Source organism: Ictidomys tridecemlineatus, chromosome X, assembly GCF_052094955.1.
Source record: "Ictidomys tridecemlineatus isolate mIctTri1 chromosome X, mIctTri1.hap1, whole genome shotgun sequence".
NCBI classification, from domain to species: domain Eukaryota; kingdom Metazoa; phylum Chordata; class Mammalia; order Rodentia; family Sciuridae; genus Ictidomys; species Ictidomys tridecemlineatus.
The window spans coordinates 30975346-31097241 of NC_135493.1; the positions used below are offsets into that span (position 1 = coordinate 30975346).

At 38.7% G+C, this 121896-nt stretch overlaps 2 protein-coding genes and 1 long non-coding RNA gene across 4 annotated transcripts; 1 reads left to right on the top strand and 2 right to left on the bottom strand.

Moving 5' to 3' along the window:
- Positions 1–20038: 20038 nt before the first annotated feature.
- On the bottom strand, positions 20039–23184 carry Zcchc12 (zinc finger CCHC-type containing 12). Its single transcript, XM_021722390.3, has 4 exons — positions 22951–23184; positions 22553–22607; positions 22301–22389; positions 20039–21874 (listed from the first exon to the last, which is right to left on the bottom strand). Exon 4 carries the CDS (start codon positions 21764–21766, stop codon positions 20561–20563), a length of 1206 nt encoding a protein of 401 aa, XP_021578065.1. The 5' UTR covers positions 21767–21874; positions 22301–22389; positions 22553–22607; positions 22951–23184; the 3' UTR covers positions 20039–20560.
- A 44-nt stretch (positions 23185–23228) lies between these two features.
- Positions 23229–100051, top strand: LOC144371701 (uncharacterized). Its single transcript, XR_013431701.1, has 4 exons — positions 23229–23332; positions 55435–55516; positions 86361–86492; positions 97210–100051. It is a non-coding gene; the product is annotated as an uncharacterized LOC144371701 (long non-coding RNA).
- On the bottom strand, positions 48479–107576 carry Il13ra1 (interleukin 13 receptor subunit alpha 1). Of its 2 annotated transcripts, XM_078034334.1 has the most exons (12): positions 107230–107576; positions 95621–95760; positions 90231–90369; positions 88357–88477; positions 78432–78619; positions 75907–76058; positions 70387–70434; positions 69960–70092; positions 66719–66815; positions 64731–64815; positions 57990–58119; positions 48479–51259 (listed from the first exon to the last, which is right to left on the bottom strand). In XM_078034334.1, the coding sequence occupies exons 1-11, from the start codon at positions 107306–107308 to the stop codon at positions 58018–58020; spliced, it is 1284 nt and encodes a 427-aa protein (XP_077890460.1). In that variant the 5' UTR covers positions 107309–107576; the 3' UTR covers positions 48479–51259; positions 57990–58017. The 2 variants fall into 2 exon arrangements, with proteins under 2 accessions (XP_077890460.1, XP_005319445.2); XM_005319388.5 differs by lacking the exon at positions 57990–58119 and having other exon boundaries at positions 107230–107567.
- Between the last annotated feature and the right edge of the window lie 14320 nt (positions 107577–121896).

Below are 121896 nucleotides of genomic sequence, written 5' to 3' on the forward strand. Positions count from 1 at the left end.
ATAATTTGCACAGAAGCCAAGAGAGCTCTGGCTGCTTTGTTGTTATGCCTGTGAGATTTAGGGGTTCTGGGAGCCAACAGTGGCAAAATACCCTATCTTCTACATGTTATTGATCCTGCACAACTTTGTGACTTAAGTGTGCCAGGAGCCAGCAGGAGCCAAGAGAGCCCAAGTGTGCTAGAGGCCAGCAGAGACAAGAGACTTCGGGAGGTTCTAGGGCCTGTTACCTATGTATGTGAACCAGAAACAAGCCCATACCTTGAAGGTAAATCACCTAAAAACTGCTCAGTGTTTGATACACTGATGACTCCAGTTGTGGATAACTACCTGTTGGATGGCAATGGCTGTGGAGTCAGAAACAAACACTGATTTGGGACCAGTATAAGACAAAATAGCCATTGGCTGAGCTGAATGGTGATAGCAAAATGAAGCATCACCCATAGTGATATGGGTGTAGTACACAGTATACAGTAGTGCTGTGTACTGGGGACAAGTTCTGTGCAAAGAGCTCTAGGAGCTGGGCCACCAAGAACAGGTGACTACCAGACATGTAACTGGCCATGGCCTCCTGACTAGCCCAGGGAATGATGAAGCAAATGCTTTGGCTAGGGTGTGGTGGTTAGAGCGGGTGCCTTCCACTTGGTGGCTTGGCTAAATCGCTGCCTACTGAATGCAAGTGTGAAAACTATGTGAAATGTAGTCAAACAAGGGAGTCTGCCTTTAACAACAGAATGCCCTGGTAGGGACCTAAATCAGAAAGTACCATATTTGCCTTGATGGCCATGGATATAACTACAGGCTTTTTGTTTGCCTAGTCCAGTGGTCAAGCAAATCAACATACTATGATTCACACCATGACAGTGCCCACGACCTTGTACAGCCAGCCTATCACAATAGAGAGTGACCAAGGTACTCATTTTACAGGTCAGTATGTGCGGTGATGGGCAACTCAGTTACAGATTCAATGGAAGCTACACATTCCATACCACCCACAGGCTGCAGGCTGTGGAATGAATGGTACTTTTCAGCTTTGGCCTGCTTAAGCACTGATTCAGTGTGGAAGATTTCAGATGTATAGGTTGTATGGCAAGGAATCCTAAAGGGAGAGATCATTTGGACAGGACCAAAATGACTATAATTAGGCTCCCTCACTGAGACTTCCAATGGGCTATATTATGTTTTATGTTATGTTTTTAGTATGTAGCCAAGGCCATGAATTTGCTCTGTTATAGTTAGTATGTAGTCAAAGTCAGAAATACTGATTCAGTGTAAGCTCTGGAGGTTATAAACATTTGCTTGTGAGCATGTGCCCACTGATGTAACCTGTTGGGAATGTACCTTCTTTGTTTGGCCTGCATATAAAAGGGACCTGGAAAAGACTCAGGGTCTAAGTGGGGGCAAAATGGAACTGGTTGGAGGATGAAGGCCACTGCCACCTCTGAGTAAATTCTACTATCCTAACTGTGTCTTGCATCTTCTTCCACCTGTCAAACCCCAAACTTTGTTTTCTGGGTCTGAGCACCCCCACATGACACAGTTCTAGAGGCTAGAGGTCTAAAGATCAAGATGTCAGCAAAGCTAGTTTCTGGTGAGGCCTCTCTCCTGGGCTTGCAGATGGCTACCTTCTTGCTGTATCCTCACAATGTCTTTTTCTGGATGTATGCACCCCTCCTGTTTCCTCTTCTTCTTGTAAGGACCTTATGACATCATTTAATTTTAATTACCTCCTTAGAGGTGCTATCTCCAAATACAGTCACACCGGGGATTAAGGCTTTAAGGAATTTCAAGGAAACACAATTTAGTCCATAATGCCTTGGTTATTTTCTACTACTCTTTCATAGTGGTTGTTATTCATGTTCATTATAGTTAAGTGACTTTGTTTCTGTTTGTGTTCTGTTTGTTTCTGTGTTTGTCCATATTATTAGCAGATGAAATAAACATGATTTTAAAAATCAGTACTATACACTAAAAAAAATGTCCCTTCTCACTCCCTTACTATTCCCCTATCCTTTTACCCTGTTCCCATCCACCCCAGTACTACTCTCATCAGTTTTTTTATTTATCTCTCTCTCCCTGTAAATACTTGTCACAAAGTTAATGGCTTAAAATATTGTAGAATTATCATATTGCAATTCTAAAGGTCAGAGGTCTGAAATGGGTCTTGCAGATCCAAAGTCAAGATGTCAGCAAGGCTTTATTCACTCCCGAGGCTCCGGGGAAGACTGTTTCTGTACCTCTCTCAGCATCTAAAGACCACCTATATTCCTTAGCTTATGTCCTCTCCCTCCCCTTCTAGCATCTTCCATCCAGCATAGCATCTGCAAATTTGTCTCTAGCTATAATCCCTGCTTCCATCATCCCATCTCTGTCCACTGACTTTGACTCTTGTGCTGTCTTCCTCTTATAAGAATCTTTGTCATTATATTGTACCCACCCAGATAATTCAGAACAATTTCCTTGTCCCAAGATCCTTAACTTAATCACATCTCCAAAATTCACTTTTTGTCATATAAGGTAGCATATTAACAAATTCTGGGGGATTAGGACATGAACATCTTTGGAGGCCCCTTATTCTATGTACCAGGGTTTTTTTAAATTTTTATTTTTAGGTGAAGATGGATACAACACAATGCCTTTATTTTTATGTGGTCCTGAGAATCGAACCCATGCTAGGCGAGCACTATACTGCTGAGCCACAATCCTAGCCCTCTACCGGTTTTTTTTTAATTGACATTTTTTTTAAATTTTAAAAAACAGTGACAGATCACATCAGATCATGTCACTCCCTTAAAACAGTTAAATGGGGGCTGGGGTGATAGCTCAGAGGTAGAGCACTTGCCTAGCATGTGTGACACAATGGGTTCGATCCTCAGCACTAAATATAAATAAATAAATAAATAAAGGTAATGTGTCCATATAAAACTAAAAAAAAAAAAAAATTAAAAGCCTGTTAAATAGCCTCCCTCTACTTCTAGAATGAGTCCAATTTTTTACCCTTCTAGCTTCCCCGGCTGCTTCTGTTCCTGGACACACCACATCTTTTTTTAATTTGGGGGCCTTTCCACTTACTATCTTTGTCTAGAATATTTCCCCCCAGATCTTTTCATGTTTGGTTCATTTTTCTACTCTCACCTTAATTCTAACCTCTTCAAAGAAGCTCACTGATCACTAGTTATAAAAACAATCTTCCTCAATTAGTCTAATTTAGCCTACTTGTTTTCTTTATCATTTATCACAATCTGTCACACATTATTATTTGCCAGTTTACTTGTTTATTAACCTGTCTTTTCCACCAGAATGAAAACACCAAGAGGGCAGAGATTGTGTATATCCTGTTGTGTCTGCCATCCCAAAGGTATTCGATGAGTGTTGACAGAAACCAGAGACAGTGGCATACACCTATAATCCCAGCAATTCTGGAGGCTGAGGCAAGAAGATCACAAGTTGAAGGTCAACCTCAGCAACTTTAAAAGACCATGTCTCAAAATAAAAATTAAAAAGGACTGGGTATGTAACTCAGTGGTAAAGCACCCTTGGGCTCAATCCCCAATACCAGGAAAAGAAAGGAAGAAAGAATAGTATGTGTTGACAAAACAAATGAAATAGGAGCTAGGGGTGTAGCACAGTGGTACAGCATGTGCTTAGAATACACTGGACCCTGGGAGGAGGAGAAATAATGAATGATGCTCTAGTCTGGGTGGGAAATGAAAGAAAAGTGTATTTTCAATCTAAAAAGGACAAACAAAACTACTGCACATTACTTTTGGTACTGCTGATGCAGATTTTCACAATTCCCAATACAATCCAACTTCCTATATGTAAGTCATTCACTCATTCAACAATTGTTTACTGAATAGCTAACAAATATAGTCTTATTTAATTCTCACCAAAACAGTATGAGGGCTACTACTATTATCATTCCCATTTCACAGATGAGAAAACTGAGGTTCAGAGAAATGACATGGCCAAGGATATACAGCTAGTAAGCTACTGTATGCGAGGCTTAGGGAGACATATTAAGGAACAAGTGAATATGGCCCTTGCTTCTTCAGTGGAAATAAAGAAAGAATATAAGTTACCAAGCATCATATTCAGTGTTATTATGATACAGAGTCTGCAAGGGATGCAGACAGTGAAATCAGAATAAGGAATCAGAGGAGGCTTCATGACAGGAGGTGGCACTTGCACTAAATTAGAAGGATAATCAGATCTTAGATGAATAGAACATCAGCTAACTAGCTACTGATAAGGCTCACAGGGGAGCATTTACCTTAATGAATTTTTTTCTGATGTGTCATGGTCAGGCATCACCTCAACTTTCAGGATAAGAAACGCAACCTGTATTCACTTGAAATTAAGAATACTGACACATGCTAGTAAAGTGAATGAGGGTTGTAAATCAGAACACCAATTTTTAAAATATAATCATTAGTGGGCATTCTCTTCCCACAGAAATGCCTACTGAGACAGTTTTCTGCTGAGCTAGAACAAAGATCTGCAAACATTTTCTTTAAAGGACAAGCAAGTAAATATTTTCAGCTTTGTGGGTTATATACAGTCTCTGACACAACTATTAAACTCTACCATGTAGGGAAAACACAGAAAATACACAAACAAGTAAGTGTGGTTGGGTCCCAGTAAACTTGGTTTACAAAGTTTTGTTTGTCCTTTTTAGATTGGAAATACACTTTTCTTACATTTCCCACCCAGACTAGAGCATCATTCATTATTTCTCCTCCTCCCAGGGTCTTCTGCATTCTAAGCACATGCTGTACCACTGAGCTACATCCCTAGATTTGGTCCACAGGCTATAGTTTGCAGACCCTTGCCTAGAATAAAAATAAAAGGAGTAGTTGCATGATTCAAATAATTAATTGCACCAGGTTTTGGTGGCCTGATATGTTCATTGACGCAACAGAGATACATTTATCTCCAGCTGAATTAGTTCAGGCCATTCTCAGGCAGGGGCCTCTTTCTGGAACAGTGTTTAGATGGACACTTTCAAGGATCACCTCTAAAGTCCTTCTATTTAAACTGCTGGCCATCCTATAAACTCCCACCCCATTTGAAAGTCTTGGATACAAGAAAGATTACCAGGAATAATCCAAGGAATTGCCATCAGTGTCAAGTTAACATTCTGCAACTGTTTCGTAGCAGATCCTTGATCATTCATTACTGGCAGTATAATTCTTGAGAGAGAGGGGGGGACAGGGAGAGAGAGAGAGAGAGAGAGAGAGAGAGAATTTTAATATTTATTTTTTAGTTTTCGGTGGACACAACATCTTTGTTTGTATGTGGTGCTGAGGATAGAACCCTGGCCGCACGCATGCCAGGTGAGCACGCTACCACTTGAGCCACATCCCCAGCCCACTGGCAGTATAATTCTTATATGCATTCCCCAGAAAATTGACAGATTTAACGATATTAATACCTACAAGAGGCAAACATGTAAAACTCCTTGAACAGATATTATTTTTTAAATTGCAAATCATCTATTTTTCTTACAAAAAGCAGCATATGCTCATGGTAGAAAATTAGAAAACAAAAAAGTCAACTGAAATATTGGAGTCTCACCACACAGAAATCACCACCATTCACAGCTTGGTGTATGTCCTTCCACATTTTTTTTCCAGTACTAGAAATTAAACCCAGAGGTTCTCTACCACCAAGCTACATCCTAAGCCCCTGTTACTTTGAGACACAAACTTGCTAAATTGCTAAGGCTGCCTCCAATTTGTAAGCTGCCTGCCTTAGCCTCCTGAGTTTTGGGGATTATAGGTATTCACCACCTGTGTGTGTGTGTGTGTGTGTGTGTGTGTGTGTGTGTGTCACTGGAGATTGAACCCAGGGCCTTGTGCATGCAAAGAAAGCACTCTACCAACTGAGCTATATCCCCAGCCTTGGATCAGATATTTTTCTAAGAATATATAATATTCATATGCATTTTCTCCCAAATGAGATAATATTTTGCAAATACTTCCAAGTTAATGACCTTTAACATCCCATTTTAGGTAAGTTTTCATCTCATCTAATAACCATCCATATTAAAATTTCCCTAGTTTTCCCAAAAATGTTCTATAAACCTAGCTTTTTCAAAGTCAGGATCCAATATTAGACCACATGTTACATTTTAAGTCTCTTTTCATTTTGACTAGTATTCTTTTTTCAGGACAGGAATTTTGTTTCCTGCTTTATTCCCAAAGACTGTAACAGTTCTTGGCACATAATAGTACCTCAAGAAATATTTGTATAATTAATTATTCAAAAATTTAGGGGATTGCATCTAGTGTTTATCTCATTGGTATATCACCCTTTATCTCCACTTTATAATAAAATAAAAACCAGAGAAGTGAAGCGGCTTCCCAAGGTCACACAGTAGGAATGTGGCAATTGCTTTCTGTTCTTTTGTTCTATTAAACTAGGAGTTGGTAAACATTTCTGTGAAGGCCAGATAGTTAATATTTTAGGGGGGAAATCAAGGGCATTACACAGGCATTTATATCATAAGAAAAATATATTTCTACAATTTTTATTAATAAAATTTAAAACATAACAATATTGTCAAGGTTTTTAAATACAGGCCTATTGATGAAAGGAATGTAATGCAAGAATAATATTTCACTTACTGGGGTTGAAAGCTAGTGTTACCAATCAGCAAAACTATTGTAAATGTTCATCTGCAAAAAAAAAAAAAAATCCATTCTTAACCCAAAGGTCATAGTTTGCCAATCGCTGGACTATATCATGCTGCTTGTTTTTCACTTTGCTTTTGTTTTAAGGGTTTGGATGAAGCCAGGTATGGTGGCACATGCCTGTAGTTCTACTGACTCAGGAGGCTGAGACAGGAGGATGGCGAGTTTGAGGCCAGTTCAGCAACTTAGTGAGACCCTACCCTGTCTTTAAAAAAAAAAAAAAAACTTTAAAAAGGGCTGAGAATGTTCAGTGGTAGAGCACCCCTGGGTTCAATCCCCAGTAATATCACCCCCTCCCAAAAAAAGTATGAATGAAAATAAAAACCCTCTTAATTGACAGTTGCATATGGGTGCTGGATTATTGAAGCTACATGATACTAAGGTACCAAGAATGAAAACAACTCCTCAGCCACTCCTTTAAAATGTGTACATTGTCTTGCTTCAGCTAGTGCCTAATTGCCCAGCATACCTGTTTTCTTTTCACTTAGATTGACAGAAGGTAGGTTTCATTGTGACAATGATTTTCATAATTAACCAAGGGTTAATATTTACCAATTTTAAAAATCAGTGCATGTGAGAATGGTGATTGGTTTATTACAGGGTTGATTTATTTTTGTCTCAAATAAAAATATAGTCTTTAAACATATAGAGGTAAATAACCAAAAAAGCTAAAAGAATAGAAAGTGTTTGCTTTTGGGGCACAGAAAATAGGGAGTAAATCAAGAGATTCCTTTAATTAAAAAAAATCTTGTAGAAGTATTTGACTTTTTATAACTATGTGCATGTATAATATTTATAAAAAATAAATGAAAGAGGGGCTGGGTTGTGGCTCAGGGGTAAAGCAATTGCCTCACTCGTGTGAGGCCCTGGGTTCAATCCTCAGCACCACATAAAAAAAAAATAAGTGAAATAAAGGTATTGTGTCCAACTACAACTAAAAAATAAGTATTTTTTTAAAAAAAATTTTAAAAAAATAAATGAAAGAAAAACAGGCACATTAAAACTCCTTCTAGAAAGGGCTTCTTTAATCCATTCCAGCATCTCCTGCCCAACTATATCTAAGCATTTAACACACTCCACTCTAATAATCTGTTTCTCTGTCTCTTTGAAAAAACCAAAAGCTCCAAATTTTTACAAAATTAAAAAGGCCTTCATTAAGGTGAAGTAAAACCAGATAAACCAAATACAACCAACACCGCCATTCTGGGAAAATTAACATCACAATGAGATGTGATTAAAAAAGATAAAAAAGTATCAGTGTCGTTGGGAAGAAATTAGGATCCTTGACACAATTACCAGTGGGAATACAAGGTGGTGCCACTACTTTGGAAAATAATCTTTAAAAAGTTAAACATACTATTACCCTATGATCCAGCTATTCCACTCCTAGGTATACACCCGAGATCTCTGAAAACATATTTTCACACAAAAACTTATACAGGAATGTTCACAGAATTATCCATAATAACTGAAAAAAATGAATACAACTCAATCTTCCGACAACTGATTAATGGAAAAACAAAATGTGGTACATCTATTATAATGGAATATTTATTCAGGTAGAAAAAGGAATGGAGTACAATGAACATTGGAAATATCAAGTTGAGAGAAGCCAGTCACATATTGTATTATTTCACATGAAATATCCAGAAAAAGCAACTATATAGAGACAAAAGGCAAATAAGTGGTTGCTTAGGGCTAAAAGTGAAAGAAAAGATTGCCTGCAAATAGACATAAGGGACTTGGGGAGGGGAATTTAATAGAGATCCTCTAAACCTGGATTGGGGTTATGGCTTCACAACTTCAAAGATTTACTAAAATCAAATAACTGTATCCTTTAAATGAGTGCATTTTATGGTATGTAAAACGTAAGGCTGGGGAGGGGGGTTTGGAAAGCCCTCAATTTATGACATTATTCAGTTTTTTTCTAAAGTAACATTTGCACCCAGATAGGTGACCCCTACAAAGAACTGTGATGAACGAAGTTTGAAGCTTTTTTGTTGGGTGAGGCTTATTGTTGTGTCCACAAAATCATCAAAGTCTGCATCTCTGAAATTTTAAGTTGATTTGAGCTTCCATTGGGTTCTCTTCATACTCTCTGGCCTGCCGGTTTAGGTCTTTGTGTGTGCCTGAAGTCCCCTACTCCCAGCAAAAACAACAACAACAAAAAAAAAAACTATATGGCATATCAGGGAAAGTGTTGATTGGCTTGGCTTGGGTTGTGTGCCTATTGAACAAGGATGTCCTGGCAGATCTGCCGAGATGTACAAAATACACCAACCCCGCGCCCCCCTCCACCCCGCCCAGGCTCCCACCAAGTCCTCCAGGGAAAGCTCATGTCTCCAAGGGCCGCGGGAAGGTGCAACCAGACATAGGGCAACTCTCGGAGTTAGGAGAAAGGCTGTGGCAAAGTCACTCATTCATTCATTATCTCGCGTGAAGGACAAAATGCGCCACGCGTCAGGATGAAGTGTCTCCTCCTGTGCCTCCGGTGCCTCCGGGTGCCAGGGAAACACACATGGACGCTCCGCTGCAGCCCCAACCTCTGGCCCGACAGAGCTATGAGGGCCGGTGGTGAAGGAAAACAGCCTGAACCGACAGGGCCTCGCCTCATCACTTACATCCTTACAGCGATAGGGGTCTTCCCCCGCAGACCTCTGGCCCCCAACCCTGTACGTGATAACAGAGGGCGTGGCAAGAGCCCCGCCCTCGATACGCCATTGCGCGGTAGCGCCCCCTGGTGGCCGAAAGCTGGCAAAGCTGGCTCCGCGGAAGCACGCAGAGCGCGAGCTGGGAGCGCCCCTGAGTGGATGGGAGACGTGACCCCTGCCTCTGCGAAAGAAATGGCCACGAGGCTGGCGGGGTGGAATTGGAGCTCGCACCACAAGGCCCAGGGAAGCAGCCCCAAGCCCGAACTGGAGGCCCAATGTGTCCATCCTTTCCCTTCTTGCTCCCAGAGGGACGAAGACCACCCACGATGACAGAACTTCCATATAAGTATCTTGAACCAGGATCTCAGCTCCCTTGTGCCAAGAGAAAAAAAAAATCACTAGGGAAGAGATTAGGGACGTTTTGTGTTTTGTTGTTATTGTTGATGTTTCTGAAAACATGTATTTCTAGCTGAGATGACGTAAGCTGATTATTACTTCTCTGAGCTTCAATATCCAAAATATAGATAATAATAGTGCCTACTTCACAAGGTGATTATGGGGAGTAAATAAAATAACCCAAGGGTTTAACAGATTGATCAAAGGTAGATGTTTGATTTGTTTCTCAGGGCTTAGCAAACGTCTAAGAATAGGTGTCCTTCCTCAGGAATCAGGAAAATGAAAGTATTTTGACACCATAAAATACATACTTAAATCTATGTATATGAGAATTAAAACCTTCTCTCCCCACATTCAGCCTAGACACTGAGAAACAAAACCACACCTTAGTATTCACATACACAGAACTTTGCTAGTCCACTGTCCTCCTTTTCATTACTTTTTTCAGGACTTCACTGTTCAGGTAAATAGTTCCTTCATTACAGGACCCCCATTCCAAGCACAGGATAGAATGAAAAAACATCGAGAACTTGCACCCAAAATTTCTTTGAATGCCTCTCCTTAAAATCTTCCTGTCTCTTTTTATCAGTAGTAGGCTGTTAGTGTCATGATCTTTGATTTAAAAGACACAAATCCCTGCTTTTAAAAGACCCACTACCTTAAACTAAACTGTCATTTCTCAATAAATTCTTTCCCTTCCTCCCTGAATCACTGTCAAGGCTTTCTGAAGTAGTGTTCTCGCTTACTGAGATTAGCAATGAACTCAGCTTTGTCATAGCAACAGGTGCATTGACAAGACTCAGAAGCCCCACAGAAATCCAGTGGAGGCATAGACTTCATTTACTACCTTGGCTCAAGACCATCAATTTGGAAATGATGTGCCTGCTTCTCTCCAGTTGCTTGAACCCCCGGCTTGAGGCTCTCTGCCACAATTGTAGGGTATATAAGTTTCACATTGGTTGGAGCTCTGATGGCTTTCCTTGAGCTCCCACTTGCCAAGGATAATAATGGGCCTGCAGCCCACATATCATCTATGAGAAGCCATTCATGATTCCCTGGATTATAGGGCTCTCCTCTGTGTTTCAACTGTTCCCTGGCTCACCCTTTCATAGTTCTTACCACACTTGTTTCATTCTCAATGAATCACTGCACATAACAAGTCTAGTAGGGTAAGGGTCCCTTGTATTGTAACTGTGAGGTGGGCCAGCAGTATGGATGGTGCCCAGATCATTCAAATCTTCAAATAGTGCAGTCAGAAGAGATTTTATTGTTTTCTTCTGTCATTCAGATTTTATATTGTCTCTCATTATTTTATTTTCAGATGTTGTCATCAGTTCTCTTGCTTTTCTTAGGAAAATAATCATACAATTTATGATTGGTACTTTTCAACTTAATAACAACAGTGTTTATTTCTTGTATTTTTATTGGTATTACCCACTTAGTACTCTTTTTGCCAAATAATCTTTGTTATTTGTTCTCAGAATTGTTATACTTATTGCTGAGTGTGATGATACATGCCTATACTCCCAGGCTGAGGCAGGAGAACAGCAAGTTCAAGGCCAGACTCAGCAACTGAGCAAGACCTTTGTGTCAAAATACAAAATAAAAACAGGAGAGATGTAGCTCAATGGTGGAGTGTCCCTGAGCTCAATCTCCAGTACTGGAAAAGAAACAAATTATTACACTTATCATTAGAAAAGGAACAAAACTTTTTAAATGTTTTGTCATATGTAAAATTATATAGAGAATACAATCTCAAAAAAAGTAAATTATACATGTATCTACACTCACGGTTAGAAAAAAGCTTTAAAAGAAATAAGCCAAAATGTTCAGTGTTCACTTGTGGTTTTCTTTTCCCTTTCTGTATACCTTTATGACTGTTTAAATATTAACCATATGTAATCTTTTACAAAGTTTTATGATATTGTAAATATTCTATGGTATAACAAGCCTACAATTATTTAACAAATAATTTAACAAAATATTCTAGCTGGGTGCGGTGGCACATGCCTGTAATCCCAGCACCTTGAGAGACTAAGGCAAGAGAATTGTGAGTTCAAAGCCAGCCTCAGCAATTTAGCAAGGCCCTAAGCAACTCAGTGAGACCTGTCTCTGAATAAAAATAAGAAAAAGGGCTGGGGATGTGGTTCAATGCTGAAGTGCCCCTGAATTAAATCCCAGGTACAAAAAATATATACATTCATATATAAGTATATATATATATATATATATATATATATATATATATATATACATGCATGTGCGTGCGCACACACACACACACACACATATATATATATACATACATACATATATATTCTAGCATACATAGAAAAGTTTTATTTTGTGGGTTTTTGTGGTATTGGGTATGAAACCTCTGGGCTACATTCCCTGACTTATTTATTTATTTACTGGGGTACTGTGGTTTGAATCCAGGTATAATCCATGACCTATTTTCCAGCCCTTATTATTATTATTTTGTTGTTTTTATTGTTGTTATTATTTTTTTTTTGAGACAGGATCTCACTAAGTTGCAGAGGCTGGCCTCAAACTTATAATTCTGTCTCAGCCTCTGGAATTTTTGGGATCAGAGGTGTGGGCCACTGCCCCCAGCTTTTCTTTTATTTTTGAGACTGTCTCACTAAGTTGCCCAGGCTAGCCTTGAACTTCTGAACTAACTGCATCCTCAGCCCTTCTGGTAGCTAGGACTTATAGGCACACATCACGCCCCCCAGCTACAAGGGAAAGGTGTATTTATCATTCCATGAGTTTCAAATATCAATGTTATATAACAGTTTATTTTCAAGTATGTTTTCCTGGGCCAAAATTAGGTCTTGGTCCATCCACAGCATTTAAAATCAACCTACATCATGTTCCCACTAGAAAAATTTAATTTCCTTTACTCATAAGTTTTCAGACAGCTTTATTTTGTTCTTAATGAACAGGAAATTGGTCAAGTATTCGTATCTACCCATTACCCCTGCCCCAATAATGATCTTCCAATATGATTCAGTTTTTCTCAGCAACACCAATATTTTTACTTGAAATATAGGATAATTTACAGAATTTGAAGTCCAATTTATCTACTTCTTCCTGGTTATATAACCTTAGTACTGTTAATATATCTTACTAAGACTCATTTCCCTCCTTTAAAATGGGATTAAGAATTCTTAGTATATTGGTGATATGTTTAATACATACCAATAGAAAAATCATATTACTACTCTTGATTATTTCTTAATAAAAGGAAAATAATAGAGTACCCTAAATATTAATTTTTTTCAGGGCAATTATTTTTAATATTTACAAATGCACATGAGATGACTAGGAATTTCAAATAATTAAATTTCAATGATATGACATATAAACCTCTCTCCCACTTTTTGTATGGCAAGAATGAATGGCCCAACTAATAAGTAACAGGCTGGGGGAGTGAGATGCAAACAATTAATCTAGAGAATCTCCAAGGTTTCTGATCTCAACAAGTAGGTTCAGCGATGGCCACTGTTTTCTCATTGTCTTCTCCTCTCTAGCAGCACCATTTCCAGGTGGGCAGCAGTGACAAAGGCAGCCATTCAATGAGCAACTACTATGTGTCAGGCAACATTCATTCATTCAAGCAACAAACATATGAACCAGCTATTTTCCAGGCAGTGTTTTATGAGATGAAGGTGCTCCAGCAAACTAAGCAGACTAGGATGTCTGCCTTTGTTGAGTTTATATTCTTGTGGGGAAAGACAGCAATATATAATATAATAAGTCAATAAATTATGTAGTACAGTATAGTAGAAGAGATGCATGAAATGGGAAAACAGAGAAGGGAGAAAGAGAAGAAAGGGAAATGAGAGGACCAGTGCCAGATATGCAGGGGTTTGGTTTTGGTTTATATTTTATTTAGAGACAGGGTCTTGCTGAGTTGCTTAGCACCTCACTTTTGCCGAGGCTGGCTTTGAACTCATGATCCTCCTGCCTCAGCTTCTCAATCTGCTGGGATTATAGGCATGTGCTTCCATGCCCTGCCCCAGTCGTTTTTTAAGTTTTATTTTTTAAATTTTGAGACAGGGTCTCACTAAATTGCTTAGCTGGACTCAAACTTGGAATCCTACTGCTGTTACCTTCTGAGCCACTGGGATGACAGGTAGGCACCACCATGCTGGGCCAGATACGTAATTTTAAATGGACAGTTCAGAGCAAGCCTCACTGAGAAGATTTGAGCAAATACTGGAATATCAATGAGGAATCAAGTCACAGAGCTATATGAAGGAGCAGTGAGAACAGCTGGCACACACATGTGAGGTGGGTGCATGAAGTATGTGTCAAGATACCCCAACAATACTGTGCTGGGCATGGGTAGTATGAATCCAGTGGGGAAGGCAGACAATTATATAAGCAATTGTAACAAAATTAAAATACTACCTATAGTATAGGGAAAGAGTTTTAGCAGAGTCAGGGAAAGTTGGCCCACAGGACTGCCAGGTGAAATGACAATTGAAGTTTGATAAGGGTTTTGTCATGTGAATGGGAGTGTTCAGAATGATGGTGCAGAACACTGAGGGTCAAAGAGAGCACAAGTGGCCTGGCAGAGTAGTGGTCTTGTAAGTCCTTTCCTAGAGAAGCCACACATCATTTTTCCAGTGAGACCCAATGATCTGAAGGCACACCCAGAGTTTTTAATGTGAAGCATTCCATTGCAAGCATGGAGCCAAATATTACTCATGTTCTTTTAAGTTGTTTCCAATTTTCCACTGTTCCAAAAAAGAAAAGGCTAGGATAAATATTTTTGTTCATAAAATCTTTTACATGTGTCCAGCTATTTTCTCAGCATCAATTTCAGGAAGTTAGACTGCTGGATCCTGGGATTTTCATAATTCAACCTTTGAAATGTTTCCCAGTTGGCCTATCTGTAAAAATGTGTCAATCCTCAGTCTTACCAGCAGTGTAGGAGAAAGACTATTTGCCTACATCTTCACCAACAGTTTGTCATTTTTATTATCTTATCCCATGTATATGAGAAAAAAGATGGTTCCAGACACTGAAAAGGAACTTGACTAAACTGATTGTTTTTTCAGTCTTAATTAATAAAATAAACGAGACTGAGGCTATGCTACTGTACTGACCTGGCAATTATATAAGGTACCAGGATGCAGCCAATAGAATGATCAAATATTTGTACCCATTACATTAGGATCATCTTTATAGCACAATAGTAATGACTTCTGGCTCCTCTGGGAAGAAGCAGATCTGAAGTTCAAATTACAGCTTTAGCCCATAGTAGCTGTGTGATCTTAGACAAGTGCCTGTACTGTGTGTGCCTTGATGTGCTTGTCTGTAAAGTGGGGATGGTGAACATGGTAGATATCTGAGGGTGCAATCCTGAGGGGCCACACTAAGTTGTTAGCTCTTTTCTGAGATGACCAGATGAACTGCTGTAGCTGGGGATTCATGAATCCTGTTAGGATGAGAACACAAAAATCAGCCCTGCTAGGATAAATGTCTTTGTTCATAAAATCTTTTTGTTCAGAAAATATCTGATCAACACTCTACTTTTTTAATATTTATTTTTTAGTTGTACACAATACTTTTATTTTTATTTATTTATTTTTATGTGGTGCTGAGGATCGAACCCAGGGCCTCGAATGTGCTCTACCGCTGAGCCACAACCCCCACCCCACCCCATTTTTGATAATATAAAAGTTACAGTTTTATTTCTTCTGTATCAGTATAAAACATCACAGAAATTTTTTATCAAAATAGGAAATAAGAACAATGACATTACTATAATTATATACTTTAACTGACATTGATTTCTTTCTTTCTTCTTTTATTTTTTATTTTTATTTATTTATTTATTTTTTTGGACTGGGGTGTAAACCCAGGGGCACTTTACAACACGGAGCTACATTCCTAGCCCTTTTCATTTTTTGTATTTTGAGACAGTGTCTCTCTATGTTGCTTAAACTGGCCTCAAACTTGTGATCCTACTGCTTCAGCTTTTCAAGTCTCTGAGATTATAGATGTGTGGCACCATCCCCAGCTACAATGACATTTTAATTGGCACCATCTTTCCTAGATGGACGTTAACCCTGACTTTAGGCCTGAGTTAATGAATTCATATGCTCACATACCTTTCACAATATTTACAAAACTATTTTCTTCCTCTGTTTTATTCCTTCTTGCTTCCTTAGTTAATGCCTAAACACAGAGAGTTCTTTCTGTACCACATCAAGCCATGTGAGCCTCCAAAATATTTTGGTCACACTATGCCTAGGCTAGCTAGGACTCTGTGCCTTTTTAGCCTATCCAGGACATATCTAATAATGGCAGGATTAAAGGTTACTTGCATTTTAAAGGATTCCTCAGACCTCAATCATGCCTTTTCCCATGATGCACAGAGGCCTGTTATACTGAGATCAGCTTCCCTCACCCCTGTTACTAAGAGAAATGGTTTGGCTCGTCTTAGGCTATCTGAAAGGATAGGGGTGCCTTTAACATGTAGGGGAAAGACAAATTCTCTGGGGACACACAAACCATGCATAGGGGCTGGCATTAGGGCTAGGGTCATTTGTGCCCACAGGCTACACTATGGCATTCAACATGTGTTCCCTTATCAGCAGATCATCATCATTAAACTTTCAGGCCTTTTTAAATCTACCCTTATGCCTGTCAGAAGCCAAGCTCAGTGTAGCTCAAGGAGGCAGACTGTCACATCCTCAGATTAATGTTAAATAAGCACTGTATGCATGGTACAGACAGCATTATCTTTTCCTTTCCTTCCTTCTGTAGCAGAACATTGCATTCTAGCCTAGTACCTGCCATTTCTTTTTTTATTTTTATTTTTTAATTTGTTCTTTTTAGTTATACATGACAGTAGAGTATATTTTGACAGATTTATGCAAACATGTAGTACATCTTATTTTAATTAGGACCCCAGTCTTGTTGAGATTCACTGTGGTGTATTCATATATGTACATAGGAAAATTATGTCAGATTCATTCCACTATCTTTCCTTTTCCTATCCCCTGCCCTTCCCTACATTCTCCTTTGTCTATTCACTGAACTTCTATCCTTCCCCTGCTCCCCTTGTTGTGTGTTAGTATACACATATCAGAACATTCAACCTTTGTTTTTTGGGGATTGGCTAATTTTACTTAGCATGATAATCTCCAAATCCATCCATTCACCAGTGAGTGTCTTAAGTCATTCTTCTTTATGGTTTAATAATATTCCATTGTGTGTGTGAGTGTGTGTGTGTGTGTGTGTGTGTGTGTGTGTGTGTGTGTACAATTTCTTTATCCATTCATCTGTTGATGGCCATCTAGGTCAGTTCCATAGCTTAGTATTGTGGATTGTGCTGTCATTTCTTGAGAGCCTGCAGTGGAATTCCCTGTGCTAATCATTCATACATAGGATACATACACCTGCAAAAGGCAGGCCTTATTCTATATTTACAAATATCAGTTTCCTTGCATGTCATATGTGAAGAGTAGCATTGCATGATAGGGTTCCATGAACACATGATAACTAAGACATAGAAGGAGTATAAAGGCTCTGGAGTCATCCACCCACTAACTAGCTGCACAACCTTCACATGAGTCTCTTTTTCAGTCCATTTCCTCATCTGAAATATATGATAATAGTAATGCCTATCTTATGGGGCTGAAATGAGGATTAAAGGTGTTAATGTGTTTAAAGGGCTTGATACAGGGTGCTTGGCACACAAGCTTTAAGGATAACAGTCGTGATGATTTGTATTTTTATTACAATGATGCAAAGATCAGAAAGTGGGAGAAAATACAGCAACAGAGGCTGAGAAGTAGGAATCAAAAATGACATGGAGGGGGGAACCCTGAGAGAAGGGTGTCATGGAAACCAAAGGAAAAGAAGCCAGAAAGGAAGAAGTAATGCAAAAGGGCACTCAGAAGCCAGTTTCCTCTGACGAATGATTTTCATCCCTTAGTGACCAATAAGAATGGAGCAATAAGGAAGAAAATAAGCTCAGAGCCTGAAATGAAAGATATCAGACATAAAATTTTCTAGAAGCTGCCTTTTGGCTAATCCAATTAGTCTGATCTGTATATCTAGGTACCTGATTAGAGAAAATACATATTTCTTCAGTAAAGGAAAAGCCACTGTCACACAAAATGAAGTAAAAAAGAAATGTCAGTTCACATCAGGTTGGTGAAATAAAATTTTTGATAATTTCAAACGTACACAACAGAGAAGGAGGACGTAGAGGATCCATCACAGAACAGGTTTTCCAAGTAGTAGTCAATACTGATCACTCCAGCTAACCCCAATGAAAAGGAGGTGGTGTTATGAACAGGATTCATTTATTTTTCCATTCTCTTTTCTTATCTACCTGGTGCCAGAAAGAAATGATGGCAGCATAATCTGGTTTTTTTTTTGGGTAAAATATTCAACAAGCATTTATAGAGTGGAATTAAGAAAAGGTGAGTTTGAAATAGAATAATTTTCTAACCTGGGCTAAATATGGGGGTAGATACCCACCAAGAGTACATTTGAGGAGGGGTAGGAAGGAATTAAGGGTTAGAACCTATGCAAGCTGGAGGGAAATGTTGGTGGCTCCTGGGGCTCTGGGAGCCTGAGTAGAGCTGCCTTCTTCCTGGGGTTCTGACATGTGTTGCCATTGGCTCAAAAGAGTCCCACCAGGGACTCAAAGGTGCCCTGGAGGAATGCAAGGAGTGGTCCTCTTGAGCCTTTGTGTCTGACCCAGTTCTTTAGGGCCCTGAGGGTTTAGGAGACTGAGGCTTAAAGTAAACATTAAATGCTGGGGGAAGAAGGGCTAGAAGGCACAGAGTACAGGAAGCTGAATCTTCACACTTGTCACCAAAAGGTGAGTGTGGTTCCAGGGGATGGGATGGGGATGGGGAAGATTGTAAGATCAGATTGTGGGGACATGCATAAAGCAGGAGCAAGGAGCCAAGGAAGAGCTGAGGGCGTGTTCTGTAAAGAAACATTCCCAAGTTCAAGGCAGGTTCTGGGTGTGATAACCCAGGGAAGGCTTCACTTCCAGTAACCTGTCTCCCATTCCTACCTCAGGGCCTCAATGTGTGCCCCGTTTGTCCTTACTGAGCATGTCATTGGCTGCTAACATAATTAGAACACTAATCACTTTTCTTGAGACCCCCAAACTGTGCCATACCTAGTACAACACAAACCAGGGTTCTGCACAAAAACCCCGCAGTCTCTTGATTGCTGCCTGTCTCCTTGTCCCTGTCAATCTCCATGTAAGCCCCCCTGGTTAGAATGCCCTCACACCTCCTCCCTGACCCATGCAGCTCTATCCTTCTCCCCTGACACACCAGCCCTTTGGCTGCACACTGTGTCCCTGCTCTGTGGAGCCTGTTTCTTCCATGAAAAATCCCCTCGGGGCCTCAGATGTGAGCCTGCATTTTGCTCTCTACCTTACACAGGATCATCTACACAGGATCATCTTCACCCCCACTACCAAGCCTGTCCAGCTTGCAAAAATGGGAACATAAGGACTCTCAGGTCTGAGATCACACATGTCCTCTTTTATCACCCTTCAATTTGAGGCCAGATGGGACAGCTCCTGAGAGGCAGGTTCCTGGAGAGCTCCCTTTTTAATCTCTCCCATGAATGTCCTCCACTCTGCTAAAATGGTGTGTAGGGCTTAGTGGCTTTCTGATTGCCATGTTCTATTGTGTGCCCTGGTGATTTGATTGCTGCTCATCCCTCTCTACAAAGGGGTGGGAGTGGAGGTGAGCAGGAGTTGGAATGGGGTTAGTTTTGGAGCCCTTGGGCTACCTGTGCTCTACAGCTGTAGCATGAGCTTACAGAATGAGGTTTGAGTGCTGAGCTCCCAAGAGTAGCTGCTCTCTCCTTTCCTTAATCGGGGAGTGGGCACAGGGTGTTCAGGTCACAGAAGAGAGTCCTTGTTATTACCAGAATGTTGTCTGGAGCAGCAACAGCAACTGAAGGAATCCACCCAGGAAGGAATACTGCCCCTCTCCAAAATGAACAGGGATGGAGCCCCTGGAGTCCTCATGTTGGGCTGTAACCTCAGCATCCATTAGAGAAGAAAGCATTGTGATGTTGTCAAATAATACAGGCTATAATTTGGCTCAATGAGGCAGGAGACAGTTCCACTGTGATCAAGAGACCCTTTACCTTTGAGCAATATTTCAGCCCTTCTTCCCTTTTCCTCCTCTGCAAAATAAGGATGATAAAAACACAACCTCAAAATGACTCCCCCACCTTATACTTTTTCACTACATTTTATTTTTTCCCTTTACTTCTTAAAATACCACAGAGATATTAAAGTAGATGCTGATATATTTATTGACATAGAAGCTCACAACATATATTGTTTGGTGAAAAAATACAGCATATAGAACAGCACTTATATTTGGTCACTTTTATCTATACATATATCTATCTGGGTTCATAGGTACAGGAAAATATCCAGAAAGACATTCACCACAAGGGCTGACAATGGTTAAATAAGGGTGGTGAGTTCGAGGGTAACATACTTTACTTTTTGAACTTTTATCATTTAAAGATTTAGCAATGAATCATACAACTTTCACAAAGAGCATAAAGCCATCAAAGAAATGGGCACACACAGAAAATAGACTCTTAGGCAGTGGGAAAAGGAAGCAAGCCTAAAGGTCAGGACATCCCCTTCCACTATACTGGTAATATGAGACCCCTTCTCCGTGACAAAAGAAAGCCGCTTTGTAGATTAACTCATGCAATTAGAACTCCCCCTTTCCTAATTTTCCCATCACCAAACTCTGAATATGGGAAATGGTTCATTTAAGGATGGGGGCTAGCACCTTACTGTGGCTCAGAGGAATCACTGGATTCACCACGGGCCTCTCCTGACCCCTCCTCCTCTGTATGTGTCAACTCCTGCAGGGTGATGATCAGATTCTCAAAAACCTGGGTCTTGTTGCTCTCATTATCACAGGTTTCTTTTGAGTGTCCTTCCTCCCCACAAAAGGAACAGCGAGTTGTGTGTTTTCGCTTCCTGGCTCTGCGCATATCCCTAGGACCATTAATCTTATGTCCAGAACCACTGCTGGTGGAAGGAGCCTCGGTTCCAAAATTACTGGGGGGATCAATGACCAACACTTGGTCCTGAGATCTGGCCCTTCCCCTGAAGGGAGGAGCACCTGGGGATGACAGTGGAGGGTCCCCAGACTCCACTAGGATCACATCCTCATCTGAGTCATCAAGGGTATCATCTATTTCTATCACATTACAGTCGTCACTGCCAATTGCTACAGGCAGGGAGCCCTGAAATGCTCCGGGGCTGTCTGCCCCCTCCACCACTGACTCAGATCTCTTGGGCCGCTTCCGTTTAATAAAAGTGTCATCCCAATCCTCTTCCTCCCTTATCATCCTGATTAACTCCAGGAAATTGGGAAGCTGCTCCTGCTCATTTGCATACATCCTGAGAAGACCCTGAAGCCTAAAGCGCAGATTTCTATTCAGCTCAGCTCCTATGAGGAGCTGGTGCAGGCGAGTCTGGTTGGCATCCTTCTCAGCTAAGATGCCTGCCTGAATAGCATTCTGGAGCTGCACCTCCAAACGGATCACGTAAAGGGAGGCTTTCTCCCCTTGGGCCTGCAAGGTGTTAAAAAAATTACCATGCGCGGTCACACTGCTCTCAGATTCCCCAAACACCAGTTTCATTGCTCGCAAAAAATCTGCCACACTTAGGTTGGGGTTGGCAGCTTGGAGCAAACGCATGACCTCTCGAGCAGGGCCCCTAAGGGTTTTCATCAAGCGCTTCAGCTTTTCCTCCTCAGACATATTCCAGTCTGGCAGGACCCCATTGACTTGGGCCAGCCAGTTTTCAAAGGTTTCTTCCCCCTGTGCTGGCACCGCCCTCCCCGAGAAAAACTTCATATTTCTGTCTGCCATGCTGGCCATCAAAGGCCCAAGACTCCTGCCCAGGGACCTCAGCATGGAATGGGCCCAAGGCGGCAACGGCGCATTCTGCCGACGGCTACCCACACGTGCAATAATACTAGCCATGCCTAACAATGATAGGGTATCTGAATACACGATGCTCAGGCTTTTTAGAAATAAAAGCCTAATCTGCAGATGTTGCGGTGCTCTTCCTTCTTCCGATTTCAGTGGAGGCTGTAAAAAAGGAAAAGGGGGGATTAAACAGAGAGCAGGCTGCAGCTATAGACTCTCCCTACCTCAGTAGCGTGCATTACAGTTTATATCTATCCACTACCCTAAAAACATCCTGCAGGAGACTGGCAATTACAGGTTCTCAGGGCTAGCTGGTGTCCCCTCGCTACCAGGGTGCTTTCTGCAGCCACACAGACCCCCTCCCGCCAAGTTCTTCGAGAGGAACTGCGACTTGCTTCGAATTCCAGGTTTTACAGCATAATGCAGCTGATGCTGGGCTCTCAACAGAGCACAGTGCTTACGGATTTGTGGAAATAAAATAAGATCTAATTAATTTCATGATCTAGCCTCAACCACCTGCCCTTCTCAAAATCATCCCCCCTCTCTCATTTTTTTGATTCTTACAGGGGCTCAGAAAATAATGCTCACCTTTTTTCAGGTTCAAGCTCTGCAACCGGTGCCCTCTATGAGAAAGCTCACCTCCGGGTTTGTAGAACCCTGTGCTTAGGGCGTCAAGACTGCGCCACAGCAGAAGGAAGGTAAGGGTCAGAAGCAGCCTCAGCCTCAATCTCATCCCGCCACTCCCCGCCCCCACTCCCCGCACCACACCGCTTCTCCCACCTTCTGAATACAAGCCAAAATGCACCCCTGTAACCCCCCCCCGGGAGACCACTGACCTACCAGCTGTATCAGTCAACTGCGCAGAATTAAAGTTCAGGTTTTCGTCTTTGATAAGCTGTTATGGAGAAAAAAAAAAAACAGGAGTTGGACACACCCACCCACGTATTCCTCCCCTGGAAGAGGTGAGGATATGCAAAGAGGGTTTGGAGCGAACACTATTCTTTACCCCTCGTCCTGCGCACGCCACCCCCCACTCCCCTCTCCCTAGTCCAGGCAAATCCTACCCGGTCGGAAGCATCCAGGTTGAGCCCTACCTCCTTCCTCCGCGTGGCCGGGCCTTGGGTGCTCCTTCCCCTGCCTCGAAGTTACCGATTCTCCACACTGGGAGCCGCCCAGTACTGGGGAGGATGTCCCCCACCCCTTTTCGTACGAGGGAATCGTGCCCCCATGTATTTTACCTGCAACCCGCTGCTAACGGTGTGCTCCAGCGTCCACAGCTATGGATTCCGCCTTCTAATCTCCGCAGCCCTGTAAAGGAAAAAGACGAGCGCCTCTTCCGCAGCTAAGCGGCCCAGAGATGCCCGATGGAACTGCCTCGCACGGCCACCCAGCGAGGGGGAGCCGAGACGCGGCAGCGCGATTCCGAGGCAGCTGCGGCTGCTTTTATCCTCTGCGGGCTGAGACAAAAGAGCGTGAGGAGCAAGCCGACGCAGCCAATCAGTGGAGCGCGGGGGCGGGTGCCGGCGCGGAGTCGGCCGGGAGAACCTGTGTTCCAGGGGCAGGTCCGTGGAGCGTCACGTGCAGCCCCGCAGGTCTCAGACACCCGTTTGCGTTTTACCCGTGAGTCGGCTTCTTTCTCCCTCCACTCTTTCTTTCCTCACCCCTGGCTCAATTCCACGTCTTCAGGGCAGGTGTATTATAAACCTGAGGCAGGACCCAAATCAAAACAATAGAGGCTCCTAACCTTTGTGTTAGGGGAATGGGAGGAAGCATTAGTGCTTCCTTTGTGGAAAACAGTTTCCTTCAGACGTTCCCTCTTTTATTGTGAAGGAGGTGGTAGTATGTCCACTTAATGGAAGATTTGGAGCACCATAGCTCCCTAACCAACACTCAAGTATAGGTTCAAAGTGGACTGCATGAGAATCATTTTTTTAAAATATTTTAGTTGTTGATAGATCTTTTTTTAATTTATTTATCGTGGTGCTTGAGAATCGAACCCAGTGCCTCACACATGCCAGACAAGTGTGCTACCACTGAGCCACAGCCACAGACCCGTATGAGAATCATTTTGAGGAGCTTGTTGAGAATGCAGATTTCTGGACCCCAGCTCTAGGGGATTCTGGTTTACTAGAATAGGCGTTTGCAGTATAGTTTTGTATTTTTAACCAACGATGTTAGTTGATTTTGTGGTGTAGAGAGGTTTATGAATAGGTAAATGGGCCTGACTCCTGTGTTACCTATGCATAGCATATTGGCGGTGAACTGCAACTCCAGGGCATGTTCCTGTTCCTGCCTGGGGTACATGATCTTCCTGAAACTATGCAAAATTTGGAACTATGAAGAAGGCTGAGTAATGGCCACCCCAATATATCAAGCCCTAATTCCTAGAATCTGTAAATATTACCTCATGAAGTAAAATGGTCTTTTGCAGATGTGATTTAAGGATGTCGAATTGGGAAGATTAGCCAGGTGGGCCCTAAATCCAATTGTAAGTGTCCTTATAAGAGAGAGGCAGAGGGAAAGTTTATGCACATGAAAGAGGACAAGAAGATGGGAATACAGGGCAGAGACTGCAGCAGAGCAGTGGGGCCACAAGCAGAGGAAAGTGAGTAGCTACCAGAAACTGGAAGAGGCATGAAAAATATCTGGCTTCCAGGGTCTATGAGAAAATGCATTTCTTTTGTTTTAAGGCACACATTTTGAGGTAGTATGTTATGGCAACACATTAGTTTACTTAGGCTGTTCTAAAAAATGCCACAGACTGGTTTTTAAACAATAGAAATTGATTTATCATAGATCCTGGAGGCTAGAAATTACAAGATCAAGATGCTGGCAGATTCTGTCTCTGTTGAAGACCTGTTTCCTGGTTTATAGATGGCACCTTCTTACTGTGTCCTCATGTGGTGGAAGGGACAAGCTAACTGTCCAGCTTCTCTTTTGTTAGTATATTAATCCTAATCATGAGTGCTTTTCCCTTGTGACCAAATCAAAGGTCTCACTACCTAATGTGAGAACGAAAAGTCTGGTTGACAATTTTCAGAATATAGTATTCAGCTTTAATTGGATCAAATTGGATCCATTTTAATTATAGCTCTTCCCTTTGCCTGCCCCAATTTTAAAATTAGCCAATCCCATAGATCATTAGGCCAAGTTCCTCCAATCAGGGTGGTGAAGAGCAGCGCTGCAGTAGGGATAAGAGCAGGTGGATTGCCTGCCCAGGTGTGTTTACTAGCCAACTGCAGTAGCACACCCTTCTGGCAGAAGTAAAGTTTGTCTTGTCCACCCACTTTCCCGCTATTGTTTGATTTCTTATGGCACCTCAGTAATACCATCACCTTGGGGATTGGAATTTCAACATATGAATGGGGGTGGGGTACACAAACATTCAGACCATAGCAGACAGCCACAGAAAACTAATACAAACTGTGTATTTTTCTAAAATTCACAGCTTTGTAGATTTTTAAATGGGTCCTTGGGCCAATAATGATTAAAAATCACTCCCCTTCAACTTTTCTTCATTAATATCTTCCCACTCTCACTGGTACTTGAGGAAGTACATGAAATGAAACTCAGTATGACTAAACCCCTTGATGACAGCTCTCTGCCACTGATAGACAGTACTTCCATTTCTTGGCTTGAGGAAAGGTTGCTAGAGCTCTGGAGGGGACTTCTCTTTTGCTGGATTTGGCATTGCTGGCCCCAGAGAATAAGCTACTTGCTGATGAAGGTTGGTGGAAGTACAGAGAAGAGGCAGGTTGCTCACCTTGCACAGTCAGGGATGAGGCTGACAATGGTTTATGGACTTTCTTCAGACTTTTGATTCTGCTCCCCAGTACTAGGATATCTGATCCTGACTTCTAAACATTTAAATTGACTTCATCACCAAATCCCATAATCTGCAGTGGGACCTAGTGGCATCAAAAAAAAAAATAGACAAAGACTTAATCCCAGTGACTTGGGCTGAAGCGGGAGGATGTTGCATTTAAGGTCAGCCTTAGCAACTTAGTGAGACTCCATCTAAAAAATAAAAAGAACTGGGAATTCCTGGGTTCAATCCTCAGTGGTGGGGGTGGGGATAGAGACAAGGATTAAATCTTAGAACTCTGACAAAAAGTTCAATTATGTAAACCCAGTGCTGGGTTGAATCATCAGAACAAAATCAAGGTCTATTTATGTAGGGCTAAGAGGAATATTTGCTAAACTGCCTCAAGTTGGATAAAGCATATATTATCTCTGGCCTCATGTTGTAGGAAAAGGATTGGGGGTGAAAGAGTATCTAATTTCAAGAATTCCAGCACTGATGGCTCTAAAGAGGCCATATTTTATTTTTCAATTGTAAAAATTAAACCTTTAAATCCTGAAGGTTAAGAGCTAAAGCTTCCAGTTGAAACATTAACTACCTTTGACTGCTTTTCTCTTCTATGTCAGTTTTCCATACCTTACCTCATTTAAGGATCCCAGCAACCCTAGTGAGATAGGCATTGTTATCCCACCAAAGGAACTGAATGTAAAGGGGCACTTCACACTAGGAGTTTCACCCATCCAAAGTGAAAGCCTGGATGGGGATGCTTATAGTAGCTCTGCTTATGTTAATTTGACATATCCAAAAAGAGAGTAAAGCCCTGTGCAGTGCCCCACACCTATAATTCCAGTGGCTTAGGAGGCTGAGGCAGGAGGATCTTAGCCCAAAGTCAGCCTCAGCAACTAAGCCAAGCCTTAAGCACTTTAGCAAGACCCTGTCTCAAAATAAAAAAATAATAAAAATATATTTTTAGCTGAACAATTATGAAAATGCTCATATCATAACTTGTGAGATACAGCTAAAGCAGAGCTTAGAAAGAAAGAACATCTATTAGCAATAATGAAAGGCCAAAAGTTAAAGAGTTAAGCCTCCAAACCAAGATGTAAGAAAAAATAAAGCAAAAAAAAATTTTTTTTGGTACCAGGAATTGAACCCAGGGACACTTAATCACTGAGCAACATCCCCAGCCTTTTCATTTTTTATTTTGAGACATGGTCTCAGTATATATATGTAATAAGAATTGTAATGCATTCTGCTGTCATTTTTTAAAAAATCAATTTAAAAAAGAGAAAGGTTCTCCTTTGGCTGTGGGACACCCAAGGGCCCACACTCTTATTGATGGGGTATATATAGGAAAATTTGCCTTCTTTTAAATGTCTTGAATCCATGGGGCTGGGGATGTGGCTCAAGAGGTAGTGTGCTCGCCTGGTATGCGCGCGGCACTGGGTTTGATCCTCAGCACCACATAAAAATAAAATAAAGATGTTGTGTCCACCGAAAACTGAAAAATAAATATTAAAAAATTCTCTCTCACTCTCTCTCTCTCTCTTTAAAAAAAATGTCTTTTTTGAGTCCTAACGAATAAATATTTCATCATCTGCTCATGAAAAAAAAAGAGAGAGAGACAGGGTCTCATTGAGTTGCCCCTAGGGCCTCACTAAGTTGCTGAGGCTGGCTTTGAACTTGTGAGCCTCCTGCCTCAGCCTCCTGAGCCCCTAGGACTACAGGAATGTGTTAGCAAGCCCAAGAATTTTTTAAAAAATGATATAAGAATAAAAATTAATGAAATACAAAAACATTAATGAACTATAAAGCAAGCAAATAATAAGTCAAGAATGCCCCCTCTTGCCACTTCTATTTAACATCATATTGGAGGCTCTAGCCAAGATAATTATGGAAGAAAAAGAAATCAATGGCATTCAGATTGGAAAAGAAGAAGTAAAAACATCTCCCATAAGTAGGTGATATGATTTTTTTATATAGAAAATCTTAGGGATGTCATTAAAAATCTACTTTAACTGGAAAATGAATTAGCAAGAGTGTAAGATACAAGATCAATATACAAAAGTCAGTTTTATTTCTATATATTAGCTATATATGATCAAAATATGAAATTAGGACATTTATTTTTACAACAGCACCAAAACCCAGACATTTATGAACAAATTTAACAAGAGAAGTACAAAGCTCATAAACTGAAAAATCACAAAACAGTGTTGAAAGGAATTGAAGATTTAAATAAATGGAAAGATATTTCATGTTCATGGGTTAAACACTAATTATTGTTGCTAAAAAAAGATCTACAGATGGATGTATAGGTTTAATGTAATTTCTACCATAATCTTAGTGGGCTTCTTTGTAGAAATTGACAATGTGATCCTAAAATTCATATGGAAATGCAGGAGACATAGAATAACCAAAACAATCTTCAAAAGGAAGAACAAAGTTGTAGGACTCATACTTCCCAACATGAAGTCCTACTCCAAAGCTATGGTAATCAAGACTGTGTGGTCCTGGCATAGGGATAGATATACATATCAATGGAAGAGAATTGAGAGTCCACAAAAAAACACATACGTTTATGGTCAATTGCTTTTTTTTTTTTTTTTTGCAAATGGACACAATACCTCTAATATGTTTATTTTATTTATCTATTTTTATGTGGTTCCGAAGGTCAAACCCAGTGCCTCATACCTGCCAGCATGCACTCTATCACTGAACCATAACCCCAGCCCCTGGTCAATTGCTTTTTGAGAAGGGTAACAAGACCATTCAATGGGGAAAGAGTAATCTATTCAACAGATGGTACAGGGACAACTGAATGTCCACATGCAAAATAATTGATTTGGACTGCTACCTCACACTATGAACATAGACCCAAATATAAGAGCTAAAATTATAAACTTCTTAAAAGAAATAACAAATGTAAAACTTTGTGTCCTCAAATTAGGGAAAACATTCTTAGGTATGACACTAAAGCATAAGTAATAAAGTAAAACATAGATAAATTGGACTTCATCAAAATTTATAGCTTTCCTGTATCAGATGACACTATCAAGAAAAACAAAAGGAAATTCATAGAGCCTGTTCTGGTGACATCCACCTGTAATCCCAGCTACTGGAGAGGCTGAGGCAGGAGGATGGCAAATTCAAGGCCAGCCTGGGCTACTTAGAGAGACCCTGTCTCAAAGTAAAATTTTATAAAGGGCTAGGGATGTAGCACAGTGGTAAACACCCCTAGGTTCAATACCCAGTACCACAGGGGGAAAAGAGTCCACAAATGAGACAAAATATGTGCAAATCAGGTATCTGATATGAGACTTTTATCTAGAATTCATAAAGTGTTTTTATAACTTGATGATAAAAAGAAAACCCAATTTAAAAAATGGCAAAGGATCTGAATAGACATGTCTCCAGGGACAGTACATGAATGGCCAGTAAACACATGAAAGGATGCTCCACATCATTAACCATTGGGAAAATGCAAATTAAAACCAAAATGAAATACCATTTTATACCTACTAGGATGGCTCTAATAAATAAAATAACAAGTTTTTTGCAAGGATATTGAAAAATTAGAATCCTCAAATATTGCTGCTGGGAATCTAAAGTTGTATAGCTTTTTTGGAAAACAGTATAGAATAGCCTCAAAAGGTTAAATATAGAATTACAATATGATTCAGCAGTTGCATTCCTAGATAGACACCCAAAAGAAATGAAAACAAATATCTGTACAAAACTTGTACACTGAAATTCATAACAACATATTATTAACAATAATAGTCCTCAAATAGAAACAAACTAAATGTCCATCAGTTGATGAATGGATAGAAGGAAATGAGTACTGATTGATGCTGCCACATAAATAAGCCTTGAAAGCATGAAAGAGGACAGGCACAAAAGGCCACATATTGTATTATTTTGTTTACATGGAGTGTTCAGAAGAGGCAAATCCATAGAGACAGAAAATAGATTAGTGTTTGCCAGGGACTGAGAGAGGAAAGAAAAGGAAAAGAGCACCACTGCTAATGTATAGGGTTTCTTTTTATGGTGAAGAAAACATTCTAAAATTGATTGTAATGATGCAACTCTGAATATATTTTAAAAACATTAAATTATAAAATTTACAAGGATGAATTTATGGATATGCACTGTATCAAGATAAAGCTTGTTTTTTTAAAAAAGGAAAACATTTGTATAAAGCTTACACACAGGTAGAGTCTATATTGTTTAGACATGCACATAGAGATGATAAAACTAAAACAAAGCAAGATTTATTACCATAAAAATCAGGATAGGGGCTGGGGCTGGGGCTGGGGCTCAGTGGTAGAGAGCTTGCCTAGCACATGTGAGGTCCTAGGTTTGATCTTCAGCACTACATAAAAATAACCAAATAAAATAAAGGTATGCTGTCCATCTACAACTACAATTTTTTTTAAAGTCAGGATAGTTGGGAGTAGGGTTGGGAGTATAGCTCAGTGATAGATTTGATGTGTTAGCTTTTCATCACTGGGACAAAATACCTGAGCAAAACATCACAAAGGAGGAAAGATTGATTTTGGCTCACAGTTTCAAAGGTTTCAGTCCATGATTGGCTCACTGCGTTGCTGTGGATGAAGCAGAAAATTATGGCAAAGAAAGTTTGGTTGAGAGGAGCTGCTCACTTCATGGTGGCTTGGAAGCAGGGGCGTCCAGGGAGAGGAAGGGGATAAGGACAAGTTTTTCCTTCCAGAGCATGGCCTCAGTCACCTACTTCCTCCAACTAAGCCCTATCTCCTACAGTTTTTACAACCTCCCAATAATGCCATCAAACTATTAATCCACTAATGGGTTAATCCACTGATGAGGTCAGAGCCCTCATGATCCAGTCACTTCCTAAGAGCCCCACCTCTGAACACTCTTTGCATTGGAGACAAAGATTTCAACACATGAGTCTTTGGGGGAACACATCATATCCAAACCATAACATTTGCTTACCATGTTTGAGGCCCTGGTTTCAATCCAAAGGATTTTTATATACATATATGTATATATAAATCATTAGTCATTTGGGAAATGCAAATTAATATATATGCAAATTAATATATGTATGCATATATGTATATGTATGTATATATATATGATCAGATAAATTGGACTTTATCAAAATTTAATATACATATATACAAATATATACAAATATATATTATATACAAATATATGTATATAAAATTTTGATACAGTCCAATTTATACATATACATATACATATACATATACATATACATATACATATACATATACATATACATATACATATATATCATATATATATAAATTTCTAAACAAATTTATAAAATTTATAAAATAAATTTATTTTTACTTTTTGGGGGCTGGGGATTGAACCCAGGGCCTCACACATGCCAGGCAAGCACTCTACCACTAAGCCATATCCCCAGTCCCTTATTCTAGATATTTAAAGGAAAGGATTGCTAAATAAAGTGTCCCTCAGATTAAAATTGGGAATTGAAGTGGGAAGGTATTTGAGTAGAGAGGGAGGAAAAAGTGACCTTCGAAAAAGAAGTACTTCTTTGGTTCCTGAACAAAATATTGTAAAGTATGCGGGTTTTGTAGCCAAATCCACCAGGTTTAAATTTTGCATTGACCACTTAGTTTTCAGTTTTGTGATCCTTCTGTACCTCAGTTTCCACATATGTAAATGGAGATTACAATCATACCCAGCTGAAATGTTATTGTGAGGATTTAAGAAGATTATCCTTATAATCTTTGAGAATGTTACATGACACAAGTGCTCTGTATCTGGCATCTGTTATTATTTCTTCTTAAAGCTCTGTACATTGGTTAAATTAATTCTGAGTCCCTATTGCAGGACTGTTATTGTCCTATTTTCCATTTATTTTAGATAAACAAAAATATTACAATTGCATTTTAAAACATTTCTATTTCTTTCTCTTTTTTTCTTTCTTTGCTGTGGCCCTGGTATTTGAATCCAGGGCTGTGCACATGTTAAGCACTCATACCACTGAGCTAAACCACAAACCCCAAACCTCAACATTTACATTTCTGTTGATTCACTCTTCACGTTCAGTTCTGCCTCTTCAGTTAGTCCAAAGGAGATTAAAATGAATAAATATCTATTGACCATTTTAATGTGGCAGGCATTATGTAAGATGCTTTCTTTACATATGCCAACTTCCTTATTCCTCAAATTGAGCTTGTGAATTGGCAGACTTAATAGAAACCAACATGCAGAGAGGTTAAGTGAGAAGCCTAAAGTTATACAGCTTGTAAGAGGTAGAGTCATGTTTTGAAAACAGGTCCATCTAATTCTAAAGCTGCTGTGCTTTCCACTGCACCATGTTTTCTTGTCATTCAATATAACTTTCATCAATGGGAAATTAAGATAATATTCTAAATAAACACAGTTTTATTATTTTGTGTTAGCTTTCCATCACTGTGACAAAAGACATGAGAGAATCAACTCAAAAGGAAGAAAGACTTATTTTAGCTCATGTTTCCAAAAGTTTCAGTCCAAGATCAATTTGTCCATCACCTTGGGTCTGTGGCAAGGCTGAACATCATGGTGGAAGCCCATGGTATAACAAGCTATTCACTTCATGGCAGCTGGGAAGACAGAGAAGGGAAAGGGGGGGTTCCCTCCAAAATCACACCTCCATAATCTAAGATCCTTCCAACTAGGCTCTATCTACTAAAGGTTCCACCACCTAGTGGCCTGGGCTGGGGACCAAATTTTCAGCACCTGGGACTTTGGGGTCCATTATAGATCCACACTATAGCATATTTATATGAACTTAATATAGAAAAATTATGCCCAAAAGCCTGAGTTTTCTATATACTGAGAAAGTCTGTACCTAAATCTCTTCTCTGTACTCTTGAAAATAGGTATTCCTCGAAGTTGCTTAAGTTCTAATAATCTATCAGGTTTTTAAAGTCTGGAAAAACTCCAGGAATACAGTAATAGGATTTCCAGGTCAGAGGAAGTGTATTACCAACAGGAGAGCACAGGCCACTGAATCTGAGGGATCTCAGTGCCAATCTCCTGATGAGAGATCTGGCATCCAAAACTGTTATTTCACCACTTCCTCTTCTTCTGGTCCAGGTTTCTGAACACAGGAGAGCACCATCCAGAGCACCACTAGAGAAGGGCTCAGACACAGGTACACCAAGAGCTGCACAGTTGACATCTCAGAAAATGTAGACCAGCCCTCTCCCTGCTGGTCTGGATTGTCTGAGATGACTAAGGCCTTGAGACTTATCTACTGTGAAGTCATAGAACCAGGCACTTCAAAAACTCCCGTAACAGATTGACTGGACCCCTTGACAGAGATAAGATCGAGTTGAGCCCAGAGGCAGAAGGCAGGCTAGAAAACCCTGGGTATCCACTGGCATAAGGGAGGCTGGCAAGAAGTAGATAAGACTGGTGGCCATTTTGAATTAAGTGAAACTAGAATTAACCTGGAGGTCTGGGCTCAAAGGCTAGCCTTGCCACTCATGTGCAGATTAATTGATCTCCTCTGGATATGTCAGTTTTATAATCTATAAAATGGAGACAACATCAGTAGCATCTATCACATTGGATTGTCCTGGGGATCAAATGAAATCTTGCAGATTAAAGTACTATGAAAACTTTCATGGTATATAGAACTCTGAGGTTATGTTTACTTGTTTTGTTTGCTTGTATATCCTTAGCACCTAGGACAGTGTCTGGCACATAGCAAGCACTCAATACACATCTCTTTAATGAATCAATGAATGAATAAAAAAAGATGTATTCTAGATTTCTAGTAATGGCTGTTTAGAATACTAGGTGATTATGATAAGCAAAACTATAAAATAGGCAAAAGTAAGTTCTTGCAGTCTTCCATTTACAGCTCTGTCCCCTGTGCCTCGACAGTGCCCTAGAAGTATATCAAATATCCAGACTCCTCACGCTAGTACATTTTCGTCACCCAACCCACTTGTTATTAATGAGTACAAGAACCATTGCCATTCATCAAAAACTTATTATGTTCCAGACCCTAGGCTTCACAAGCACACCCTCAGCTTGATCTTCAAATCCATCCCACATTTAATGGCTAGTTTTCTTGGGAAAAAAATACACTGGTGGGTCTAATGCTTATGTTTTTTCACCTAAGCTGTAAAGACAAGTCCTTCATTTGAAGCTGGCATTATTCCTGTTGGATTTTCTATTGTTAGGACTCCTCAAAGCCCAAATCCTATTCAAATTTGAAATTGTGTAGGAAGGGGTAAACTACCATATCTATGCCATTAGCATAATTGTGACTGATGGAGGATAAGCCAGGGTAGATCTGGGGTCCTGGTTTTTGAGGTAGTTCCCCAATGTCTGAGGAGTTGGCTGGACTTTTGCTTGTTGATTGGTCTTGACCTGCACCATGGCACCAAGGCTATTCTATCCTCTTTTCCGATTACATCACCAGGACACAGCACCTGCCATTCAAATCCACGTAATCTCTTTTCAACACTATGACATTTAAGAGAGCAGGAGAGAGCAACTTGTCAAATGCTTGTCCAGAGCTGATCACTTGGCCTCACAAATCCTTCCTCATGGCCAATAGATTTTTTTATAAAGGAGTGCTAATCTCTTTGGCTCACTGCCCTTTGCATCTCTACAACCTTAGATGCTGAGGTCACTTGGCAGATTCAGAACCTTCTAGTAGGTTCTCTCACATTATCTCCCTCCACCCCAATTCTTCCTTCATAGTCCTATTCACAGAAAGAATGGAACTATTTGTTGAGTAGTTTGATTTCCTTTAATCATCTACAAGTTCCCTCAAGTTCCATAAGAGAGCAGGTAGAGTTGACTTTCCTCTCTGGTGTATCCATACTGCCCGACTCTAGACATGCACAAAGTAGATGCACAATCAGTATTTGTTGAAGAATGAATTAGGAGAAAACAAGTGAATGGGAGAGACTAGAATAAGTGTGGTAAATTATTCTCAATCTTTGAAGATCTGTCATATAAAGAAGATTCTTTTCACACCAATTTTTGACTTTTAAATAATCTTAATACTACAGAAGAGTTGTAAGAATAAAACAAAGAATTCCTATAAATCATCTGTTTAGATCTCACCAATTTTAAATATTTTTACTTTTTATCACTCTCACTACTTAATATAATATTTTTCCTGAACTTTTTATAGGTAGGTTGTATACATTGTGTGACTTTACTCCTTAACATTCAGTGCATTATTTCCCAAGGATAAGGGCATCTTGGAGATGACCCCAGTACCTTCATGAAATTCAGGAAATTGAACAGTGGCACAACATTGTAATCTACAGTGTTTATTCCAATTTCATCAGTTATGAAGGAGAACACATTCTGTTTTGTTCTCCACTGCAGAAGGAAGATTAATGGACAGATAGATACGGAATACGATTTCTGACTACAGAATGTGATGCTTGATCTAAAAAATTAGAACTGTCTAAAATGAATGAAATAGCCTTTCTTTAAAAACACAAAATTCCTTGTTGTTGGAGGTATTTAGGCAGAGACTACATGACTTCTTGTTAGAAATGAAGGAGGGAAAAATCTCCTATGAACTTGAGGTACCGAGTAAGTCTGAGTGTGTATGTACTTCTGAAAACCAGGTGATTTATATGCGATGTCCCAGGCTTGAGTTTTCTTTTTACTTACTATTTCTAGTGTCAGGCTTGACCCTTGTGTAGCTGGAGTAGCTAGTCTCTTTAATGACTCAGTTGTAGTAACCTCAGTGTTTTAGCCTGAAAGCATTTCCTTCTAACACATTCTATAAAGAGGTCGGCCCTGAAATAAGACAACTAACATGCATTATGTGATTATGGACCAGGGTACTGATTTAAGTATTTTGCAAGTGTTAACTCATTAAGTCTCAAAAAAAAAAAAAACACCCTCTGGATATACCTGTTGTTAGTATCTCTGTTTTACTTATAAGAAATCTGAAGCTCAGATGGGTTTTGATATCTCAGTTTGAGCCAGGTCTGATATATTAAAAGATTTAAGAGATTATAATCAAGTTGTTCAGATGAGAATACATTTTTAATAATTGTTTCAATTCTTAAAAATGAAAACAAAAAGGAAAAAAAACTAACACATAGTTATTTCAAGATCTCAAGAACATTAGCATTTCTTTATCTATGTGTACTTATTCCTTTCCAAACAGGGCAGTCTAATTTGAAAGGGCTTTTAGTGGGGGAGGTTTCATCTATTTCTACATTTGCTAATTTTCAGATTCTTGATTTCTAATTATTATTTTCATTTCAAACATTGACTTTTCACTTAAGTAGGTGTACCAAATCTAGATTAAAGATTCTCCTAGAATCATGCTAAGTGAAATAAGCCAATCCCCCAAAACCAAAGGCCGAATGTTCTCTGTGGTATGGGGATGCTAACATACAACAAGGGAGGGAGGGAAGAATAAAAGTGCATCGAACTAGACAAAAGGGGATGAAGGGAAGGGAAGGGAGGAGGCATGGGAATAGGAAAGACAGTAGAATGAATGGGACATAACTTTCCTATGTTCATATATGAGTATACAATCATCATAATTGTCCATCATGTACAACCACAAGAATGGGAAGTTATACTCCATGTATGTATGATAAGAAAAAATACTCTACTGTCATGTATATCTAAAAAAAACAAATAAATAAATAAATATAACTCTCCTAGAGACTATCCTTGTGTAAAGCTGTTGATTCTCCCTGCTGTATTATCATCTTAGAAGACAGAGGAACCAGGATGGCTCCTTCTTTTCCCAGCCTTGTGGGTTTCATATCTTTCAAAACAATTTATTTTGGAACTAATTCTTGCCAATTATTCAAATTTCAACTTAAATATCACATCCTCAGAAATGTTTTTGCCACCCTCCAAGCCATTCAGATCCCCTTACTACCTGCTCCAACTGCATCATCCACCTTTTCTTCATAGCAATTGCCTTATTTAAAAATGATTATTTTCTGTCTTTCCAGTGAGACTGCAATATAGCTTGTTGAAGGGCTCCATCTATTTTTTTTTTTTTGGTACTGGAGATTGAACCCAAGGGTGTGTAACCACTGAGTGTTGCTGAATTACATAGGGCCTCACTAAGTTAAAACTGAGGCTGGCTTTGAACTCACGATCCTCCTGCCTCAGCCTACTGAGTCACTAGGATTACAAGCATGCACCACTGTGCTCACCTTCCAACTGCTTTTGCTTCATAATTTATCCTCAGTACCTGGCACACCAGAGCCATTCCATAAATGTTTGTTGAATAAATGAATGAACAAATGAAGAGTTCCACTTCAGAAAATGGTGTTAGCAAAAGGAAATGTAAATGAGGCCAAAATTCAGCATTCTAGTAGCAAAGGTCAGAACCAGGCAGTGACCCGGACAGTCAATGAGGGATTTGGTGATCCAACAGGGACTTATGGCCCAGGCCAGAACTTTGGTCAGTAGTACAGGGCAACATTAGCAGCACAGAGGATCTCCATTCAGTGGTAGGATGTTGCTAACTGAAGTAGTCAGCTTTCTGGAGTTAAACCTTTTTGGAAAGTAAGAATGCTACAGAAAGTGTGCCTCCACGGTTTTCTTCATTGTGGGCAGAGAAGTAAACCTAGGCTGAAAAGAGTTCAAAAAAGTGCTATAAAAGCCATTTGAGGGGCTGGGTTTCTAGCTCATAGAGCATTGGTCTAGCATGTGTGAGGCACTGGGTTCGGTTCTCAGTGCCTATTATAAATAAATAAATGAATGAATGTCTATTGACAACTAAATTTAAAAAATCCATTTGAGTGGAGAGTTCTTGCTGGCTCTAAAATTATGTTCCCTCTCATTAAGTGATTTTCACAAAGCTGCCATTACAATTCCTACACATGGCCCCCAGGTGGCGGCAGTGTGCTACTCTTGAGCTGCAAGTGCCGAGGAAGTGCTCTGCTTTGGTAACATCTAACCTGCCATCCCATGACTGACCCCAAGGGAAGCTTAGAATTGGTTTTTTTCTCATCCTGTCCTGAAAGTGCTTGCAAAGTGTTTTCTGTGAGTGATCCCATTGGTTTTTCTCTGGTGGCAGGCTTCTGTGACCTTGACTCCTGAAGCTACTCTCTTCTCATTGCTATCCCTCAGTGCCTCCAACCTCCACTGGAAATTATGACCCTCCCTCTAGCACTCCAAGGTCAACATGTCCAAAAATGGAATTTATATTCATCATTCACTTCCACCCCTTCTCACCCAAGCCCACGCTTCTCTATATCATTTTGAACATCTCTCCTATTCATCAAGTCCTGGCGAGTCCACCTCTACACTATTTCAAATGTGCCCTCCTCTCCACTTTTCCATGCACAAAGAACATTTTTTATCTAATTTCCTAGCTCTTCTGCTTATCTCCATCATCTTCAGTTCACAATCCATCATACCATCATAATCTGTGCCTTTTCTCCAACTTCTCCCAAGGACAGAAATGCCCTCCTTTTATTAATCTATTCAGATTCTATCCATGTATCAAGGTGCAGCTCAACTAGTTTCTCATTTCAAGAACATTTTCTGGGACTTCTCTGGTCCCAACATCCCCATTTCCACTGTCTGTCCATAGCACTTTACTTGGACCCTCTTTTATAACTTTAAATTTTAATATTCTATCTTATAGATTATTAATTATTTATATATGTGAATATCTCCCTCGAGCCCTTAGTCCAAGATGGTGATTGGGTGGCTCAAATGCTTCAGCTCAACCCACCCATCAGTACCCAATAAGAGACATCACTAATAGATCTTAGCTGTCCTCCCACTGAGCCCAAATTCAATCTCCAAATTCTTCTCAAAACAATGCTCCAGCCAAGTGAAGTGGCGCAAGCAAGCCCATAATCCTAGTGGCTCAGGAGGCTGAAGCAGTAGGATTGCAAGTTCAAAGCCAGCCTCAGCAACAGGAGGCACTAAGCAACTCAGTGAGACCCTGTCTCTAAATAAAATACAAAATAGGCTGGGGATGTGGCTCAGTGGTTAAGGCCCCTGGGTTCAATCCCCAGTACAAAAACAAAACAAAACAAAAAAACAGTATTCCAGGCAGAATCCATCCACAAGATTAAATAAATCTGCCATCTGTGCCCTGGAGTATAAGCAAACAACAGAAAGCATGTCCTATTCTTTTTAATCCACCATATCATCTTGCACACAATCTATACTCTTACAAAGGTTTCTTGAATGAATGAATAAAAAAGTGGAATAGAGCTTCCCCTGACAATAGGATCCTGCTCCCAGACTCTGGCTCAATTCATCAGTATTTTTCACCCCAACATATCCATATACCTTGCTGGTGATAGTCACATGGTTTGTACCATTTTCCAGTGGCATTCAAGGCAGCAACTTACTGAAAACTTCATGATCAAGTGTAAACTCAGCAGATTTAAGAAGCACACACTTAACCACATATAATTTTTCTCAACCTGTTTTTCCATCCTGCTTTCAAATTTTTGGTGTACTTTAAAATATCAAAAAGAAGGGTTGCATCATTTGGGTCTTAATTAGTCCATGCTGAAGTGCTCTCTTTTCATATCACATTTCCAACATGCTTATATTGGTCCTTATCCTGTGGGGGGAAATGTGCTCTGTACTGCTATTTGCAAAACATTCCCTAGACATTTTAGAAGTTGGCATTTATATGTGTTGGTGGGTGCTCACTGGGGTGTTGTTTTGTTTGTTTTTGGTTTTGAACCTGGGGATTGAACCTAGGCCCTCACACTACACCACTGAGCTACACCCCAGCCCAGTTTTTGTTTTTGTTTTTTGTTTTTTTAATGAAGACTGTGTTGGTTGTGTAAAAAACGTTAACAGTTCAAGGTCACACTTGAATTTTCTCTTCTTTCACATTCACTTTCACAGATGTCTTATTGTGCTTATAAAGAACTTCTGGGATACTAAACAAATGTTTAGTCACAGCAATCTAGAAGGGGAAAGAAGGAGCCATGTTATGGTGACAGGGCCATATTCATCATTCGATGCAGATGTATTATGGTATAGTAATGTCCAAACAATCGTTATTTGGGGGAGGTACCAGGGATTGAACCCAGGGGTGCTTAACCACTGAGCCACATCTACAGCCCTTTTTGTGTTTTATTTAGGGACAGGGTCTCATTGAGTTGCTTAGGGCCTCACTAAATTGCTAAGACTGGCTTTGAACTCGCAATCCTTCTGTCTCAGCCTCCCAAGCCACTGAGATTACAGGTGTGTGCCACCATGCTTGACTCCAAACAATCCTTTATCCCCAAATTCTTGCCCTTGTATATCACAAAGTATATCATATCAGTATTTTAAAAGTCTCCATGAACCTTGTTGGATCCTGATTTAAGTAAATTCTAGAAAAAAAATGTTTATGAGACAATTAGGGAAATCTAAACACTGATTGGATATTTGATAATATTAAGGAACTATTGTTCATTTTTATTTTTTTTTTTAGTTTTAGGTAGACACAATATCTTTATTTTATTTTTACGTGATGCTGAGGATCGTATCCAGTGCCTCATGTATGCTAGGCGAGCACTATACCATTGAGCCACAACCTAGCCCTATTGTTCATCTTTAAAGATGCAGTAATATTATTGCAGTAATGACTTTTTTAGACTGGGTCTTGCTATGTTGCTCAGGCTGGCCTCAAACTCCTGAACTCAAGAAATCTTCCTGCCTTAGCCACTGAGTAGGTAGGACTACAGGTATACACTTTCGTGAACCTGGCTTTCGCTTGTTTAATAAAAATGGTTCTTAGTACATTATGTACAACTATAATGCACCAATAAAAATGTGGGAGGCAAAAAGGATTATATTACACTCCTACCCTGAGAAAATAGTCTGGGCTCCAAACTACTTATTTTATTATCAAAGAGCAGATCCAGCCTTGTTTTTCCAGTTTGCACCTACCTACCTCAGGAGTGATGGGAAAGTGGAAAGAAAGAAAAAGAAGTTGGGTGCCATGGCACAGACCTGTAATTCCAGAGGCTTGGGAGCCCAAGGCAGGAGGATTGTGAGTTCAAAGTTAAGTGGATTTATACCGTAGATTTTTTTTTCCTAAAAACAGTGTAATTTGAAAATGTTCTCATTACAAATTGAGTTCAATGAAGGCAAATATTATAGTATAATATGATATTATAAGAGGATCAAATGACAAACTGGTTCCTTTTTCCTTTACATGAAAACAAATGACATCAGGATTGTCATTTGTTTTCATGTAAAGGAAAAAGGAACCAGTTCTGGCATAACAGTATGTGCAATCACATTTACCATTTATTATTATAATTATTAATGTTGTTGTTATTTGTGGTGCTGGGGATCAAACTCAGGGCCTTGTGCTTACTATGCAAGCTCTTTACCACTGAGCTACATCTCTAGCCCTACAACTACCATTTATTGAACTCACTATGCTAAGCATTTTACATTTTTTATTTCAATATCTCACAACAACATGATGAGATAGGGACTTCTATCAAATTTTACAGATGAGAACAGAGGCTCAGATCAATTTAAGGATATCACCCCCAAAAAAAGCAGAACCAAAAGACAAAATTAATAGAACATGGGAGAAAAAGACACACAAGTTCATCAGTCTAGTTTATCCAATATCCAACTAATAGGAGTTCTAGAAATAGAGAAAATATAAGAGATTATGTGAGAAGTGATATAGTATCTCAAAAATGAAGAGTGAGTTTTAGATTGAAAGGGCTCATAAAAACCCAGCCTAGTAAATGAAAGAAGGTCCCTAATAAGGCATAAGGTTAGATTTAAAAACACTAGGTGCCAGGTATGGTGGCGTACCTGTAATCCCAGCGACTCAGGAGGCTGAGGCAGGAGGATTGCTAGTTCAAAGCCAGCCTCAGCAATTTAGTGATGCCCTAAGCAATTTAGTGAGACCCTATCTCGAAATGAAATATAAAAAAGGGCTGGGATGTGGTTCAGTGGTTAAGTGCCCCTGATGTAAGCCCCTGAGTTAAGTGGTTAAATGCCCTGGGTTAAATCCCTGGAATAATAATAATAATAATAACAACAACAACAATAATAATAATGGCTGGGATGTGGTTCAGTGGTTAAGTGCCCCTGAGATAAGCCCCTGAGTTAAGTGGTTAAATGCCCCTGGGTTAAATCCCTGGAATAATAATAATAATAATAATAATAATAATAATAATAATAATAATCAATAGCTGGGATGTGGTTCAGTGGTTAAGTGCCCCTGAGTTAAGTGGTTAAATGCCCCTGGAATAATAATAATAATAATAATAATAATAATAATAACAACAACGACAATGACTATGACAATAATACATGTTTAAAAATAAAACACTAGGGTCCAAAAGAAAACCATAAAGAGAAAAAAATACATATAGAAAGCTGGAAATCATTAGAGAATCACTTTTCCAAAGCAATACTAGAAGCCAGAACTGAAATAATCCCTTCAACATTCTGAAATTGCTTCCAATGAGGAATTCTTCACCTAGTGAACATTTTAATCATGATTGAAGATATATTCAGACACAGAGGATTTTATTAAAATCATCTCCAATGAACCTTTCTAAGGAAGTCAGTAAAGGGTGTGGTGCAGCAAAACTACCACGTAATCCCACAAAAGAAAATTATTTAGCGTCTAAGGAACAGAAGCTAACACAGAAGGGAAGCAAAAGGAATTCCCAGATGAAAGTTGGGTGACAAGCCTAGAGAACAACCATTCCAGAATGAATCAGGAGAGCAACAAACTCCAAGGGCCACTCTCCAAGAAAAAGTAAATGAAAATAATAGATTTCCTAATATGTTTGGCCATACTGAGTGAAATTTTATGTGTCTGCCAGAGAGTTTATGGCTGAACTCATGACAGGTACCTAGAAAAATAAATTGAAAAACAACAAAAAAGGAAAAAAAATTTGGAAAAAACAAAAAGAAAAATAATATTCTACACACATCAAATGTGAACAATATAGCACAAATACTGAATATTGTAACCAAATTTTTTATGTTTGTGGAAGAGAAGTGTGTGTGTATATGTTGGGCAGCATATAAGAAATTTAGCATGAGGCTTTGGGTTTGATCCCCAGCACTCCCTTCACAAAAAGAAAGCTAATTCCTCATCTTACATAGCAGAAATTTAGAAATGGTTCATCCCTACACCTAAATAAGACATAGCATTGGGCTGGGGCTGGGGCTCAGTGGTAGAGCATTTGCCTAGCATGTGTGAGGCATTTGGTTTGATTCTCAGCACCAAATATAAGCAATTAAATAAATAATAAAGGTTCATCAATAACTAATAAAATATTTTTTAAAAGACATAGCATTAAGTATTAGAGTGATATTCAGAAGTAGGTATACTCTAGACCAAAAAGAAATAGCTAAAACATCATATAAAACATTATAAAATTGCTGGATGCGGTGGCACATGCCTGTAATCTCAATGGCTCAGGAGGCTGAGACAGGAGGATCACAAATTCAAAGCCAGCCTCAGTAATAGTGAAGCATTTAGCAACTCAGTGAGACCCTATTTCTAAATAAAATACAAAATAGGCTGGGGATGTGGCTCAGTGGTCAAGTGCCCCCGAGTTCAATCTCTGGTACCAAAAAATAAATAAATTACAAAATCATTTAAGCCAACACAAACTTATTAGCTCACACTTTTGTAGGTCAGAAGTCCAGTGCCAAGTAGCTGAAATCACTGCTTAGGGTCCCATAAGGCCAAAAGCATGGCATTAGCTAATCTTTACTACTATATAGAGGCTCTGGGGGGAGATTCTGTTTCCAGGCTTATTCAAGTTATTGATAGTATCCAGTTCCTTCTCACATTTTGCAAAAGGCGTCTTAACATCCTTAAGCCAGCAATTACACTTTGATTTGAATCTTTCTTCCTCTTCTATTTCTAGGAAAGAGATTTCTCTGTTTCTAAGGGTTCAAGTTTGGACCTAACCTGGTGAGGTGGCCATGCCTATGAATCTCAATGCCCCTGGAGGTTGAGGCTGGAGAAACATAAATTCAAGAGTAGCCTGGGCAACTTGGAGAGAACTTGTCTTAAAATTTAAAAATTCTTGGGGAACAAATGCCAAATGATGTTACATCTCATGGACCATGATAAGGATTTTGGATATTACTCTATTCAATGGTAGATTGAGAGTCAGGAAAGAATATGATCAATCAGTGAGTGACCTAAGATATCATTCTATGTAAGAAATATATTGTAAGGGGGAGAGAAAGAAAGCAAGAAAACAAGATTTGTTTGTTTGGATTGAATTACTAAGAAAAGAGGAAGCAGCAAGTGGACTAATAGTGGACATGGTTAGAGTGACTGAGTTCAGAATATATTTTGGAGGTGGACCTGGCAAGTTTTGTTGGTAGACCAAATGTGAAGTATAATAGAAAAAGAGGAACCAAGGATGATTATAAATAAATGAATGCTGATTTCATAGGATGAGGGAGAAAGGAAGAGCGTTGTGAAAAGAAATCAAGAATTTTGTTTGGGGCATATTGATTTTGTGATGCTCAGTACATACCTAGGTAGTGTAAGTAGGACCAAAAAATGATCCCCGTAGATGAGGGTTACATCAGATATCTGAGTTTAGAGTTCAGTGTAGAGCTAAGGGCCAGAGACATAAACTTGGGAGTCATGAATCCTTGGATGACACAGAAAGTCATGATTTCTGCCCCCACCCCCAACCCCAAGGAATGAGTATAGCTAAAGAGATGAGGATCACTCCCTGGGGCACAAAAAAAAAAAATAAATAAAAAATAAAAATTCTTGGGATGTAGCTCAGTGATAGTACACCCTTTGGTTCAATTCTGAGTACCACAAAAAAAGTAAAATCAGATCCAATCAGATAATCCAGGAAGAACTCCCTATTTGAAATTCTATAGCCTTAATCACATCTACAATGTCCCTATTCCTGTGTAAGATGACATATTCACAGTTTCTAGGAATTAGGGTGTGGACATCTTTTCTGAAAGCAGGAATGTGAAGTAAGAAGGGATGGGACCAGAGAGCTATTTCTTAAGCTGTCTGTGAGTCAGTTTTCCATTTCTGTAACAGATCCCTGACATACTCAATTTATAAAGAGAAAGGGCTTGTTTTGGTTCACAGTTTTAGAGGTTTCAGTCCAGGATTGGTTGGCCCCATTGCTTTGGGCTTGTGGCAGCACATCATGGTGGAAAAGCATGACTAGGAAGCAAAAGAGTTCTAACCTCCCTTTTGAGGGTATGCCGCCAAAACCAAAAGACCTCCTTCTAGGCCCCACTCTTAAAAAGACTCCCACCATCTCCTAATAGTGCCATACTGGAGACTAAACCTTTACTATGTGTACCTTTGCAGGACACTTAAGATCTATACTATAGCAAGTCCTATAATATTTTTTTGAAAATTATGTGCATATATTCTTTTGATCAAATAAAAGTTAAATTCAATTACCAAATTGGCACATAATGGACTCAATTTTAGGCAATATATCCAATGTAATTATTATACAAGCAATCTACCTTATACATAGTTCATTTTTGTGTTTATATGCAAAACTCCCTAGGGTCTTCCAAGTATGTTAAGAAGTATTTGTTAGGGGCTGGGATTGTTGCTCAGCAGCAGAGTGCTCGCCTAGCACGCACGTGCAAGGCCCTGGGTTCGATCCTCAGCACCACATAAAAATAAATAAAATAAAGATATTGTGTCCAACTACAACTAAAAAATAAGTATTAAAAAAAGAAATATTTGTTAGTCACAACCACAGCTGGGCCTTTTGGAAATCCTGATTTCGGAGGACTACAGGGTTCATCCAATGTACCAATTCCTTGCTTATTCCCATTGTATTAAAGTCCTGTGGTTATTTTTGGCAATTACTGCTAATAGCTAGCTACTTCCTGTAGCAAGAGTAGGAAGTGACTCTTAGCCTTAAGCTTGATTGTATGTCACAATTTAGAAGCAAGTGTAGCCCAATCTCTTCATTTTACAGATAAGAACACCCAGAGAGGGAAAGGGACCTATCTGTGGTCATAGACCTAGTATTCCCATTTGCAAATGAACCCCATATTTTAGGGCCACTGTTAAGCGATATGGATGGTATTAAAAATGACTAAAATTGACATCATTTTACAAATAGGGAGACAGACCCAGACAGAGAGAGATACCTACCCAAGGTCCTTTGCAGCTCCTAGTTTTGTAAGTTTTCTTAAGCACTTTTTATTAGTGCATTATAGTATACATAATATTGAGGTTCATATTGACATACTAACAAAAGCATGAAATATAATTTTCTCCAATTCAGTCTCTAATACTTCCCCTTTCCCTTCCCTCCTTCCTCTTCCTGTTCCCCTTCCTCTACAGGTCTTCCTTCTATTTACTTATAATTTTCAAATTTAGGGCATTATAGATATACATAAAGGTGAAATTCACTGTGGTATATTCATATATGTACATAGGATAGTTTGGTCAGATTCATTCCATCATTCTTCCTTTTTTTCTGTCCCTCTTCCTTCCCCCTCAATCCTTTTCCTCTACTCCACTGATCTCTCTTATATTTCCATGGGATCCCTGCCCTGGCTTTTTTTTTTCTTTATTTTGATCTAGCTTCTTCATGACAGAAAACATTCAACCCTTGACTTTCTGGGTGCGACTTATTTCACTTAGCATGATGTTCTCCAGTTCCATCCATTTACCAGCAAATGCCATAAGTAAAACTCCATTACATATAATGTATGTGTGTGTGTGTATATGTGTGTACCACATTTTCTTTATCCATTCACCTGTTGATGGCATCTGGGCTGGCTCCATGACTTGGATATTGTGTGACTGTGTTGCTTCAGCATGCTAATTTTAGTTCTTCTGAATATATGCTGGGAAGTGGGATAGCTGGGTCATAGTGGTTCCATTCCTAGTTTTTTGAGGAATCACCATACTGTTTTCCAGAGCAGTTGTACTAATTTGCAGATCCAACAGTGTATGAGCGCCTTTTTCCCACATTTTTGCCAGCATTTATTATTGTTTGTATTCCTTATAATTGCCATTCTGACAGCAATGAGATGAAATCTCATTATAGCTGTTAATTTCATTTCCCTGATTGCTAGGGATGTTGAATTTTGTTTTTATATATTTATTGGCCATTTGTATTTCTTCTTGTGAAAAGTGTCTCTTTAGTCCTTTGGAACTATTAAATTTGAATCCTGATTTCTTTCTCCTATACAAAAGAGGCTCTCCTTGACTAATATAATACATCTTGATATTAAGCCAAAACGTACTCACTTCTAAATCCCTTTTAGCCAGCACTCTGCCTGGCACATAGATGAATGAAGACACAAATAAATCTTAATACACTGTAAAAAGCTCACTTTACAATTAAATGATTTAAATTTTGAGTCTTCCAGTTGATAAACCATTTGACAACAATGTGATATAAGACATTTCTTTTTTCAGTAGCTGCTGCATTGGGACAAATAAATACGTGACTAACTACATTATACATGTTTTAAAGTTAGGCTGACTTGTTTTCCAGTTTTGTCTCAGTCAATTACTAGGTGTGTGATTTTTGCAACATAACTTAATCATTTTATATCTGTTTCTTAGTCTGTAAAATGAAGATAATGCAATTTATTGCATTACATAGGGAATAATTGGTACGTGGTAGCCCCATGATAACTTGATTTTCTCTTTGCATATGATACTCGACCTAATACATGTTGAAAACTGCAGTGAAATATTTTCCTGTTGCTAATGGTAAACTAAAAAATGTGATCAATGGGAAAGGCATTTAAAGGCTAAAGCAGCTTCAGTAAGAAATCATCTTGGGGACTGAGGTCAAAAATATCTACCATGTCCAAATGTCAATACAACTCCTCCTTTGCTTAAAGTAAAAGCATATCAAGATTTACAGTATTTACAAAAAAAAAAAAAATCATTGCTTGGCCAAATCATTAGGGTTTGAAAGAAGATCTGAAATCAATGTTTTTGTTTCCTTGCTCCCCCCCCCCCCCAGTGCTGGGCATTGAACCCAGGACCTTGCTCATGCTAGACAAGTGCTCTATCATTGAGCTACATCCCCAGATGTCTTCCATCCTTTGGTTTCTTCTAAAACTATTAACATATAGCCAGGCATGGTAGTGGCACAGACCTGTTATCCCTGCTACTCAGGAGGCTGGGGCAGAAGGATTGCAAGTATGAGGCCAGTCTCAGCAATTTAGCAAGACTCTGTGTCAAAATAAAATTTAACAAGGGCTGGCAATGTAGTTCAGTAGTACAGTATCCCTGGATTCAATCCCTAGTACTGCAAAAAGAGACAGGCAGATAGATAAAACTATAGTATCCCAGTAGCATAATGTGCTATTTGTGTGAGCATAAAGTTGCATTTCTAAAGGAGCAGGAGTTCATGCGTAGGTCATTCTAGCCCTTCTTCCCTGAGATGAAGTGAACATGTTTGTAGCTACAGGAATTAGTTTTCCATGGATCCCATTCAGATTTATGACTTCAAGTGTTCCCAGTTAAATGCTTTGTATCGTAAAACTCAGTGTAGATTGTTAAAAATTAGAGACCTTTGATTTAAGCAGATAATCATACTTACCTGGAAATAGATTTCCAGAATCTTCTGGACACTTACAGAAATAGCCTTACTAGGATCAGCACCCCCACCCTTATTCTAGAATTTGGATCCTGTAGAGATTCAGGGTAATTAACAAACATGTTGTTGTAGTTATGGAAAATACAAAACTATATCACTGTCTCTTAAGAAGACAGCTATTGAAAACTGATTTACTCAGTCTCAAATATATCTTGCTAACTTGATTGTTAACTAGAAGTGTCCCATCACATACCATGAGTCTTGTATGCTGTGTATGCCATGGATACCACAATAGTAAGCATACTGTAATCTAATCTAAGTTGAACATTAGAAAGAACTAACTTCTCACTTCCATTAATTATTATAACTAAAATTTATCAAATATGTAAGTCCTTTTAGGTGTTATGTGCAAAGATTGTACTAATATTATGTTTTTTATATCTTTGTTTTATTTATTTTATAAATAAATGGTGGTGAAGATCAAACCCAGTGCCTCACACGTGAGGCTAGCGCTCAACCACTGAGCCACAAACCCAGCCCCAAAGACTGTACTAATATTAAACTAAGTACATGCATGTCCTTATATTAGAAAACATTGGCACAGCAAAACAGTAGGGAAGCTTATGATAAATGATTATAAAATAGCTTCCTTGGAATTTTTTTACAATATTTATTCTTTTAACTCCAACTTTTTTCCTTCACCAACGCCTCACAACGCTTTCCCCAAAATAACACCAAAGGAAAACATTTAATTAATATACAAAAAGACAATGAATATTTATTTTACTCAAATTTTCCTATAAGAGGTTAAACAAAAATGACTTCTAGTTGAAGATATTACCCAAAATGTTAACAATGGTTCATGTATCCCTTTAGTGCCCAGATACAGAAAAAAAAACTTATCTGAATGAAAGAGGCAAATGACCATCTTAACAATGAGTTTACTTAGGTCTGTCTATAGGGAAAAAAATCCATTAGAGGTGAGACAAAATAGTAAATGAACCTACTAGTTTCCTGCTGGTGAAATACTGATGTCTCCAAGAGCTCCTAAAATCTAGGGATTATTATTTAGCCACTGCAAAACTCTAGGTGTTCCCATAATTTAGTGTCCCCTCCTGCCTCAACTATTTTACTGTTAACAGGGAAGGATGGAAACAAAATACATTTTCCCCACTCCCAGGCTGCATGACTGTCAGCACCAGTAGTTCCTTGGTTATTTCAAAGCATCTTCCTCATTGCCATCAAAATAGGCTACCAGTAAAGTCTGGCTTTGGGTGAGGCATTTAAGTGTTTTGCGTCCCTGAATTACAAAGACCTAGCTAGGAAGTCATCTTATTCATATATGACAACACCAAATATTCTTTCTAGTGTATAGTAGGAGAAAGTGAATGATCTACCATACCTGTGTCCCAACATCAATCTGAATTCCAAAACAAAATCATAGGGAGGAAACACCTTCACATCTACCAGTGCTATGTACCCCAGTTTCCTGAAAGATGCCAGGGCACAGTTCTCCTTCACTACCATGGACACAGGTTGCTACTTTTGCCTAAACCTGTGGAGAGAAGGGGTCTTTTATGTCCCAGCCCTAAGAGCAGGAATTCCAAGAGGTTCGTCTTATTAACACGAAATAGCAAATGTTTGGGGAACTTGTGATATAAAGTTCGTAAGTTCCTACCAATAACCTGAGTCTGTATGTTTGAGAGAAAAGGGAGGAATATCTATCATTTCCCAAAATTCTTCAAATTTGGAGGAAGTAGGAAGAGTACAAATGCATATGTTGTGGGAATGGGGGGAAATGGAATCCTAACATACGCAAAAAAAAAAAAAAAGTGAATATATACATTGAAGCCTTGGATGGCTGGCTATCCATACAGCACACAAATTCTACTTTATTATTTGTGTCAGGGATAAGAAATCCTAGGGTCCATCTTGAAAAGAAACAGAGACAGATATAACTATGTTTTTCTTAAGCCAACAGCTAAGTTCTAAGTGAAAATACTATCTCATCTCTGTTTAGAAAATGCATAAACATCAAATGCTGAAAATCCTCAAACTGGAAACTCACATAAAATTTACAAAATATATAAGAACTACTCATCATTTCTCAGTCAACTCACACTGTACCTGAGATGCAAATTGTTCCCTTCTCCTCAGTGAACATCAAAAGGCTACAAGGAAGGAAATGAGGGAGAAGGAAAAAGGGAAATTGGCCTGGGAGCTGGGGAATTGAAAAGTCTCAGAAATGACTGGTGGGAAATAAAGAAAGTGGCAAAAACTAAGGATTCCCAACTAGATTGTAAACTTATTGGGGGGTACATCCCTCACAGCTGGGGGCTTAGTATAAGCTAGATGCATAGTTAATACTTGATTTGGGCAGTAGAAGTAAAGAAAAAATACAAGAGACTTTTTGGTTCAGACTAATATGCCATGGGTCATTCTGTCTCCACTGCTCTTAAAAGCCTGAATGATCTTGGTAAAGAAGCCGCGTCTACTTTTTTGTCATTGTCATCGTCATGGCCAACACTCCTTTCTAGGGCTTTCAAAGTAGAGGGAAATGCTATTGAAGTAGATGATGATTCTAGACTGTTAGGAGTTTTAATAGTCACAAACATTACTCAATGGGATCTCAAAAAAAAAAAAAGAAAAGAAACAGATGCCAGATTGTAACGATTTTGTTTGTTAGCTGTTCTTTGTGAGTCAAGTTCAACATTATTAGCACTTATACCCAAAATGAGTTCCCTCACAAATAAAATTTCTCAGGGTTATCTGACACAAAAAATACAAGGCAAGCTAGATCCTTAGGAAGTTGTCACAACTCTTCAAAAGGTTAGTTCAACTGCCATCATGACTTTTTGCTTTGTCCCCTAGTTTGAAGACTTTGCAAAGGATGTCTGCTTTTATCATTCAATGACTCCATTCTTTTCTCCAAAGGGCCCATTATTTTTAGTTTTTCGGTGCATGATACACACAAAGACCTGTGGCTCTTATGAGCTGCCTGTTTTTAAAGGATCCAGTAGTTTCAGTTTCCATTTAGCATGTCCCCAGATAACAAAGGGAGAATGTGATGAATCCTCACAAGGTCACATTGAAGGTAAAAATAAATTATCCCCATCACTGAGGAGCTTTCTTCAGGTTTTCAATCAGCACTACAGCGTCAGTTTCTTCTTTGGATTGCTTCTCATAGATGTCATACTTCTTCCAATGCTGCAAGGAAGGAAGAAACATACAGGATGACTTTTCTAAACAATGTCCTTTCCCTGAGTAGTCTTAGCCAATGCCTATTTTTAGGTTTGCGTGCAAGGAACCAGGAGTATAATGTTTTCCTTGTTTTTGTTTGTCAACCTAAGAATACTCATCTATTTAAACAATTAGTGAAAAAAAACCAATCAAGAACTAACATTAAAGATGGGAAAAGCATGGGATTGTTACATCATATTCAATTGCTGTCTCAAGAGACAAAGAAATGTGGATCTTTCCAAATTGGAAACAGTCTTTTGAGGATGAATAAAATGGTGCATGCTTTTCTTACTTAAACTGTTTCACTTGGACCTTTATCACCTTTTTTTTTTTAATTTTACCATTGCTCCAGAGATATGACAGGCTCAAAAAGTTAACATCTTTGGCTGGGGTTATGGCTCAGTGGTAGAATGCTCGCCTACCACATGAGAGACATTAGGTGCGATCTTCAGCACCACATAAAAATAATATAAATAAAATAAAATAAAGGTACTGTGTCCAACTACAACTAAAAAAATATTTTTAAAAGTTAACATCTCAGTGAATGGCAATACATCAGGCTGTCTCAAAAGTCTTAGCTCAATTAAAACTTTAGAAAGCCTCTTTGATTAATGGCTTTATCTAACATCCTTATGGTGAAAGCCAATATCTTGGTGCTTGCCTCTTTATTTATAAATCTGAGGAAAGGAAGAAATATGAGCTCAGTGCTCTCGAATGTGAAATAAAGTTGTTAAGACTAAACCAGGGGTGGGAAAACACTAATCCAGGCCAATCTGGCGAGCTGCCTGTTTTTATAAGTAAAGTTTTATTTGGAAAATGCCCATTTTTTTCTATACTGCCTGTGACTTCTTTCATGTTGTACTAGTAGAGTTGTAAGAAAGACTGAAATGGCTTAATGGCTTGCAAAGCCAAAAATATTTACTATCTGGCCCTTTACAGAAAAAGCTTGCCAAACCTTGCACTAGATTATATCTAAGCTCTTTTTCTACTTTGATATGCTATAGTTTTTAAGTTTGGGGGAAGAAATGGAATTTTAAACAACAACAACAACAACAACAACAACAAAAAACCCAGAAGTGAACAACTATGATTATTAGGCAGCCTCAGGGTAGACAATTAGAGATGGATGGAGCAATTTAGGAGTATCCAGTCTTAGAGAGTGTATAAAAAATGAGTTGGGAAACACAACTTAAAATATCCAAATTATTCTTGCAGCTTGGGAAGCTGAGGCAGGAGGATTGTTAGTTCAAAGCCAGCCTTAGCAACTTAGCGAGGCACTAAGAAACTCAGCAAGACCCTGTCTCTAAATAAAACACAAAATAGGGCTGGGGTTGTGGCTCAGTGGTTGAGTGGCCCTGAGTTCAATCCCTGATACTAAAAAATATATCTAAATTATTCTAAATAAACTATTTAATCCTGAAAATTTAGTAGAATAACTAGTTAAAATACTGACAATTCCAAGTGCTGCTGAGGATGCAGAGTAACTGGATCTTTCACATTATTGTTCGATGAAGCGTAAAAGCATCCAGTCAGTCTGGAAAACAGGCTAAAAATTTCTTTAAGAACTAAATATATACTTACCATATGACCCTGAAATCCCACTCCTAGATATTTATCCAGAAGAAATGAAAACATGCCCACACAAAGACATGAATGTTTCTATCAGCTTTATTCATAATGGCCCCAAATAACAAAATCCTGATGTCCCTGAACAATTCAATGGTTAAATAAACAATGGTATAACCATTTACTATTTAGCAATAAAGTGGCTCAGTGGTAGAATGCTTGCCTACCATGTGTGAGGCACTGGGTTCGATCCTCAGCACAAAAAATAAATAAATAAGGTCATTTCTCACTTATCTATTAAAAAATGAAATATTGATGTATGTAACAATGTTGCTATATCTTAAGTATATTATGCTAAGTGAAAGACACCAGACTCAAGAAGCTATGTATCATATGGTTCTATTTATATAACATTCTGGAAATGGCAGAACTGTAGGGTCAGAAAACAGATCAACTGTTGCAAGAGTCTAAGGTCAGGAGGATTAACTGCAAAGAGGCACAAGGAAACTGGGGGAATGATAGAAATATTCCATATATGTTTGCTAAGACTCTTCTCATTGGACACTTAAAAAGAATAAATTTTATTGTTTGTAAATTACAAACCAACAAACCTTATGTTTTAAAAATTTGAAAATGTGCATACTTCTCATAAAAGCTATCTCAAAAATTATATAAACTTGAAATAATGACTTATTCAATAAATGGCACTAAGACAACTGGCTAAACATTTGCAAAACAAAGTTAAACCCTATCTCATAGACTACTCAAATAAATTCCTGATGGATTAAAGAACTAAAAGTTAAAAAAAAATCAAGTAAGTACTACAAAAGTATACAGGGGAACAGTAGATAAATCTGAAGTGGAAAGGGCTTTCTACACATCAACATTGTAATCATCATCATCATGGAAAAGAAAGATTTTACTGCAGGGAAAAAAATCTTTTTTTTTTTTTTTTGCATTGAGGATTGAACACATGAATACTCTAACACTGAGCTACATCTCTAGCTCTTTTTATTTTTTATTTTGAGACACAGTGTTGCTAAGTTGCTAAGGCTGGCCTCCAACTTGCAATCCTCCAGCCTCAGCCTCCTGGGTCATTGGGATTACTGAGCAAAACAAAATAATCTTTTGTACATAATTAATCACCCTACATGAAATAAAGAGGCAAACGTAGATGACAAGCCAAAGGATTACTATCTAATATATTAAGAACTTTTTGAACCTTCAAGAAAAAGAAATATCACACAGGGAAAAAGGACAAGGAACAAGAATTTCACAAAAGAGTTGTAATTGAAGCTTATGCAAAAATATGAAGCCTATTACATAATACTAAGATAAGATGCCTTTTTCTCCTCTATCAGCTTGACAATAATTTTTTAAATTAGATAACACAATGTTGGCAATAGTATGGTCAAACAATCATTTGGATATACTACTGATAAGTATATAAATTAGCACATCTTAGTTGTAATCTATGCTTCTTGTGAAAAAATTAATTTTGTGTATTCTAATGCTTTTGTTTCCTTAACATGAAGAAATACTACTCTTCATTTGAAACCCAGGTGTTTCATTAACAGCATGTCATATATTTTTATATATCAGTAAAATAGATCAACCTCCTTTTCTTTAACCTGTGTATAATATTTCATTGCATAAATTGCACCATAACTTATCTAACTGGTATCCTTACTGGATATTTAACTTGTATACCTCTCGGGATGATAATCTGTCAATACCAATCAAAGAATTTAAAGTAGGGCTGGTGGGATACATGTATAACTCATTGTTAAAGTACTTTTGCCCCGGATTTGATCCTCAACATGACACATACACATAAAAAGATGAAACACTACCAAAAACCATGTTAGGTCAAAAACTGTATGAAAACAGGTAGCAGGTGACAGGTTTTGGCCAATGATCTGTAGTTTGCAGAGAAATTCTTAGGGGAAGGTGATGGTGACAGCCTAGTTTTTTAATGTCTCAAAATGCTGCCATAAAAAACACAAACAGAGCTGGGCATGGTGGCATACACCTGTAATCCCAGCAGCTCAAGAGGCCAAGGCAGGGATTGCAAGTTTGAAGGCAGACTCAGCAACTCGATGAGGCTCTAAGCAACTTAGGGAGACCCTGTCTCAAAATAAAAAATAAAAAGGGCTGGGGATGTGGCTCAGTGGTTAAGCACCCCTGGGTTCAATCCCCGGTACCAAAAACACAAATAGGAAAGATAAGTAGGGTAAATAGGAAAGCAAAACCAAAATTCACTGACACATCTACAGCTAAACTACATGAAAACAACTTCTTGTACTCCAAATAAGAGAGGGTGGGGGCAAACCAGACCAAATGGTATCAGCTATGGAAGAGTACACAGAGGGAATCAACATAGCCTCTGAGAGATCCGAGAACTCTGAAATAATTCATATACACATCAGTGAACTAATTTATGAACAAGAGCTGAAAATGGAAGGAAGGGGGTCTGCCCCTTCAAATAGCAGTTGAGCGGAAGTCCATGGTGTCGAATGGGAACAGCCTGAGCCCACATGAACTCTTAAAACTAATCATCCAATGTTCCCTTGCAGGGCAAAGCTGCACTCTGACAAGAAAAGAGTAGAAACAGACTCCAAACTGGACAGGACTGGGACAAGAGGAATGGAAACTATGGTAATTGCGGATAAGACACAAAAGGCAGCAGGCTTAGGGAGGGAGGAAGGAAAAATGGATGAGGAAGAGAAGAAATGATGAAAAGTTTAAAAAGATTTTAGAGAGAAAGAAAAAAAGGTACAGGAGTCAGGAAACAGAGCAAGGAGATTTCAGAAGGCATTCACATTTCAGAAGTAACTGTTTGCCACAACAATTCTCAAAAGCAATAATATATGGAGTTCGATAGTCATGAAATTAAAAACAATTCCTGAAACTGAGCCTCCATACAAAAGTTCAGAAGCTAATTTCATGTAAAATTGCGCATAAGAATAATATTTTTACATAATAAAACATACCAGAAAGATATGCCCACAAAAATTAATGAAAACTACAATATAACATTTTAAAACTAGCTGAACTTGCTAAGAAAAAGTTACATGATATGAAAAACAATGTAGGGGCTGGGGCTGTAGCTCAGTGGTAGAGCACTTGCCTCACAGGTGTGAGACCCTCGGTTTGATCCTCAGCACCACATAAAAATAAATAAATAAAGATACTGTGTCCATCTACAACTAAAAAATAAAAATAAAACAATGTAAATGACATGGAATCATATATGAAATGTCAGAATAAGAACAACTCTGAACCTGGGTGTGGTGGTGCACACCTATAACCCCAGTGGCTCAGGAGGCTGAAGTAGGAGGACTGCAAGTTCAAAGCCAGCAAATTAGTGAGGCTCTGCTCAAAATAAAATATATAAACAAAACAGGACTGAGGATGTGGCCCAGTGGTTAAGTGCCCCTGGATTCAATCTCTGGTACCACTCCAAACAAACAAAAACTCAGAAATGAGATGACAAGATTCACGAAAGAACTAGAAGTAAAAAGAAATAATCATTTCATTTCAGAAATGGAGACTAACCAAGAGGGAACATGAGGTGAATAAACACAACAGATATTAGATAAAGCCAAAAGAAAAAGGGAAAATGAAAGGTGATTTTTTTTAATAAAAAGGATGTAAAAATTATTCAACAGGATGTGGCAAATATAAAAGGCAAAGGGAATAGAAACAGAATAGGTTGAATACCCCTTATTGAAATGTTTGGAACAAGAAAGAAAGTAGGATGAATTGGACAGAACTTTTCTATGTTCATACATGAATACACAACCAGTGTAACTCCACCTCATGTTCAACCATAAGAATGGGATCCTAATTAGAATAAGTTATACTCCATGTTTGTATAATATGTCAAAATACACTCTACTGTCATGTATATCTAAAAAGAAAAATCTAAAAATTCAATTTTTAAAAAAAATCAGGAAAAATGCTTGGAATCAGAAGTGTTTTGAATTTGGAAGGTTTTTGCATATTTGCATATATATAATGAGATATTTCGGGGATGAGACCCAAGCCTAAACATAAGTTCACTTATGTTGCTTATGCACAGAGACCGAATGGTAAAAATTACCCTTCATATACAAAATATATAGTGTTTTTAGTAATTGTGTGAATAAAACAAAGTTTCATGATGCAGAATTTTGTGCTAGGTGGCAGCATGTTAGTGCTCCAAACACTTCAGATGTTGGAGCATTCTGGATTTTGTTTTCAGATTAGAGTTCCTCAACCTGTACTTCAGAGAGTCAACCCAGAATAATCAACAACACTAAGGTATCTTGTGGCAAAATTATTGGATTTTGAAGGAAAAACATCTTGACAACTAGGCAAAAAGGCCAAGTGTTTTCATGTGGAAAGGAAAACAATATTGTCAGTTGTCTTTGACAACATTTTAGGTCAGAAGAAAATGGATGATACATTTAAGATACCAAAGGCAGGACATGTGACAATATATTGCCAAAATGACTTGCAATTATAAGTGCAGTGAACTCTATCAACGTTTAAATAATTCAGGACAAGCCAGTGCCATGAAACCTTCCTAAGAAAATGTTAAGAGCTTCAAATATCCAAAATGACAGGAGAGATATTAATACAAAACCCTGTAGTGAGCATCAAATATATATTCATACACAGAAGTAACACTAATCGAGGGCTCTCTATGAGGCCACTTATATAAGTTTGGATCCCAGTTCTGTTGTATAACAGCAGTGTAACCTTGAGCAGTTCACATCATTCTGGTATGTCATTTTATTCATCTATATAATGAAGATAATACATATCTACCTCAGGATGGGGACGGATTAATGGGGGACATGTTTAGAAAAGTATATGACAGGTAGTAAAGGTTCAGTGAGTTTAAACTATTGCTGTTGTTGCTATTATTCCATTCATCATTAGGTATATTTCTATCTTTTTGTGCAGTCAGTCAAGTTAGTCATGTGTAGGTGATAGGATTAAGAGTGATTTTATTTTTCTCTTTTTTTTCTGGGGGTGGGGTACTGGGGATTGAACTCAGGGGCACTCCACCACTGAGTCACATGCCCAGCCCTATTTTGTATTTTTTATTTTAGAGACAGGGGCTCACTTAGTTGCTTAGTACCTTGCCATTGCTGAGGCTGGCTTTGAACTCAGGAACTTCCTGTCTCAGTCTCCTGAGCTGCTGGGATTACAGACGTGAGCCACCAAGTCCGGCCTTTATTTTTCTTTTGATTATCTGCAGTTCTCGTTTTCTACAATAAGTAAGTAATTCTTTTATAAGAAAGTATTTTAATTATAAATATTCCCTGAAAATGACAGTTTCATTGGTTTCTGGTAGTTAGTAGTTAAGACTCAATGCTTAACTGTGCTGGATAAGAAAAAAAGTGATATGTTTCAATAAGGTGAACACTAAAGCAGACTGGCCTCTAAGAATACATTAATCTTTTCAACTGCCTTTCTTCACTCCTAGAACTTAGATTACTCTCATTTTTACCCTTTATTAATACTGTGGTCTTTGCCTGGGCACTACATGGACTATGTTATGTGAAGGAATAGGAATAAATATAAAAATATAACCTAGCATTCAATTTTATAAATTCTATGCCAGACTAATTTTAAAGTCACTTGTAGAAAAAAAATAAAGCCATCTACAAAATTACCAGTCTATAATTCAATCCTTATGCTGCCATTTATTTATTTATTCATCTTGTAATAATGATTGAACTCAGAGGTGCTTAACCACTGAGCCACATCCACAGCCCTTTTTATATTTTATTTTGAGACAGGGTCACACTGTTACTTAGGGCCTTGCTAAGTTGCTGAGGCTGGCCCCAAACTTGTGACCCTCCTGCCTCAACCTCCTAAGTTTTTAGGATTATAGGCATTCAAGAACACGCCCAGTAATTTAAAAAATAAGGTCTTAAACAATAAAATAATGACCAAATAGGTAAAATATCATATGTGAAAAAAATCAATATTTATGAGAATAATATAACTGGTGTTTAGTTGCTAGTCATCCAAGCCTAGAAAAATAATGCATATGTTTATATATTAAAAAGAAATAAATTCAGTAGTATGATGGGATATCATGTTTGAATTTAACATTATTTTCAAGATTTGGTTAAGATATTTTTCACAGTGAATTGTCTATAGAAGTCAAGTGTGTTTTTATACCCAAGTACCACATAAAATCACTGGTATTCTGTATAGGAATCAACCTATTTCATGCCCCAGTCCTCTTCAGATCAACAGTCAAAATAGAAAGTTGTACAATAAAAATTGTACATCCCCACATGTTAAGAGTACTACTGCTTGAAAGAGGATGAGTTGAATATGGTAAATGGGTCTCATTTGGTACCACTTGAAGTGGTTATTAATTCAACTCCTCACTTTAAAATTTTGTAAATAGGGGAAAGAATTAAACTTGCATCCTGGCTTTTTAGCAGAGACTGAATTTCTGACCTATCAATCAGTCAGCTGATGATTGAAAGCAGTGCTTCATAAGAAAGTGCCAGCTTATAAATGTAGCTGAAATGATAGAATGAGAAACTCATCATTTTATGGCACCTACAGAAATTACTGATTCAAGCGAGACAGTCACTAGCTTAAAAGCATTCGCTGAAGGGTTGACAGGATGCTAGCATAACACCACCCTGAATACTCCAGGTGGCAAGGGAGGGTAAGAAGTGCAGATAGCAGGAAGGAGCATGCTGTTATCACTACTGTTATTAGTGGGACAATTGGAAGATATTTGTCCCCAGACAATTGGGAGAGTTGGAAAAATTTGAATATGAACTGAGTATTAGATGACATGAAGGAATTAATAATTTTAAAACTGTGACAATGCTATTTTGGCTATGGAAGGAAGCATTCTTAGTTTTTAAGGATAACCACTAGAGGAAAAAAAATATTTGGGAGTTAAAAAGCTGTTTTCGGATCAGGAATGTAAAATTGGCACAGTATTGAAATTTTAATTGGTTTCCAAGAAGTAGGGGAAGAACAGATATTTTTTATAGATGAAAGAAATGAAGATACAGAGGAGAAGCAATTCCCTCTGCAGTCCCCCTCTCCCACCCCAAATATGGCTAGCAGCCCAATTAGTCATAAGGAAAAGGCAAATAGCAAAGCAAGAGGAAGAAATGCTGTTGGCCAAAACGTTACTACAGTGATGAACAAAAACATCATCAAAACACTAGAAATCTTAAGAAAAACTATAGTGATGATTTAATTTGTAGCCACATCCAAATAAATTTCTTTAAAGAAGTATTATTGAGCCATGCTCAGTGACACATGCCTGTAATTCCAGCACCTCTGGAGCCTGAAGCAGGAGGATCACAAGTTCAAAGCCAGCCTCAACAACTAAGTGAAGCTCTAAGCAACTAAGTGAGACTCTGACTGAAAAATAAAAAGAGCTGGGGATATGCCTCAGTGGTTAAGCACCCCTGGGTTAAATCCCTGGTACCCAACCCCGCCCCCCAAAAAAGAAGCATTATTGATGGTGTGGTATAGAATTGAAGAATGTTTTTAAAGGATATGGATTCTTTCTTTGGATTAGGAGTTGGTAACTTTAGGCTACCTGGTAATAATCCAAGTTCTACAGTTGCATCTCTATATGATAGTTCTTTAGAAACTTCTCTATGGCCCCAAAAGTCCTAAAGTGAGGAAGTTGAATGAGAATCTAGAGTTTTGAAAACTGCAATTAAAGGGAAATAACAAAACATGTAAACATCTATTTCATTAGATGATCTCTAGGGTCTTGTTCATTCTGTAACTTGATGATTATAGAAATAAAAGGTTAGTCCTTGTGCTGTATGTGCAGATCAATTTGAGAGAATTGCTTCCATGTGAAGAAAGCAGATTATTCATTTGGTTAAAAGCAGACAGAAAAATCTGTTCCTTTACCCTTTCCCATGTCTGGCATTTTTATTATACTTTTAGTTTTAAAGAACTGATTTTGTTTAATGGTCTGCAACCACCATGAACAAAAACATCTCATGCTTTTAGTGGTCCATCTTGTTGGTATATCTGCCTCACTAAATTACAGAATTATCTGACTCATCGGGACAAAAACAACATATTATCCTCTAGACAGAAAATTGAAAAAAAGCAATTTTCCCATCTCTGAGAAAGATAATTGATCTGATTTTGCTGTCAATGTTACCATCGTTCACTCTATTGCCCAGACTTGAAAACTTGAAATTATTTTTTACTCTCCACACCTTTTATCATCCACACAGAGTCACCAAGTCACAATGAGTTTGCTTTAATAATGTCTCTTACATCAATCTCCTCTGTTACCATCTAAGTTCAAGTCCCTATTATCTCTCAGACTGGTTGACTACAATATTCTTTCTCTTTATTAATGACTTATACAGGGGTTCTTTTATTATAAAACTAATACATGCTCATTATAGGCAATTTGGAAATTTCATAAAGGTAGACAGAATATTATTAGTTACCCACAATCCCTCTTCCTGGAGATGATCATTCATTCTGACCCATTTCCTTCCACTCATTGTTTGTTCTACGTATATATTAATACTCGTCTAATAAAAATTAGGATTGTAATATATTCAGGTTTCTAATCTTTCTTATTCTTGAATTTTTAAGACATTAAATGCATAGAAAAACTAAATTTTAAAACTAATTCTAGATTTTTTATTTCTCATTGGTTTCTAATTTTTCATGTTAGATGAAAAATGATGCCCCAGGCTTGGAGGCACATACTTATAATCCCAACTTCGGCCTCTGGCAGAAGGATCATAAATTTGAGGCTAGCCTCAGCAATTAGTAAGACCCTGCTCAAAATAAACTAAAAAGGGCTGGGGTAAAAAGGGCTCAGTGGTAAAGCACTTGTGCAGCATGTGTGAGAACTTGGGTTCAATCCCCAATGCAGGAAAAAAAAAGAGGAGGAAAAAAAAGAAATCAAATGATACATTGATCATCCTTATGCCATTGATTGATTGTTCCCCTTAAAATCTATTCCTAAGGATGGGGATGTTGTTCAGTTGGTAGAACATTTGCATGGCATGCATGAGGACCCAGGTTCAATCCCCAGCACCACAAAAAAATCTGTTCCTAAAAGAATAATTATAGGACCAAAGATTTTTGTTATAATTTGCCAAGTTGTCCTCCAGAAAAGATATATATAGGGTGAGCATCTCTAATTCAAAAATTCAAAATCTAAAATGCTCTGAAATCTGAAAATTTTTGGGTGCTAACATGATACTTAATAAGTTTTAAATTTTGGAGCATTTTCTATTTCAGAATTTTGGATTGGGGGTGCTTGACCAATGAAGTCTAAGAAAATATTCCAAAATCTGAAATCTGGAAATACTTCTGGTCCCAAGCATTGGTGATAAGGGATATTCAACCTCAATACCTTCTTTATAAGACCACCAGTAACGCATGAAAACTGCCACTTCCCCACTACTTATTAAAAACTAGATATTAAGCTGAAAATATATGTCTCATCAATGCTTTGGTTGGAATGTCTTAGATATATTATATTAAGGTCCTTGAGGGCCTTGTTATACCTGGCAAGAGGCAATAGCACATTAGTAGAAAAATCAAGAGAACTCTAGAATCAGACAGTTCTGGGTCAAATCTTACCTTACCACCAACTAGTTGTGTAATCACAACTAAGTTATTTAACCTCATGGATGTTCTACTTCCTTATCTGTAAAATGATACTAAAAACACATACTCCATACGTTGGTTAAGGATTCAATAAGATAATATAAGCAAGCATATATTATACTCTCTGGCACATAGCAGACTTTCAATAACTGCTTAGAGTTGTTACAGTACTTGCACAATTTCTAACTTCTAGTATCTATCACAGTAGCTATTGAAATGAAAAAAGAGAGAGTGGTAATTCTAAGGAAAATATCTATAACTGATTTTTTAAAAACAATTTTTAGTAGTCAATGGACCTTTACTTTATTTATTTATTTTATATTTATTTATATCGTTTATTTATTTTTTGTGGTGCTGGGGATTGAACTCAGGGCCCTTGTGCATGCGAGATAAGCACTCTACCAACTGAACTATATTCCCAGCCCTAATTTATTTATTTATATATGGTAATGAGAATCGAACTCAGTGCCTCACACATGCTAGGCAAGCACTCTACCGCCGAGTTACAATTCTAGCCCTATAACAATGATTTTTGAAGTGTGGTTTACAGACCATCTTACCAGGAGCAGAATCATCTGTAAGCTCCTGTTTAATATGCATATTCCTGAGACTCACCCTTAACCTGCCAATTCAGAATTTCTGGAGGCAGGACCCAGGAATCTATATTTCTTACAAGTATTCCAGTTGACTTTAACTCAACTAAAGTTAAAGAACCAATGGTTGCCACAGTCAACTCCACTTATGGTTTACAATCAATCTCCTAATCAGGTATCAGATTTTTGGACCTGATTGCTTATTGGCACCCTATCCTCCAGGGTCTGGCAGTCACCCACCATTTGTGAAGTTGACTTGGTGAAAAAGTGATCTAGAGAGATCCTCATCTGATGGCTTGCCTGTAATGGCTTGCCTTCCTTCCCTAGTCAAATGTCAGTCAAATTACCCTTGTGAATTATTTGGGTATTAAAGATAATTAGAAATTATTACCAATAGTAAAACTCATCACTAACACTTATTAAGCACTTACAATGTTCCAGACATGCTAACCAGTTGTTATAGAATTAACTATTTGTATTAAGTTAATTGAATCCACATAACAGCACTATAAGGCAGGTGCTGTTGTTACTTCCAACTTGACAAATGGGAAGACCAAGTCACAGAGAGGCTAAGGAAGTTACCTAAGGTCAAAAAGACAGTAAATGACATAGCAAAGATTTGAATCCAGACAATTTGACTCCAGAGCCCAGGCTATTATCTAGTATGATATGCTACTTCTACAAATTAATTGCCCTATGCCTCTTATTACTAATTTAAGATATATACAGTATGATATTTATTTCATTTAGTGTCTCTATTATTTCATTAGAGTGAATGTATTTATCACAGAACCTCAACATCTTTTGTCCCCATAATGTCTTAGGTTTCTAGCCACAAATTCTATTATGAGAATCTCCTAGAAATCAACAATAGCAGTTGGGGTGGGTCTCTTCTATTTCCCTGTGTTTGCAGTTCAGTTTTCCATGCAATAGCATGAACAAAGTGCATTTCCATTGATTACTCCATCTTTATATTTCCCTGCACCAAATTTTAAAAATTACCCAAGATTCAGGTAGCCTATTAGGCCAGCTTCATAATGGAGCCTCCTCCTTGTACATGTGTCAATAAAATATATCCCCTATCTCAGAAAGAATATGAAGCCCAGTGATCAGAGATGGGCAAAGTAGTCTGAGGCCTTTTTAGTTGGTATACTTGACCTTAGACCCAATATATGCAATCTGTTCTTCTTTAATCTTTTAGATAAACTGTAATTTAAAATGACCAATTTCAAAATGAAATTCTGACCCACATGAAAACTTTGAAATATGATGCTAAATGAGGTGAGTCAGACACAAAAAGGCAATATTGTCTGATTACATATATATGAGGTACCTAGAAAAGGAAAATTCCCAGAGACAGAAAGTAGACTAGTGGTTACTAGAGGCAGGGAGATGGGGGAATGGGAAGTTATTATTTAATGAACACAGTTTCTGTTTGGGAGATGAAGGTTTGGGGTATAAACAGTGGTGATTGTTACATAACCTTGTAAATGTACTTAATGACTCTGAACTGTATGGTTAAAATTATTGAAATGGTAACTTTTATGTTATGCCTATTTTACCACAATTATTAAAAAATCTCACAGCTAGCCTCAAAAAAAATTTCAAGCCCCCATGGAGTCAGTGCTTACCAGGGTATCATCATTCTGGTCTCCAAACATTTCTTTAAAAATCTTTCCAGGATCAGGAATTGGAGGGAATATAATGATCTTTAGCCTTTAAGAAAACAGAAACATTTTAGATCAAATCTTCCATTGAATAGGAGCATTCCACTTAAATACAGACATATTAAAAGAAAATGTGGGTAAAAGTCATAGTACACAATTCATTTTTTGAAGAAACAATTGTGAAAAAATCCCTTTAAAAGGTTATGGGAGGGACTGGGATTATGGCTCAGCAGCAGAGCTCCCACTTAGTGTGTGTGTGAGGCACTGGGTTTGATCCTCAGCACCACATATGAATTAAAAATAAAGGTATGTCCACTTACAACTAAAAAAAATATTTTTTAAAAAAGGTTATGGGAAATCAATGTCCTAAGAGCCATCAAGTTTGGGTGAAGCACATGGACTGATAGAACAAGCAATTTACTTATATTCTATCATTTAAATAATATGGTACTGTACTTTGAATAGATCATATGGGAGCTTGATTTTTATAATTGTGAAAACAAAATCCTGCTAACAGTGTGTGTGTGTCCCCAACTAGAACGTAAAGACAGACTTTGTGCTGTTCCCTGCTATAATCCCAACATTTAGTATAGTGCAAATAAGTAGGCATTCAATAATAATAATATGCATATTGAAAGAACATTGAAATATTGGTTCTGAGCTGGGTACAGTTGTACATGGATATAATCTTAGCAACTCAGAAAGCTAAGGCAGAAGATTGCAAGTTCAAGGCCAGCCTCAGCAATTTAGCAAAACCATGTCTCAAAATAAACAATAAAAAGGGCTGGGGTGGGCCAGGCATGGTGGCACATGCCTGTAATCCCAGCTGCTTGGGAGGCTGAGTCAGGAGGATCATGAGTTCAAAGCCAGCTTCAGTAAAAGCAAGGTGCTGAGACCCTGTCTCTCAATAAAATACAAAATAGGGCTGGGGATGTGGCTCAGTGGTGAAGTGTCCCTGAGTTCAATCCTTGATCTCCCCCACCCCCCCCAAAAAAGGCTGAGGTGGGGATGTAACCAGTGGTAGAGCACCCCTAGCTTCAATCCCTGGTATTGCAAAGAAAAAAAAAACTGGTTCTGGACCCCAGTTTAACAGCTGTATTCCAATCTTAAGTATTTATTGCAAGAGAAAATAACAGTCCATATAGTAAGATAGAGAAAATAAAACATTCTTGGGTATTTTCTTCAGCACTAGTGATTGAACCATGGCCTCATGGACACTATACAAGTGCTCTAACACTAATCTATATCCCCAGCCCAAGAAAATGAAATATTCTAAAGAAGTGAATGGCAGATATGAGTGACAACCTGGTAAAGTTCTCATTCCTATAGCATTAGCAACAGCCTGCTTCATATTAAAACTATTCAAGTCATTTCTGTAGCAATGGTCTTCACTTCGTTTTTTTTTTCTTTCTTTCTTTTTGGCACTGGGAAGGAATCTAAGGTCTCACACTTGCTAAACACATGCTCTACCACTGAGCTATATCCCCAGCCTCTTCTTTAAAATTCCATTCCAAAAGCTAACAACTAACTATTGATACATTAGGCATTTGAAAGAATAAATTATTAGAAGACCCATTCAATGATGCTAAACACATGCAAAAGGATCAGTGCTTGAACAAGCCCAAAGAAACTAAGCCAATGCTTTCCTTATCAGAAAATGGGCACAATCGTATTTATTTACAATGTCATATCACCAAAAAATGTCTATAGGCCAAATTCTTCTAATATGTGGACAAATATAAAACACCAGCACAAATAGTAGTAACCATAGCAACTGGAATAGCAGAAACTAAAACCTGCCTGGTGGGCCTAGGGTTGTGGCTCAGTGGCAGAGCTCTTGCCTAGCATGTGTGAGGCAATGGGTTCAATCCTCAGCACCACATAAAAATAAATAAATAAACAACAAAAAAAAAAAAAAAAAAAAAAAAACCCTGCCTGGGCAGGTATCTCACCTTTTCAGGTAAAGCAGAAGTATTATGATGGCGCCTGCAACGATTACTGGAATGAGGAGTAACATTGTTATATAGAATGTGGAATTGGGCTGCTTACCTAGAGATAAGAAAGCAAACAAAGATATAAGAATGAAAATCCTTTTAGTAAGAGATAAGACAACAATTCTGTTTTGTGAGACCACAGATATTTCTGTCCCCTACCCCAACCTATTGTCCCAAACTGTTGACTTATCTTGTCTTCTGTTACCTTAATAGTTACAAAAGGCAGGCACAGTGGTGCATGCCTGTAATCCCAGTGGCTCAGGAGGCTGAGGCAGGAGGATTTCAAGTTCAAAGCCAACCTCAGCAACTTAGCTGAGGCCCTAAGGAACTTAATGAGACCCTATCTCTAAATAAAATATAAAAAGGGCTGGGGATGTGTCTCAGTGGTTAAGCACCCCTGAGGTCACTCTCTGGCACCAAAAACAAAAAGTTACGAAAATGTCTGGTTCTGGTGCCGGAAATTTCCTGGAGAAGTAAACACCCTAAAGATTATCTGTAATCAGGATATCTTAACTAGTTCCAGACACTATTAACAAAGATGTCATATGTATTAAATGTATCATTTCATTAACTGTGATATCTTTTCTTACTGCTTACTTGCAGTACTAGAAAACTTAAAACAGTCCTAACAACTACTACTACTCTTCTTAAATGAGCAACCTACTATACATCTGGTACCACATAAGGTGCTTTGACATGATTAATCTCCTATCTCCACTATATAGTATTATCTCTAATTTATATAGTCAAGAAGAACAAGGTTCAGAGAAGCTTAGTAACTCATCAGAAGGGTTTAGTAAATGATGGCACCAGGTCTCAAATCTAATACTACAATTCCAAAGCCTGCCTTGCTACAACTAACACATGGAATTCCATTTGCCTATTTATATGTTCATTTTTTTTCCCACAAGGGCATAGACATCTAGAAAGCATCATTAGGGCCTAGCAAAATCACTTTAGGCAGCCTTTAGAGGTCTGGGCTCCACATAATTCCTGCCTGTTGCCAATTACACTCTTGTGTAATCCCCTGCCCTTGAGCATGAGCTGCACTACTTGACTTGCTTCTAAACAGAAGAGCAGTGGTAATAGGATGTCACTTCCAATATTAGATGATAAAAGACTATGGTTTCCACACTGGGTGTTCTCTCATATGTCCATTCTTGCTTGGCTGACTCATTTGGGGAAGCCAGCTTCCATGTCAAGAGGTAATACTGAGGGGTGGTCCAAGTAGCAAGGAACTAAGGGAAGCTTCTGAATCAGTTTATTAAAGTTGTTGCAACAAATTACTACAAACTAGGGGGCTTAAAACAACAGAAATTCATTCTCTCATAGTTTTGGAGGCTAGAAGTTCAAAACCAAGGTATCGGCAAAGGCATTCTCCCTCTGAAGGCCCTAAGAAGAATCACTCTTTGACTCTTCAATGTGGCTCCTGGAATTCTTTGATGTTCCATCACTCCACTTGCCGCCTCCTTCTTCAATGACCTTTGTCCCTGTATGTCTATCTGTATCTCTAAATGCCCTCTCTTCTTTTTTTTTAAAAAAAAATTTTGTAGTTGTAGATGTTCAAAATGCCTTTATTTTATTTGTTTATTTTTATATGGTGCTAAGGATCAAACCCAGTGCCTCACACATGCTAGACAAGCACTCTATCCCTGAGCCCCAGCCCCAGCCCCCTGTCCTCTTCTTATAACTAGTCATTAGATTTAGGGCCCACTCTGATCCAGTATGATCTCATCTTAAGTTGATTATATCTGCCAAAACCCAATTTCCAAATAAGGTCATGTTCATAGGTACAGGGGCTGAGAATTAAATATATCTTTTTTTGCAGGGGGTGTAAATGATTCATCATGCCACAGTTTCCATCCAGCAACCAGCTAGTTACTAAGACTTTCCAACAATCACATGAGTAAGACTGTAGTCCTTATTACAGTCTGACTGCCACTTCATGAGGCTTCTAGCTAACCCATGCCTAGATTTCTGAACCACAGAAACTATAAGATGGTAAATGTGTGTTGTTTTGAACCACTAACATTTGGGGGTTGTATCATGCCTGGCATACAGCTTGTTCAGTATCTCAATAAATAGGAAACTGACTTCTACCACAGCAACCCATCTCTCTGACTCTTAGCTGTTTCAAAGTTCTTAAATTGGTTCTATATTGCCCCATGGAGCTGCAAAAAGGAAAGCCTATTTCTTCTGATGATGATACCTCAAATATTAGAATTCAGCAATTATGATTTCTCAAGGCTACATTATCAGTTGTTTCTTATTGAGTTTCAAGGTCTTTCAACATCTTGATTACCCAGAGTGTTCAGTCTGACAAAGGATCTCCTACAATGTATGGCTTCAAATAGGATACTGCACACTCCTGAAGTAGTGGACCACCATGTCCCACCCTGCAGCATTCCCATGTTCTGGGGACTTCACTAGTACTGCTGCCTAAGACCACACATGTGTGTTAGGACTATTTAAGGTTCCATTGTTGAGTTCCTTTGAGCTTACTGTCAAATTAAACCCTGTATAACACTCTACAACATACAGACATAAAGCCTAGGTCTTTCCAATCGTATATTTGAGCCTGGCTTACTCAGAATCTCCACTAATAAATGATTGTTCAAGTTTAGATATAAGTTTATTTCTATTAAATACCATTAGGTCATGTCACTTCTCCTAATTCTGTCAACCAGTATATAGGACAATTCTCTAACATGAAGATTTGATCATCTCTGCCTTCTATGCCTTTGTTCAGATTATTAATAAAAACTGGAAATGGGACAGAGACAAGGATAACACTATTTGGGTTGTGGTTTTACAAAGAGGTTTTTATTGTCAATTAACCCTGGGTGATTTGACAGTAATTATAGAGAAGATAAATTTCATTTTTAAGTATACTTTGGCTTACATCAAGAAAACATGACAACTGGGTGTGGTGGCACATGCCCGTAATCCCAGTGGCTTGGGAGGCTGAGGCTGGAGGATTGTGAGTTCAAAGCTAGCCTCAGAAACTTAGCAAGATCCTGTCTCAAAATAAAAATGAAAAGGGCTGGGGATGGGGCTCAGTAATTAAGCACCTCTGAATTCAATCCCTAATACCCCCCAAAAATTAAAGCATGATATTCCCTTTCCCCGATATTCTTCCTGCTTCACCTTAGTTCCCACACATCAATGTTTTAAATTATAATTAAATTCTTTCTCTTACCTATACTCATTGCTTGACTCCAATTACTCCAAAGTTTATCATCTTCATAGCATAACTTATTTGTTTTGACTCTTATTCTGACTGTGTAAAAAGTATCAGGAAGAACACCAGGAACCATGAAACAAATTGTATCCTTAGATATAAAATAAAAATACACAAAGAATTTATTTTTTAATAAATTTACCAGTTTATTCTGCCTCTGCTATTGAATCATAATATAATTATCTGCCAAATTCTGTATATGATTAAGACTTGGATTGCAACTCAAATTATCTGATTTGTGTCCTGAAAAAGAAACTGGCAATAACCCACAGAACAAAGTAGTTTGTTTTTCCCAAATCAGTTCAAAGTTCTGCTGTGCTAGGCCTGCCCCACCCCCGATAATATGGGAATCTAAGCCCAAATAACTCAAGTTGAATCTACTGACCTCCATGTTTCTCTGAAATTCTAAATTCTGACATTTGTCCTCTTCAACCTTAAAAAATAAAAAAGTGAATTTCCAATGTTTAATACACATTTTATATCTTTTAGTCATTTCTTACAAGCTTCTCTTATCTTCCATTAAAAGAGGATCAGATACACTGAAAAAAGTTTGGCCTTTTAAAAATGTAATGTTGGGCCAATTACATATCTATGTAGGAAACAAAGAATCTTGATCCCTACCTCACACTATTTGCAAGATTAATTGCAAATATTTTTCAGAAAATATTACAAATATTTTCTAGGCACAGTGGCATATGCCTGTAATCCCAATGTCTCAGAAGACTGAGATAGGAGGATCACAAGTTCAAGGCCAGCCTCAGTAACTTAGAGAGGAGCAACTTAACAAGACCCTTTCTTAAAATAAAATCAATGCGTACAACTATAAAACACCAATAAAAAATGAAAAAAAAAGGGATGGGGATGTAGCTCATTGGTAAAGTACCCTTGGTTTAATGCCCATATACCCTGCAAAAGCTAAACAACAAATAAATTGTGGATCTAATATGCAAAGTAAAATAAGTGAACACATAAATATAATAAGCTTTTAGATGAGCAATAGAATATTTTCATAACCTTGAAAAAGTGAAAGATTTCTTTTTTTAAAAAAGATAGAGAGAGAATTTTAATATTTATTTTTTAGTTTTCAGCGGACACAACATCTTTGTTTGTATGTGGTGCTGAGGATCGAACCCGGGCCACACGCATGCCAGGCGAGCGCGCTACCGCTTGAGCCACATCCCCAGCCCCAAGATTTCGTAACATCACCAAAATCCCCCACATTAATCATAAGTAGGAAATTTTTATAAAGTGACCTATATTAAAATTAAAAACTTTCATTTATCAAATGATACCCTATTTGGGAAATAAACAGGCAATGCATAGAAGGGGAAAACATACTTGCAGTTTCCAAAGGACTTGCATAAAGTTTTTTCTCAACAAATTAGTAAGAAAAATAAAAGCAACTCAATAGAAAAACTGGCAAAATACTTGAATAAGCACTGCGCAAGAGGATATGCAAACTACCAATAAACATGAAAAACTGCTCAACTGAATTGGTGATCAGGGAAATGCAAACTGAATCCATGGTTAACAAAACATGCACCTACTACATTATACCAAGTAGAAGTTGCCTAAGCATCTAGGATTCTCAATTTCTGCTTAATAATGTAAATGGGCACAATGATTTGGGAAAACTATTATTATCTACTACAGACAATCAGATGTAACCTTAGCACCTATATATGCCTATACACAACAGAAATGTATGCACATGTGCACCAAGAGACAAGCAGGCAAATGCTCATGGGAAACTATCCAAATCAATGAGAGAACAGATAAATAAAAGTGGTATATTCATAAAATGGAATGCGCGGAATGGGAATGACTCATCCACAATTATGGGAAACAATGCTGGAGAAGCTCATAAACATAATGAATGCTGAGTGAAAGAAGGCAGACACACAAAAAAGTACATTTGGTATGATTCCATTTATAGAAAGTATTTAAAGTAGCAACAAATCAAATCTATGGAATTAGCAGTCAGGATAGTAGTTGCTCTTTGGGAGAGTAGCAACGAGAGGGGTCATGAGGAGGTTTTGTGGGGCTGATTACATGGGTGAAAAATCATTTTGCGAAAATCATTTATGAAAAATCATTGAGCTGAATGTTATAGTTTGTGTAATTTTTCTGTAGTGTATTATACATCAATTAAAAAGTTGTTTTTTTGTGTGTTTGTTGGGTGCTGGGGATGGAACTCAGGGCCTTGCACATGCTAGGCAAGTGTTCTACCACTGAGCTATACCCTCAGCCAAATAAAAAACTTTGAGAGACATTAGTTTCCCTTGTTGAGAATATAAGATACAAAAAAAAAAAAAACTAGGTAGAAGAAAAGAAAGTTTGATGTACAATTCTCTTCCACATAAGTAAGTCACTTACTAGCTGATATAAAGAAAATAGTTCATTCAATGTAAGTTTTTTTAAAGTGGACTGAACACTCAATGCATGAAAATTTTTTTTAATATTTATTTTTTTTTAGTTTTCGGCAGACACAACATCTTTGTTGGTATGTGGTGCTCAGGATCGAACCTGGGCGGCCCACATGCCAGGCGAGCGCGCTACCGCTTGAGCCACATCCCCAGCCCCAATGCATGAAATTCTGTTGCTTAGTTTAGCCAACTTCTATCAAAGAGATTTTTATTTTTTTTAAGACATGAGATATTTTTCCTAAATTTTTTTTAGTTGTAGATGGACAAAATATTTTTATTTTTTTGTGGTGCTGAGGATCGAACTCAGTGCCTCACCCTTGCGAGGTGGGCGCTTTATAAAACACTGAGCTACAGCCACAGCCCTCAAAGAGATTTTTAAACATGGAACAAAGACCAGAACACATAGTCATTAATTTGAGCCATTCAATGTCATTCACTAAGTGCTTCATGTCAACATGTATGAAGAGCTGAAAGTCCAATGGAATGATGAAGGACAATCTTTTCAAAATTTCATACAAGTGAGTAAAGGAAAAGCTCAGGGGCTACTGTGTCCCATTACTGGCCATTTAAAACCATAGGCCTGCTGGGGAATCACAAGTGTCCACTTGAGGGATAAGGTTGTAGACTGATGTCCCTCTGCCCCTAACCATCTCACAAATATGTAAATTCTAAAGTCAGCAAATCATTCTGGGCATTAGAGTCTTTAGCTCTTGTCCAAATGTAAACTCCCTTGCATTGTTTATCAGCTAATTAGATACCTCTCAGAGGAGAAAATCGAGGGCACAGAGTACCAAGTAGATGGTTTGCAGGGATGCAGGGAGAGGGTGGTTTAAAAAAAAAGTTGTTCCTTACTTCATGATTGTGTCATGAGCTACCTCTAACTACAGAATATTCTTGTGATGGTACCAGTTCATGTTCCAGCTCACTCACCCTCTTAATGTAACACCAGGCAATAATAATAATAATAATAATCCCTTAGAGTCTTATAAAAAGAAAAAAAATCTAACCAGCGAAGCTCAAAATCAGTGAGCACACAAAGAACTGATGACATTCTAGAGAGGAAGCAGCTGGTGAACATCTGCTAGGAGAGAGACTATTAAGCTCAAGTATATAAACAGAACTAATTCTAAAGAGACTATAGTTCTAACTTAGGTAGATAGCTTCCATAGTGTATGTGTTTCCTTTAGTTTGGAAGTCAGTGGAAAAAAAAGTAATTTAACTCAATAAGAGTTCATTAAATAATGATTATGCACATGGTGGTACACTAAGTATTATTGGTCAAAGTTTAATGGAGACCAACCAACCTTTGAGTAATTACTGACTTATTAGCTGTGTGGACTGCAGCAAGTTAACAAGCCTCTCTGAGCCTTACTTTCTCAAAACTACATAGATTACAACAGTACCTATTTAATGGATTGTTATAAACTACTATAGAAAAAGCACATAGAGGGTTGGGGATGTGGCTCAGTGGTAGACCACTTGCCTAGCATGCATGAGGCCCTTAATTCAATCCCCAGTACTTCCAAAAGGAAAAAAAAAAGCACACAGGAGAGTATCTTTGTGGCACATTATTAATACCTAATAAGTGATATCTATTACTATTACAAGAAGTACTGACATGGTTTCCAGTGGTTAAGAATACAAGCTTGGGAGTTATATCTTTGCTTAAATCTTGATTCTACCACTTACTAGAAAAATGATCTTAGGAATAATTAAGTTTTTTCACTTATAAAATAAAGATCAAATAATGGGACCTAGATCCTTAGAGTTATTGTGAGCTCTAAACTAGATGATTCAGATACAGTACTTACTAATATACCTAGTACATAGTGATCGGTTCAGTACATGTTAGCTACTATTAGAAGCGAGAATAGCACAAAGCAGACACCATCTGACTTCTTCCTACAGTAGTTGATATTTTCAGTGAAAAGGAATACATGTGATCAGGTTTTAAATATCAGGACATAATTGGGGACAAAATGAGTTAATACAAGTAGCATGTGTCTCAGGATTTCACACAGTAAAAGGTTGGAGTAATCAAGAATATTTCAGCCTTCTGATAAATCGCTTTGCTGTAAATCTGTGTATCACACTCCTCCCCACGTGCAAGCCCTCTGCTTTTGCCTTTTGTGGTATTTCATGAGATCACCGTGGGTTCTGGTAGTAATAATGATTATATTTCAGCAGGCAGATTTCATTTGAAAATGCCCAGAATTCTATTCTGCTGCAGACCTGGTCACTCCCTGTGGAGTTACAGCCTGTCAACACTGGCTTATTTTAGCAAGCATTTTGAAAGATCCATGATGAGCTAAAACAATTGCACCAAGGAATTTACCCATGTGAAAGATACTGGGCTCCTTTAAAAACCAGTATGAAACATTTTGCATCTAATTTCTAAAACCCAAATGCACAAAGGGACTAGGCAGGTAGCAAACAAATGAGTGGTAATAGTTAGTCCCTGTGGTCTTGAGTGCCACCTTATGAAAATACATTCATAGGGTAGCATGATTTTAAATCTGGGCCAAAAGTTACAATTTAATAAACAAAGAAACAAACCAGCCCCCACTTTGTTTGTGGTTCAAACACAAATGTATAAGGACCTATTTTGTGAACTCTACATAAATATAATAGTGGGGCTAATGCCCTGAGGTTATACTACATTCTGGTCAAGGTTCCAAAGAAATCTTGAATTAGTATGTACTGCATTTGATTCTGAACAACACAACTATATATAATCCAACAAATATTGACTACTCAAATCTGACTACTTTCTTTGCACAAACTCCAAGAAAATGGAATGGCCTTATCAGAGCTTCCAAATATGCAGGCCACCTAATTTCTACCTACTGCTCTGACATCTTTTCCTACTATATTTTGGCCACACCAGTCTCCTTTTTGTTTTCTCACACATCCAGCTCATTCTTGCTTCTGATTTGTATTTGGTACCCTCTCTAACCCTAGATCTTCATATAGCTAGTTCCTGCTCAGCATTCTGGTTTCATTTCCAAGGTCATTATTTGGATAATTTCCCTATTTAACATACCCTCAGATATAACCAGTCACTACACTATATCACCCTACTTTATCATTTTCTTCGTAGCGCTCATGGTCTGAAATTAGCTTGCTCATTTACATACTTATTTTCTAAAATGTAATGTTCATGAAAAAAAAAACCCTGTTTTTCAGGTTTGTTGCCTTATCACTAGTACATAAAAGTGCCTGGCACATGGTAAACACTTAATATAAATTTGTCAAACAAATAAATCAATGAATAGCTTGAACCTGTCAGCCAATACTACCATAAACCCTCCAACTTTCCACAATGACCTATTTCAGACAAGAAATTTCACTATTCTCATCCTCTTCATGATCATCTAGTAACAGATGTAAGACCTACATTTCATTGATATTTCAACATTAAGACATTCAAATAAAATTTATGTACCCAAAGAAAAAGAACCATCTAAAAAAAAACTTACGTAGAAAATATCATGTGTCTTGGTTTGGCTGTTATTGACTTCTACTTCATAAGATAAGCATGAGCTAAAAAAATTCTGTGGATTCTTCCACTGCACATATAAGGCACCATTTTGGAAGAAGAGATTTTTAATATGTGGAGGATCAGGTTTCACTGAAAGTGAAAAGAAAGTAAATTAGCTTCCAAAGTTGATTTGATTATATACATATATTTATGGACATATCTGGATAATGAAAGTTCACAAAGTTAAATCAAAATAGGGGTGATGCTTTTAATGACTTTATATGATCAAATCTGTAGTTTCACAATTTCTGATTAGCCACAATTAATGGAGGAAGTTTATTTAAAACTGCCTAGTAAAATAGAATTAAGGAAAATTATGGGGGGTGCCTGGTAGATATCACAAACTCCGACCTACATCTGGTTTGAAAATGGTCAGGTTATAATTAGGGCAATTTATGGTTACAACATATAGAATAAAGAAAAATGCTTAGATCCAAATAGGCTTCTACCTCATAGGCAACAAAGTTCCAGGTACAAGGGTCTTCCCTAGCTGTCACTCGCTCATGCCAATTAAGGACCACAGATAAAATATTAGCCTAGTCTCCATCACAAACCAAAATATGGATAAATCTTGAGGACATTATGCTAAGTGAAATAAATTAAACACAAAAGATATATACTGTATAATTCCATTCATGAGGTATCTAAAGTAGTCAATTCACAGAAATAGAAGAAAAGTGGTTGCTCAGGGCTTAGGGGAAGGAAATCAATGTTTAATAGGCATAGTTTCAGTTTTGCAGGATGAAAAAGTTCTAGAAAGCTGTTGCACAACAATGTGAATATACTTAACACTACTGAACTAAACAAAATGATTATGATAGTAAATTTAATGTTATCTGATTACAATAAAAAAAATTTTTTTAAAAGCATTAGTCAGGGCTGGGCACCATGGAGCATGCCTGTAATCCCAGCAGCTCAGGAGTCTGAGACAGGAGGATCATGAGTCAAAGCCAGCCTCAGCAACTTAGCCAGACCCTAAGCATTATCATCTAGTGACAAATGTAAGGCCTATATTTCATTGATATTCCAATGTTAAGACATTCAAATGAAAGATAAGTATCCAAAGAAAAAGAACAAGACCCTGTCTCTAAGTAAAATATAAAATATAAAAATAGGCTGAGGATGTGGCTCAATGGTTAATTGCTCCTAGGTTCAATCACTGGTAGCAAACATTTTAAAAAATAAAGCATTAACCAAGTCAATTTACTTTTGCAGAAGTCGGGAATTCATTAATACCAAGTCACAGAAGATAATGGATAATTAACAGAAAACAACTTGTAGATGTCATCTTCTGGCTGAAAAGTATTTTCTTTATGTCACCATTAATTCCAGGAAGAATAATAGTAAAATAAGCCTTAAAAAGTCCATTTAGGATATAATCCACCAAATGAGGAGAAAGAAAAAGGAGGGCTTTACTTTAGCCTACTCTATTTGTCAAACTACTCCAGCCTCACCCCCATAGCCTGCAGACTAGGTTGCCTTGTCCCCTGCTATAATTACTCTCATGACTACCTGAAGGAGTGGGAAGTAGTGCTCTGCTCACAGACTTGGGACCCTTTGTCAAATGATGGTTCCTTACCTATGAATCATCCATATACCATTTAGCCAACTTAGAGCTCCCTGCTAGGCTATCAGAAACAAATTAATCAGTATGTGGATGCTATTTTGCTGTAGAGAGTCACAAAACACATTTTATGTACCTTATATCATCAGAACCTTATGACAATTCTTTGCGGTCAACAGAGACTACATACACCATGTCATAGATAAGAAAATACTTATAAAGGGTGTATATGTCTATCCAAGGTACAGGAGTTAGGAACTCAACGAGATATTTTGTTTTCAAGTCTTTCTAATAGGCAAACACTCAGCTGGTACACCCAGGCACAGCTATCCTGGTTGTTCTGATTAATCAGTGCCTGTGCCACACAAAGTGTCAAATATTTTTGCAACTTCAAGACCAGTCTTGGACTGGGAATATAGTTCAGTGGTAGAACATTTGCTTAGCATGCTGAAGTCCTGGGTTTAACCCCCAGCATCAAAAAAATTTTAAAATATTAATCTTAATATTACCACCCTCAATCCAAGCTTTTTCTAACCAAGAAAGATTATTCCGAAACTATATGATCATATGAGCACCATCTTCTCAAGTTTCATAAGTGAAGAGAAAAGATCCTAGATTCGGACAACATGGGTCCCAATATTGGTTCTACAACCAACTGCTCTAAGTTTCAGTGTATGCCTAAGTAAACAAGAATAATGCATTTGGCACATGAGCTCTTGATTAATAGAATTTCCAAACTTGCTTCATCAAAAAGAAATCTATCAAAGAAAGGTCTACATAAACATAGTCTCTTGTTTCAAGAAGATCTTAAAACCAAAATTATCATTATTTTTATTATTTGAATTGACTGTTCAAAAGATATAACATACCCATAGTCATAGTGGATTTCTAAAACTTACCACGGGAAGCTAAAGGCACTATATTGAAGGATGGCCTAATTTTTCCTGCATTATCTTTGACCATTATTTGAACACTGTGTTGTTCAGAACTGGAATCCTTCACTTTAGTCAGATCAAAGGAACAACCAATGTGTTGACCTTCTCTATAGATGTTTTCACATTGAAGAATTTTCCCCAGGCTGCTGTGCCTACAAGATAAGAGAAAACCTCCTGCATTATTTTGAACAAAGTATTCAAGAAACAAGAGTAGAATTTTTAAACACTGAAGGAGATGTCCATGAAAAGTAATATTTGCAATAAGGCAAGATAGTTTTTTTAAAACTCTATTTTATAATATGGCTCATTTCATGCCCTAAGAAAAAAGGCTTTTCTTTGACAGACATTAGTATAGTCAATAGCTATTAAAGCTATAGGAGTCATCTTCTGTATGAATGAAGGTATTCTGAAGCCAGGAAGAGAAGTAGTTTTATGCTTCTTAAAAAGCTGATATGCTGAGGCTGGGGTTGTGGCTCTGCGGTGGAGCAATTGCCTGGCATGTAAAAGGCCCTGGGTTGGATCTTTGGCACCACATAATAAATAAATAAATAAATAAACAAACAAACAAATAAATAAAGGTATTGTGTGTATCTACAACTAGAAAATAAATATTTTAAAAAAATTTTTTAAAGCTGATATGCTGAAACCCATGGTTTCCCTGGGGTTGCCTCTGCCTGCTCATTCTTCTCTACTTCTGACTCCCTCATCCACTCAACCTCAGTTTGTCACTCCCATCCTTCCACTAGAATTTCTATTATTTAGATTCCTATTCCTGATCTCTCACCACAGAGGTAGTCCCAGATTCTAACTGCCCCATCTGAGTGTTTTACTCTTACCTCACAGTGAGCGTTCAACACAGCATGTACTCTCTTCCCCACCAAACTGCCTTTTCCTATCTTCCCATTTCCATCACTCCAAGCTCATTCTCTCTAGGCTCTTTATATACTTTGAAATCATCTTTGTTTCTCATTTCCCTATATTCTATGACCAAATTTTGCTTGCAAAGCATCTTGGATTCTTCTGTAATACTCTCATTGCCTACACCCTGATTCATGACCTCACTGCCTCAGATTTCATGAACTTTTCCAGATTGACCTCCCTGACCTTCATTATTAGTGTCCTTCCATTGCTGCCAGAACAACATTCCAGAACACAATGGCTTTTTTAAGGCCCTACTCCACAATGAGGCTTCAAGTGCCTTCAATAAATTATGCTGCTGGTATCTTATTTCCCACTTCACCTCTATGCATGACTTCCTCAATGATCATTAGCACCTAGCATAGTGCAGGTAGACAAAATTCACTCCTTACATGTTTTAGTGTAGGAATTTTTTTTAAGAGAGAGAGAGAGATAATTTTTTAATATTTATTTTTTAGTTTTCGGTGCACACAACATCTTTATTTTTATTTTATGTGGTGCTGAGGATTGAACCCAGCGCCTCGCGCATGCCAGGCGAGCGCGTCACTGCTTGAGCCACATCCCCGGCCCAGGAACTGTTTTTTTAATAATGAGCAGAAGACACAGACTCAGGCTTTCTATCATTAGCCATAATAGGAGCTGTGCCAACATTCTGCAGAAAAGAAAGACAATTTTTAAAAAAACAAATGAAGAGTAAAGAGTCCCAAACTCTTAGTCTGCTATCTCAAAACCATCTGTAGTTTTTTTTAGTTAGTTAGTTTTGGTCCTGGGGATGGAACCCTGGGCCTCCAGCATGCTAGACAAGCTCTCTACTACTGAGCTATATCCTCAGCTCATGTAGTAATTTAAAATGCTGATTCCTTCAATAAATGGGATGAATTCAAACTAAAAAGCTTTTTCTCAGCAAAGGAAACAATAACATGATGAGAGAGCCTACAGAATGGGAAAAAAATCTTTACCACATGCACCTCAGATAGACCACTAATATACAGAGTATATAAAGAACTCAAAAAACTTAACACCAAAAAAATAAATAAATAACCCAATGGGATAAGGAACTGAACAGACATTTCACAGAAGAAAAAATACAATCAATCAACAAACAGGGCTGGGATTGTGGCTCAGTGGTAGAGTGCTCGACTAGCAAGCACGAGGCACTGGGTTCAATCCTCAGAATCACATACATGTGAAATAAAGATACTGTGTCCACCTAAAACTAAGAAATAAAATAAATATTTTTAAAAATCAACAAACATATGAAAAAATATTCAACATCTCTAGCAATTAGAGAAATGCAAATCAAAACTACTCTAAGATTTCATCTCACTCCAATCAGAATGGCAATTATCAAGAATACAAGCAATAATAAGTGTTGGCGAGGATGCAGGGGAAAAGGTACACTCATACATTGGCTGGTGGGACTGCAAATTGATGCAACCTCTATGGAAAGCAATATGGAGATTCCTCAGAAAAATTGGAATGGAACCACCATTTGACCCAGCTATCCCACGCCTTGGTCTATACCCAAAGGACTTAAAATCAGCATACTACAGTGATGCAGCCACATCAATGTTTATAGCAGCACAATTCACAATAGCTTAACTATAGAACCAACCTAGGTGCCCTTCAACAGATGAATGGATAAAGAAACTGTGGTACATATACACAATAAAATATTACTCAGCATTAAAAGAGAATAAAATTATGGCATTTGCAGGTAAATGGATAGATAGAGAATATCATGCTAAATGAAATAAGCCAACCCCCCCCCAAAAAAATAAGCTGAATGTTTTCTCTGATAAGCAGATGCTGATTCATAGTGGAGTGGCAGGGGTAGGGTAGAATGAAGGAACTTTGGTTTGTGTAGAAGGGAGGGAAAGAAGGGGTGGGTCTGTGAGGATGGAAATGATGGTAGAATAAGACAGAGATTATTACCTTATATACATGTATGAATACATTACTAGAGTGACTCTGCATCATGTATAGCCAGAGGAAAGAGAAGTTGTGCTCCATTTGTGTACAATATGTCAAGATATATTTTACTGTCATGTATAACTAATTAGAACAAATAAAAAAAAATAAATAAAATGCTGATTCCCCAAATCCTCTTTCAGACTTAGAAGGGGATCACCTGGGCCTAGGAATCATGCATTCCAACAGAAATTCTCCAGGAGGTTCTGCTGCAAATCCTTTTTAAAAATTCAGATCTAACATATTTACTCCTACAAAGACTGTGTAAAGAATGCTTCAACATACAGAATGTTCTTATTCTTCAAGAGACAGTACAAGACTTTTTCTCCAAGTTGTAGGTCTCCGTAATTTATGAAAGAAAACAATGTTTTAAAAATTAAGTTATTATCATGGCTAGTTCTTGGATCAGAGCATCCTAGAATGTTTTCCACCCACAACTAGAAACAGAAACCAAAGATATTTTTCTTACATAACTAGAGAAAACTACGTACAAAATTATTTTTAATAATGAAAGGAACTCCTCTAATAAGCAATCTTTTAGATCTCTTTTTCATTTTTGAACCCTGAGTATTTCACATATATGCAGGACCCCAGATGTGAAATTTTAAAATAATTTGTTGTAACTTAGAAAAATAATAATAAAAGAGAAAATACTGGTTTTAAATAGACAACCCTTTTGGACTTTTCATGAAAGACTAGATAATAAATAGCAAGTGCTTTCTGTAGAAATACACACACAGAATTCCTCTGCAGAATTACATTGCAGACATAAGGGATGATGGACAAATTAGAGATTATTTTCCAACTTTAAAGATGATTAATGTGGTAAGAAATTCCCTAAAATTCATTGTTCTGGTTAGTCTGTAAGCTATTTAGGTCCTTCAAATGCCAGACTATCTCTGTAAGGACATAAGTCATTACCCTAGGGTTTCAAAGATCTATTTGAAATTAAAAAATGACTCCACATTTTCTGATTGGAGATTAGGGAAAACAGTCTTTGGCAGTGTATGTGATGTGATTTACATGGGTAGCTAAATCATTTCTGGGTACTTGCTAATGAGCACTATCTTGACTCTCTTGCTTTTGTGGTTTTGTTTGGGAAAGACTCAATCTAGGAAAATAAGAGGTAGGAGATTGGTGCCAAATCTCCAAGGCAGGGGGGAGGAGGCCAGCACTGTGCAATGACTCTACCTGCAAGGGACTGGGGATGAATAACACACACCAATAATGACAGCTATCAGGGATTCAGTGCTTACTCTATATTTGCCAGCAGCTAGTCATGGCTCCAAACACTTTTCATACAATAACATCCCTCAACAACCTTAAGAAGTAAGTGCTATTATCACTATCCCCATTTACTGATTATAAAACTCAGGCTCAGAAAGAAGAGGCTTGCCCCAAATCATCTTGCTAGTAAGGAAGAGAGCCAGGATTTGAATCCAAGCAGTTTGACTCTAGAAAGAATAGAGGAGGATATAGAATCTTTACAAACAAGGTTCTAAAGAACTTTCCAAAATCATGGAAATGTTACATATCTGTGCTGCCCAATACAAGAACCACTGTGAAACTGGCTAGTGAGATTGGGCAACTCAAGTTTTAACTTAATTTTAATTGATTTAAATTTAAATGTAAATAGCCACAAGTAGCTAACTGTTCCTATGTTGAATACCACAAATGTTTACTATGGGAAAAAAAACTTATTGTTGATGAGCTCTGGGAATGTGTGTAATAGAAAGTAGGATCTTTAATACCTACTCCACTTGGGTGCCAATAAACTACCACTCTCTTGAGCCACCTTTGATCATTGTATAGATTGTATCCTGCAAAAAAGCATCAACTGAGGGCTGAAAGCCAGCCCAAGCACCATCTACTATCAGCTTTGGCAAGAGCCCACATAAGCACAGAGGAAGGAGAATGCTTTTTCAAAATTGGTCAGTCCAGTTTTTTCTAATTCATTCATTTAGAGAAGACACTCGGCATAATTTGAACTGAAACTTACTTTGTGCTAATATATTCTCAAGACACTTCCTAATTTTTATCTTATCAGAAACCCTAGGATTAAGCCATCCACCTGCAGTACCACCCAATTCTATTAGCTATGTTATTTTTCCACACAGTCTGCCACAGAATGAGACATGATTTTTAAGACTTCTTTCCTTCCCCTTATAGATACATACTCTTTAAAGGTTTTCCTGTGGTTTTATCCATAATTCCTCCAGGGAGAGCAAGAGAGATTAAATAGTATAATAAACTCAGGATGCTACCAACTCCTAGGGCATTATTAAAAGTCTGTAGTAGGGCTGGGGTTGTAGCTCAGTGGTAGAGCACTTGCCTGGCATGTGTGAGGCACTGGGTTTGATTCTCAGCAACATATACAAATAAATAAATAATAAAGGTCCATTGATAACTAAAATAAATAAATAATACATTTTTTAAAAAAGTCTTTGGTAACAGCTCTCCCTAGACTTCACCGCAATATCAACAGAGCCAGGCCAGTTCTATTCTTTATTTGTTTTTAGATATACATGATAGTAGAGTTTATTTTGACCCATTATACGTACATGGAATATAATTTATTCTAATCAGGATCCCATTCTTGTGGTTGTACATGAGGTGGAGTTTCACTGGTCGTGTATTCATATATGAACATAGGAAAGTTATGTCCAATTCATTCTACTGTCTTTCCTATTTCCATTCCTCTCCCTTACCTCCATTCTCCTTTCTCCAATCCAATGAACTTCTATCCTTTCTTCCCACCCTTTTGGTGTGTTAGCATCCAGGTATCAGAGAGAATATTCACAGGCCAGTGATTCTTAGGCTTAGTTCTTTGGCCTCTTTACTAGCAAGTCTTCAGAAAGCCAGATGTACTTCATCCTTTTTTCTTTTGATTCCCATACTATAATGCTTCTGAGTCACTTACACTTCTTAAGTTCTCACCCCAACACTGAATGTTCTTTAGCTTTGGATCCTACCAAACATTCACAAGTGATTTGTAGAATACCTACCATGGTGAGGCACTGGGGAAAACAAGACACAGCCCCTTCTTTCAAAGGAGATTGTAGCCTGGGGCAGGCTACCACCAAGTAAACAGGAAATAATAACACAATGTGCTGAGTGCTTTGGCATGCAAAAGTACAAGGTGCCATGGGAGGTGAGGAAAGCGCATGTATCTAGACTTGAGAGGTCAAGGAAAGCTTTCTGGAGAGGAAATGGTGTCTGAGCTGAGATGAAGACAAATGAGAGGCATTAGGTAAAAGGGCAAAATTCAAGGAGCAAAAGAACAGAATGTTTCCACTATTCTATATGAATATTTTGTTTGAATTCCAGTCTTCTGAGTGCTTGAAAAGTCAGTCTGAGGATATGAAAGAAGCTTAGTGTAAACCAAATGATAGGCTGCAAGAGGGCAAGGCTGGAGGGAAGGAGATGAGACCAGGGCTAGGGAGGTTGATGGGGGCCAGGTCATGGAAGGTCTTTGTCATGTTCAAGAGTTTGTATTTTAACTCCAAAACACCAAGGAGCCACAAAGCATTTTAAGAAAAGGAGAAACAAGCCAGGCATGGTGGCACATGCCTATAATCCCAGCAGCTTGGGAGGCTAAGGCAAAAGGATCACAAGTTCAAAGCCAGCCTCAGCAACTTGGTGAGACTTGTCTCAGAATAAAAAAAAAAAGGGCCAGGAAGAGGCTCAGTGGCAAAGCACCCCGGGTTAAACCTCCAGGAAGAAACGTACAATCTTACTGCCATCTGGTTTCACCTGCAATGCTGCTCAATTTTGCCAGGAGGAGCCTTCTACATGACATGTGAGTGAATTTGACTTTAGAGGTTTTCATTCTAAAAGTCATTCGGTTTGAGGAGGTAGAAAGGTTTAACATGATTTAAACATTATACACTATATAATTATTGAATTATATAGTTCAATTATATACACTATATATGTATTGAAATGTCACATGAATGATACATAAATATCATGATTTTTTATGTATCAGTTAAAAATAAATTTAAACCAAAAAATTGTGGGTTTTTTTTTGCATTCTATAGCCATGCGTGTTTTTTTTATGAGTGTTTTTATATACCAAAAGTACTTTTTGTGAGGTCATCAAGCAAAATAGACACACCAGGATTTTTTTTTTCTTTTTCTTTCTTTCTTTTTTATTTTCTTCTTTTTGTGATGCTAGGGATCAAACTCAGGACTTCATGCAAGTGCTCTGTCACTGAACTCTACCCTCAGCTCAACACTCCAGGATGAAAGTGCTTATTTGGTAGCTTTAGAACTCCTGGACACAGCCCTTTACACCCCATTCTCTCAGATCCACTTTAACAAATAATAGTGAGGGAATAAGTCCATGTACAAGATAGAGTGTCAAGGCTGGATTCTCCCTTCTCCATCTGCTATTAAACTCACTCAATATCCCCATTTCTGAAGGATAAAAGGGATAATAGGAGTTTGGATAATGTACCAATACACAGTTGGGGAACAGGGAAGCAGTTCTAATATTCTAGAGCACAATAAGGCAACAGTAGTCCACAATTAATTGTACATTTCAAAATAAGTAGAGAAGAGTTTGAAGGTCCCAAAACAGAAACAATAATATTTGAGGAGATGAAAATGTTAATTACCTTGATTTGCTCATTACCCATTGTATACATGTATCAAATTATAATATTCTATTTCATAAATATTATATGTTGATTAAAAAAAAGAATCAATGCATTCATGATATTTTCAGGGCCTTGGAAAGAGTAAATAAACCTACTTTTAAAAAATTCTCCATCCTTCAGAACACTCTTCCCCAGAGGCCAACCTGTAAGAAATTCTCCCACCTGTCCAGTCTATCCCCTTGAAGCCTTCAGCTTCCCCCTCCAGTCCCCCCTTCCTCAGTTCCCATTCCACCCCAGCTTCCTACAAGAATCCTTCCATGCCTCAGCAACAGCCTATGGCATATACTGCCTTATAGTGACAAAGATAACTGTGTTGGACTCTATCTCCCCTTGTCTTTTTTAGGCTTTAGAAGCGAAGGGACAAGTTTCTTGTCTGCTGCCCGTTCAGTGCTTTACCTACAATGTGTGCTAAATAAAGGCTTATTGGATTGAATTGGATTGCTGGCAGCAATGTAATATGGTCCAACTGCCCTAGGTAAGTAATACTTCAGCAATTTTTAAAAAATATTAACAAGTAATTCCATATGACTCAGTAATTTGCACTCCTGTGAACTTATTCAAGAGAAGTAAAAAGTCATGCTCACATAAAAATCTATACATAAATATTTATAGAAGTTTTATTTATAATAGCAACAAACAGTAAACAACCGAAATGCCTTTCAATGAATGAATGGTTAAACATACAGGTGCATCCAGTCAGGCATGGTGGCACACAACTGTTTTCCTAGCAACTCGGGAGGCTAAGGTAATAGGCTCACAATTTTGAGGTCAGCCTCAGCAACTTAGCAAGACCCTCAGCAACTTAGTGAAAATGTCTCAAAATAAAAACTAAATGAGCTGGAAATTTACCTCAGTGGTAAAGCATCCCTGGGTTCAATCCTTAGTATCAAAAAATTAAAAACAAAAATCAGGTGTAAATCCATATTATGGAATACCACAATGAAAAGGAACAAACTTTTGATACATGTAACAACTTGCATGAAGTTTAAGACCATTTTGTGAGTGTAAAAAAAAAAAAAGAGGCCAGTTTTAAGTGGTATACATTATAGGATTCCATTCCAGCAACATTGTTGAACAAACTCTTGATATATGTAACAACTTAAGCTTTAAGGACATTTGTGTGTAAAAAAAAATGGCCAGTTTTAAGTAGTATACACTATAGGATTCCATTACAGTGACATTGTTGAACTGACAAAATTATAGAGATGGAGAATAGATTAGTAGATGCCAGTTGCTAGACATCTGGGAGAGAGGAATGCAGAGAAGAGCAGGTGCAGAAGAAAAGTATGGCTATAAAAGGGTAACTCAAGGCATCTTTGTAGCAATAGAACCATTCTATATTTCAAATATGATAAAATTGCATGTGAGCACACATAAGCACATGTAAAACTGGTGAGCTGTGAATAAGGTTGTGGATGATACCAATGCCCATTTTCTAGTTTTGATATTGCATTACAGTTACCCAAGAGGTTTCCAATGGGAAAAACAGGGTGAAAAGTATGTGGGGAGATACACACACACACACACACACACACACACACACACACACACACACCAATACCCTATGCATCTATAGTTAAAAGTAGAAAGGTGGGTTTTTTTTTGACTTGTTGATATTTTCAATAATGTCAAGAAAAATCAGCCTTTATTAAACAATTAAAATAGTTAGCATACAGTTCGGCAATTCTACTCATGGGTACTCCTAAAGAAGTGAAAACATAGGTTCACATAAATAGTTGTGCATGAATGTTTATAGCAACATTATTCAAAACAGCCAACAGCAGAAAACAACCCAATGTCCATCAACTGATGAACAGATAAAGAAAAAGTATATCCCTACAATAGCATATTATTTAGCAATAAAATGTGATGATATTCTGATACATCCTACAACACAGATGAACCTTAAAAACACTGTGCCTAGTGAAAGAAGCCAGTCTCAAAAGTCCCCACATTACATGATTCCATTTGTATTAAATGTCCAGAATAGACAAATCTATAGAGACAGAAAATAGATGACTAGTTCCCAGGGGTTGGGAGGAGTGAGAAGAAAGGGAATCGAGTACTCATGGGATCAGGTTTGTTTGAAGTAATTAAAGTATTTTAAAATTGATTAAGGTGATGAATATACAGCTATGTGAACATATTAGGAAGCATGTTTTTAAAGAAGACACACAAAGCAGATGCATTTTCCACTGAAGTAAAGTGCTCTCCTCCTTGCCTTTGTAGAGAATAATAGGCTGTTCCTTTTTTTAAAAAAAAAAACTAGGTTGAATCAAAAGGTTCCCTATGCAATCATAATCAGTCCTCCAGTAACTCTACTGTACATACATACTCACCAATAGTAAAGAGTATAGTTAGTGTCAGGACTTGTATTCCTTCCAGGAAGCCATGAACACTTCATGTAGCTCAGGTTGTGCCAAACACATTGGAGCTCCGTTACAGCAGACTCAGGATCACCTAGAAAAACCAGGTAAGAATTTAGGACCCTGCTTGCCAATTGTGGCTGGCGAAGGATGTTCAAGCTGCTTTACCAGAATCTCTCATCCCATTTTACCCAGAAATCACCCAGATGGCCAAAATCCAAATCTAAGGTTTGCAACCTTGTTTCTCACCTCCTGACACAAAGAAAACTCTTCTACCTCTAACTGGAGAGAGAGGTTTAAAGGCCAAATAATATTTCAATCATACACAAAAACTATTCGTAAATTAATATAAAAATACAACAGCCCTTATTTATTTATTTACTTACTTATTTATTAATTATTTGTGTGCTCAGGATGGAACCCTGAGTCTTACGCATGCTAACCACATGCTGTACCACTGAGTTACATCCCTAGCCCCAACCCTATATTGAAAAACACTTTACTGAGGTATAGCATACCTTCCTGCTTTTTGATCAATACTATTTTAAAAAGTAAAGAATATTCCTCCTGAAATAGTTCTGAATAGATAAACAATCTTTAACAGTTACTTATGTTGTGTTATGCCTTTAGGAGCACAAAAATCTTTCTGAACTGAAATCTCTACCTTCATTAAGTTATTTTAGTTAAAGTATAAATCTGTAGCTGAGTGTGGTGGTGCATGCCTATAATCCTAGCAACACAGGATGCTAAGGCAGGAGGATCACAGGTTTAAGACCAGCCTCAGTAACTTAGCAAGACCCTGTCTCTAAATAAAATACAAAAAAGGCCTGGGGATATGGCTCAGTAGTTAAGCACCCCTGGGTTCAATTCCCAGTACCCCCCAAAATAAATAAATAAACTAGTTTCCCTTAATAATCCTTGAAGGAGTACTGCACCAAGCCATCATCAACCATTTTATGTCATAATATAACTTTTTCTCAGATTATTAAACTCCTAAAGAAATGTGAACAGAGCAAGTAAGTTATCTTAAACCATGCTTCCAATCTCTTGGCAGTCCTGAATTTTATAACTCTATAAATAGCATTTCATAGGTTTTGATCAATGCAAGGCAGGTAGGATATGCAGTGCTAAGGTTTGGAGGTGGAAAATAAGGCCCTTCCCTACTCAACCAAAGGACAACATAATATTAAGAAATAACATATGGCCAGGCATGGTGGTGCATATCTGTAATCCCAGAGGCTTGGGAGGCTCAGGTAGGAGGATTACAAATTCAAGGCCAGCCTCAGCAAGCAAATTAGCAAGAGACTGTCTCAAAATAAAAAATAAAAGGGGCTGGAGATGTGGCTCATGGTTAAGTGCCCCTGGGTTCAATCCCAGGTATAAAAAAAAGAAAAGGAAGAACATATATATATATATAGCATTTGCTCTTGCCAGGGATCATTCTAAGTATTGACTTAGATAATCCCCTCAATAATCTTAAGAGGTAGTTACCACCATCATCCCCATTTTACAGATGGAAAAAATGAGGTGTAGAGGGGCTAAGGAATCTGCCTCAGATCATACTTTTACTGTGATAAGTGACAGCTGGGATTTAAACCTAAGACAGCTAGTATCTTGTAGCCCTGCTCTTATCAGTAAGCAACATAAGAGCTGGAAGAACATTAGGTAATGTGAGAGTGGGGGACAATGATCAACTCCATTACTTTTTTTTTTTACAGTTTTTCCTAGGGCCAGTATGTACTGAAGCTAAGCCAACATGCTTATTTTTCCTTTTTAACATTCTTCCCTCAAAACATCCTGAATTTGGATTTAATCTCTAAACACAGAGAGAGTGCTTTTTCAGTTACCTTCAGGAGGTGAAATGCACTTTTCCACCAAAATGCTGGGCTTCTCACTTTCATTGGTGCTACACTGGGACCCCACTTGCAGACAAATCCTCTCATTTAGGGGTACTTCCTTTGAACGATGTGTTTCTGGAGCAATAATCTAAGGTTAGAAAGTTTAAAAAAAAGCATTGATGAAGTAAACACACAAAAATGCGCTTAAAAAATTAAACATGAGCATGCCCAAATGTTTTTGAAATGGTAAATTGTCAAATGGTGTAGATCAATGATCTTCAATTGAGAGTAGTTTTGTTTTCTTGCCATCCCTGGGGAAAGTCAGTAATAGCTAGACATTCATAACTTGGAAGGTAGGGAACTACTAGCATCTAGAGGATAGAGGTTAAGGATGGTGCTAAATATCCTGCAAGACACACGACAGCCATCCATCCCACAACAAACAATCCGGCTCCAAATGTAAGTTGTGCCACCAGTGACAAAGCCTGATGTGGATTAAAGACAATTTTCCACATTTTACAAGTGTCAACATCATGATGTTTATTCACAAACCTACCATGCTAACACATCAGCTGCCAAAAACCACTTTAAAGGAAACACAATATGATTATCAAAATTCAATTTCAAGCAGATACCATCAAGATCAGTAAAAAAGGATCGCTTCAAGAATCTGGTAAAAAAAAAAAAAAGAATCTGGTAATTGTGGCTAGGGATTGAAAGCCAAAGAAATGGTTTTCATTAAACACTTTTCTGTACTGTTTGATTATTGTGACCATCCTCCATATGCATATAAATTTCAAGAGTCACTATGTGCACTGAGTATATACACTCTTACTCTAAAAAGTAGATGAGATTCGTGGAACCACAGAAGTCAACTTATAGACATCTTAAAGACATAAGTCACAAGTTCAGTTATTATGATTCAGAATAATGAAATTAAACGACTCTGGAAAATTAACATTTCCAAAGGTGACGGAGTTGAAATAATTAAGAATGGAGCTGCTTTTAATCAGAGCTCCAAGGAGCGAGCTTCCTGTTTTGCAAGTTTCTGACTCAAGTTTCAGATAGTATTTCCTTTTATAATGTGTTGATGACCATGAAGGGGAAAATTGGTTCCAACTAGCTCAATCTACCACCCCAAACAGCTATTCTAACATTTCACATGTTTGATGCCAGGTAAGCAAGAGAGGAACTGCAGACACCTCCAAAACCTGGACATAAGGATACCTGCTAAGAAGTAGCTGGTAAATCAACAAGAAATAAACCATATCAAAGACATGAGAAAAATCATTTTACAGAGACAGAATAGTTCTTAGGCTCAGTCAAGACAGCACTATGAACAGGGAAGTTGGTTCGCCTGGAAAAAGAAGTATCTTTAAGCAAAATTCTGGCTGGGAGGAAAGAGAGGGTGACTTTGCTACGTGGACATCGAGTAACCAGCAAAGCTCTGCTTACCCTCAGTGGGGCCTCAAGCTATTCTTAGCAAAGTACATTTTCACAACAAATTCCTGATTCCTCGCCAAGAAACCTACTTATCATTTGGCTTCCCATATAGGCTCTGCCTATCAGGATGGAACACACCAGTTATGCTGACAGAAGTCTTTCTAGAATGCTTCATCATTTTAGTTTTCAAAGGAAAGTAAGGAATTGTACCTTGAGAGGTGAATGGGTGCTGAGGAAATGAGGTTTCTGGGCCTGTGAAACTGAAGACCAACTCCCAGCATCACAGTAAGGTAACAGGAAGGCTTTGCATGAAAATTTCACAAACCTCACAATTTTACTGAACACAAGTCCTATCTACCCCTAAATGAATCACAGTGACTCAATGATCCTTGATAATTCTTGTTTGGAATCTGTATTTGCCCTTTGAGGATACCAGGGGAAAATGTACCATCAGGTACCATAAATTAGAACTGGGGTGTAGCTCAGTGGTAGAGTGCTTGTCTAGCAGGTGTGAAGCCCTAGGTTCAAGCTCCTGCCATCACAAAAAATTTTTTTCCAAGAATTTAAAAACACCATAAATTAGAATCATCATTAAAAAATCACAGTTCTCTTATTATATTAGATATTGTTTCAGTTAGAGGGCTGAGGAGTTTTATTATACAGAGATTTTTATTATAATAAAATTTAGATTTTTTAAAAATGCTTTAGTACATATATCTGAATCTTATCTTTTAGGCATATGAATAATAAGATAATTTAGAAAAGAGATACTAGGAGGAAACATTTTTTAAAAAAATAATGTTTTTAAAGCATTTGAGGGTTCAAGGTAAATAATGTTAAATTGATATGAATAATGTAGGAACTGTGGCTGGGCACTGTGGTGCACATCTGTAATCTCAGCCATTCAGGAGGCTGAGGCAGGAATATGACAAGTTCAAGGCCAGACTGGACAACTCAGCAAGACCCTATCTCAAAATAAAAATAAAAAGGGCTGGAAGTGTAGTTCAGTGATAAAGCACCCCTGTGATTGATCCATAGTAATACCAAAAAATAAATAGGAACTCTGATTATTAATGATTGTCAAGTCAGGCATATCTCTCCTCATTACAGGACTAGATTCCTCCTATCAGATCTTAATGAGATATGTGTGAGTGCTCCCACGTGATCTTCGGCTTTGGTGAATCATTCCACTGGTAGCTGCTGTATTATTCTCCACCCCTCAGGGAATCTGGCATTCTTTGAAAATTTATCAAAAACCAAGACCAGAGTCCTGAACTCATTTTTCTGGACCAATGTTCACTTGGCTAGATTGCATCTTCTCAACTCCAAATTTCCTTTCTCAGAAAGAAATGGAGTCAGTTTCAGCTTCTGCCTCTCAAGATGCCTGGACAGAAGGGACTTTTGATTAACTCACCCAGTGGGACTTGCCTATCTCTTAGTGATGAAAGATAACTAAAATCTGATGCCAGATGCCTCTTCTACTTTTCAGATTAGGGAATTAATAGACATTGACTGATAAGCCTACTATCTGAAGATTGAAAATGACCTCCAGAGTTTATCTCACTTAACAACTTGGGACCACTGGACACTGCATAAGCCCCCTAATATGTACTAACCATGCTAATGCCACTGCTTCAATGTTTCAAAGGTATATACACCCATCTTTTACCTATGATATTAATGCTGTATACAAATGATAGAAAGGAGAGAGGAAAATTACTCCTGCCTCTCATTTTCAGCTTTGGCACAGTAAACTTCAATAGGTAGACAGGAAATCCCCCATTACTGATTGGAAGGAATAATCTGCATTTATCACAACTAAAGGATTGATAATTATTAAACTTTTAAATGGTTAAAATAAACAAGGACTCAGGCAGAGGTTACCCTTTATGGTCTCCATCTGGTGTCTTCAGAAGTGAAATAGAAGGAACAAAATTAAAGGATAATATTAGGCTGAATTATATAATACTGTCAACGTTCAACCATTTTTGTGCTATAATAGTAGCAATTTTGCACGTTTCAACCTAACAATAGTAATAATAATAGCTAACAGTTACTTGAGCACAAACTGTGTCCTGTGTCCCATACATGATAAACCTCTTTTCCTTTAATGAACATGAAATCCTCAGCCACACCTCATATTTAAAAAAAAAAAAAAAAAGGAAATGAAGACTCAGGGAGGTGAAGTGACTTCCCAAGGTCACACAGCTTGAAAGAGAAAGAGACAAATTTTCAAACTCAATTCTGTTTAATTGCACTGTCTCTTAAGGCTTAGACTTTCAAGTCTAAATTTCTCTAAGTACACTTAATTTCTGGGCTAGAATATCAGCATATTTACCTAACTGATTCTTGACAAGTTAACAAAAAGGGATCTGACTCTCCTCAGAGTGCCACTTAGATACTTATGTGACCATGGGTTCACACACAAAGGCAATTCTTTTCCTGAATTTCTCAAGGCTGAACTACCAAAACAAGCACTAAGATTTCAAATGTTTAAGGCTCTTTCTTAAGAATGAGAAGAAGCCATTGGGAACTTGAGTTTCACCAGGCTTTTAGCCTATTAGAGGACCTCTTCTGAAATGCAAATACTGTCAGGCACAGTGGCACACACCTGTAATCCCAATGACACAGGAAGCTGAGGCAAGGATCACAAGTTCAAGCAACTTAGTGAGGCTCTAAGCAATTTAGTGACACTCTAAGTAACTTAGCAAGACCCTGACTCAAAAGTGGGGTAGGCAGCTAGGGATAAGGCTCAGTAGTAAAGTATCTCTGGATTCAATATCCAGTATAAAAAAAGCAGAAAGCAACATTTCTAGCCAGGTGAGATGTCTGCATGTATCTCAAAATAAAATTAAAAGGGCTGGGGAAAGTACCCCTGAGTTCATCCCACTTAATCAATCATACACAAATACTCCTGACAAGCCTCAATTAATACCTAAGCCATAATTAACACCTCAGCAGAGAAGGGAGAGGAAAGCAAATTTCCCTGTGGAAACTTCCCTGTTCCAATCACTATTCAACTTTCACATACATTATTTGTTACAAGCCAACAAGCCAGGAAAGTGAGTGGGGTTCCATTTGACACACAGGATACTAAGGCTCAGAGAGGTTAAATCACTTACCAGCTAAGTCAGTTAAGAGTAGTGTGCCAACTAAATTTAGTTTGACTCATCCCACCACCAAAGCTGCTTCAGAATAATGATTTCATAACTCAGTATATCAGCCTCCTCAAAATCCTGGACAAATATAACCCCAAATACCCTTTTCCCATTACAAACATATACATACTGAAAGAAGGTATAAAGAAGGGCTGGGATTGTAGCTCAGTGGTGGAGGATTTATTTGCCTTCCACATGTGAGCCATTGAGTTCGATCCTCAGCACCACATAAAAATAAATAAATAAAATAAAGGTATTGTGTCCATCTACAACTAAAATAGATATAGATATAGATTGATATAACAATTGAATAAGATTATCATAAAAACCCTGTAATTATCCAACCATGTTAATACCAATTTACTTAAATCAGTTGACTACATTTGACTAGAAAAGTTTAAAGTTTTCTTCATTTTTCCTCAAACATCAGAAAACTTTCTGCTCAAAACCACTTACCACTTGACATCTTAAATTTTCACTTTCTATATGGCCACTTACTGTAGACCACAAAGTTCTTGCATATCTATCTGTACTAGATGGTAAATATGAAAGTTCCTGGAAAAACTGAAAGTATTACATAGATGCAAGTTGACAGGTAAAAACAAATTTTAATAATAACATAAATAGTTTTTAAAAGTTCAGTTTTGTCAATAGCTGGTTAAACCCCTCTTGAAATTTGGCTACAACCCAAAATAAAGCTCCCAGTTTGAAGTAAGATTAGAATTTTGATTTATTCTTGGCTCCCAATACATAGTGTTCACTTTACCTCATTAATGCAGTATGTTTCAGGAAACTTACCTTGTCCTGTTTGTCACCAAAATGACTGAAATACCTTAGACTACAATTTGGACTGGCTCCCTCTGGAGGATTCCATGTCCATATTACTGTGCAGAGGTTTTCAACAGAGACACTCAAATTCGTCACAGGTGGCTGAGTTTCTGTTCAAATCAAGCACATAAAAGAAATGTATCAATACCAGTATTTTTAATGGTTCATGTGGTCTGTTCTCCCACTTCCTAAAAGCCAAAAATAATAACAGCTGAGTTAACAATATCTAGCATTTACTGACTTAGGCATTGTTGGAAACACTGTACACACAGTTAATCCATTTAATCCTCATAACAACCTTTGAGATAGGGACTTCTATTAGCTTAATGTTAAAAACGACATGACTGGGGGCTGGGGCTGAAGCTCAGTGGTAGAGTACCTGCCTTGCACGTGTGAGTCACTAGGTTTGATCCTCAGCACCACATAAAAATAAATAAAGATATTGTGTCCATTTACAACTAAAAAAAATTAAAAAAAAAAAAAGATGGCATGACTGCTGGGCATGGTGGTGCACTCCTATATTCCCAGTGGCTCGGGAGGCTGAGGCAGGAGGATCATGAGTTCAAAGCCAGCCTCAGCAGAAGCAAGGTGCTAAGCAACTCAGTGAGACCCTGACTCTAAATAAAATATAAAATACGGCTGGGGATATGGCTCACTAGTCGAGTGCCCCTGAGTTCACACCCCATTACCCCCTTCCCTCCCAAAAAGATGACATGACTGGGGCACAGGGAGGTTTAGTCACTTGTCCCATAGCCCCTGGTTAGTAAATGGCAGAGCTGGGATTGCAACCTGGAAAATGTGGTTCCATCATGTTCTTAACTACAGTCCTCCCTTAGTATCCATGGGAATTTGGTTCCACCTGTGGAAACCAAAAATCTTTAGATGCTCAAGTCCCTTACACAAAATGGAGTAGTATTTGCCTATAACCTATGCACATCCTTCCTTCTGCTTTAAATGATTTCTGGATGACTTATAATACCTAATACAATGTAACTGATACATAGATTTGTTATACTCTATTGTTTAGGGAATAATGACAAGAAAGAGAGTCTGTAAATGTTTAGTAGAGACACAATTTTTTTTCAAATATTTTCAATTTGTGGTTGTTTGACCCACAAATATGGGACCCTTTGAAAAAAGAGGGCCAATTGTACTTGACATAAAGAAGTGTATATTCTTTTTTTATTGTTATTGGGGATTGAACTCAGGAGTACTCAATCACTGAGCCACATTCCAACCCTATTTTGTATTTTATTTAGAGACATGGTCTCACTGAGTTGCTTAGAACCTTGCTTTTGCTGAGGCTGGCTTTGAACTCGTGAACTTCCTACCTCAGCTTCCTGAGCTGCTGGGATTACAGGTGTGCCTGGCTGAGCATATTCTTAAATACTAGCATTTCTGAATTGTTCTCATGCAGAGATTTGGGGTTAACTGAACTTGGGATTTATATCTCACTTAATAATAGTTCAGTCTCAGCATTTCTGCCAGTGGATTTAAGAAGTTTGTCTTCAATTGTGCTCTCTAACATGATCTGTTTATTGTTTTTGTTGTTTTTATAGATTTTCCAAAGAAGTACTGAGAAAAAGATTTAGCAGCCCTAGTTGTTCCCCTGAGGTCTGACACTAAGCAGCTGGAACCAGAGCTTTGACTAATCTGAAGAGGGAAAGAGAAGAAGCCATGAAACACATTTTCAAACATTCCTGAGAACTCCTAAAACTAGGGCTATCAATGTCATTCCCCCAAAACTGGGTGGAATGTTCTGTCCAATCTTTCCAACTCTTCTGTAAATCAAAAATTATTCCAAAATATGGTTGGAGTGTCGGTCAATAGTGGAGCACTTGCCCAGCATGAGCAAGAGTCTGGGTTCCACCTCCAGAACTACCAAAAAAGGATCCAAAATAAAATTTGTTAAACTCATTAAAAAAATCCTCCCAAATTTTCTAAAGTGGCAAATTGAATTATAATTAATTAAGGACTATAGTTACAATACTTTATCAAACTGAATCCAGACTTATGAAGAGGAAGAAAATGATGAAGATTACAGCAGACACAAATGAAAGAAGGAATAGAAAAATAAGAAAAAGCCAAGCATGGTGGCACATGCCTGTAATCCAGTGGGTCAGAAGGCTGAGACAGGAGGATTGTGAGTTCAAAGCCAGCCTCAGCAATTTAGCGAGCCCCTAAGAACTTAGTGAGACCCTGTCTCTAAATAAAAAATAAAAACACCTGGATAGATGGCTCAGCTGTTGAGCACCCCTGGATTCAATCCCCAGTACCCCCCCAAAAAAAACTTTCATTATAAAAATACTCAACAAGCTATGAATACAAAGAATGTACTTCACAATAATAAAGCTATATATGAAAAAACTGAAGCAAACATTACATTCGCTAGTGAAAGACTGAAAGTTTTTTCTAAGACCAGGAAGAACACAAAGATGCCACTTTTATTCAACATATTCCTGGAATTTCTAACCAGAGCAATTAGAAACAAAATAAATAAACAAATAAAAGATATCCTGTTGTGAAAAAGCAAAATATGCCTTTGAAAATGGCATGATCTTACATGTGGAAAACCTTAGAGATATCAAAAAAAACTGTTAGAACTGATAAATTAATTCTACTATGTATCAGGATACAAAGTCACCACACAAAAATCAGTCATATTTCTATAAACTAACAATAAACCTCAGGAAAAGGAAATTACAAAAACTGTTCCATTTACAATAGCATCAGAATGAATAAAATACTCAGGAATTAATTTAACAAACTAGGTCAAAGGTTTGTATAATAAAAACTATAAAACATTTATGAAAGAAATTGAAGAAGATGCAAATTAATAGAAACACAACTCATGTCCATGTATTACAAAACTTAATATTATTAAGATGTCAATTCTATCTAAAGTGACCTCAAGATTCAATGCAATCTTTCTCAAAATTCCATATGGCATGGGCTGGGGAGGTAACTCAGTGGTAGAGCTCTGCCCAGTGCTATTTTCTGCAAAAAATAGAAAAAACCATCCTAGAATTCATACAGTTTTAATTTGCTTTTCTCTGATTGCTAGAGATGGTGAGCATTTTTTCATGTATTTGTTGATTGATTGTATGTCCTCTTCTGAGAAGTTTCTGTTTAGGTCCTTGGTCTATTTGTTGATTGGGTTATTTGTTTTCTTATTGTTTAACTTTTTGAGTTCTTTGTATACTCTGGAGATTAGTGCTCTATCTGAAGTGTGAGGGGTAAATATTTGTTCCCAGGATGTAGGCTCCCTATTTACCTCTCTTATTGTTTCTCTTGCTGAGAAAAAACTTTTTAGTTTGAATTCGTCCCATTTGTTGATTCTTGATTTTAACTCTTGTGCTATGGGTGTCCTATTAAGGAATTTGGGGCCTGACCCCACATAATGGAGATTAGGGCCAACTTTTTCTTCTATTAGATGCAGAGTCTCTGGTTTGATTCCTAGCTCCTTGATCCATTTTGAGTTAACTTTTGTGCAAGGTGAGAGAAAGGGATTCAGATTCATTTTGTTGCATATGGATTTCCAGTTTTCCCAGCACCATTTGTTGAAGATGTTATCCTTCCTCCATTGCATGCTTTTAGCACCTTTGTCTAATATAAGGTAGTTGTCATTTTGTGGGTTGTTCTCTGTGTCCTCTATTCTGTACCATTGGTCCACCCACCTGTTTTGGTACCAGTACCATGCTGTTTTTGTTACTATTGCTCTGTAGTATAGTTTGAAGTCTGGTATTGCTATACCATCCGTTTCACTCTTCCTGCTTAGAATTGCTTTAGCTATTCTGGGTCTCTTATTTTTCCAGATGAATTTCATAATTGCTTTTTCTATTTCTGCAAGGAATGTGGTTGAGATTTTGATTGGAATCGCATTGAATTTGTAAAGTGCTTTTGGTAATATGGCCAAGATACCATCTCACTCCAGTAAGAATGGCAGCCATTATGAAGTCAAACAACAACAAGTGCTGGCGAGGATGCAGGGAAAAAGGTACACTCATACATTGCTGGTGGGACTGCAAAATGGTGCTGCCAATTTGGAAAGCAATATGGAGATTCCTTGGAAATCTGGGAATGGAACCACCATTAGACCCAGCTATTCCTTTTCTCGGACTATACCCAAAAGACCTAAAAACAGCATACTACAGGGACACAGCCACATCAATGTTTATAGCAGCACAATTCACAATAGCTAGACTGTGGAACCAACCTAGATGCTCATCAATGGATGAATGGATGAAATAAATGTTTCATATATACTCAATGGAATATTACTCAACACTAAACAATAAAATGGCATTTGCAGGGAAATGGATAGCATTAGAGCAGATTATGCTAAGTGAAGTTTGCCAATCCCTAAAAAGCAAGTGCCAAATGTCTTCCTGATATAAGGGTGGGGGGTGACTCAAAATGGGGTAGGGAGGAAGAGCATGAGAAGATTATCACTAAATAGGGAAGAGAGGTGGGAGGGAAAGGGTGGGAGAAGGGGAATTGCACGGAAGATAGAAGGAGACCCTCATCATTATATAGAATACATGTTTGACGATGTGAAGAAAAAGAAAAAAAAAGAAGTGTGTCACATTAGATTGGGTAGAGAGAAGTCATGTAAGGGGAGGGGAGGGGAAGGGGGGATAGGAAAGACAGTAGAATGAAATAGACATTATTATTGCTGTGTGTATATACGTGACTGCATGACCAATGTAATTCTGCAACCTGTACACTCAGAAAAATGAGAAATTATATCTCATCTGATTCAAATGTATGATATGTCAAGGTCATTGTACTGTCATGTGTAACTAATTAAAACAAATTAAAAAAAAAGAATTCATACAGGACCTCAAGAGAACCTGAATAGCCAGAATGATTTTGAAAAGGAAGAACAAAGCTGGAAGACTCATACTTCTGATTTCAAAACTTATTAAAAAGCTATAATAATCAATAATCAGCATGGTCCTTTCAAAAAGACATACAGAAAAATCGAATAAAATAGAAAACATGAAAATAAACTATCACATATATGGCCAAATGATTTTTAACAAGGTAATATGGCCAAGATACCATCTTGAACACTCCTCGGAAAGGGCAGTCTTAACAAATGATGCTGGGAATACTGGATATCCACATGTAAAAGAAAGTAGATCTTACGTAACACCATGTACAAAATGAACTCACAATGGATCAAAGACCTAAATATGATATTTAAAACTCTCAGAAGAAAATGTGAGACAAAAGCTTCATGTCACTGGATCTGGCATTGATCTCTTTGATAGGACACTAAGGACACAGATAACAAAAATAATTAACAAGCTGAAATTTGTGAAAATTTTTAAAAAATTGTGTATAGAATGGCAATATCAACATAGTCTAAAAGCAACACAAAGAATGGGGGAAAATAGTTATCAATCATATATGATAAGGGATTCATATCCAGAATATAGAGAGAATTCTAAAAACTCAACAACAAAGAAAAAAAAAACCTCAAAAAGAGGCAAAGACTGGGTGTGGTGGTGCAAGCCTATAATCCCAGCAGCTCAGGAGGCTGAGGCAGGAGAATCGCAAGTTCAAAGCCAGCCTCAGCAAAAGAGAGGTGTTAAGTAAGTAACTTATTGAGACCTTGTCTCTAAATAAAATACAAAATAGGGCTGGGTATGTGGCTAAGTGGTCAAGTGCCTCTGAGTTCAATCCCCGGTACCCGCCCCCCCCCCCAAAAAAAAAGAGGCAGAGGACCTGAATAGACATTTCACCAAATAGGATATAGAAATGGTCAAAAGCACATGAAAATGCTCACAATATCTAACATTTAGGGAAATGCCACTCAAAACTATAGTGAGGTACCACTTTGTACCCATTAGGATGACTAGTGTAAAAATAATAATAATAAAAACAGAAAACAAGCTGGGCACTTGCATCAGTAGTCCCAGTCACTTGGGAGGCTGAGGCAGGAGCATTACTTGAACCCAAAAGTTCAAGACCAGTCTGGGCAAAATAGCAAAACCTGACTCTTATTTAAAAAAAAAAAAAAGGAAAGAAAATGTGTTTAAATACACCTAACCTGCCAAATATCATAGTTTAGATTAGTTTACCTTAAAAGTGCTCAGCAATCTTACATTAGTCTATAGTTAGGGCAAAATCAGCTGACACAAAGTCTATTTTATAATAAAATATTAAATATCTCATGTAATTTATTAAAAGATCAAAATTCAAAACTTGAAATACAGTTTCTTTTTAATATGTATTGATTTCACACCATTGTAAAGTTGAAAATTTCAGGCAAGATCATCATTAAGTAGGGGACCACTTCTAGTTTACCCAATTAAAAAATTGAACTGGGTTCAATGGTGCACATCTACAATCCCAGCAACTTTGGAGGCTGAGGCAAAAGGATCACAAGTTCAAGGCCAGCCATAGCAACTTAGTGAGGCCCTAAAGCAATTGAGTACAACTCTATATCAAAATAAAAAATAAAAAAAAGGCTTAGGATATTGGGATTGTATTTTAGTGGTAGAGCACTTGCCTAGCACATGTGAGGCACTGTGTTCAATTGTCAGCACCACATAAATAAATAAATGTATTGTGTCCCTCTAGAGCTAAAAAAAATTTAACTAAATAAAAATAAAAAAAGGGCTGGGATGTCACTCAGTGGTAAAGCATCCCTGGGTTAAACCCCAGTATCAATAAATAAATCTTAAAATACAATCACCAAATATTTAAACATATATAAATCCATGTGAACTGTGTGTATATGTGTATGCATGTATAACACACTCAGACATATACATAAATAAGTGGTAATGATATTGAAGCCAGATTTAAAGACAGGTAGTTAGTGTAGTTAGGTAAATCGGGTCTAATATCCAGTAAGAAATAAAACAGAGGCTATTATAGAGACTGGAGTCCCAGAAACCAGAGTACCACTTGGGAAAATTGAAATGTTAATGTCCCCAAAGCCCAGAGCCCATCCTAAGGAAATGTTAATGAAACAGCTCCCAGCAAACAGGGAAGTGCTAATCAAAAAGCTGCCCCAGGCCCTTCCTGCCCAGGTTACTCTTCAGTCCACCTAACTCCCACCTTTTGGGCCTTCCCACCTGCATTCTATCACTGCAGGATAAAGGGAAACAAAGGACAGGAGTGTGGGAAAGCTGAAAGAAGACCTTAGCTATACAAAAGGGAAGACCTCCCCCTTCCATGGATCCCGCCTTTTGGGTCCCCTTCTTCCTCCTGGAGAAGTCTTTCTGCTGTCCTTTAATAAATCCCTCCACTTTCCACTCTACACTTGCCCCAGCGTGCTTCTCCGGTGTTATAATTCAGCATTGGGGAAGCAAGGACTCGTTACAGGTAAATAGTAAATAGCGGTAACAATACTCTTTGTAAAGATCTCTAATTGTTCTTTCACTATAGTGTAGTAATTAGAAGGAAAGACTTAAAAGAGCCAGACTGCCCAAGTTCATATCCCAGCTCTGCAACTTAGTAAATGGCAAGTTACTTAACCTCTCTATTCCTCAGTTTTCTTATCTATTTGATAATAGTAACATATTGCAAAAGGGTTTCTGAAGGATTAAATGAGTTAATATACATAAAATGCTGAGAACAATTCTTGCACAGAGCAAGTACTATGTGTTAGCTACTTGCTTGCTTGCTTTTTGTACCACAAACTGAATCCAGGGGCACTTAACTATGGAGCCACATCCCCAGCATTTTTTTTTTTTAGGTACTGGGGATTGAACTCAGGGGCACTCAACTAGTGAGCCACATCTTCAGCCCTATTTTGTATTTTATTTAGAGACAGGGTCTCACTGAGTTGCTTAGCATCTTGCCATTGCTGAGGCTGGCTTTGAATTCATGATCCTCCTGCCTTAGCCTCCTGAGCTGCTGGGATTACAGGCATGCGTCAATGCACACGGCTGTCTGCCTTTTTTAAATATTTTACTTAGAGAAAGGGTCTTGCTAAGTTGCCCAGGGCCTCACTAAGTTGCTCAGGGCCTCACTAAGTTGCTGAGGCTGGCCTTGAACTTACAATTCTCCTGCCTCAGCCTCCAGAGCCACTGGGATTACAGGCATGCACCACGTGCCCAGCCCTGCTTTCTTTTTGACTAGACATAATGGTTCTAAATAGTTGCTTCAGTTTTCTGTGAAATTGTTATGTACCCATGGCCTTTGAGACATAAAAAGTATCCCTTGTACCTTCCTTAGGCATCTACTCTCAATTATTTCTTGGAGATTGATCACTGACATCAGAAGTGGAAGAGGGAAGGAAGAAGGGACCCTTGTATCTCCTCCTGGTAAATTGAAAACCCCAAGTAAGTCTACAGTCATCTAGCACCACATCCTATGTGAAGTAAGAGTTAACAGAATCAATATTTTTTTAAGCTTTAATGCATTTTGCTTAGCTGGTAGCTTTGACTTTCTCCTGTCCAGACACAGGAGCTGGCACATTTTGGGAAAAGTTAAGGACAACACAAGAATCATATATGAGTCATTCATCCCCTTTCCTCACATACACTCAGTCATCAATTCCTGTCCATTTTTTTTTCTTGAACATCTTTCTTAATCACCCCAACCACAATAACATGCTCTGTTGAGCCCCACCAGGTGGGGGAAGACACCAGGAAATCATGTTCTGCACTGGACGTGTACAGAGCACATCTTTCCAATGGAGACCTGCAAACCCCAATTGCCACAGAGCTTACATTCCAGTGGCTCTCCTAACTAGTCAAGTCTTCCTGCTTGCTTCTCCTCCAGGGTCATTTCCCTTGGGCTGTGTCCAGTTCAGGGCCTTTAGGAGCAAACAAAGCAGGGCATAGTGGCACACACTTGTAATCCCAGTGGTTCACGACGCTCAGGATTGTGAATTTAAAGCCAGCAACTTATCGAGACCCTGACTCAAAATGAAAAGGGCTGGGGGTGTGGTTCAGTGGTTAAGTCCCCTGGGTTCAATCTCCAGTACCCCCCCTCAAAAAAAAGGCAAATAAAGCTCTTCGTCTGGACTGACCTTGCCAATACCCTCTCCTGCCAACTTAGGCTCCTTACTGACCACAAAAAAAACACTCTTACCTTCACCTCTGGGTCTGCTCCTGCCAACCACCTCCTACTGGGAATCACTTCTCACATACTTAAATTCCACCTATCTTCAAGGTCTAGCTTATATTACCTCTTCCATAAAACTATTGACCCTCACAGTTTCCTCTGTTCTGAATGCCTATAGTACTTATTGTTTGGATTACACAGTTCAGCCTTGATAAAAAGCAGTCTCATATATATATATATCATTTGCTTCTTAATGAATAGTCTGCATATACTTCCAAGGTTCTGCCCTGCTGCCCTGTAAAGCAACCAGCTCCTCTGCCAACTAAGGATTACCCTCACTTTTATTGAAAAGGACACTAAGTACAAGGGGTTAAGGGCATGGCCTCTGGAATCAGGCTGCTTGGGTTAGAGGCCTCACTTCTCCATTTTATTTAGGCAAGGGTCTTAGCCTCACTGTGCCTCAGCTTCCTCACATATAAAATGGAACTAGTAACAACACCAATGGTTTAAGCAGTAAAGATGAAATGGAATAGAAAGCACTTAGAAAACTGCTGGGCATAGAGTAAATATTATATAAATGCTGCCTCTTATTAGGACTTGCCACAAAGTGGGCTATTGAGCTAACCAGACTAAAAATAAGCTGGTAACCTAATCATGTTTAAACACTCAAAGGCTCAGAGATGCAAGAACTGTTCGAACTTATGGAGTTCAACCTTGCCATTTCACTGATGAGAAAACTATGGTGCAAGAGAAGGGGAAATGACTAACTCAGAGTCTCACAGCTGGTAAATGTCATAACTACCCAAATTCAAGTCTCATGACTGGAGATATTTAATGTTTTTGCCACCATACCTCAATGCAAATTCTACTGATATTTCTAATGGAGAGAAAAAGTTTCTGTATTCTAAGTAAACAAGTTACCAACAAATCTCTGTGACAAAATTTGAGGGTTGCCAGTATTGTCTAGAAGGCCAGGTGTTGTTTCAGGTGTGTGTGGGAAGGGCTCTGTAGGAGGGAGGGTGCTGCAGTGGCAAGGTTGAATATCAGGAAACTAATAATATGGGTGACCTTAGACAAGTCCCTTCCCTTCTCTGACCTGCAATTTCCTCACCTGTTTGTGGAAACCTGTTCCCAGTTGAACTAGAAACACTCTGGAGGAAAAGATTATGCTTGTTCCTCTAAGGTTCTAAGTCAATTTTCAGAGCCTGGCTCATCACTAAATAAGGCAGACAGTTCAATAATTATCAAAGATTGAGGATGTAGCTCAGTGGTAGAGCACTCGCTTGGCATTCATGAGGCCCTGGGTTCTACCCTTAGCATCATAAGACAAACACACACACTGTCATACTTCAAGCCTCCCTCAGGTCTCTACTCAAATGCTGTTTTTTTCAATAAAGTCTGAAAAATTTACAATGGCAAACCTGTGACCTGACTTGTTTTTCCCCCACAGTATTTAGTGTCATCTGACATACCATATATTTTACTTTTTCCCCCTTCTCTGACTCTGCCAATAGTACCTTAGTTCTGTAGGGCAAAAATTCGATCTATTTCACTCACTGTGGCATCTTTAGCCCCTTAGAACATTGCCTGGCACAAAGCAGACTCATTTTTACTTGAGTTTCAAAGCATAGCACATTTGTAAAAATGCAATAAGCAAATTCTTGATATTTGTGTCAATATAATAATAAAATCCATAAAACTTGGAGCTACCATTGCTACCCAAAATGTCCCAAAGGCCACTCATACCAGGAATAGTCCGTGAATACATCATTAATCTTTAATTTTCATAGCAACTCTGCAGTGTTGATTATTCTAAAGTTTCTGCAAAGGGTTGAGAAGGATAGGGGAACTTTTTGAACAATCTTTGCAACTTTTCCATATATCTAAGATTATCCCAAAACATAAATTTATTAAAGGGAGAAGTTTCTGCCCAGATAGTGCTCCAGGTTTCTCCTACAGATATTTCAGATGCCAGAGAAGGCTGACTCTCACGTCCTTTTCTACAGGGATCGGGATCTTGAGAGCTTCCCGTCAACTTCCACCCCCCAAAAGCCACGTTCCCATAGTAAGGATCTGCGCCGCCCTGGGCAGATCCCGGGAAGTTCCGGGCTCGCCCGGACTTGGATCGCAGTCCCTGCCATCTCTGGCTTCCTCAACCCCTCCTGGGCTCACTTGGAAAGCCACAGGCATGTTTCGGTACCGCCCCCGGGAGCTAGCCTCCTGGGCTCTTCCCGACGGCTCAAGGGAAGTGAGACTGCCTGCCATCGTCCCCCTGCTCCGCCGCCGCCACCGCCACCGCCACAGCCACCGCGCCCAGGAAAACCCCGGCACTTCTGGGTCTCCCACCTCGAACTGAGTGCCAGCGACGGACCCCAGACGGCTGTCGCGGGGAGTTTTGCGGTCGCCGAACGCGGGGCGACGCGAGGGCAGCTCCCAGTGCCTGCCTGGACGCACCCCTCGGCCCCGTGGTGCCCTAGCGAAACTTTCGACCACAACCCCTACGACCCCCAGCCCTCCAGCCTCCATCCCGGGCCAGGGGCCCCACTCACCTGTGGGCGCGGCGCTCCTGCCGCCACCGGCGCAGAGCAGCAGCGCCCACAGCCCATAGAGCCGCGCCGGCCGCTCCATGCAGCCCCTTGCTTCGGAGCCCTGCCGGGCTGGAGCCTCGGCAGTCTCCGCCTACTTCGTTCCCTCTCCCACTTCCCGGCTCCGCCGCCCTGGAGGCTGAGGGCCGGCGCAGACGGGAAGGGCCGCCCCGCCCACGGCCGCAGGTAACCCGAGCCGGCGAGCGCGGGCGGAGGAGGCGGGGCGCCGGCGGCTCCAGAGGCTCCCACTGCGCTCCAGACACCTGGCCGTGTCGCAGGCCACAGCCCGCTGCCTCCGAGGTCCGATCTTTGACCAAACACAACTTCCTCGACCACGTCGCGGTCCAGCTCAAGAGCCTGCGAGCCCCCGCCCTCCGCGCCGTGGATTCGGTGCCCGCTGGCGTAGCCGCTGGGTGCGCACTTGCGGTGCCTCAGAGATGCCAAGGGCTGTGCCCTGCTGGACACTAGGGCACTGTCATCTGTGGAAAGAACCTTGGCCTGGGAGTAGGGAAACCTGCCTGTCAGCCCTTGACCTCTGAGCCCTTGTTTCTTAAACTCTGACTCCAGGGTTACTAACACCAGCCCTACTTCACTGGGTGGACTTGAAAGTCCAAATAGGAGATGTGGTAGCACCTGTGCTTTATGAGAAGGATAAACGGTATATCTGAAAGCTGGTGATGCAGTATATTAAGTTGTATTTTTATAAAAAAGCAACATTCCAAATATGAAGGACAGTACCATACCATGTACTTGTATTTTTGAAAGCACACAACATATATATATATATATATATATATATATATATATATTTTTTTTTTTCAAGGACATACAATTGATAGCATGGGATGAGTTGGAAGGCTACCATTAAATACATTGAAAATAGGTGCCTATGAGAGGTTGACGAAGAAGGAAAAAGAGAACCCTTATGAGTTTCCCACTGCTGCTACAACAAATCACAAATTTGGTCTCTTCTGGAGGTCAGAAGTCTCACTAACCTAAAATCAAAGTGCATTTCTTTTCAAGATTGTAGAAGAGAATCTATTTCCTGACTTTTCCAGTTTCTAGGCTGCCCACATTCCTTGGTTTGTGCTGTACCACTCAGACCTCTGTTTGCTTCCCTTTCTGTTCCTGCCTCCATTTTTTCCCTTATAAAGACCCTTGGATTAGACAGGGCTTTCCAGATAATCCACAATAATCTTTCCAGCATAAAAGCCTTGATTTAATCACATTTGCAGTCATTTTTACAATGTAAGACAATACATCCTCAGGTGCTAGGGATCAGAGTATGTTGTAGGAAGCATTATTTTATCATCATCCCCTCTAGGAAAGAGTCATGACTGGATGGATTATGAGACTCATTAAGTTAGGTGCATTGGGGGCAAATTAAGTCAACATATATACCTGAAAAGCAGTTGCAAAAATATAGCAATAAAACAGCTGATAGTGTACCTAGTATCAACCTCACCCAAAGGGCATTGGGATGTTTAACCCAGTCAAAACAAATGATCCACTCTTGGAATGAAGGCCTTCAGGTTCAATAAATATTTATGAAGTATCCTTCCAGGAACTGTGGAAGACAATCTTTATAACCAGACCTTGGCTGGGGGTGTCATTGATAGAGTTCATGCTTAACATGCACAAGTCCCTGGGTTCCATCTTCAGCAACACACACACACACACACACACACACACACACACACACACAAACAGCAGATAGTGCCAACAAAGAGCTGCAGCCAGTTTAAGAGTCTATTATAAGGGCAAGAACATGGAATTATGGGACACAAAGAAGGGTGTGTTATGAGAGCGAAGGCTTCTAGGAGGAGGGCCTGCCTGCATTGTCTCTTAGGGTGTTGATTCCTCTTGCAATTAAAGATTCAGTATAAATCCTTGATATATATTTGAGTAAAGTCATATTTATGAAAACACTCCATAAATTATCAAAGCATATAGAACTGACAGATATTACTACTATTTTTAAATCCCTCTGCAAATAGGTTGGCCATTCTCTAACCCAAGGCCTCCCGTCCCCTATCACCACAGACATACACACTTGTTGACATTTGCTATAAACATTAATATAACGCGTTTATAATAACATTTCCAAAATGATTATGTCATCTGCCTTTTAAGGAGTCTCCAGTTAGAAGAGGAGGCCCTGGGGACTGGCTGAGTGCCATTATGGGTACTACCTGGCATAGAACAAGCAGTGTTTTTCAAATAAAATAAACCATAATGCCAGCAAATGATTAGAAAAATAAGGTTTGTGACTTGTCATTAACCTTCATAAAAGGCCCTGAGAATTTGAGCATTATGAGGAAAAAGAGAAACTGTGGCACGGGGATGGAAGGAACCTGATTTCCTTCCACCAAGATAATTCAGGCCTATTGTCCATAATGAAGAACCTGGAGTAGGTTCCCTTTCTTTCTGATCCTTATACATCCAGTAATAATTTTTTTAAAATTCTTTTTTAAGGTGGTGGAGGGGGTTAGGAACGCTGTTTCTTCAACATAAAACCTTTCTTTGTAAATTCTGTTTAATTTATTCAAAGGGTATCTTGGATTGAATTAGGCCACTGTCCTGGTCTGCAGAAGAATGCAGATAAATAGAAAGCTTTCCAGGAACTGTATAAACAAGAAACTCTCATCAGTTTGGCTTTGAGTAATCAAAATCACGATGAAGAAACATGAAGTTTAGCTTTAACCCTTAGAGCCCTGATGACTTGGGCATGAGACTACCAGTCACCTGTCCTGCCTTACCTTGGGGTGGCTTAGAGTCCTGGGCTGACCCGTGCCCCTTAGCTGCTCCAGTGAGCTGTTTTGATCTTTTTAATTTTGACCCTTCTCACTGAGGATCCCCCTTTATCTGTAAGTGGAAGTGGAAGAGGATAGAGACAAGAAAACATCTGACAGGAAAGAATGATGTCCTTTTTTGCAAAAGTGTGTGTCTCTCTAGCCAGTGAGAAATATCCTCATGATTTCAAAAAGGACATAGGCACTAACATACACAACGGTTTAGCGGAAAATGCTGGTCTCTTAAGTAAAAATCTCACAAAGGATCTTCTACCATTTATCGAGCAAAATCCAGACAGATCCTCACACCACTGCAATGCAATGAGAAAGGGGAAGTCACAGAAAGGGAATTTCCCTACTTCTGACTTTAGAGCAATGGTCCCAAGAAGAGGTGAAATTTTGCGCCCCCCCAGGGGACATCTGGCAAAGTCTGGGGATATTTTGGGTTGTCATGACTGGGGGAGGGGCATGCTTTTGAAATCCAGTGGGTAGAGGACAAGTATACTATTAGTATTCTAAAATGTATAGGCTAGCCTCCACAACAAAGGCTTATCCTGCTCAAAATGACAATAGTGCCAAAGTTGAGAAATCTTGAACTAGAATACTTTTTGTTGTCTTTTGTTCGTTGGTCTCTACCATTGATTGTCCACTTGCTTGACAAAAATCAGTGGAAGATAAATGCTAAAATTACTTAGTCTTGAGGGGCTAGAGTTGTGGCTCAGTGGTAGAGTGCTCGCCTAGCATGTGTGAGACCCTGGGTTTTATTCTCAGCACCACATATAAATAAAGGTATTGTGTGAAACTACAACTAAAAAATAAATAAATGTTTAAAAAATAAAATTTTAAAAAGTACTTAGTCTTGAGGTTTTCCTTTCTTGTAACTAGCACTCCCAGTGCCTCCATCCTGCTATCTAGCCATGTAGATGTAGTCACTTCCTAGACTGTAAACAATCTCATGGGTCTGTTCTCTCCACTCCTCACCTACATGATCCTATTTCCGGTCTTTGTCTTTGGTCCTATAGACTGTGTATAGCAAAGGTCTTCAAACTGGTCCTGAAGATTCACCCTCTCCACAAGACAGATGTTCCCCATGTGAAAATCTGAACACTTCATTCCCCAGCTTATGCTTTTTAAAATGACACCCCTCTCCTGAAATGCCACAAAAGGAAGTCCCAACTCCTTTACCCATAGGATTGCCTCTTCAGGACTGATTGGATTCCTCAGACTTTTCCCAGCTTATTTCCAGCTGGGCTCCCAGGCCACTTAGAACTCTAGCACTACTAGCTGACTGGCCACCTTCAGGCTGAATGTCCCTTGTGGACAATTTTGCTTATTGTATGTGTGTGTGTGTGTGTGTGTGTGTGTGTGTGTGCGCGCATTGGGGGGAGGGGGACTGGGGATTGAACCCAAGGTCTCCAGCATGTTAAGCAAGTGCTTTGAAACTGAGCTACACCCCCAACCTTCTTGTGAGCACTTTTCTTTGGCCCATAACATGTTTAAATTTACTTGACTTTAGATGCCAAAATGAAAAAAAAAATCAGATTTTGCCTAAGCCCCGGATCTCTAGGTTCTTTAAAGAAACCAAAAGTTCTGTAATTGTATTCGACCTTAGTCCCAGTATGCAACAGTCAGAGGAGGCCAAGAAGTAGCTGCCACTGTGTCTACAGAGCACGTGTTCCCTGTCTGCACTGGCTCTACGGCCCTCTACAACTCCTAGGCCTGGCTTGTTAGGACTTCCCTTTGTGGCATTTCAGGAGAGGGGTGTCATTTAAAAAGCATAAGCTGGGGAATGAAGTGATCAGATTTTCACATGGGGAACATCTGTCTTGTGGAAGGTGAATCTTCAGGACCAGTTTGAAGACCTTTGCTATAAATAGTCTACAGGACCAGTGATGAGGACCGGAAATAGGACCAGCTCATTTACTACTTTCCTTGGTCCTGTTTGACACCTCTGATATTTTTGTCACTACAAACCTTTTTGTTTCAAAAGCTTTTCCATCACATATCACATTTTTTGTAGTTCTTTTAACCCCCAAATGCAAAATTCTGTTTCCTCCTGTGTGTAGGCTCATGACACTCAACAAGTTCCACTGTCATAGCAAATAATAGAGATTTGTGTGCATTCTATTTTTGCAACTGGAGCCAACTCCTTGGAGGTCAAGGACTCTGTCAAGAGTAACTCCAGAATTTTCACCCATAAGAAGCTTATGGGGCAGGATTGGAAAGGACATACATCCTTATCTTGAGGCCATGTATGCACAGAAACACGCTGCTCTTAGATTCTAAGTTCATTCAAAGTGGCTTGGGGACAACAGAGAATAAAATGATGACTGTAATTTGGTTAGGGACACATGTCCTGCCCTTAGTGTTCAGGATTAATTGAATTGAAGGTCCCCAGTCTTCAGCATGTGGTTTTCTTCTATAGGTTTATTCGAGTTCACTCAAGGAAGTGCTTTTGTATAAGAAACCTCTGGCCTCTGGTGGGAAGCTTTGGGTTTGGTTTGAGACAGAGTAAGGTGGCTGCTCAAGATCTGAAGTCCATAGACCTGTAGGCTTCCTAGAGTGTTCATTCGATGAAATTTGCTGTTGTTTTTTGTAGTACTGGGAATCCATGCCAGGGCCTTGCACATGCTAGGCAAGAATTCTACCAGTGGGCTACACCCCCAGTACTAAACATTTTTTGGCAATACTAGGGATTGAGTCTAAGGGTGCCTTACCACTGAGTTACATCCTCAGCCCTTCTTCTTTTTTATTTTTTAAATTTTGAAACAGTGTCTTACTAAACTGCTGAGACTAGCCTCAATCCTCCTGTCTTAGCCTCCTGAGTCACTGGGATTATAGGCATGCACCACCATGCCCTAACTTTTTAATTCAACAAGACGTTCCTCTGCTCAGAATTCTCCAATATCAAAGTCATCACAGTGACCTCCAAGGCCCTATCCTATCTGACCCAATTACCTCTCTAACATCTCCTACCCAGCTCCCTTACTCTCTTCCAGCAACACTGACCTCCTGGCTGTTCCTCACACAAGCCAAGCACAATGCTGCCTCAGCTCCTTTTCTGTGCCTATTTGCTCTGCTATTTGCTTCCTTTCCCCACAATATCCATGTCTCACTCCCTCACCTCATTCAGATTTCCCATTGAGGCCTGCCTTGGCCACCCCATCAAAAAAGGCAAGCTCCACAAACACACCTTCCTCCTCCCCATTCCTGGATCAATATCTCTCTATGCTAGAATGTAAGCTGAACGAGGGCAGGATTGTTTTTCCTGTTTATTCCCAGCGGTATCTCCAGCAACCAGAATTGTGCCTGCCACGATTTACCTGCTCAAAAAAGATAATTAATGAATAAATAAATTACGCTTTGTTAAATACTATGAGAGATAACAACCAACAAACAAAAGGCAAGTTTTTGACCTTGGGAAACTCCCAGTCTAAACTGTGGAAAAGTATACACAATAATGAGAGAAAATGCAACAAACAAAAGTGGCAAAAAGTTCATCTGTGGTATAGGTTCAGAGAAAGGCAAGACAAACAATTGTGATTGGAATTGCTTTAGAAGGCTTCTTGTTGAAGACAGAGTTAAACCAGACCTCAAAGGATAACCAGGGTATGAGAGACACAAGAAAAAAGGAGGAGGAAGGGGGAAGAGGAGGTCAGTTTGTAGCTTGCTCATAAACAACAAGGAGACAAGTAAGGCTTTCACAAACAAGGTGGTAACGTAATAAAAATGGCATTTGGGACAGCTGACTTTCTAATATGAATTACCATGTCTTCATTCTTTTTTTTTTTCCTGTCCTGGGGATGAAATCTAGGGCCCCATGTATTCTAGGCAAGTGCCCTACCTCAGAGCTACATCCCCAGTCCTTTTTATTTTTTTTATTTTTGGACAGGGCCTCACTTAGTTGCTGAGGCTGGCCTTAAACTTGCCATCTTCCTGCCTCAGCCTCCAGAGTCGTTGGGATTACAGGTGTGCAAAACTGCACTCCACTAGACTTCTTAATTCTTGCCTGGAGGCAAGAAGACCAAGAAGAGACCATTTGAGGTATTGGAAGTCAGGACTAGGGACAGCCTTTATGAAAACTTTCTGCAGTCGGGGCTGAAGATCTGTGAGGCTGATTCTTCCAGGATAAAACTACCTGGGGTACTTCTCTGTATGCAAGAGTGTGCCTGGGGGCATGGAAACACTGCTGTCTCTTGTTCCCCATGAGAACTTACAATATTCCCCCCAGATGCTCTGTAGCTTCACTCTTCAGGCTGTAAACCCTCTCTGAAATGGGTCCTGCTCTGCTTTCCAATGCTTCAGGAAGTGCCTCTGTATGTTAGCATCCAAGGACCCTCCTTTGGCTTCTGGTTCAGGTGTTGTCATAATTGCTGCTACCCCATTATCTCAGCCAGGATCACCCCCCTACAACCTTCCTTCCTTCCTTTCTTTTTCTTTGCAGTGCTGGGGATGGAACCTAGGACTGCACATGCTAGGTGACGAATTTACCACTGGACTGCATCCCCCAGCCCTCCTCAACCTTGTCACTGCACCCTCTCCACTGCTCATCTAAAACCCTGCCCCTCTTTACTAGCCCAGGCAAGACTGGTCCAATTCGTGCCCTGTCAAGAGCAGCTTTTAACAGCCACGTTAGTGCATCACCACTTTGCTCCTTAGCAAAAGTATCTTAGTCTCTGGGTTCCTCAGATTAAAGATTCAAATGTGCCATTTGCATGTTAAGTCACCTGCACCTTCTTGTGCTGAAAGGTCTTCATTGTTTGCCTTGAAAGAGAGGATAATTAATATTTACATTTACCCAAAGAAACCTCTAGTCCCTTTTGCCTCAGTCCACAATGCCTCTCTGAGAAGAAAGTGGTTTGCATACCAGCGCCTCTGCTCCAGGAATCAACACTCTGATTTGCATCCCCAGAGTTCACTTTGCACACCTGGATTTTGAATAGATCCCTATGCAAACACAGAATTGAAGCCTCATGGTTTTTTTTTGTTTGTTTGTTTGTTTGGTTGGTTGGTTGGTTGTTTTTTGTTGTTGTTGTTTGGGTACCAGGTGTTGAACCCAGGGATGCTTAACCCCTGAGCCACATCCCTAGCCCTTTTTATTTTGAGACAAGGTCAAGCTGTGTCACTAAGTAGCTGAGGCTGCGTTGGTTTGAATTTGCAATCCTCCTGCTTCAGCCTCCTGAGTTGCTAGGATTACAGGCCTGTGCATGCCTCTGAGCCCTGTAAGGCCTCACTTTTAACTTGGAAAACAACAGGCATCAGGAGGAGCAGCAAAACTCATCCCAATGTAGTTCCCACATTATCCCTATCTTTCCCACACCCTTTCACTTTGACTGCCTTTTCTGACCCTTGGTCATAGAGAAAATTGCTTCTGACTTTGTCAATTGCATACCTAGTACCATGCTATGGGGGCCTGTACTCTGGACTAAGAGATGGAGACCAGACTTGCTATTTCTCAGCTCAGAAGCAAGGGCCAGTAATTTCACTCTGCACCTCCAGTTTACAGGACAGTATTCCTATAAACTGGAGTTTTAGGATGACACTAGATACCCTGCTTTGCCAATTTCTTTCTGGGTTCTTTTATTGATTTATTTTATTGATTTATTTTTGGGAGGCACTAGACATTGAACCCAGGGGCACTTAACCAGTAAACAGTATCTCCAACCTTATTTTATTGAGAGATAGGATCTTGCTAGGTTGCCTAGGGCCTTGCTAAATTGATGAGGCTGGCTTTGAATTCACAATCCTCCTGCCTCAGCCTCCCAAGTTGCTGGGATTACAGGTGGGCATCATCACATCCAGCCAAATTTGTGTTTTCTATCCCATAGGAAATCATGGTCCTTTAACTGTAGCATTTAGTTCATTTACATTTGCCTTTTTTCTCCCTTGTGCTGGGGATCAAACCCAGGGCTTTGTCCATGCTAAGCGAACATTCAACCACTGAACTACATCCCTGGTTCCCATTTCCTTCTAATTATATTTATTTCTACCATCTGATTTTGTGCTATTTGCCTCATTTTTCTGTTTCTTTTTTTTTTCTTCTTCTTCTTTTTTTTTTTTTTTTAGCACCTGGGGATTGAACCCAGTGGCTCTTAACCACTGGTCCACTTCCCTGGTCCTTTTCATTTTTCATTTTGAGGCAGTGTCTCACTAAGTTGTTTAGGGGCCTTGCTAAGTTGCTGAGGCTGGTTTTGTACTTGGGAATCCTCCTGCCCCCACCTTCCTAGTTGCTGGGATTATAGGCATGTGCCACTGTTCCTGGCTCATTTTTTTGTTTTTTGTCCTCTCTTCTCTTGACTTTTTTTTTTTTTTAATGTTTTGAGGGGTTTTTGCTTTTTTTTTTTTTTCACTTCACAGTATCTTTGATTCTTTGTAATATAGGCATAACAGTGTCTACCAGAAGGTTTATTATAAGGAGATGTGAGATACGAGATGAAGAAACTCACATGAAATATTTATGTCGTACATAGCCCATAATGAGTACTAAGAAATGGGAACTTTTATTAGCATTTCTAGTATTCTTTCATCTTCATAGTTCCCTCATAGCTCATGGTTCCGCTTCTGTTGTTCTCCTTTCTACTGGCATTGTCCTATTTGTTCTCAGTCTTTTTTCTTTCAATTCTCCTTTGCTCAATTTCCTGTTTGTTCTTGCCCTTTTATCCTCAGGCCAGGTACATGTGCAAGCTGCAACAATAAAGCCACTTGTGGGAGAGACTCAGCGTGGAGGTGCACAGTAGGAGCAGAATGAGAATGTACAGTCCCTTGTCTACTGATACCCGCTCTACTAGGTGGCAAAGGTATTACCCAATACACAGCCAACTCTGTGTGATGGTCTAGGCTGGCCATGTTGAAACTGGATCAGCTGGGACCCTGCACTTCCGTGAATGGCTATAAAGACAACAGATCTCACCAGCAAGGATATAGGTTAAGTCTTTGCATCTTCCCCTTCAAGGAACAGCTGGATCATTACTCTGGACTCTCGAGGAGTACTGTTGTAGAACAGTGGGTGTCAGCTCACTAGGAATTTGTATATGCACAAACCAGAGCCTGGAAAGAGGAACCATTTGTACTCAAGCACAATGTGGTCAGGAAAATTTTGTCATCATTGTTGTGACAGAGCTGCAACTAAATTTAGCAGACTGTATATATTCTTTTCATGATAATTGGAGAAAGCAACCTATTTTCTTTCCAAAAAGCAAAAAGTCCCCAAACCCAAAAAAGAAGACCTCTTCTAATTTGGTATTTGATGGCTGTGGAGATTCCTCACTCCAGTTACTTCAGATCTTTGCTTTTTCTGTGTCCTTTGTAGCATTACATTCTCTCAAGATATATTGTGTGAATGGAGGAACACTGGCGCTTGGTGGAATTTTGGGTGCTTTTCTGTTCTCTGGTGGTTTCCACACTTGGATTGAAATAAACAGAGGTGCTGAACTTCCATATTTCAAGTGGTTGATTTTTAGAATCTAATCTAATCTTTTGATTTTGAGAATCTATTTTTTATCTTTTTATTTATTTTTATGTGTGCTGAGGATTGAAGCCAGAGCCTCGCACATGCTAGGCAAGTGCTCTACCACTGAGCCACAACCCCAGCCCTAAGAATCTAATGTTTTGATGGCAATTTATACACTTTTATTCTTCAAGATAAATTTTAAATAGACTCTGTTGGAATTTTTTTTGAAATTTCCTTATTACAAAACTGCAATTTCACTTTAAGATGTAGGTGAAATATAATCTATTCCCAGGGACTCAAAATGACTATTAGCAGAGACAATAACAAGATGCCTTTCTATGGTTCAGAAGTTCTGAAAAACAAACCATATATAATCTATCTTATCTTTCTTCATCAAGGAGTATGATGCTGCCAGCATATTATAGCAATTGCAGGAGCAATTTGATTTCTTACAATCCATAGAAAGATTGGAGGAGTGGGATGTGAACTAAACATATACTGGAAAACAGGTACACAGGGGCAAAGAAGGAAACACATTTAAGAGGGGAGAGAGTTTTAGGAAAGAATGAGAAAATGGAAGGAGAAAAGAGAGAAAGAATATAAATGGGGTAGATGGGGGAGAGAAAAAAAGGGTCTTTCAATTTTAGTATCCAGATAAAGTATTATTATTTTTATTTTGTGGTAGTAGGGAAGAAACCTAAGGCCTCATACGAGGCAGGTGCTCTACCATTAGGCTACATCCTCAACCCCAGACAACTATCTGATTGGAAATGACTAATGGGAGTTCTACTTCCCCTGGTATGCGCTGATCTCAGGAATCTTTAAACTCTTAAAAATTGTTGAAGACCTCAATGCTGCCTTTTCCCCCTCTCTTGCATAAGAATTCATCACGGGGCACTCCTTCCTTAACAACCTGTCCAAAAGTTTACTTTCTAGGGAACCTAACTTGTGACAAGTGTCTAGCACAGTGCCTGCCATGTTAATGCTTAAACTATTGAAACAATGAGTTTCTTCACACACGGGTATACTTGAATTTAAACAAAAGAAATTCAGCAACTGGTAGACATGTGAGGATTATTTGCTGGTAAACAAATACTTGAATTCTCTTAAGGCATTTAACAGGGACTATGATTTATTTAAAATAAGATAAAATAGACAAAATATAAGGCATAAACCTTAGGGAGATACACATTAAAACCATAACGAGGGCTGAAGATGTGGCTCAAGTGGTAGCGCGCTCGCCTGGCATGCGTGCGGCCCGGGTTCGATCCTCAGCACCACATACAAACAAGAATGTTGTGTCCGCCGAGAACTAAAAAATAAATATTAAAATTCTCTCTCTTAAAAAAACACTCTCTCTCTCTCTCTCTCTCTCTCTCTCTCTCTCTCAGCTCTCTCCTAAAAAAAAAAAAACCATAACGAGATACTGCTTCACACCTATTAGGAAAATATATATATATATATATATATATATATATATACTGTAGATGGACTCAATACCTTTATTTTATTTTTATCTGGTGCTGAGGATTGAAACCAGTGGCTCATGTGTGCCACTGAGCAACAGCCCCAGGCCCTAGGATGGTTATTATTAAAACACACACACACACACACACACACTAAAGTCTGAGTATGGTTACACATGCCAGTAATCCCAGCAGCTTGGGAGACTGAGACAGGAGAATCAAAGCCAGCCTCAGCAACTTGGCAAGGTCCTAAGCAAATTAATGAAACCCTGTCTCTAAATAAAAATTAAAAAGGGCCAGGCACAGTGGTGCACACCTGTAATCCCTGTGTCTCAGGAGTCTGAGGCAAGAGGATTATGAGTTCAAAGCTAGCCTTAGCAAAGAGATGTGCTAAGCAACTCTGTGAAACCCTGTCTCTAAATAAAATACAAAACAGGTTTGGGGATATGGCTCGGTGGTTAAGCACCACTAGGTTCAATCCACAGTACTTCCCTGCCCCAAATAAAAATAAACAATAAAAAAACAGAAAGCAACCAGTGTTGGTGAGCCTGTGTAGATATTGAAATATTTGTGCACTGCTGGTGAAATGTATGACACAGGTGCTATGGAAAATAGCATGGAGGTTATTTAACAAATTATGTAGGACAATAGGTGTGACTTAGTGGAGGAGCAACTGCTTAGCCTGTGTGAGGCTCTGGGTTCAATCCCAGCACTGAAAATAAAAAAGAAAGAATAAAACAAATTAGACATACTGCCAAATAGTGGGAACAATCCAAATGTTCATCATCATGATACTGAAAGCTCAGTCCTTGTACCCAATGCCAATTCAATAATGAAGACAAAGTTTTGAGAAAAAGGAAAAATAAATTTTGTTGCTTTGCTAGCAAAGGAGAAATGTTGAGAGCCACAGTTTAGTCGGAATGTGTCCAGCCAGACTGCAGCAGAGAAAGGCAAGGACTCATGTCACAGAAGCTGCCATTCTCACTGCTAGAAGGGATAGACTTTAAAAAGGAGAATCCAAAGGCTGTTTTCCAGATATTATCAGTAGATGTAATTAATCCTCAACTTTATTTTTAAGAAAGCTGTTTTTCCATTTTCAGATCCACTTTCTTTGTTCAATGGCTGCAAATGGAAGGACAGATAACTTGGCTAAGGACAGGAAGAAGGTCAATCTTGTTTTCCCACATTTAGGCAGGGGAAGAGGGAGAAGAGGAAAGAAGAAAACACATCAGCTTTAAAATAAGCCATCAGAGGCCAATAGCATGGTTTATATTCAAAACATAAAGTGGACCCAGGTTACAAGAAAGGAGCTCCTGTTACAAATTGATAAATGGATAAAGAAAATGTGGAATACACATAGTATATAATATTATTCATTCTTTTAAAAATATTTTTTAGTTGTAGATGGACATAATGCCCTTTATTTAATTTATTTATTTTTATGTAGGGCCTTGCACGTGCTAGGCAAGCGCTCCACCACTAAGCCACAACCCCAGCCCATATTATTCATTCCTTAAAAAGAAGAAAATTCTGACACATGCTGCAACATGAATGGACATTGCAGGCATTATGCTAGGTGAAATAGGCCAGTTACAAAAGAAGAAATACTGCATTAATATTCCCCTGCTATGTGATACTTGGTATAGTCAAATTCAAAGAGTCAGAAAGTAGAATAATGGTTATAAGGGTCTGGGGACAGCCAAAGGAGGGACTTACTGTTAATGTGAGCCGCTTTCTTTTGGGGATGACAAAATATAGCTGGAGATGGATAGTTGTGATGGTTGCAGAACAGTATGAATTGTACATTAAAAATTACTGCTGGGCATGATGGTGCATGCCTATAATCCCAGTGATTTGGGAGGTTGAGGCAGGAGGCTCCCAAGATGTAGATCAGCCTTAGCAATTTAGCAAGGCTCAAAGCAAGACACTGTGTCAAAATAAAAAATAAAAAGTGTTGGGGATGTAGCTCAGTGGTAAAGCACCTCTGGATTCAATCCCCAGTACCAAAAATAAAAAATTGCTAACATGGTGCTTTTTGCATGATGTATAGTTTACCACAATAAAAATAAAAAGGATAGCAGGGCATGGTGGTGCACTCCTATAATCCCACCAGCTTGGGAGGCTGAGGCAGGAGGATTTGGAGTTCAAAGCCAGCATCAGCAACTTAGTGAGGACCTCAGCAATTCAGGGAGACCCTGTCTCAAAGTAAAACATATAAAGGACTGGGGACATGGCTCAGTGGTTAAGTGTCCCTGGGCTCAATCCCTAACACCAAAAATTTTTAAAAAGTTACTATTAACAAAATGATTGACGAGAACCAAAATAGTACAAGAGGCTTTCTTAAGAATTATCTTTTCTGATTGACCTAGAAAATTAAACTTTTTAATGCCTCCATGTGGAAATATTGGTGTGTTTTCTTTTAACCATTTAGTAAATACTGACAACTTTCTGTGGGCAGAAAACACTTTTAAGGTACATGGTGACCTAAAAAATATTGTCTGTTTTTCAGAAGTTTGCTCTCTGATTAAGGACATAAGCCATACACACTTCATGGAATGATGCTAATTAAAGCTATATCATGTTGGAGTTCAAATATCAACTCATGCTAATGATTTCACCCACTGCACAGCAACAACCCAAAATATCATAACTGCAAAATTAGTGATCCTAAAATAAGATTTCATAGTCGTTAAGAGCAAGGGCTCCAGAGCCAGACTGCTTGGTAGGAATCCTGACTCCACCACTTCCTATTTGTGAGACTATGTGCAAGTTACTTAACTTCTCAGGGCCTCAGCTTCCTTCTTTTGAAAATGGAGATATGATAATAATGACACCTGCTTCAAAGGGTAGTTGTGAGGATTCAATGTGTTCATACATTGAAAGTTCTCAGAATAGGCCCTTGCACATAGCAAATGCTCAATAA

Excerpts from the sequence above, each read along its gene's own strand:
- Il13ra1 (XM_078034334.1), bottom strand. The coding sequence starts at position 107,308 with ATGGAGCGGCCGGCGCGGCTCTATGGGCTGTGGGCGCTGCTGCTCTGC. Across the intron at positions 78,620-88,356 it reads AACTATACTCTTTACTATTG|GCACAGCAGCCTGGGGAAAA; the intron begins GTGAGTATGTAT and ends CTTATCTTGTAG. Across the intron at positions 58,120-64,730 it reads ACCAGAATGATGATACCCTG|AAAACGAGAACTGCAGATAA; the intron begins GTAAGCACTGAC and ends TACTTATTGTAG.
- Zcchc12 (XM_021722390.3), bottom strand. The coding sequence starts at position 21,766 with ATGGCTAGTATTATTGCACGTGTGGGTAGCCGTCGGCAGAATGCGCCG.